The sequence below is a fragment of the Salmo trutta genome, chromosome 27, assembly GCF_901001165.1.
Source record: "Salmo trutta chromosome 27, fSalTru1.1, whole genome shotgun sequence".
Lineage (NCBI taxonomy): Eukaryota > Metazoa > Chordata > Actinopteri > Salmoniformes > Salmonidae > Salmo > Salmo trutta.
This window is the reverse complement of record NC_042983.1, coordinates 35992971-36137149: the sequence shown is the minus strand read 5'-3', so window position 1 is coordinate 36137149 and position 144179 is coordinate 35992971. Positions and strand designations below refer to the sequence as shown.

The 144179-nt window shown below is 42.7% G+C and overlaps 4 protein-coding genes across 6 annotated transcripts in view; 2 read left to right on the top strand and 2 right to left on the bottom strand.

Moving 5' to 3' along the window:
- Positions 1-25392: 25392 nt before the first annotated feature.
- LOC115164966 (cysteine dioxygenase type 1) lies at positions 25393-31827 on the bottom strand. Its single transcript, XM_029717932.1, has 5 exons — positions 31558-31827; positions 29623-29700; positions 28847-29010; positions 28335-28504; positions 25393-26178 (listed from the first exon to the last, which is right to left on the bottom strand). Exons 1-5 carry the CDS (start codon positions 31725-31727, stop codon positions 26149-26151), a joined length of 612 nt encoding a protein of 203 aa, XP_029573792.1. The 5' UTR covers positions 31728-31827; the 3' UTR covers positions 25393-26148.
- A 21375-nt stretch (positions 31828-53202) lies between these two features.
- LOC115164964 (AP-3 complex subunit sigma-1) lies at positions 53203-71823 on the top strand. Its single transcript, XM_029717931.1, has 6 exons — positions 53203-53480; positions 58997-59088; positions 63395-63506; positions 63693-63764; positions 64570-64677; positions 71111-71823. The coding sequence occupies exons 1-6, from the start codon at positions 53412-53414 to the stop codon at positions 71237-71239; spliced, it is 582 nt and encodes a 193-aa protein (XP_029573791.1). The 5' UTR covers positions 53203-53411; the 3' UTR covers positions 71240-71823.
- A 655-nt stretch (positions 71824-72478) lies between these two features.
- Positions 72479-112245, top strand: commd10 (COMM domain containing 10). Its single transcript, XM_029717929.1, has 7 exons — positions 72479-72714; positions 73044-73134; positions 73440-73550; positions 77899-78054; positions 79371-79481; positions 111655-111717; positions 111818-112245. Exons 1-7 carry the CDS (start codon positions 72686-72688, stop codon positions 111854-111856), a joined length of 600 nt encoding a protein of 199 aa, XP_029573789.1. The 5' UTR covers positions 72479-72685; the 3' UTR covers positions 111857-112245.
- A 26547-nt stretch (positions 112246-138792) lies between these two features.
- Positions 138793-144179, bottom strand: part of LOC115164955 (semaphorin-6A) — a 91025-nt gene continuing 85638 nt past the window's right edge. For all 3 annotated transcript variants that reach the window (XM_029717913.1, XM_029717914.1, XM_029717915.1), the window contains one exon: positions 138793-142357. In XM_029717913.1, the coding sequence (XP_029573773.1) occupies positions 141240-142357 (1118 nt within the window). In that variant the 3' untranslated portion in view covers positions 138793-141239. The remainder of the gene's footprint in view (positions 142358-144179) is intronic.

Sequence of the window (144179 nt, the reverse complement as noted above, 5' to 3'; positions counted from 1 at the left end):
TTTATATACATTTTATACACATTTTGAAAAAGATAATTCCACTTTGACACTATACGGTATTGTGTGTAGGCAAGTGACAGAAATGTCTAAATGAAATCAATTTTACATTTAGGCTGTAACACAACAAAATATTTTTTTTTATGTCAAGAGGTGTGAATACTTCCCGAAGGCACTGTATACTACCCCACCCATAGACTTTATTGTACTCTATGAGGTTTTGAGCAAAGCCTGTCTTTTTCTCAATGAGGTTTGGGAGCAAAGCCTTTCAGTTTCTCTTTGAGGTTCTCGTTATGTTGGAGCATAATTTTACAAGTCAAGTGTTGGTAAAGTGCTGATTCTGTCACGTCCTGACCAGTATAAGGGTTATTTGTTATTGTAGTTTGGTCAGGACGTGGCAGAGGGTATTTGTTTTATGTGGTTCGGGGTGGTGTTTTTGGTAGAGGGGTATTTGATTTATGTGTTTTGGGGTTTTTGGGCACTGTTCCTTGTTTATGTATTTCTATGTTTAGTCTAGTTAGTTGTATCTCTATGTTTAGGTTAATGGGGGGTTGGACTCTCAATTGGAGGCAGGTGCTTTCTCGTTGCCTCTGATTGAGAGTCCTATATATATGGGTATGTGTTTGGTTTAGTGTTTGTGGGAGATTGTTTCTTGTTTTGCGTGTGTGAGCCTTACAAGACTGTTTTGTTGATTCTTCGTTGTTTGTTATTTTGGTGTTTTCTTGGTCTAAATAAATATCAAGATGAGCATCCACATTCCTGCTGCGTTTTGGTCCTCCATTCCAGACGACAACCGTGACAGATTCATATTAATCTTCTTTGCATTCTCTGTAAAACTGTCCAAGAAAATAAAATGTCTACATGTTTCCCTTGAGGCCAGATAAATGTGTCTGCCTCCATTGTCACCTTGTGCTTGTTTTCACTACACTAGTACACATTTCATGGTGTATAATAGATCCTACATCACAAACATGTTTGTATTTTCTGGTAACTCAATACTGGACAGTTCCATACTGAATATGTGTCAACGATTCTAGGAGTGGTGGTTGGAGTCAGGCGCAGAGAGCAGAGGTAAAGTATATCGTCTTTATTTTCTCCGGCACAAAACGGTCACGCCAAAACAGAAGGGCGCGTAATAATAATGACCAACCCAAAACACAGGGCAAAACGGTCCGGAGAGAGAAATAAGACGTCAGCCAGCACAAAATACAAAAAATACAAAAGCATCCAAAATACAACCAGCGAAGTAAATATATTCACACGGCCCACCGTCCTGAGTGGACAATAAACAATCCCGCACAAAATCCCAACTGAAAACACACATTAAATAAGTCCCCACTAATGACATACACAAAACAGGTGCGGAACAGACAGACAAAACTAAACGACACAGAAACAACGATCGGTGGCAGCTAATAGGCCGGCGACGACAACCGCCGAGCACCGCCCGACCGAGGAGGGGCGCTACTTTCGTTTGATCCTGTGACAGTACCCCTCCCCGCGGACGGCCCGGAGGGCGAGGCGCCGGCCGATCCGGTCGGCGACGGTGGAAGTCCAGCAGCATAGGGGGGTCCAGAACGTCCGCCGCCGGAACCCAGCACCTCTCCTCAGGACCGTACCCCTCCCAGTCCACGAGGTACTGCAGGCCCCCTACCCGACGTCGGGAGTCCAGGATGGCTCGGACTGTGTACGCCGGGCGGGGGGGCCTCCAGCACCTCACTGTCCTGCAGCGGACCAGCTACCACCGGCCTGAGGAGAGACACATGAAACGAGGGGTTAATACGGTAATACGAAGGAAGTTGTAACCTGTAACACACCTCGTTTATCCTCCTCAGGACTTTAAACGGCCCCACAAACCGCGGACCCAGCTTCCGGCAGGGCAGGCGGAGAGGCAGGTTCCGGGTCGAGAGCCAGATTCTATCCCCCGGGTTAAACACGGGGGCGTCACTGCGGTGGCGGTCAGCGCTCTCCTTGTGTCTTTCGCTCGCCCTCCTTAAACATTCCTGGACCGCGTTCCAGGTCTCCTGAGAGCGCTTGACCCATGCCTCTACCGCAGGAGCCTCCGTCTGGCTCTGTTGCCATGGCACCAGGACCGGCTGATACCCCAGCACCACCTGGAAGGGTGACAGATTAGTGGAGGAGTGGCGCTGAGAGTTCTGGGCCATCTCGGCCCATGGCACGAACTGCGCCCACTCCCCTGGCCGGTCCTGGCAATATGACCGCAGGAACCTGCCCACATCCTGGTTGATGCGCTCTACCTGCCCATTACTCTCGGGGTGGAACCCCGAGGTCAGGCTGACCGAGACCCCCAGCCTCTCCATAAACGATTTCCATACCCTGGACGTAAACTGGGGACCTCGATCAGATACGATGTCCTCGGGCACCCCATAGTGCCGGAAGACGTGAGTGAACAGGGCCTCCGCGGTCTGCAGGGCCGTAGGAAGACCGGGCAAAGGGAGCAGACGGCAGGACTTAGAGAACCTGTCCACAACGACCAGGATCGCCGTGTTCCCCTGAGACGGCGGGAGATCCGTAAGGAAATCCACCGAGAGGTGAGTCCAGGGCCGCTGTGGAACAGGGAGGGGCTGTAATTTCCCTCGAGGTAGGTGCCTAGGAGCCTTACACTGAGCGCATACTGAACAGGACGAGACATAACGCCGGACATCCTCAGCCAAGGTGGGCCACCAGTACCTCCCCTTCAGGCCCCGCACTGTCCGTTCCACCCCAGGATGACCCGAGGAGGGTAGAGTATGGGACCATCGGATCAGGCGATCGCGAACACCAAGCGGAACGTATTTCAGGCCCACGGGACACTGCGGCGGAGTAGGTTCTGACCGAACCGCCCGCTCGATGTCCGCATCCACCTCCCATACCACCGGTGTCACCAGACAGGAGGCGGGAAGTATGGGAGTAGGATCGATGGTCCGCTCCTCGGTGTCGTAGAGACGCGACAGTGCGTCAGCCTTCCGGTTCCGGGAACCTGGAATGTACGAGAGAGTGAAGTTAAACCTCGTGAAAAACATGGCCCACCTCGCCTGACGGGGATTAAGCCTCCTCGCTGCCCGAATATACTCCAGGTTACAGTGGTCGGTCCAGATGAGAAAAGGGTGACGTGCCCCCTCAAGCCAATGTCTCCACACCGTCAAAGCCCTGACCACGGCTAACAGCTCCCGGGCCCCCACATCATAATTGCGCTCCGCCGGGCTCAGCTTCTTAGAAAAGAACGCGCATGGGCGGAGCTTCGGAGGAACGCCCGAACGCTGCGACAGCACAGCTCCTACCCCAGCCTCGGACGCGTCCACCTCCACTATGAATGGCAAAGAGGGGTCCGGATGCGCTAGGACAGGTGCATTGGTAAACAGAACCTTCAGACGATGAAAGGCTCTGTCCGCCTCTGCTGACCATCGTAGCCGCACCGGCCCCCCCTTCATCAGTGAGGTAATGGGAGCTGCTACCTGGCCAAAACCCCGGATAAACCTCCGATAATAATTAGCGAACCCCAAGAACCGCTGCACCTCCTTCACAGTGGCTGGGGTTGGCCAATTACGCACAGCCGTCACGCGGTCACACTCCACCTCCACCGCCGAGGTGGAAATGCGATATCCTAGAAATGAGACGGCTCTTTTGAAGAACTCACATTTCTCAGCCTTGACGTATAGGTTATGCTCCAGCAGCCGCCCAAGCACTCTACGCACCAGGGACACATGCTCGGCGCGTGTGGCGGAGCAGATCAGGATGTCATCGATGTACACCACCACACCCTGCCCCAGCATGTCCCTAAGGACCTCGTCCACAAAGGATTGGAAGACGGCGGGAGCATTCTTTAACCCATACGGCATGACGAGGTACTCATAATGGCCAGATGTGGTACTAAATGCGGTTTTCCACTCGTCTCCCTCTCGGATACGCACCAAGTTATACGCACTCCTGAGATCCAATTTCGTGAAGAAGCGCGCCCCGTGAAATGACTCCACTGCCGTAGCAATGAGAGGTAGCGGGTAACTGAAACCCACTGTGATAGCATTTAGACCTCTATAGTCAATGCACGGGCGCAGACCTCCCTCCTTCTTCTTCACGAAAAAGAAGCTCGAGGAGACGGGGGATTTAGAGGGCCGAATGTATCCCTGTCTCAAGGACTCAGTGACGTATGTATCCATAGCCCCTGTCTCCTCCTGAGACAGAGGATACACGTGACTCCTAGGAAGAACCGCGTCAGCCTGGAGGTTTATCGCACAATCTCCCTGTCGATGGGGGGGTAATTGAGTCACCTTCGTCTTACTGAAGGCGATAGCCAAATCGGCATACTCTGAGGGAATGTGCACAGTAGAGACTTGGTCTGGACTCTCCACCGTAGTCGCACCGATGGAAACTCCTATGCACCTACCTGAGCACTCCCTCGACCACCCCGTTAGAGCCCTCTGTCTCCACGAAATCTGTGGGTTGTGAGTGGCTAGCCAGGGGATTCCCAGTACCACCGGAAACGCTGGGGAGTCAATGATGAACAGGCTGAGACGCTCCACATGACCCCCCCACGTCTGCATAACCAGTGGCACTGTGACCTCCCCTACTTGGCCTGACCCTAGCGGTCGACTATCTAGGGCGTGCACGGGGAAGGGGTGGTCCAGCTGAACCAGGGGAATCCCTAACCTCTTCGCTAACCCATGGTCCATAAAACTCCCAGCTGCACCTGAATCGACTAGCGCCTTATACTGGAAGTGAGGGGAAAAATTAGGAAAACAAACGGAGGTGTACAAGTGATCGACAGGGGGCTCTGGGTGTGGCTGGTGCGGACTCACCTGGGGGGCCGAAGCGGTGCTCTGCCTGCCCTCCGAACTCCCGGAGGGACCTCTCCAGCACCGGTCCACAGTGTGTCCTCTGTGTCCACATCGGGTGCAAGAGAGACCCCTCCCTCCGGTCCTCCTCGGTGCAGCCCCCCCTATCTCCATGGGCTGTGGAGCGGGAGGACTGGTAGGCGGAACGAACAGGCCCCGACTGGAACGTCCCCGGGCAGCCAGCAGGTTGTCCAATCTAATGGACAAATCCACCAGTTGGTCCAGAGTGGAGGTGTTGTCCCTACATGCCAGCTCCCGGCGGACGTCCTCGCGAAGGCTGCACCTATAGTGGTCTATCAGGGCCCGCTCGTTCCACCCCGATCCAGCGGCGAGAGTCCGGAATTCCAATGCGAAATCCTGAGCGGTACTCGTCTCCTGTCTCAAATGGAATAGTAGCTCACCCGCCGCCCTGCCCTCCGGGGGATGATCGAAAACCGCCCGGAAGCGGCGGGTGAACTCCGGGTAGTCACCCCGGGCCGAGTCTGGACCTTCCCAGACCGCATTGGCCCATTCCAGGGCTCGACCCGTGAGACACGAGATGAGGACGCTCACCCTCTCTTCGTCGGAGGGAGGGGGGCGGACGGTCGCCAGGTACAGTTCCAGTTGGAGCAAGAACCCCTTGCACCCAGCGGCCGTTCCATCGAACTCCCTGGGCGGTGAAATCCGGATCCCGCCGGCACCCGCTTCAGTGGATGTGGATAGGGGCGTAGGGTGAGGGACCGGAGCTGGTCTGGCTGGGGAGGCACCTCTCTCCCAGCTCTCCAACCGGGCCAACACCTGATCCATGGCCGAGCCTAGGCGGTGGAGGAGGCCGGCATGTTGGGAGACCTGCTCAGCCATGGATGGCGCTTCTGCTCCTGCTGACTCCATAGGTGAAGGTGCGGGATTCTGTCAACGATTCTAGGAGTGGTGGTTGGAGTCAGGCGCAGAGAGCAGAGGTAAAGTATATCGTCTTTATTTTCTCCGGCACAAAACGGTCACGCCAAAACAGAAGGGCGCGTAATAATAATGACCAACCCAAAACACAGGGCAAAACGGTCCGGAGACAGAAATAAGACATCAGCCAGCACAAAATACAAAAAATACAAAAGCATCCAAAATACAACCAGCGAAGTAAATATATTCACACGGCCCACCGTGTGGACAATAAACAATCCCGCACAAAATCCCAACTGAAAACACACATAAGTCCCCACTAATGACATACACAAAACAGGTGCGGAACAGACAGACAAAACTAAACGACACAGAAACAACGATCGGTGGCAGCTAATAGGCCGGCGACGACGACCGCCGAGCGCCGCCCGACCGAGGAGGGGCGCCACTTTCGTTTGATCCTGTGACAATATGAGCCTCTTTGGGCTCTTGTCTGCATTGCGTTTCTTGTTGCCACCTGAACCTACCGTCACCAGTAAAGCTTGCTGCTTGGCCTAACCCATCTGAGCTGCTGGAGGATGCAGACCTCTAGAGACCAATGCTGGTGGTTATTCAGGACACACTCAAGCTACCCCTCGAATAGACTTTATACTTTCTGTTTCTCTATGAGATTTTTGGGAAATTGGCTAATCACTTTGGGCCAATAATTTTGTCAGCACAGTAGTTTTCCTATAAAGGCTAAACATTTAATTCAGGACAATATGTTGTTGAATATATTTTCAGTAAACTGGTGTTGCTCAGAATATTTTTGGTTCTACAGTGAAGTTCAGTGAAGTTTGTGACTCTAATTTGTAAAAGATCTTGATAAGTGACCAGTTCTATTTGCACCCATACATGAGAAGCAACCAGCAAGGTTTTGTTGGTGTTATGAATAAGAGAGCATTTTACAATAATGTTTTCCTGAACAAAATGATCAGCAGTCAAGACATTTGCATTTGCGTGGATTACGATGATTATTATTTTAACCTTTATTTGCCTGTCACACCTGATCTGTTTCAACTGTCGCTCATATTCCCCATTATCCCCTGTGTATTTATACCTGTGTCCTCTGTTGGTCTGTTGCCAGTTTGTCTTGTTTGTTAAGTCAACCAGTGTTTTTGTTTCTCAGCTCGTGCTTTTCCCAGTCTCTCTTTTTCTTGCCCTCCTGGTTTTGACACTTGCCTGCACTGACTCTGAGCCCGCCTGCCTGACCACTCTGTCTGCCCTTGACCCTGAGCCTGCCTGCCGACCTATACCTTTGCCCCACCTCTGGATTATTGACCTCTGCCTACCCTGAACCTGCCTGCCGTCCGGTACCGTTGCCCCCCATTTGGTTTAATGACCCCTTCCTGCCTTGACCTGTCTATTGCCTGCCCGTTGGATTATTAAACCATTGTTAATTCAACATTGTCTGCATCTTGGTCTTACCTTCATACCTGATACTATGAACTGGCCATGACTGACCCAGCAGACCCGGGCCAGCTGCGCAACGCCATCTCCTCCCAAGGAACCTCCATTGGTGGGCACGAGGAATTGTTTCGTGGTCTTATGGAGGATGTCCAAATGTTGGCTGAGCGCCATAACCAGTCATTGGACATGCCGCTGGAGCAATTCCGTAGGTTGACTGGGGGACAGCCTGCTACGGTGGTAACCCCACCGCCCCTCAGAAACTCAGCGGTTAGCAGCGCCGTCCCACCGGCCGCTCCACCATCCCTGAAGCCCCATTTAACTCGCCCGGAACGCTTTAATGGAGAGCCGAGCACCTGTCAGATGTTTTTAGCTCAGTGTGCCCTCTTTTTCGAGCTTCAGCCCTCCTCCTTCCCCTCGGATCGTTCCAAGATAGAAATCTTCTTAATCACGCTAATGTCTGGGAGGGCTCTCACCTGTGCTACTACCGTATGGGAACAACAGCCGGTCATGTGCGTGAGTCTGGAGGAGTTAGTGGGAGAGGTGAGGAAGGTTTTTGATGCCCCTTTCTCTGGGATAGAAGCAGCCCAGAAGCTAAGCCAGCTGCAACGCTGCAAGGGTGCAGCTGCAACACTTCCTGGGGTTTGCCAACTTTTATCGCCGCTTTATCCGGGGTACAGCACCCTGGCCTCCCCCTGTCTGCACTCACCTCTACCAAGGTTCCGTCCACATGGTCCTCTGCCACTTACCGGGCGTTCCGTGACCTTAAACACCGATTCACCACTGCTCCTATAGTGGTTCATCCTGACCCATCCCGTCAGTTTGTGGTGGGGGTCGATGCTTCAGATGTCGGATTGGGGCTGTTCTGTCCCAACGTTCTGCCCTGGACCTGAAACTGCATCCCTGCACCTTCTTCTCCCACCGCCTCAATGCCACGGAGAGGAACTATGATGTGGAGAGTCGGGAGCTTGTCGCGGAGGAGATGGCATTGGACAATTGGAGGCACTGGCTAGAAGGGGTCGGAACATCCGTTCATTGTGTGGACCGACCACAAAATCCTGGAGTATCTCCGCACCGCCAAGCGCCTCAACTCCAGGCAAGCAAGATGGGCCCTGCTGTTTACCCATTTCAACTTTTCCCTCTCCTACCTGCCCGGGTCCTAGAACATCACGCCAGATGCCCTGTCTCTCTGCTATAACCCGACGGTGACCAACCTGGAGCCTGAAACCATCCTTCCCAGCTTGTGCCTGGCGACAGCACTCAGCTGGGGTATAAGGAAACAGGTTCGGGAGGCTCAGCGGTCCCAGCCAAACCCTGGGGGACGCCCAGATAACCTGATGTTTGTGACTGACACTATCCTTGGTTTTAGAGTGGGCCCATTTCTCCAGGCTTGCCCGTCACCCGGGCTCTCGTCGGACCCTGGCCTTCGTGCGACAATGCTTTTGAAGGCCTACTATGGTTCCAGATGTTGCCGCGTTTGTCACCACCTGCACAGTCTGCGCAAAGAACAAGACTCCTCGGCAAGCTCCGCCTGGTCTTCTCAAACCACTGCCTGTCCCTCACCATCCCTGGTCCCATATATGCCTGGATTTCATCACAGGTCTCCCCCGTCTGAGGGCAACACTGCTATCCTGACTGTGGTCGACCGGTTTTCCAATGCCGCCCACTTCATTCCTCTCTCCAAACTACCCTTGGCCAAAGAGACGGCCCAGTTATGTGACAGCACATCTTCCGGATCCATGGACTCCTGGTGGACATGGTCTCCGACTGGGGTCCGCAGTTCTCGTCCCAGTTCTGGAAGGCGTTCTGCACTCTTATTGGGCCATCAGTCAACCTGTCCTCCGGATTCCACCCCCAGTCCAATGGCCAGTTGGAGTGAGCAAACCAGATCTTAGTGACCACTCTTCGCTGCCTAGTCTCCGCCAACTCTACCACCTGGAGTCAGCACCTGGTATGGGTTGAGTATGCTCACAACACCCTTCTTTGCTCTGCCACGGGTCTCTCTTCCCTGGGATATCAGCCTCTGCTCTTCCCCGAGCTAGAGGATGTCAGCAATCCCTCTGCCCAGATGTTCGTCCAACGCTGTCACCGTACCTGGAAGAGAACCCAGGACGCTCTGTTGAAGACCACTTCCAGGTATAGGTGACAAGCGGATTGCCGCCGAACCCCTGCTCCATGCTATCGACACGGGCAGAGGGTATGGCTTTCAACCCGAGACCTGCCCCTCCGGGTGGAGTCTTGCAAACTTCCCCCCATTTCATATGCCCGTTCCCCATCTTTAGAGTCATTAGCCCCACTGCTGTTCATCTTTAATTACCCCGTACCCTACTTTCCATGTGTCTAGGATTAAGCCCATGTCTCACAACCCTTTGTCTTCTGTTTCCAGGCCCACCCCTCCTCCCCGTGTCATCGATGGCTATCCGGCGTACACGGTGAGACAGGTCCTGAGTGTTTGACCATGGAGCAGGGGTTTCCAGTACCTGGTTGAACGGGAGGGTTATGGCCAGGAGGAGAAGTGCTGGGTCCCCGCAAGAGACATCCTGGACCCAGCCCTCATCGCCGACTTCCACCGCCGGCAACCTGGTCAACCAGGTATGTTCCCAGGTAGGATGCCAGATGGCGCCCGTAGAGGGGGGATACTGAGCCTGCCTGCCTGACTGCTCTGCCTGCCCCTGACCCTGAGCCTGCCGGCCGACCTGTAGCTTTGCCCCACCTTTGGTTTACTGACCCCTGCCTGCCTTGACCTGCCTATTGCCTGCCCTTGGTGGATTATTAAATCGTTGTTAATTCGATGTTATCTGCATCTGGGTCTTACCTTCATACCTGATATTTGCCACCAAACGTAACACTATGTATTCAGGACAAAATGTTAATTGCTTTTGCCACATTGCTTGCAGCATTACTTTACTGGCATGCTGCAAACAGGATGTATATTTTTGTTCTTTACGAGGTTCCTTCTATTCACTCTGTCAATTATGTTAGTATTGTGGAGTAACTACCATATAGTTGATCCATCCTCAGTTGTTTCCTATCATTGCCAATAAACTCTGTAACTGTTTTAAAGTCCCGATTTCCATCATGGTGAATTCTCTGAGCTGTTTTCTTCCCCTCCGGCAACTGAGTTATGAAGGAGACATGTAGCTTTGTAGTGACTGGGTGTATTGATACACCATCCAAAGTGTAGTGAAGAACTTCACCATGCTCAAAGGGATATTGGTTGTCTGCTTTTTTAAACTTTTACCCATCCACAAATAGGTTTTCGTTTTTGCGAGGCATTTGAAAACCTCCCTGGTGTTTTTGGTTGAATCTATGTTTGAAATTCGCTGCTCGACTGAGGGACCTTACAATTATCTGTATGTGTGGGGTACCGAGATTGTACTTTATATGTTTTTGTTTATTTCACATTTATTTAACCAGGTAGGCCAGTTGAGAACAAGGTCTCATTTACAACTGCGACCTGGCCAAGATAAATCAAAGCAGTGCGACACAAACAACACACACAGAGTTACACATGGGATAAACAAACATACTGTCAATAACACAATAGAAAAATGTATATACAGTGTGTGCAAATGTAATAAGACTAGGGAGGTAAGGCAATAAATAGGCCATAGTGGCGAAATAATTAGAATTTAGCATTAACACTGCAGTGATAGATGTGCGGAAGATAGATGATGTGCAAGTAGAGATAGTGGGGTGCAAAGGAGAAAAAACAAAACAATATGGGGATGAGGTAGTTAGGTGGGCTATTTACAGATGGTCTGTGTACAGGTGCAATGATCGGTAAGCTGCTCTGACAGCTGATGCTTAAAGTTAATGAGGGCGATATAAGTCTCCAGCTTCAGTGATTTTTTTCAATTCGTTCAAGTCATTGGCAGCAGAGAACTGGAAGTCAAGGCGGCCAAAGGGGGAGTTGGCTTTGGGGACGACCAGTGAAAATATGCCTGCTGGAGCGCGTGTTATGGGTGGGTGCTGCTATGGTGACCAGTGAGCTGAGATAAGGTGGGGCTTTACCTAGCAAAGACTTATAGATGACCTGGAGCCAGTGGGTTTGGCGACGAATATGAAGTGAGGGCCAGCCAACGAGAGCATACAGGTCGCAGTGGTGGGTGGTATATGGGGCTTTGGTGACAAAACGGATGGCACTGTGATAGACTACATCCAATTTGCTGAGTAGAGTGTTGGAGGCTATTTTGTAAAAGACATCGCTGAAGTAAAGGATCGGTAGGATAGTCAGTTTTACGAGGGCATGTTTAGCAGCATAAGTGAAGGAGGCTTTGTTGCAAAATAGGAAGCCGATTCTAGATTTAATTTTGGATTGGAGATGCTTAATGTGAGTCTGGAAGGAGATTTTACAGTCTAACCAGACAGCTTGGTATTTGTAGTTGTCCACATATTCTAAGTCAGAACCAACGATCGGTCGAAGAGCATTCATTTAGTTTTACTTGCATTTAAGAGCAGTTGGAGGCCACGGAAGGAGTGTTGTATGGCATTGATGCTCGTTTGGAGGTTTGTTAACACAGTGTCCAAAGAAGGGCCAGAAGTATTCAGAATGGTGTCGTCTGCGTAGAGGTGGATCAGAGAATCGCCAGCAGCAAGAGCGACTGAGTTTGCAAGGAGACCTGTATTTATGTAGTGACTGGATGTATTGATGCACCATCCAAAGTGTAATGAATAATTTATTGGAGGTGATTAAAGTTCAACGTAGGAGGGAGAGGGACTCTGTTCTCTGTCGCCGAAGACGGTTGAAGGAGGGCAGCCGGACGCTCCTCCCTGATTTCCACCTCGCCTCTGAGTAATCCCGGAAATCCCCAAAGCACACATTTCCGAGTTAATCTGATGTCACCCGAGTTCTCTCGGAGGTCACCGAGTGCTGTCGAGTCGTCTCCTCCTTAGCACATGCAACTGGGCAAGGCTAAATTTTGTCCGGCTGAGCGCTTACGCAGATTAAACACCCAGAGTTTTCTGTATTGCGGAGCTACTGGACATTTTTTATTTACCTGCCCATTAAAGAACCAGGCTCATCAAGTAGGTACTAGTACGATGGTGAGCCGTACGGGGAGTTTCCCATCCTCCATTTCTCGTAGCCCTCTCCATGCTACCCTGTTGTAGTGTGACCGATTTCCAAATCTCTCCGGGTGCTCATAGACTCTGAGGCCGAAGAGAGCTTTATGGTTGCCACCCTGGTGCCGGAGCTGGGAATCCCCACACAACCCCTCTCCATTCCCATGAACGTCAGAGTGTTGGAATGGCACTCTATTGGCAGAGTTACCCACACTACGTGTCCCATTAAACTGAGAGTGTTGGGTAATCACAGCGAGTTTATGCAGTTCCTGCCCATCGAATTCCCCCATGCACCCGTGGTTTTGGGGTTTTCCTGGCTCCTGAGGCACAATCCTCTGATCGACTGGGCTACTGGTTCTATCCTGGATTGGAGCCCGTTTTGCCATGTGCATTGCCTGAAGTCGGCGCTGCCTGCCCCGGGACATCTTCCTGTGGGCTTGGGAAAAGCCCCGGACCTCTCCGCCGTTCCCGCAGAGTACCAGTACCTCCGGGAGATTTTCAGCAAGACGCGTGCCACCTCGCTTCCTCCGCATCAGCCCCATAACTGCACCATCAACCTTCTCAGGTGCCTCAGAAGCAGCTTTATTCCTTGTCAGGGCCAGAGACCAAGGCGGTGGAGACGTATGATGAGGACTCCCTGGCTGCAGGGGGTATCCGTTCTTCTGCCTCCCCCGCCGGCGCAGGGTTCTTATTTGTGGAGAAGAAGGACAAAACCCTGCGTCTGTGTATCGACTACTGGGCCTGAATAACATCATGGTTAAAGACCGCTAACCACTTCCACTCACCACAATCTTCTCCAAGTTGACCTCCGGAACGCCTACCATCTGTTACGGATACGGGAAGGGGATGAGTGGAAGACCGCCTTTAACATGGCTAGCGGGCACTACAAATACCTGGGGATGGCGTTTGGACTGACCAACACTCCTTCCAGGCCCTGGTAAACGACGTTCTGCGGTACATGTTGAACCGGTTAGTATTCGTCTACCTTGATGTCATCCTCGTGTTTTCCAACTCTGCTCAAGAACATGTCCTCCATGTCAGACAAGTCCTCAAGCATCTTCTGGAGAACCATCTGTTCATCAAAGCAAAAAAATGCAAATTCCATCACTCCACCATCTCCTTCCTTGGGTACATCATAGCTGCAGGCAACATACAGATGGATCCTGAAAAGGTGAGAGCTGTTTGGATGTTTGTGCCGGACTGGAATGGGCTCATTCCTCTCAACTGGCCTGCCATCCTGGCTCCCGTCGGACCGTGGCCTTTGTATGACAACGTTTTTGGTGGCCCACCTTGGTTCCTGACGTCTCCTCGTTCATTGCCGCCTGCACCGTGTGTGCCCAGAATAAGACTCCTCGGCAAGCTCCGGCTGCCCTCCTTCAACTGTCTTTTTCTCTATGAGGTTCGTGAGCAAAGCCTTTCCATTTCTCTATGAGGTACTGGGTACGTTGGAGCATCATTTTACCAGTAAAGAGTTTGTAAAGTGCTGATTCGTATTAATCTTCTTCGTATTCTTCATAGGACTGGCCAAGAAAAAAATGTCTACATGTTTCCCCTGAGGCCAGATAAATGTGTCTGCCTCCACTGTCACCTTGTGCTTGTTTTCACTACACTAGTACATATTTCATGGTGTATAATAGGGACTACATCACAAACATGTTTGTATTTTCTGGTAACTCAATACTGCAAAATTCCATACAGAATATCAGCCTCTTTGAATATCAGCCTCTCATGTCCGGTTTGTATTTCTTCTACCCACCTGGACATACTGTTACCAGTAAAGCCGGCTGCTGCTTGGCCTAATCCATCTGAGCTGCTGGAGGATGCAGACCTCTAGAGACTAATGCTGGTGGTTATTCAGGACACACTCATACTACACCTCCCATAGGCTTTAGACACTCTATGAGGTTAATCCAGTTTTGTCCTATCACTGTCATTAAACTCTGTAACTGTTTTAACGTCCCCATTCGCATCATGGTGAAATCCCTGAGCGTTTTCCTTCCACCCCAGCAACTGAGTTAGGAAGGGCACCTGTAGCTTTGTAGTGACTGGGTTTATTGATACACCATCCAAAGTGTAATTAATAACTTCACCATGCTCAAGGTTTTTTTTTAATGTTAAATCCATATCAATCCAAACACCTAAGTATTTATATGTGGTTACACATTTGATTGGAGAACCATCTAATGAGTGAACATGTACAGTTGAAGTCGGAAGTTTACATACAATTAGGTTGGAGTCATTAAAACTTGTTTTTCAACCACTCCACACATTTCTTGTTAACAAACTATAGTTTGGCAAGTCGGTTAGGACATCTACTATGTGCATGACATAAGTCATTTTTCCAACAATTGTTTACAGACAGATTATTTCACTTAGAATTCACTGTATCACAATTCCAGTGGGTCAGAAGTTTACATACACTAAGTTGACTGTGCCTTTAAACAGCTTGGAAAATTCCAGAAAATTATGTCATGGCTTTAGAAGCTGGTGTTTCTGGCCTTGACCCAAGCATCATCGCTTTAGTCAGTGAATTTTGAGTGTACCAGGTTATTCGATCTACCTTTAACCTTTAATTTTTTGAAGGGAGCATGATTATCTACAATAGTATTAAAGACATCTGCAAAGAGGCTGAAAGCTAATCCAGGTTCGGTGATAGCTTAAATACAATCAAGGTCACTAAAATAAAGATCATGTAAAACAGCCTGTTCACTGAAGCTTTTAAAGTTCCTCTTTGTGATGACACGAGGCTTACATTTTTTTATTCTCTCATCTCTAACCCAAACAACTGGGCAATGGTCACTCATTTCTTTGGCGAAGACAGCAGTAGAAACATATGTATCTGGTGTATTCGTTGAGATAAGATCAATCAGAGTTGACCTTGAAGGATATTTAGGGTTGGGCCGTGAAGGCGTAGTCATCAGCTGGGTTAGGTTTAGATCATTACACATGTCTTTTTGATTGTTTGAAGTCTGCATTTCCCAATCATAATTTAATAACTTCCGATTTAGTAAAAGAAGACAACAAACTAGCTAACTCCTCGAGTGCACAAAGGTTAGATTAGATATTTGGTATTTTATTAGGATCCCCATTAGCTGTTGCAAAAGCAACAGACGCCTCACAAGTCCTCAACTGGCAGCTTCATTAAATAGTACCCGCAAAACATCTGTCTCAACGTCAACAGTGAAGAGGCGACTCCGGGATGCTGGCCTTCTAGGCAGACTGGCCAATAAAAATAAAATGTTAAGATGGGCAAAAGAACACAGACACTGGACAGAGGAACTCTGCCTAGAAGGCCAGCATCTTCACTGTTGACGTTGAGACTAGTGTTTTGCGGGTACTATTTAATGAAGCTGCCAGTTGAGGACTTGTGAGGCGTCTGTTTCTCAAACTAGACACTCTAATGTACTTGTCCTCTTGCTCAGTTGTGCACCAAGGCCTCCTCTTTCTATTCTGGTTAGAGCCAGTTTGCACTGTTCTGTGAAGGTAGTAGTACACAGCATTGTACGAGATCTTCAGTTTCTTAGCAATTTCTCACATGGAATAACCTTCATTTCTCAGAACAAGAATAGATTGATGAGTTTCAGAAGAAAGGTCTTTGTTTCTGGACATTTTGAGCCTGTAATCGAACCCACAAATGCTGACTCTCCAGATACTCAACTAGTCTAAAGAAGACCAGTTGTATTGCTTCTTTAATCAGTTTTCAGCTGTGCTAACATAATTGCAAAAGGGTTTTCTAATGATCAATTAGCTTTTTAAAATGTTAAACTTGGATTAGCTAACACAACGTGCCGTTGTATAACAGCAGCAGTAGGCAGGTGTCTGCTCAGATAATACCACAGTGCAGAGTAGGGTGCCCAGGTGTATCCAAGTAGGGCTCAAAAGTTTTAACAGACCTGTTTTTTTATGTCACCTTAAAAACTCTGTATGCAATATTGTAGTATTGTCCAATGTGTTCACAGCCATGTGAAACAAAGCTAAACGGAGATTAAAATCTACGAAAAGTGTTTTAGCTGCAAACACTGATCAAAGTTAGGTTAATTATTACCGTCCAGTGGGTAGTCAGATGGTTTTTTAGCACATAACTGAACATTTCAATTTAGTTTTCAAAACACATATGAAATATTCACCACCATGCCATTTACAGTTGTTTACATACAATTAGGTTGGAGTCATTAAAACTTGTTTTTCAACCACTCCACAAATTTCTTGTTAACAAACTATAGTTTTGACAAGTTGGTTAGGCCATCTACTTTGTGCATGACATAAGTCATCTTTCCAACAATTGTTTACAGACAGATTATTTCACTTATAATTCACTGTATCACAATTCCAGTGGGTCAGAAATGTACATACTCTAAGTTGACTGTGCCTTTAAACAGCTTGGAAAATTCCAGAAATTGATGTCCTGGCTTTAGAAGCTTCTGATAGACTAATTGACATCATTTGAGTCAATTGGAGGTGTAGCTGTGGATGTATTTCAAGGCCTACCTTCAAACTCAGTGCCTCTTTGCTTGACATCATGGGAAAATCTAAAGAAATCAGCCAAGACCTCAGAAATGTTTTTGTAGACCTCCACAAGTCTGATCCATCCTTGGAAGAAATTTCCAAATTCCTGAAGGTACCACGTTCATCGGTACAAACAATAGTACGCAAGTATAAACACCATGGGACCACGCAGCCGTCATACTGCTCAGGAAGTAGAAGCGTTTTGTCTCCTAGAGATGAACGTACTTTGGTGCGGAAAGTGCAAATCAATCCCAGAACAACAGCGAAGGACCTTGTGAAGATGCTGGAGGAAACAGGTGCAATAGTATCTATATCCACGATAAAACGAGTCCAATATCGACATAACCTGAAAGGCCGCTCAGTAAGGAAGAAGTCACTGCTCCAAAACCACCATAGAAAAGCCAGACTACAGTTTACATCTGCAAATGGGGACAAAGATCGTACTTTTTGGAGACTGTCCTCTGGTCTGATTAAACAAAAATAGAACTGTTTGACCATGATGACCATCGTTTTATTTGGAGGAAAAAGGGGGAGGCTTGCAAGCCGAAGAACACCATCCCAACCGTGAAGCACGGAGGTGGCAGCATCACATTATGGGGGTGCTTGGCTGCAGGAGGGACTGGTGCACTTCACAAAATAGATGGCATCATGAGGCAGGAAAATGATGTGGATATATTGAAGCAACATCTCAAGACATCAGTCAGGAAGTTAAAGCTTGGTCGCAAATGAGTCTTCCAAATGGACAATGACCCCAAGCATACTTCCAAAGTTGTGGCAAAATGGCTTAAGGACAACAAAGTCAAGTTATTGGAGTGGTCATCACAAAGCACTGACCTCAATCCTATAGAAAAGTTGTGGGCAGAACTGAAAAAGCGTGTGCGAGCAAAGAAGCCTACAAACCTGACTCAGTAACACCAGCTCTGTCAGGAGGAATGGGCCAAAATTCACCCAATTTATTGTAGGAAGCTTGTGGAAGGCCCAAGTTAAACAATTTTAAGGCAATGCTACCAAATACTAATTGCGTGTATGTAAACTTCTGACCCACTGGGAATGTTATGAAAAAAATAAAAGCTGAAATAAATAATTCTCTCTACTATTATTCTGACATTTCACATTCTTAAAATAAAGTGGTGATCCTAACTGACCTAAGACAGGGATTTTTTACTAGGATTAAATGTCAGGAATTGTGAAAAACTGAGTTTAAATGTATTTGGCTAAGGTGTATGTAAACTTCTGACTTCAACTGTTCGTTGCCTTCGGATAGTATTCAGACCCCTTGACTTTTTCAACAATTTCTTACGTTACAGCCTTATTCTAAAATTGATTAAATAAATAAAAATCCTCAGAAATCTACACACTATACCCAATAATGACAAAGTGAAAACAGGTTTTTAGAAATGTTTGGAAATGTATTAAAAATAGAAAATGAAATACATTATTTACGTAAGTATTAAGACCCTTTGCCAAGAGACTTGAAATTGAGCTCAGTTGCATCCTGTTTTCAGTGATCATCCTTGAGATGTTTCTACAACTTGATTGGTGTCCACCTGTGGTAAATTCAATTTATTGGACATTATTTGGAAAGGCACACACCTGTCTATATAAGGTCCCACAGTTGACAGTGCTTGTCAGAGCAAAAACCAAACCATGAGGTCGAAGGAATTGTCCGTAGAGCTCCGAGACAGGATAGTGTCGGAGCTCTATGGGGGAAGGGTACCAAAAATGGAGGAAGTTTGGAACCACCAAGACTCTTCCTAAAGGTGGCCGCTCGGCCAAACTGAGCAATCAGGGGAGAAGGCCTTGGTCAGGGAGGTGACCAAGAACCCGATGGTCACTCTGACAGAGCTCCAGAGTTCCTCTGTGGAGATGGGAGAACCTTCCAGAAGGACAACCATTTCTGCAGCACTCCATCAATCAGACCTTTATGGTAGAGTGCCAGACGGAAGGCAAGGCACTCCTCAGTAAAAGGCACATAACAGCCCACTTGGATTTTGACAAAAAACACCTATAGACTCTCAGACCATGAGAAACCAGATTCCTTGGTCTGATGAAACCAAGATTGAACTCTTTGGTCTGAATGCCAAGCGTCAAATCTGGAGGAAACCTTGCACCATCCCTACGGTAAAGCATGGTATGGGGATGTTTGTCAACGGCAGGGACTAGGAGACTAGTCAGGATCGAGGGAAAGATGAAAGGAGCAAAGTACAGAGAGCTCCTTGATGAAACCTGCTCCAGAGCACTCAGACTGGGGCTAAGTTTCACCTTCCAACAGGACAACAACCCTAAGCTCACAGCCAACGCAGGAGTGGCTTTGGGACAAGTCTCTGAATATCCTTGAGTGGCCCAGCCAGAGCCCGGACTTGAACACGATCGAACATCTCTGGAGATACTTGAAAATAGCTGTGCAGCAACTCTCCCCATCCAACCTGTCAGAGCTTGAGAGGATCTGCAGAGTAGAATGAGAGAAACTCCCCAAATACAGGTGTACCAAGCTTGCAGCGTGATAACCAAGAAGACTCAAGGCTATAATCACTGCCAAAGGTGCTTCAAGAAAGTACTGAGTAAAGCGTCTGAATATTTATGTAAATGTTATGTTTTATTTTTGTATTTTTTATGAATTAGCAAAAATGTCTAAGCACCTGTTTTTGCTTCATCATTGTGTGTAGATTGATGAGGGGGAAAAACTATTTAATCAATTTTAGAATAAGGCTGTAACGTAACAAAATGTGGAAAAAGTCAAGGGGTCTGAATACTTTCCGAAGGCACTGTATACAGTATGTAGGTTTCCTCAGATGATGAGTATTTTTTTATGGTCATACCAATTAGAAAATATGACTGCCTCAAGCTTTGCTTACTCAGTTTTCAAACACATGTTTGTAAAACAAATTGGCAAATATTTTCTTGATAGCATACTAATGAACTTTCTCCGAACCATGAAGGGTTCAATGAGCAACTTGGCAAATATTGGCATTTAACTGATCCCTAGCTGTATTAGTGAAAAAAGCCACAGTGTTCTGACGCAGCTTAAACTTATTTTCTGTTTGTGGTCATAGGCATGGTTACATTAGGAAAGGAGCCAGCTATGGTTATGAAATCTTAGAATATAACGAACTCAGTATTTTTACTCAAACTCATACTGTAACCTATATTACTGCCATATAGCCATGAAGTGAACATTATTCATCCACTTGTTTTTGCTGTTGCTTGTGTACTTGATGTACTTTGGTGCAAGACCAAAACCCTGCCCATTATATATTTCTGATCCACCTCTACGCAGACGACACCATTCTGTATACTTCTGTCCCTCCTTTGCACACTGCGTTAACTAACCTCCAGATGAGCTTCAATGCCATACAACTCTCCTTCCGTAGCCTCCAACTGCTATTAAATGCAAGTAAAACTAAATGCATGCTCTTCAACCGATCGCTGCCCACACCTGCCCGCCCGTCCAGAATCACTACTCTGGATGGTTCTGACTTAGAATATGTGGACAACTACAAATACCTAGGTGTCTGGTTAGACTGTAAACTCCCCTTCCAGGCTCACATTAAGCATCTCCAATCCCAAATTAAATTGAGAATCGGCTTCCTATTTCGCAACAAAGCATCCTTCACTCATGCTGCCAAACATACCCTCTTAAAACTGACTATCCTACTGATCCTTGACTTCGGAGATGTCATTTACAAAATAGCCTCCAACACTACTCTGCAAATTGGATGCAGCCTATCACAGTGCCATCCGTTTTGTCACCAAAGCCCCATATACTACCCACCACTGCGACCTGTATGCTTCATACTCGCTTCATATTCATCGCCAATACCACTGGCTCCAGGTCATCGATAAGTCTTTGCTAGGTAAAGCCCCGCCTTATCTCAGATCACTGGTCACCATAGCAGCACCCAGCCGTAGCACGCGCTCCAGCAGGTATATTTCACTGGTCACCCCCAAAGCCAATTCCTTATTTGGCCGCCTTTCGTTCCAGTTCTCTTCTGCCAATGACTGGAACGAACTGCAAAAATCACTGAAGCTGGAGACTCATATCTCCCTCACTAACTTTAAGCACCAGCTGTCAGAGCAGCTCACAGATCACTGCACCTGTACATAGCCCATCTGTAAATAGCCCATCCAACTACCTCATCCTCATATTGTTATTTATTTTATTTATTTTGCTCCTTTGCACCCCAGTATTTCCACTTGCACATTCCTCTTCTGCACATCTATCACTCCAGTGTTTAATTGCTGTATGGTAATTATTTCACCACTATGGCCTATTTATTGCTTTACCTCCCTTATCCTACCTCATTTGCACACACTGTATATAGACTTTTTCTATTGTATTATTGACTGTATGTTTGTTTATTCCAAGTGTAACTCTGTGTTGTTGTTTGTGACGCACTACTTTGCTTTATCTTGGCCAGGTCGCAGTTGTAAATGAGAACTTGTTCTCAACTAGCCTACCTGGTTAAATAAAGGTTAAATAAATGTTTACAAAATTAAAAATGATTTAAAAAATCTGGTACATGCAGAACATATTTCTTGGGGGGATATTTCCTTGGGGAAAACAGCTAACTGGCTACTATTCTACATTTTTTGCCATGCGGCCAAGAGAAGAATGTGCAGTTTTATAGCTGATTTCCTGCAATTCTACACATTTTGCCATGGGACAGAGAGTAAATGTTGATATGGCTGAGAGAAGATTTAGCAGTTTTACAGCTAATTCCAATGTTGCTAATTTCAGGTAATTAAATGTTTTTTGCCATGGCTTATGGGATATCCATATGCTATCCGTGGGCAGCGGCTGCGGGGATGTGTGGTATGCCAGTGGCACACACTCACCAAGTCTGTTTGAGAACATGCGCGTTATCTGAATCACTGGCATTAGGATATTGTTGGTGAGGATACTATCCCTCCATAATCAGGTTATTTTTTAAAGTTTAACTTGTGTCACGAGGAACACGATAAGCACAAACCATGGTAGATGTTTCTCATATCTAAGACCTCCCGAGTGGTGCAGCGGTCTAAGACACTGCATCGCAGTTCTAGAAGCATCACTACAGACCTGAGTTCGATCCCAGGCTGTGTTGCAACCTTCGCCTCTTCCGAGTTTGTACGGGAGTTGCAGCGATGGGACAAGACTGTAACTACCAAAAATCCTCTTATCTCAGTTACAATCGCCTCATTAATTTACCTTACTAAATATGGTCTCTTATCAAACATTGTTTTTACTGGTGTAGCATGTAGGCCTACTAGGATAAGACTTTGCCACATTCAATACTGGGGCAAATTTAAATTTAAACACATTCACACAAGATTGTTTGAAGAACAAATGTACTGTACGTGTACGGTATATCAGTACAGTGAAATCCCAAATTATTGGCACCCTTGATAAATACTGAGCTATATTATATGCTCAAAATAATTGCTAAATTAGATTATTTTAAACTAATAGAATTCCTCAGAGAAATATATTTTGTTTAACAAATTATATATATATTTTTTCTTCTAAAAGTTAGGATTAGAAATGATTGGAACCCCTGTTTTCAATACTCCTTCCCCTTGCGAGGATAACGGCACTGAGCCTTTTTCCAAAATGTTTCATAAGATTGGAGAACACATTGGGTGTGATCTTAGACCATTTTTCCATACATAATCTTTCCAGATCCTTGATATCCTTCGGCCTGCACATATGGACTGCCCTCTTCGATTAAAACCACAGGTTTCCAATGGAGTTCAGGTCCAGAGACTGAGATGGCCATTGCAATAGATTGATTTTGTAGTCAATTAAGCATTTCTTTGTAGATTGTGATGGTTGCTTGGGGTTATTGTCTTGCTGGAAGATCCACTTGCGGACATGTTTCAGCCTCCTGGCAGAGGCATCCGGATAAAATGTCCTGGTACTTGGTAGTTTATGATGCCGTTGACTTTAAAGGAATACTTCAGGATTTTGGCAATGAAGCCCTTTATCTACTTCCCCAGAGTCAGATGAACTCGTGGATACCATTTCTATGTCTCGTGCTAGTAGATCAGTCTCGTGCTAGTCTCGTGCTAGTCTCGTGCTATGTCTCGTGCTAGTAAATCAGTTTTCTTGATCTTCTGATCTTGTGTGAAGATAATGTTTTATACACTGATCTTTACAGGAAACCTACTGATCGTAACAGTTTGTTGAGGGCTGACAGTTGTCACCCACTTCCCTTGAAAAATAGTTTGCCCTACAGCCAATTCTGTCGAATCAAAAGAATTTGCATTAAACAATCAGATTTCGACAGTAATATGGCTGAGACTCAGGATAAGTTCAAGGAGCGGGGGTACAACAATGATCAGATTAATATTGCCATTGAGAAAATTCAAAACAAAACGAGACATGACCTTTTTCAAGGTCAGTCTCGCAAAAAGACGCATTCATGCGTTCTTACTACCCGCTATTCAAAGTGCTCTGAACAAATTAAAGGAATCGTTCACAAACATTGGCACATTCTGAAATATGATGATAGTCTTGGTAATGTGTTTTCTGATCTTCCCCTGGTCGTATTCTCGCGGGGCAGAAATCTCAGAGACCAATTGGTACACTCTGATTTACCACCCCAAGATATTCCTGAACAACGCCTATTTGCGCCCATACTGGATGGAAATTACAAGTGTAATGGCTGTGCTCAATGCAATGGCACTTACAAATGTAGACCCTTCAAACACCCCCAAACAGGGAAATCTATCCCAATTAAAGGTGTTATTACGTGTTCCACTAAGGCAGTTATTTACCTTATAACTTGTCCCTGTGGTAAAAATTATGTGGGTAAAACAAAGCGTGAATTAAAAGTACGTATCTCAGAGCACCGTAGCACCATTAGGTGCAAAAACCTGACTTACCCAGTTGCGGCCCACTTTTTGGAGGCAGGCCATTCGATTTCGTCTCTGCGTTATATTGGCATCGAACATGTCACCCTCCCGAGGAGAGGGGGTGACCTTGATAATTTATTGTTAAAACGAGAGGCTGCCTGGATCTTTAATTTAAAGACACTTGCTCCCTTCGGTCTCAACATAGACTTTGATCTGAAGCCATTCTTGTGATTATTGTGATTTTGCCATTGTAATTGTTTGTTAGATACTTTTTAGACTACAAATGCTATGATCATATGTTATCCATTTGTTTGTCTTTTTGTATGTTCCTTGTATACCATTTTTTTAATATTTCAGTTAACCAATGATATTAGGCCATACTTGGCCATGATTACAAACACCTGTGTGTCTCTTGACACTATATAAATGACTCATCTCTCAGTGTTTGTGATGATACCCTGATGAAGACAGCTTAGCTGTCGAAACGTTGGTTATTAAAATTTTTGCATCTGAGCTCTTAGAGTGTGCGGCTTTCCTTTATTTTCTCGTGCTAGTAGATACCATAGAGTTCCAGTCATTGCGCTAACGCTAGTTAGAATTGTCTCGCGAAGCTACCTCTAACTTCCGTCATACTGTATGCAGAGACATAAGACTTCAGCCACCCAAGTCATAGACTGTTCTCTCTGTCCTGAACAGCTTCTACCCTCAAGCCATAAGACTGCTAAATAATCAGTTAAATAGTTAACCAATAGCTATCCAGACTATCTGCATGGACCCTTTTTGCAATAACTTGACTCTTAAGCTGTGGTTAGGGGCACAACTTTCACTCGGGACTGGAGGGATCCCCTCCACATTCTGAAAATGCATTTTTGTCCCCCCCCCAGTTTTATCATTGGAATGTGACACAAAACAAGGCAATGGTGTGCTTTAGGACCATGTGGATGCCCCCAATTTGGTTAGGCTGTTTGGAGTGTTTATCTGACTAAAAAATAAAAAATATAAAATAAATGATATCCCCCCCACCAAAGTTGCGTCCCTGGCTGCGGTTACTGTTAACATAAAATTGATCAGAAATAGCTAACACAACTTGCCATTGGAACACAGGAGTGATGGTTGCTGATAATGGGTCTCTGTACACCTATGTAGATATTCCATTAAACATCGGCCGTTTCCAGCTACAATAGTTATTTACAATACAATGTCTACACTGTATTTCTTATCAATTTCATGTTATTTTAATGGACAAGAAATGTGCTTTTCTTTCAAAAACCAGGACATTTCTAAGTGACCCCAAACTTTTGAACGGTAGTGTATGGTTGTTTTTGTGCTACTTTTATGTACCCATTTCCTGATTTTTGAAAGTCAGCAACTATTTGTATCTTTTCATTTGTGAATTCTTTGCCTTTTCCCATGGTGAAGGATGACAGAGGAATATTACCTAATTTTTATACTCCAATGAAGGGCATAATACCGAAAGGGCAGAACACCTTAAACTGAGTTTAACTTAAAAATGTAGAATGTAGGATGCAGATTTACTTTTTTATTTTGGAGAATCTTTAGGTGTGCCAATAATTTTGACACCTACCTTTGAGAGAAAAACAGTACTACTTATTAAACAAAATCTCTTCCTCTGAGCAAACAATATAGCTCAGGACTGTTTTTGTGTTATATATTTTATACAGTCTTTTTTGCTTATCTTTATCAAGGGTGCCAATAATTATGGATGTGACTGTATGGACAGTAAGCAGGTTTTATATCAGCAAGTACTGTCAAAAACACTTTGTTGATTTGAGAGTATACTAATAGGTTGATTAAAAAACACACACAGAACAGTATCTCATGATTTAAAATGTTTAAATTTAATGGTCAACAGTCAAAGCAAGGCTTATCATTCACAATATCTTATACTGTATTATTCATTTTAACTGACAATGCAATTGTCGCACTATCTAAATTAATCTACAATTTAAAAAAAAAAAACATGCAAAATACTGAGAAAAAGTGAGTGCCTTGTTCTACTGAACATTGTTTTTATTATAATCCAACCGCGACCCACAAGTCCAGAAAATCCTTGACAAGTCTCCTTATACTGAGGTTAAAACAATGAAACACATTCAAGAGTGACACTGAAATAGCTAATGCCAATTAACACCCCTTCTAATCCCAAAAAGCAGAACACTCTGGAAATATCAATGACAGGGATCACATTTTCAAATAATACATGTATAAAGCTAATTTAACTGCACAAATAATTTAATGTTACATCACTATTTTGACAAGCGTTAAGACAATTATTTGTAAAAATCAATAACACTTCAATAAAAGTGTAAAACTGTTGATGACATTCCTTGATGTAAAAGACAACCTATTTCCACTCATACATAATACACTTCAACCATATGCTATAGCAGTGCAAAAGTGTTGTTACACAGGTCACACTTCCTGTTGCTGCAGAATAATTTTCATTCTGTAGCAAACTGGCTCAAATTAAGATCCCCTATATGTCTAGGTATGAATTTTCCTTATTTACAGCTTCATGTTGACTCTATTTGACAACACTATCATTCCAAGCGCAATTGTTTTCTTCTGCGCCTCAGTTGTTTTCTTGTGAGACTGTTGTTTCCTGTAAAATATAAATGTGCAGTAAGTTAGGCCATAGCACGAAGCATGATGATACGCACCACAACAGCACTAATATTCAAAACCTGTATTGGCCATTTGAGAAACTTCATATCACCCAAACACAAAAACAACAATGAAAACAAATCATTGAGGGGAGAAGTGTTGAGGTCCATACTCTTATCTTATCCAACATACTAGCGGTGTTGTAATGTGCAGGCCAGAAGTGGCTTGGTCGAGATAAACTTAAGCAATTTGCGGATTTTAGATAAGCTCCCTGCTGTTGATAAAGCAGCCAGCCAGTCTGAACATTACATGCAGGCTTCCAAATGCTCAATAGATTAAAACTATAGCGGTGTGGAACACAGTCTCCCAGTTACACATCTATCAGCCTGTGGGAACAGATTCCTTGAATTCTTAACCACAACACAAAACAGAAGCTTACACGCTTAAAAAATACAGTAAATGTATTTTCAAATACTAAGGGCTTCACCGAATTGCTGATTGTACTGGGGTGGAAATGACTTGCAGACTTCCTGCGTAATTAAACATCTGGAAACAATTTGGAAAGAAAAGTTAAAGTAGCCTAAGAGTCAGGATGTGTGAGCAGGCAACAGAACAGTTAAAGTAGCCTAAGAGTCAGGATGTGTGAGCAGGCAACATAACAGTTAAAGTAGCCTAAGAGTCAGGATGTGTGAGCAGGCAACAGAACAGTTAAAGTAGCCTAAGAGTCAGGATGTGTGAGCAGGCAACAGAACAGTTAAAGTAGCCTAAGAGTCAGGATATGTGAGCAGGCAACAGAACAGTTAAAGTAGCCTAAGAGTCAGGATGTGTGAGCAGGCAACAGAACAGTTAAAGTAGCCTAAGAGTCAGGATGTGTGAGCAGGCAACAGAACAGTTAAAGTAGCCTAAGAGTCAGGATGTGTGAGCAGGAAACAGAACAGTTAAAGTAGCCTAAGAGTCAGGATGTGTGAGCAGGCAACAGAACAGTTAAAGTAGCCTAAGAGTCAGGATGTGTGAGCAGGCAACAGAACAGTTAAAGTAGCCTAAGAGTCAGGATATGTGAGCAGGCAACAGAACAGTTAAAGTAGCCTAAGAGTCAGGATATGTGAGCAGGCAACAGAACAGTTAAAGTAGCCTAAGAGTCAGGATGTGTGAGCAGGCAACAGAACAGTTAAAGTAGCCTAAGAGTCAGGATGTGTGAGCAGGCAACAGAACAGTTAAAGTAGCCTAAGAGTCAGGATGTGTGAGCAGGCAACAGAACAGTTCCTCTATACAGAGTGTAAAGAGCTCACAGACCAGGGTTGTCCTCATAATGTGACGATGCCAAAACTGATACGTCTCATGTTACTACCTTAGAGGTCACCAATCATGAACTTTCAGCACACTCAGTCAAGTTAAACAATGAAGGTCCAGACACCAAGTTTTTACAGCTTTCAAAACATGTTTGTGTTCTTAAATGAACTTTTAAAATAAGCTGCCAGCTGAACTATTTGTTCAAAGATATCCGTGAGTGATTCATGGGACAATAACGAGTGTCCCACTGTTTCAATTAAGTTCTGTGAGATTCAAATGAAACATAATGTCTGATGGTAGACCTACTCTGTGGACCTTCAACAACAAGCCGTTTGAACCATATCAAATAGCTTATGGCACCTTTCACCACATGTATTGTCATGAATCTTGAGCTGGAGGCAGAACTGAGCGATTCCCGCTAAATGAACCAGCTGCAAAGTCAAAATTGGCTATATTGTAAAAATTCATAAAAACCAAAATGTGCTTTTTGGTCTTAATTTAAGATTAGGTTATGCATTAGGGTTAGCTGTGTGGTTAAGCTTAGGGTTAAGGTACGGGTTAGGTTTAAAATCATATTTTATGACTGTGGCAGCATCAGCTAATGACCACTCTGCATAGCCGCCTTCAGGGCAAGGTTCATGACAATAAATGCCAACCTGCCCTTTCACCAATACATTCACAACTTGCATCAATCTCCACTGGCTTGGGTGATATACTTATGCTCTTAGATAAACGAAAGTTGTAAAACTTCAGTGATTGGAAATAATATCTATTAACACTTAATAAACCAATGCTTAGATAATGATATCATGGCTATAATGAGCTTGGGTAAGAACGTTGCTTAATTTAAGAAAGAATGCTTACAGATTGAGTCCTCTTTCCAAATTTGCTCCAGAACGTCATCTTGGCAGTGTTCTTGTGTCCTGTGCGCTCGTCAAAAGTCTGGCAGGTATCGAAGGGTGGACTGTACAGGTGCAAACTGACCGAACCTTCGGTGTGACTGTCGTTCTCTACTCTGTGCAACCCAAGGGAATCTAAAACCGACAAACACCACACATCTATGATATGGCAACGGAAGGTAAAACATTAAAATATCACACAGCTGTTAGTTCCGCTAATGGTAATTTTACACCGAACACAACACATACGAGTCATACAGTATCCATTAAGAATTTGTATAATATGTAACAATCCTTTGTAACATGTACAACTAGTTTTCAGATAATCAAATACATGAAAGTAAAGATATTCACCTGTAAGAGGATGTTTATAAAGATATACATGCATATTATGTGTGTAAATAATATGAATAAATGCCTCTTTATGTTGTCTGACACTCAAATGTTGAGGAAATACTAAACTGCCTTGAATCTTACCATTGATGTAGGCACACTGGTTTTCTGTCAGAATTCTCTGAGATTTCTGAACCATGTCACCAACATCCTGTGTTTTGTTATTGGGCCATTCAAACAACGTCTCCTTCAGTTGGCCTTGCAGCATCTTCATGAAACAGTGGGAGTCTGTGTGGTCATGGATACTGCTGCAAGTGGTGAAAAACACAGACACTCTTAGAATGTTCCAGAACAGTATTATTTGGGGCTCAGCCTTAGAAAGTTCCAGAACAGTGTTATATGGGGCTCAGCCTTAGTACCTATGGTTATGTGTCTGTACAGGTTCATTAGTTCTAAAATAGTCCTGTTTATGGACACATTTTCTGCCTTTTGTATTAAATGTTATATATCATGTGGTCTACTGACATACAGTATAACTTCACCTCTCAAACTACATTAGCTACAATCTGCTATTCTGTACCTTTCTCTCTGCCTCAAGCAATGTAAGGTGATCAATTGTCAATATCTGACTGTTTGAAAGGGGCAAATTATTACCCAAATGTATTTATCTTTGTAAAACATACATAACGCTGACTTTAACAAGAACCTTGGACTCTGGAGCATGTTTTTTAATTTCAGTAGAACGACATACTGATGTTTTACCTGACAAGTCACATAACACATTGTAATTACACTGGTTCTGCCAATACTATTTCAAACTGACGATATACACTCTTATAGAAATAGCACCGGAATAAGTATGAGGGCTTTCGATGGATCAGATCAAATAACTTTCAACATTGTTTGTAAAAATGTCTAACCTGCCCTGACCCTCTCCCCAACAGAGTAAAATGAGGTTGAACTTTCCGTTCCCTTCATCCACCAGGTTCCTTGTATACCTGGAACACATTCACAACACAAACAGAGGTGTGGGTTAGAACAAAAATACTGTTTACCCATTCAATTATTGGTAGCATTAATTGCATTTTTGCTTATATTTATTATTACGTTAGTCAGCACCTGTCCAACATTGTGGGGTGTATGTCAACTGATGCTTTTAGAACAAAGGTAGGACATCAGATGCCTTTGTTATAGCTACACTGAAATGTAGGACACTGAATCGTATGGTATAGCCACAAACTGATTTGCAACTACCCCAATACCTTACATGCAAATGATCTGGCATAAATACTTACACTAATGTCAGAATAAAGACCAGAGGAAAAGGGTTTGGACAGATGGATTGTTTTATTAGTGGTGTGACTCATTCAGAAAACTTTCAAATGATGTTTTAGCTCCAAACTATCTGAAACGTTTTACCCACCAATTTCCATAAAAATAACTACAAAATGTTATTCCCAAATTCACCACACAGTGATTCAGGCTATTGATAAAGCCTGTTCGTTAGTGATTGGCCTAAATAAATGTAGTAGGAGTACTGTTAATATCTGAGGATATAGAGATCCTTTCAAACAACCTACTATGGCCCAGATCATGTCTCTGCTTAAACTACACCAGTCACGTTTTTGGGTGCATAGAAATTCATCAGTGATTTTGTAGCAGCTGCAAGGTCCAGTGTGTGATCATACCGCAAATGCTCAGCATGTCCTCAAAGCAACCGGTGGAGATCTGTCTCTAATTCTGATTTGCGGACGGGTTCCCACCCTCCATTTACCCCCCACCCCTCACAAGAATCAAAACATTCCCAAGTTGATGGCGGAAGTCGGGAAAAACTGTGGATATGGCATTTTCTTTTTGTTGACGCAAACAATGAAACTCATTTTGAAAGTCTCATTCTGTTGTCAACATCTTCAAATGTAACTTTTTTTAAGTTTTAAAAGTTAGCGCATGCATGCTAGGCTATATTTTATAAATATTTAATATATTGCTTATTTTTTGCTTTTAATATATTGCTTATTTTACATAGCAAAAGTTTCATATAATCTGTTAAAATGTGTTTTGTAGTTAAACATTCAAAATGTAGGCTATATTAACAATATAATATTAACACAGTGAATAATTGCAAATATGAGAGACATCCCACTGCCATTGAATCCTCTGAAGCCTATGTCATGTGTAAGCGTATATATATATATATATATATATATAACCAGAGGTCTAAATCACAGGAGGACTGGCTCGTGGTAATGGCTGGAGCAGAATCGGTGGAATGGTATTAAATACATCAAGCATACTGTTTCCGTGTGTTTGATGCCATTCCATTCCTCCGTTTTAGCCATTATTATGAGCCGTCCATTCCTCAGCAGCCTCCACTGATCTACATGTAGTTGTTCTAAATTGTGTGTGTGTGTGTATATATATATATATATATATATATATATATATATATAAATGAGAGAGAGAGAGAGATAGAGATATATATATATATAGAGAGAGAGAGAGAGAGGTCTAAATGTAATGTTGCCTGCTGATCACTCATGCTACACCTTTCATGTTAATGTTTACACCATATAGCCAGCACTCCACCAATTTCAAGTCAATGGCTGGTGTTTTTTCAATTAATTGTAATACTATTAGTTGCAGGACTTCATGATAAGATGATAACTGCATATAATATACATGTTATTTTTTTAAAACAGATATATTTTTCTATAAAATAGTATGTTTATAACCAGTGTATAGGATATATTCGACATTAAACAGGCCTACTCAACAACACCAATATAGTAGGTATAATAGTAATAATAACAATTATTATAGTAATTTCAAAATAGAAATAAACATAATAATTTTACCTGGTCGGGTCAAACATTGCAAATTGCTTCCACTCCTGTAGATTGCTGTCATATGCCTCCATTATTTGTTTCACCTCATCCACATTGATTTTGTCACTTTCAAAGAGTTTATGCAGCAATTTGATCAGGTCATCAAGACTTTTTGGTTTCATCACTTCGGTTTTCTCCATGGTTAAGTGCGTAATTGTTCTTGAAAACTCGCTTTTCCAACTAACGAAGTGGCCTACTTTTATAGCGTCTCTCTTCTTTTGAGGCCAACTTTTTTTGGACTGTACCATTTATGAAAAAGGGTGAACTTATTATGAGTTCAAATATGAACAACCTTTATGGGAATAACATCACTATTTCCCATAAAGGATGTGTCCTCAATTGTAAATAATAGCTGGGATTTTATTTATAAGATACATTTAAGGTCGAGGTGTTATAATATTCTTAATTATTTACCCCCACATCAAGTAACGTTACTTAGACTAATCCTAGTTTTGGCTGCGGCTGATAATGAACCAAACCGCTTCCTTTCCAAGATGATTTTTGCTTTGACAATCTACAACAACCTCCTTTGAACCTTTTAATGAGTCGGGTCTCAGTAATAGAGTCAACAATGGAGAGCGAGAGAAGAGAGAGCAGAGTTTTAGTAACAACAAAACATGATATCACTTGTGAGATAATTCAATTAAGAGTTGAATTTAAAGCAGAATTACATTGCTTCATAAATAATGTACTATTACTTCGTAATAGATGTATTACTTCGTAATATTACTTCGTAATAGAAATGTTCATTTCGTTTTGTTAACATTGTTGGTGAAATAAGGAGAATATGCCTATTTAAATCTGATCATAGGCAATTGTATTGTCTAGAACCACTCAAGCTTTTCATACATCATCTGTGAGAGCAACAACTGCCAATTTTGAACTCACATCCAGCCATTTAAATGCAATATTATGGCGGTTGGGAGGTGAACCACACTGATGAGTAACCCTGCCTGGGTCCTGAAGAGTTGCGTTAGCTCCCCAAGCAAATGTCTATGCTATAGCTTAGCGGGCTAACGCAATATATTGTGTCGCATTGTAGATCACTCAGTCCCATTGGTACCTTGTCATATATTGTCAGTTTATCAGAGGAGGAGGTCAAATGGGGTTACGTGTAACGTGATGGTGTGGTAACTGGAATTGAACCATGCACATGCGATCGATGACTAACGTGTCTTGAAACGTGAAGACTTGGGTTACTTACCTGAGCTATTGCCAATGCTTAGCTCAGCGTTTTGCAGTTGCAGCACACGGTGATCTGGGTTCAATACCCGCCATTCAGAGAAAGAGTTTTAACGGAGATAATTTAATAGGCAGGGGCATTATTCCTGTTGAAGAATATAATTAGGTTATATGATAGTTTAGCTTTTTGTTAACATGTGTCTTTATTTATTACCTTAGGCTATATCATTTTATCACCCGCTGCTATACTTCCTGCACATCTTCACAGGATCACCCAAAAAGTAACACGTAGTCTTCGAATCGTGTCCGCTAAAGTCAAGACACCATGTGAAGTTAAACCATGTTTATGGATGCTATTTCCCACCACAAACCTATAAATTAGACAGCCAGGGTGTCATTTGTTCCCAGCTTATGGAAAGGAAGTGGGACGATTGTCTTCCTTGACATGCTGCCAAATATAAGGGTATCAGGCCTGTATCTATGTACACTATAGGCTGGCATATACACATGATCTCATAGATGCCAACATTTAGGTCTAAAGAGGATATATCTTCGTCAAAATATATGGAACAACTGATCATTTCGTCCTATCATTTTTATGTTTGTTAGGTAAAAAAAAAAAATCGTAAATATCAAGATTGAATTTCATGATGAAGAGTTGTGGCCAGGCATCATGACCAATTTAATTTCTACACACTTTGGACATACAGATGTTGCGTTCCAATGCAATTTATGTTCATTGTCGTTTTATCAAAATCAACTGGACTCTTGCGCCACCTAGGGCCTTAACCCAGGCGGAAGTTAATGACCAACATTGAAAATGATGGCGCGAGTAGAGAAGTGTGGGAGTAGGCTACTCAGAAGATTGCCGTTTCCAATTGATCAGGTAAATGGGCGTAATGGGGATGTCATTCTCCCACATAGCTATTTCAATGAAACGACTGGACCAAATGGGAAATGGTGGCACCATTACATGTTATGGATTAGCATGGCCTCAAATACTAGACGTGACATAGTAAATGTATGTATATGACACTCAAATTAGTCTCGCAGAGTTTCTAAACCCAGAGGACTGACATCGCGAGACTTCCGGTAACGTTTGCGAAACAGACCTGGCTGGGATTTGGGGTTTGAGAAGAATGCTTGAAGTGAAAAATTCTTCCTTAGTTGTTCATTTTCTCAAAATTTAAAGGCACGACCTAGATTCTAGCCAATGTCTTAAGTAGTTGAACATGTTATTACTTCAATCTTGTGAAGGTGACAAACGGACATATTTTCATTTTCATCAAAAACAGCTTTATATTGAAGGAGTGCCTTTGATTTGACTGCCTGTACATGCGCAGTTCGGCGCGAGAAAACCGTTACACATAAACTATTGCAGCTTAAATACTGGAGGCTGAGACAGGAGGTGTCGGGAGACACTGTGGCCCCATAGGACGATACCCCAGGACAGGGCCAAACAGGTAGGATATAACCCCACCCACTTTGCCAAAGCACAGCCCACACACCACTAGAGGGATATCTTCAACCACCAACTTACCATCCTGAGACAAGGCCGAGGATAGCCCACGAAGATCTCCCCAATGGCACGAACCCAAAGGGGGGCGCCAACCTGGACAGGAAGATCACGTCAGTGACTCAACCCACTCAAGTGACGCACCCCTCCTAGGGACGGCATGGAAGAGCACCAGTAAGCCAGTGACTCAGTCCCTGTAATAGGGTTTGAGGCAGAGAATCCCAGTGGAGAGGGGAACCAGCCAGGCAGAGACAGCAAGGGCGGTTCTTTGCTTCAGTGCCTTTCCGGTCACCTTCACACTCCTGGGCCAGACTACACTCAATCATAGGACCTACTGAAGAGATGAGTCTTCAATAAAGACTTAAAGGTCGAGACCAAGTCTGCGTATCTCACATGGGTAGGCAGATCATTCCATAAAATGGAGCTCTATAGGGGAAAGCCCTGCCTCCAGCTGTTTGCTTAGAAATTCTAGGGACAGTAAGGAGGCCTGTGTTTTGTGACCGTAGCGTACGTGTAGGTATGTATGGCAGGACTAAATCGGAAAGATAGGTAGGAGCAAGCCCATGTAATGCTTTGTAGGTTAGCAGTAAAACCTTGAAATCAGCCCTAGCCTTAACAGGAAGCTAGTGTGTAATATGATCAAATGTGTGGTTCTAGTCAAGATTCTAGCAGCCATGTTTAGCACTAACTGAAGTTTATTTAGTGCTTTATTCGGGTAGCCGGAAAGTAGAGCATTACATTTACATTACATTTTAGTCATTTAGCAGACACTCTTATCCAGAGCAACTTACAGTAGTGAATGCATACATTTCATACATTTTCTTCTCCGTACTGGTCCCCCATGGGAATCAAACCCACAACCCTGGTGTTGCAAACACCATGCTCTACCAACTGAGCCACACGGAAAGTCTGACCTGGGAAGTCTAACCTAGTATGGATACATTTTTCTGCATCATTTTTGGACAGAAAGTTTCAGATTTTTGCAATGTTACGTAGATGGAAAAAAGCTGTCCTTGAAACAGTCTTGATATGTTCGTTAAAAGAGAGATCAGGGTCCAGAGTAACGCCGACGTCCTTCACAGTTTTATTTGAGACGACTGTAGAACCATCAAGATTAATAGTCAGATTCAACAGAAGATCTCTTTGTTTCTTCGGACCTAGTACCAGCATCTCTGTTTTGTCCGAGTTGTAGACATTGTGCCACCATCCACTTCCTTATGTCTGAAACACAGGCTTCCAGGGAGGGCAATTTTGGGGCTTCACCATGTTTCATCGAAATGTACAGATGTGTGTCGTCCGCATAGCTGTGAAAGTTGACATTATGTTTCCGAATGACATCACCAAGAGGTAAAATATATAGTGAAAACAATATTGGTCCTGAATCGGATCCTAGATCTGTACCTACGGTAAACATCACCCTGAAGCCAGACCTAGGAGTATGAGGATGGACTGTTGAGGAACACTGAAATTTACAGTTGATTTGTCAGAGGACAAACCATCTACAGAGACAAACTGATATCGATGACATCTTTCTAAGCATGAGCTTAGCTAGCTAACGTTGCCATGACATCACCAACAAGTGTGATCAGGGATTTCTATTGGAGAAGCAGTTTTAGCCTATCTTCATACAATACTGTCTTTGCTAGTATGATATGCTACGTTTAGCATGGTTTCATAAGACAGAAGGTTACTTAAGCCAAAAACCAAAGGATGGAGGTTGGGGATATAACGTGAATGTCTAGCAACCCAAAGGTTGCATGTTGAAATCACATATAACTTGAGCATTTTAGCAACTACTTACAATGTTTTAGATACTTTGCATGTTAGTAACTCTTCCCCTAATCAAAACACTTAACTCATTTAGCAGACACTCTCATCATTTACATTTCACAGACACTTCTATCCAGAGCGACTGCATACATTTTCATACTTATTTCCCCCATACTTGCCCTCGTATGAATCTAACCCACAACCCTGGCGTTGCAAGCGCCATGTTCTACCGACGAAACGTAACTTAACAGCTTTTACATCACGTTGCAGAGTGTTTGGAGTAAACGGTTTGCTATGGTGCAAAATGTTTAGCTATGGTATGCCACTAATGAGTACACCCTCTGATGACTCCCAATTCACTCAAAAGAGAGAGAAAGGGAGAGAGAGTGGGATAACTGACCCTTGACCCCCCCCAACCCTGGGGGAGCTCAATCCGAAAGGGGGAGATTCTCAATTGGGCAAAAGTCCATACTCTCCTTGAATCCTCCTCTCCCACATGACCCGGAAACCGATAAGTGGTTGCCATATGTAGGAGTGTGTCAATTAGTTAATAACCAGTTGAGCTGACAGACATATTGCACACTATGGTTTTAGTGAAGTTATATAAATGGATGTAACTATTTGCACATCATTACAACACTGTATATACATTTTACATTTTAGTCATTTAGCAGACGCTCTTATCCAGAGCGACTTACAGTAGTGAATGCATACATTTCATACATTTTCTTCTCCGTACTGGTCCCCCGTGGGAGTCAAAACCACAACCCTGGTGTTGCAAACACCATGCTCTACCAACTGAGCCACACCACAATATTACATTTGAAATGTCTCTTTTCAAATAGTACTTTTGTACTTTTGTGAGTGTAATGTTTACTGTACATTTTTTATTGTTTATTTCAATTTTGTTTATTATTTATTTCACTTGCTTTGGCAATGTTTGCATACGTTTCCCATGCCAATAAATCCCTTTGAATTTAAATTAATTGTAATGATACAGCCAACCACCAGAGGGAGGCAACTTGACGTTTATTCGACAGAGGACGTTGACATGATTGTAGGAAGGTCTTGATGGCTGTCTTCTGACTTCTAAAACGGTGGGAAATCAATAAAATAAGTAATGTAAATAAATACATATTTTTTAAAGTAATTCTAGTGCCCGATTTTGGGGACTGGCAGCTTAAGAGGTTTTAAACAGGCGAACTGAGGAGTTGGCTCATCTCCTCGATAGCCTACCCTAGCAGAGGATACTCGTGTGTATCCTACCAGCTCACAAAGGCGTTTTGAAATCCGCCACACCTTCTTTGAATCAACTGTTGTTTCCTCAGGGGAGAAAAGCATGCACATGTTAAAATATAAGTAGCATATAGTTTTTAATCTATACATTTTGCACAACCACTTTACACATTTATTTTGGGATTCCTCCTATGAAGAAGGCTGCCTACACACTGAAGAAGGCTGCAAAGCCGAGTTGTCTGTGTACGCTATCCCTTATGAAGTGAAAAATAATTTAAAAAATGAAGTAAGCTTTATGCGGACCCATAAGACCTTTTTGCTTATCGGGATCCCTCCTCTGTAAACGTCATCTGCCTGATGCGAGTGGAGAAGGAGAGACTTATTTAATTTTCACAAGTGCATTCATTTCCACGTTTCCTCACCTTCTCTCGATAAACTTTTACCTTTTTAAAGGAGGAGAGGACAGAGAGGATGCGAGGAGTCGAAGTAAACCAATTAAGAATCTCCCATTGTCTGGCCGGAGGAGGCGCCAGGCAGCCCAGCCCCCTATGGTTGAGATGGGCTGCCCTAAGGCCATGGCTCCCCCGGCCCCGTTTAGACTCATCTCTGACATCTGCTGGTTCATCTGGTGGGATTACAGAGAGAGGAATGAGTTTAAAGCATTAGGGAAAGTCACTGGGACACACCTATCCAGTTCTTTTCAGATTTGAAAGTACTTAGTATTTAGGGGGAGTATGGATGACGTTGTCAGATCAGACCTACGGCTCTCATGGACCATATGCAACTCATACACTTGTCCATGTCAGTAAGTCATTCTTCAAATATTTTATTTTTAATGTTACTATCTTGTACTTTAATCATAAAATATATTCCTAGGAAAAACCCTAAAATGGTCTCCAGTCTGCCATAGAAAGAGATAGTGAGACCCTCCATACACCATCCAATCATCATATTTTCTTTATATTTCAATTTTCAGCCCACACAGTTGCTCAAGCATTTTTCAGTTTATAAAAACCTCCCTCTGTAAGGGCTCGTTATTATAAAAACCTCCCTCTGTAAGGGCTCGTTATTATAAAAACCTCCCTCTGTAAGGGCTCGTTATTATAAAAACCTCCCTCTGTAAGGGCTCGTTATTATAAAAACCTCCCTCTGTAAGGGCTCTTTGATCCCAGTTTATAAAAACCTCCCTCTGTAAGGGCTCTTTGATCCCAGTTTATAAAAACCTCCCTCTGTAAGGGCTCTTTGATCCCAGTTTATAAAAACCTCCCTCTGTAAGGGCTCTTTATTATAAAAACCTCCCTCTGTAAGGGCTCTTTATTATAAAAACCTCCCTCTGTAAGGGCTCTTTGATCCCAGTTTATAAAAACCTCCCTCTGTAAGGGCTCTTTATTATAAAAACCTCCCTCTGTAAGGGCTCGTTATTATAAAAACCTCCCTCTGTAAGGGCTCGTTATTATAAAAACCTCCCTCTGTAAGGGCTCTTTATTATAAAAACCTCCCTCTGTAAGGGCTCGTTATTATAAAAACCTCCCTCTGTAAGGGCTCGTTATTATAAAAACCTCCCTCTGTAAGGGCTCTTTATTATAAAAACCTCCCTCTGTAAGGGCTCTTTATTATAAAAACCTCCCTCTGTAAGGGCTCTTTATTATAAAAACCTCCCTCTGTAAGGGCTCTTTATTATAAAAACCTCCCTCTGTAAGGGCTCGTTATTATAAAAACCTCCCTCTGTAAGGGCTCTTTATTATAAAAACCTCCCTCTGTAAGGGCTCTTTATTATAAAAACCTCCCTCTGTAAGGGCTCTTTATTATAGAAACCTCCCTCTGTAAGGGCTCGTTATTATAAAAACCTCCCTCTGTAAGGGCTCTTTGATCCCAGTTTATAAAAACCTCCCTCTGTAAGGGCTCTTTATTATAGAAACCTCCCTCTGTAAGGGCTCTTTATTATAGAAACCTCCCTCTGTAAGGGCTCGTTATTATAAAAACCTCCCTCTGTAAGGGCTCGTTATTATAAAAACCTCCCTCTGTAAGGGCTCTTTATTATAAAAACCTCCCTCTGTAAGGGCTCGTTATTATAAAAACCTCCCTCTGTAAGGGCTCTTTATTATAAAAACCTCCCTCTGTAAGGGCTCGTTATTATAAAAACCTCCCTCTGTAAGGGCTCGTTATTATAAAAACCTCCCTCTGTAAGGGCTCGTTATTATAAAAACCTCCCTCTGTAAGGGCTCGTTATTATAAAAACCTCCCTCTGTAAGGGCTCGTTATTATAAAAACCTCCCTCTGTAAGGGCTCTTTATTATAAAAACCTCCCTCTGTAAGGGCTCTTTATTATAAAAACCTCCCTCTGTAAGGGCTCTTTATTATAGAAACCTCCCTCTGTAAGGGCTCTTTATTATAAAAACCTCCCTCTGTAAGGGCTCTTTATTATAAAAACCTCCCTCTGTAAGGGCTCTTTATTATAAAAACCTCCCTCTGTAAGGGCTCTTTATTATAAAAACCTCCCTCTGTAAGGGCTCTTTATTATAAAAACCTCCCTCTGTAAGGGCTCTTTATTATAAAAACCTCCCTCTGTAAGGGCTCTTTATTATAGAAACCTCCCTCTGTAAGGGCTCTTTATTATAAAAACCTCCCTCTGTAAGGGCTCTTTATTATAAAAACCTCCCTCTGTAAGGGCTCTTTATTATAAAAACCTCCCTCTGTAAGGGCTCTTTATTATAAAAACCTCCCTCTGTAAGGGCTCTTTATTATAAAAACCTCCCTCTGTAAGGGCTCTTTATTATAAAAACCTCCCTCTGTAAGGGCTCTTTATTATAGAAACCTCCCTCTGTAAGGGCTCTTTGATCCAAAATCAACCCCTTACCTCAAACCGTTTACACACTTCTTGATGCCCACTCAACACACCCATATGGGTATAAGTAAAGTGATTGTGCCTTTCTGATTGGCAAAGGAAGAGTTTCCGCCATTTTGCTTAAACTATCTAGTGGTTTCAGATTAAATAGGGGGCCTCTCCAGCTGTCTCAAGTCAAGTGTCTAAAACAGGGATGGGAAACTGACACAACCTTCATGGCTGTGTAACAGACACATCTCAAGATTGGTAAATCACCCTTTACTGGTTCTAACAGCCAATCAATCAGCTTGCTGCCGGCCAGTGGCGATCTTACCATGTACAGTACCCGTCAAAAGTTTGGACACACCTACTCATTCAAGAGTTTTTCTTTATTTTGACTATTTTGTACATTGTAGAATAATAGTGAAGAAATCAACACTATGAAATAACATATATGGAATCATGTAGTAACAAAAAAAGTCTTAAACAAATCAAAATATATTTAATTTTTTTGATTCTTCATAGGAGCCACCTGGAATGCTATTCCAACAGTCTTGAAGGAGTTCCCACATATGCTGAGCACTTTTTGGCTGCCTTTCCTTCACTCTGCGGTCCAACTCATCCCAAACCGTTACAATTGGGTTGAGGTCAGGTGATTGTGGAGGCCAGGTCATCTGATGCAGCACTCCATCACCCTCCTTCTTGGTTGAAATAGCCCTTACACCGCCTGGAGGTGTGTTTTGGGTCATTGTCCTGTTGAAAAACAAATGATAGTCCCACTAAGCGCAAACCAGATGGGATGGTGTGTCGCTACAGAATGGTGTGGTAGCCATGCTGGTTGTGTGCCTTGAATTCTAAATGAATCATTGACAGTGTCACAAGCAAAGCACCCCCACACCATCACAATTCTTCAAAGTGGGAACTACACATGCTGAGATCATCCGTTCACCTACTCTGCGTCTCACAAAGACATGGCGGTTGGAACCAAAAATCTCAAATTAGGACTCATCAGACCAACGTACAGATTTCCACCGGTCTAATGTCCATTGCTCGTGTTTCTTGACCCAAGAAAGTCTATTCTGCTTATTGGTGTCCTTTAGTACTAGTTTCTTTGCAGCAATTTGACCATGAAGCGGCAGGTAGCCTGGTTAGAGTGTCGGGCCAGTAACCGAAAGGTTGCTAGATTGAATCCTGGGCTGACAAGGTAAAAATATGTTGCTCTGCCCCCGAACACGGCAGTTAACCCACTGTTCCTAGGCCGTCATTGTAAATAAGAATTTATTCTTAGCTGACTTGCCTAGTTAAATAAAAATAAATGAAGGCCTGATTCACGCAGTCTCCTCTGAACAGTTGATGCTGAGATGTGTCTGTTACTTGAACTCTGTGAAGCATTTATTTGGGGTGCAGTTAACTCTAATGAACTTATCCTCTGCACCAGAGTTAACTCTGGGTCTTCCTTTCCTGTGGCGGTCCTCATGAGAGCCAGTTTCATCATAGCGCTTGATGGTTTTTGCGACTGCACTTGAAGAAAAAGTTCTTGAAATGTTATGCATTGACTGACGTTCATGTCTTAAAGTAATGATGGACTGTTGTTTTTCATTGCTTATTTGAGCTGTTCTTGCCATAATATGGACTTGGTCTTTTACCAAATAGGGCTATCTTCTGTATACCACCCCTACCTTGTCACAACACAACTGATCGCTCAAACGCATTTAGAAGGAAAGAAATTCCACAAATGTATTTTTAACAAGGCACACCTGTTAATTGAAATGCATTGCAGGTGACTATCTCATGAAGCTGGTTGAGAGAATGCCAAAAGTATGCAAAGCTGTCATCAAGATAAAGGGTGGTTACTTTGAAAAATCTTTTTTTGGTTACTACATGATTCCATGTGTATTATTTCATAGTTTTGATGTCTTCACTTTTATTCTACAATGTAGAAAATAGTAAACATTTTGAAAAACCCTTGAATGAGTAGGTGTGTCCAAACTTTTGACTGCTACTGTATATATATATAATTTTTTTGTTAAACAAACTCTGTCTGTCGACTCTTAGCAAACTTTTGGAAATAAATGGTGTTTGACCAGATGTAATGCTATTTCTCTGTAAATAAATAAACAACAGACTTTCAGCATTCTTATAGAGAAGGGCACTCAACATGTACTGCACTGACACAAATGACTGATGATTGGTTGAAAGAAGTTGATAATTGTCACATCCTGATCTGTTTCACCTGTCTTTGTGATTGTCTCCACCCCCTCCAAGTGTCGCCTGTCTTCCCCATTGTCCCCTGTGTATTTATACCTGTGTTCTCTATTTGTCTGTTGCCAGTTCGTCTTATTTGTTCAAGTCAACCAGCATTTTGTGTCTCAGCTCCTGCTTTTTCCAGTTTCTCTTTTCTCGCCCTCCTGGTTTTGACCTTTGCCTGTCCTGACTCAGAGTCCGCCTGCCAACCTGTACCTTTGCCCCCCTCTGGATTACCGACCTCTGCCTTACCCTGAGCCTGCCTGCCGCCCGGTACTGTTGCCCCGCCTCTGGTTTACTGACCCCTGCCTGCCTTGACCTGTCTATTGCCTGCCCCTATTGGAATATTAAACTATTGTTTATTCGACAGGGTCTGCATCTGGATCTTACCATCATACCTGATAACAATAAGAAAATTGTGGGAGCTGTACTGACCATAAAATGTTGTTGAAAAAAAACACATTTTATGTATTTTCAACCTCTGCCATATCATGGATTCAGAGCTATCTATCTAATAGAAAACAGAGTGTTTTCTTTAATGGAAGCTTCTCTAATGTTAAACATGTAAAGTGTGGTGTACTGCAGGGCAGCTCTCTTGGCCCTCTACTCTTTTCTATTTTTATTAATGTGCTGCCACTGGCATTAAACAAAGCGTGTGTATCTATGTTTGCTGATGATTCAACCCTATACACATCCTCAACCACAGCTACTAAAATAACTACAACCCTAAACAAAGAGTTGCAGTCAGTTTTAGAATGGGTGGCCTGTAATAAATTAGTCCTGAATATCTCTAAAACTGAGAAAATTGTATTTGGTACAAATCATTCCTTAAGTTCTAGAACTCACCTGAATATGATCATGTATAGTGTGGCTGTTGAGCAAGTTGAGGAGACTAAATGACTTGGTGTTACCTTAGATTGTAAACTGTCATGGCGAAACATATTGATTCAATGGTTGTAAAGATTGGAGAGGTCTGTCCTTGATAAAAGATGCTCTATTTTTTTACACCACGCTCTAGTTTGATCTTTTCTTGATTATTGCCCAGTAATATGGTCAGGTGCTGCTAAGAAGGACCTAGAAAAAATGCCGCTGGCCCAGAACAGAGCGGCACGTCTTGCTATTCACTGTAATCAGTGTTAAATCAATACTATGCATACCAGTCTTTCTTGGCTAAAAGTAGAGGAAGGACTGACTGCATCACGTCTTATTTTTATAAGAAACAATGTGTTGAAAATTCCAATTTTTTTTGCATAGCCAACTTACACATAGCTCTGACACACACTTACATGTACCCCACCAGACATGTCACCAGGGGTCTTTTCACAGTCCCCAAATCCAGAGCAAATTCAGAAAAAGTACAGTATTATATAGAGCCATGATTGCACGGAACTCCTTTCCATATCAGATTGCTCAAGTGAAACAGCAAACCTGGTTTCAAAAAACAGATAAAGCAACAACTCATGGCCCAACACCTCTCCACTATTTGACCTGGATATTTTGTGTGTATGTAGGCAACTGATATGTAGGCTATGTGTGACATTTTTTCATTTATGTAGTTCTGTCCTTGAGCTGTTCTTGTCTATTAATGTTATGTATTATGTCATGTTTAACGTTTTGTGTGGACCCTAGGAAGAGTAACTGCTACTGTCGCAACAGCCAATGGGGATCCTAAAAAAATACCAAATACCAAATCAGGCGCCCGAGGACTGGAGTTGCCCATTCCTGGTCCAGAAGTAGGTGATAGAGGTACGGTGCCTTCAGAAAGTATTGATACTCCTTGACCTATCCCAGATTTAGTTTTTTTACATTCTGAATTCAAAATGGATTAAATATATTTCTCTCACCCACCTACACACAATACCCCATAATGACATCATGAAAACATGTTTTTAGTCATTTTAGCAAATTTATTGAAAATGAAATACAGAAATATCTCATTACCTAAGTATTCACACCCCTGAGTCAATACTTTGTAGAAGCACATTCGGCAGCGATTATAACTGTGAGTCTTTCTGGGTAAGTCTCTAAGAGCTTTCCACACCTGGATTGTGCAATATTTGCCCATTATTACTTTCAAAGTCTGTCAAATTGGTTGTTGATCATACAGTGGGGGAAAAAAGTATTTGATCCCCTGCTGATTTTGTACGTTTGCCCACTATAATTTTAATGGAAGGTTTATTTGAACAGTGAGAGACAGAATAACAACAAAAATATCCAGAAAAACATATGTCAAAAATGTTATAAATGGATTTGCATTTCAATAAGGGAAATAAGTATTTGACCCCCTCTCAATCAGAAAGATTTCTGGCTCCCAGGTGTCTTTTATACAGGTAACGAGCTGAGATTAGGAGCACACTCTTAAAGGGAGTGCTCCTAACCGCAACTTGTTACCTGTAAAAAAGACACCTGTCCACAGAAGCAATCAATCAGATTCCAAACTCTCCACCATGGCCAAGATCAAAGAGCTCTCCAAGGATGTCAGGGACAAGATTGTAGACCTACACAAGGCTGGAATGGGCTACAAGACCATCGCCAAGCAGCTTGGTGAGAAGGTGACAACATTTGGTGCGATTATTCGCAAATGGAAGAAACACAAAAGAACTGTCAATATCCCTCGGCCTGGGGCTCCATGCAAGATCTCACCTCGGGAGTTGCAATGATCATGAGAACGGTGAGGAATCAGCCCAGAACTACCGTAAATTCCAGACTATAAGCCGCAACTTTTTTCCCACGCTTTGAACTTCGCGGCTTAAACAATGACGCGGCTAATATATGGATTTTTCCCGCTTTCAAATTTGTGGGTCCTGACAGCGTGGAGCATTGTCAAAAAATCCACTATCATCAACGGGTTTCGAAAGGCTGGACTGCTGCGTGTTGAAGTAGGCTCAGCGGGGGATTTGCCTCCGGATGAAAGTGACAAGAGCGACAATGAAAACGGTCCAATATCGGATGAAGCAATTCTGAGGTTATTCAACTCCGACACCGAAGGAGATGGTTTCAGTGCACAGGAGGAGGAAGATAGTGACCAATGACTTTCTTGGTAGGCTACTGTTTACTGCTAATTTTTTATTTTTTGTTACAAGCCGTGTTTCGATAAAGCCTATTTATTTTTGTTACAAGCCGTGCTTCGTTAAAGCCTATTTATTTTTGTTACAAGCCGTGTTTCGTTAAAGCCTATTTATTTTTGTTACAAGCCGTGATTCGTTAAAGCCTGTGTAAAGTTCATCTGTTTCAATGTACCGGTAGGCACCTGCGGCTTATAGACATGTGCGGCTTATGTTCAAAAAAATACTTTTTTAAAAATTCAGTGGGTACGGCTTATATTCAGGTGCGCTTAATAGTCCGGAAATTACGGTACACGGGAGGATCTTGTCAATGATCTCAAGGCAGCTGGGACCATAGTCACCAAGAAAACAATTGGTAACACACTACGCCATGAAGGACTGAAATCCTGCAGTGCCCGCAAGGTCCCCCTGCTCAAGAATACATATACATGCCCGTCTGAAGTTTGCCAATGAACATCTGAATGACTCAGAGGACAACTGGTGAAAGTGTTGTGGTCAGATGAGACCAAAATGGAGCTCTTTGACATCAACTCAACTCGCCGTGTTTGGAGGAGGAGGAATGCTGCCTATGACCCCAAGAACACCATCTCCACCGTCAAACATGGAGGTGGAAACATTATGTTTGGGGGTGTTTTTCTGCTAAGGGGACAGGACAACTTCACCGCATCAAAGGGACGATGGATGGGGCCATGTACCATCAAATCTTGGGTGAGAACCTCCTTCCCTCAGCTAGGGCATTGAAAATGGGTCGTGGATGGGAATTCCAGCATGACAATGACCCAAAACACACGGCCAAGGCAACAAAGGAGTGGCTCAAGAAGAAGCACATTAAGGTCCTGGAGTGGCCTAGCCAGTCTCCAAACCTTAATCCCATAGAAAATCTGTGGAGGAAGCTGAAGGTTCGAGTTGCCAAACATCAGCCTCAAAACCTTAATGACTTGGAGAAGATCTGCAAAGAGGAGTGCGACAAAATCCCTCCTGAGATGTGTGCAAACCTGGTGGCCAACTACAAGAAACGTCTGACCTCTGTGATTGCCAACAAGGGTTTTGCCACCAAGTACTAAGTCATGTTTTGCAGAGGGGTCAAATACTTATTTCCCTCATTAAAGCTAATCATTTTATAACATTTTTGACATGTGTTTTTCTGGATTTTTTTGTTGTTATTCTGTCTCTCACTGTTCAAATAAACCTACTATTAAAATTAAAAACTGATAATTTCTTTGTAAGTGGGCAAACGTACAAAATCAGCAGGGGATCAAATACTTTTTTCCCCCACTGTAGCTAAACAACTGTTTTAAGGTCTTGCCATAGATTTTTTTAAGTACAGTGTCTTGCGAAAGTATTTACCCGCCTTGGCATTTTTCCTATTTTGTTGCCTTATAACCTGGAATTAAAATAGATTTTGGGGGGGGTTGTATCATTTGATTTACACAACATGCCTACCACTTTGAAGATGGAAAATATTTTTTCTTGTGAAACAAACAAGAAGTAAGACAAAAGTCAATATTTTGTAGAGCCACCTTTTGCAGCAATTACGGCTGCAAGTCTCTTATGGTATGTCTCTATAAGCTTGGCACATCTAGCCACTGGGGTATTTGCCCATTCTTCAAGGCAAAACTGCTCCAGCTCCTACAAGTTGGATGGGTTCCGCTGGTGTACAGCAATCTTTAAGTCATACCACAGATACTCAATTGGATTGAGGTCTGGGCTATGACTAGGCCATTCCAAGACATTTAAATGTTTCCCCTTAAACCACTCGAGTGTTGCTTTAACTGTACGCTTAGGGTCATTGTCCAACATCCCCACAGCATGATGGTATTGGTATTCTCGGGGTGATGAGAGGTGTTGGGTTTGCGCCAGACATAGCGTTTTCCTTGATGGCCAAAAAGCTCAATTTTAGTCTCATCTGACCAGAGTACCTTCTTCCATATGTTTGGGGAGTCTCCCATATGCCTTTTGGCGAACACCAAACATGTTTGCTTATTTTTTCCTTTAAGCAATGGCTTTTTTCTGGCCACTCTTCCGTAAGCCCAGCTCTGTGGAGTGTACTGCTTAAAGTGGGCCTATGGACAGATACTCCAATCTCCGCTGTGGAGCTTTTTAATTTAATTACACTTTTATTTCACCTTTATTTAACCAGGTAGGCCAGTTGAGAACAACTTCTCATTTACAACTGCGACCTGGCCAAGATAAAGCAAAGCAGTGCGACACAAACAACACAGAGTTACACATGGGATAAACAAACAGTCAATAACACAATAACAATCTATATACAGTGTGTGCAAATGTAGTAGGATTAGGGAGGTAAGGCAATAAATTGGCCATAGTGGTGAAATAATTACAATTTAGCATTAACACTGGAGTGATGGATGTGTAGAAAATGAATGTGCAAGTTGAGATACTGGGGTGCAAAGGAGAAGAAAAAAACAACAACAACATGGGGATGAAGTTGTTGGGTGGGCTATTTACAGATGGGCTGTGCAATGATCGGTAAGCTTCTCTGACAGCTGGTGCTTAAAGTTAGTGAGGGATATATAAGACTCCAGCTTCAGTCATTTTTGCAATTCGTTCCAGTCATTGGCAACAGAGAACTGGAAGGAAAGGCGGCCAAAGGGGGAGTTAGCTTTGGGGACGACCATTGAAATATACCTGCTGGAGCGCGTGCTATGGGTGGGTGCTGCTATGGTGACCAGTGAGCTAAGATAATATAGATGACCTGGAGCCAGTGGGTTTGGCGACGAATATGAAGGGAGGGCCAGCCAATGAGAGCATACAGGTCGCAGTGGTGGGTAGTATATGGGGCTTTGGTGACAAAAAGGATGGCCCTGTAATAGACTACATCCAATTTGCTGAGTAGAGTGTTGGAGGCTATTTTGTAAATGACATCGCCGAAGTCAAGGATTGGTAGGATAGTCAGTTTTACGAGGGTTTGTTTGGCAGCATGAGTGAAGGATGCTTTGTTTGCGAAATAGCAAGCCGATTCTCGATTTAATTTTGGATTGGAGATGCTTAATGTGAGTCTGGAAGGAGAGTTTACAGTCTAACCAGACACCTAGGTATTTGTCCACATATGCTAAGTCAGAACCGTCCAGAGTAGTGATGCTAGACGGGTGGGCGGGTGCGGGCAACGATCGGTCGAAGAGCATGCATTTAGTTTTACTTGCATTTAAGAGCAGTTGGAGGCCACGGAAGGAGTGTTGTATGGCATTGAAGCTCATCTGGAGGTTAATTAACACAGTGTCCAAAGAAGGGCCAGAAGTATATAGAATGGTGTCGTCTGCGTAGAGGTGGATCAGAGAATCACCAGCAGCAAGAGCGACATCATTGATGTATACAGAGAAAAGAGTCGACCCGAGGATTAACACCTCTTACATCTAGATGTGCCGCTAGCGGAACGCCTCGCCAATATCCAATGATAGAGCGCGGCGCGAATTACAAACACCTCAGAAATCCAAAACTTCCATTTTTCAAACATATGACTATTTTACACCATTTTAAAGACAAGACTCTCCTTTATCTAACCACATTGTCCGATTTCAAAAAGGCTTTACAACGAAAGCAAAACATTAGATTATGTCAGGAGAGTACCCAGCCAGAAATAATCACACACCCATTTTTCAAGCTAGCATATAATGTCACAAAACCCAAAACCACAGCTAAATGCAGCACTAACCTTTGATGATCTTCATCAGCTGACACTCCTAGGACATGTTATACAATACATGCATGTTTTGTTCAATCAAGTTCATATTTATATCAAAAAACAGCTTTTTACATTAGCATGTGACGTTCAGAACTAGCATACCCACCGGACACTTCCGGTGAATTTACTAAATTACTCACGATAAACGTTCCCAAAAAACATAACAATTATTTTAAGATTATAGATACAGAACTCCTTTATGCAATCGCGGTGTCCGATTTTAATATAGCTTTTCGGTGAAAGCACATTTTGCAATATTCTGAGTAGATAGCCCGGCCATCATGGCTAGCTATTTTGACACCCACCAAGTTTGGCACTCACCAAACTCAGAATTACTATTAGAAAAATTGGATTACCTTTGCTGTTCTTCGTCAGAATGCACTCCCAGGACTTCTACTTCAACACCCAATGTTGTTTTGGTTCCAAATAATCCATAGTTATATCCAAATAGCTGCGTTTTGTTCTTGCGTTCAAGACACTATCCGAAGGGTGACGCGCCGGCGCCTATCGTGACAAAAAAAAATCGAAATATTCCATTACCGTACTTCGAAGCATGTCAAACGCTGTTTAAAATCAATTTTTATGTGATTTTTCTTGTAAAATAGCGATAATATTCCGACCGGGAGACCTTATTTTCGTTCAAACACTGAAAATAGAAAATGGAGTCTTCACATGCACGCACGCACCAGTGTCATTGTTCTCAGAACGACCACTTTCCAAAACCCCTACTGTTTTTCGCCCAGGGACTGCAGAGTCATCATTCAACGTTCTGGCGCCTTCTGAGAGCCTATGGGAGCCTTAGAAAATGTCACATTACAGCAGAGATCCTCTATTTTTGATAAAGAGGCTATAGAAGGACAAGAAATGGTCAGACAGGGCACTTCCCATATAGAATCTTCTCAGGTTTTGGCCTGCCATATGAGTTCTGTTATACTCACAGACACCATTCAAACAGTTTAGAAACTTTAGGGTGTTTTCTATCCAAATAAAATAATTATATGCATATTCTAGTTTCTGGGCAGGAGTAATAACCAGATTAAATCGAGTACGTTTTTTATCCGGCCGTGAAAATACTGCCCCCTATCCTAAACAGGTTAAACCCTGTGGCACCCCCATAGAGACTGCCAGAGGTCAGGACAACAGGCCCTCCGATTTGACACACTGAACTCTATCTGAAAAGTAGTTTGTGAACCAGGCGAGGCAGGGATTTGAGAAACCAAGGCTGTTGAGTCTGCCGATAAGAATGTGGTGATTGAGAGAGTCGAAAGCCTTGGCCAGGTCGATGAAGAAGGCTGCACAGTATTGTCTTTTATCGATGGCGGTTATGATTTCGTTTAGGAACTTGAGCGTGGCTGAGGTGCACCCGTGATCAGCTCGGAAACCAGATTGCATAGCGGAGAAGGTACTGTGGGATTCGAAATGGTCTGTGATCTGTTTGTTGACTTGGTTTTGAAGACTTTAGAAAGGCAAGGTAGGATAGATATAGGTCTGTAACAGTTTGGGTCTAGAGTGTCTCCCCCTTTGAAGAGGGGGATGACCGCGGCAGCTTTCCAATCTTTTGGGATCTCAGACGCTGCTTTGCAGCTCCTTCAGGGTTATCTTTGGTCTCTTTGTTGCCTCTCTAATTAATGCCCTCCTTGCCTGGTCTGTGAGTTTTGGTGGGCGGCCCTCTCTTGGCAGGTTTGTTGTGGTGCCATATTCTTTCCATTTCTTATAATGGATTTAATGGTGCTTTGTGGGATGTTCAAAGTTTTGGATATTTTTTATAACCAACCCTGATCTGTACTTCTGCACAATTCTGTCCCTGACCTGTTTGGAGAGCTCCTTGGTCTTCATGGTGCCACTTGCTTGGTGGCGCCCCTTGCTTAGTGGTGTTGCAGATTCTGGGGCCTTTCAGAACAGGTGTATATATACTGAGATTATGTGACAGATCATGTGACACTTAGATTGCACACAGGTGGACTTTATTTAACTAATTGTGTGACTTCTGAAGGTAATTGGTTACACCAGATCTTATTTAAGGGCTTCATAGCAAAGTGGGTGAATACACATGCACGCACCACTTTTCTTTTTTTCTTTTTTAGAATTGTTTTAATTAATTAATTTTTTTCATTTCACTTCACCAATTTTGACTATTTTGTGTATGTCAATTACATGAAATCCAAATAAAAATCAATTTAAATTACAGGTTGTAAATGCAACAAAATAGGAAAAATGCCAAGGGGGATGAACACTTTTGCAAGGCACTGTAGATTTAAGTCAAAACTTTAACTCAGCCACCCAGGAACATTTACTGTCTTCTTGGTGAGAAACTCCAGTCCAGATTTGGCCTTGTGTTTTAGGTTATTATCCTGCTGAAAGGTGAATTCATGTCAGACTGTCTGGAGGACAACAGACTGAACCAGGTTGTCCTTTAGGATTTTGCCTGTGCTTAGCTCCATTCCGTTTATTTTTTATCCTGAAAAACTCCCCCATCCTTAATGATTACAAGTGTAACAGTGTAGGTTCCGTCCCTTCTCTTCGCCCCAACCTGGGCTCGAAGCAGGGACCCTTGCACACATCAACAACTGACACCCACGAAGCATCGTTACCCATCGCGCCACAAAAGCCGCGGCCCTTGCAACGCAAGGGGAACAACCACTTCAGGTCTCAGAGCGAGTGACGTCACTGATTGAAACGCTATTAGCACGCACCACCGCTAACTAACTAGCCATTTCACATCTGTTACACTCACCCCCCTTTTGACGTACTCCTTTTCCGCAGCAACCAATGACCCGGGTCACGGCACCAATGTAACAGTGTAGGTTCCGTCCCTTTTCTTCGCCCCAACCTGGGCTCGAAGCAGGGACCCTTGCACACATCAACAACTGACACCCACGAAGCATCGTTACCCATCGCGCCACAAAAGCCGCGGCCCTTGCAACGCAAGGGGAACAACCACTTCAGGTCTCAGAGCGAGTGACGTCACTGATTGAAACGCTATTAGCACGCACCACCGCTAACTGACTAGCCATTTCACATTGGTTACACAAGCATACCCATAATATGAGGCAGACACCACTATACTTTAAAATATGGAGAGAGGTACTCAATAATGTGTTGTATTTGCCCCAAACATAACACTTTATGTCCAGAACAAAAATTGTATTGTTTTACCACATATTTTACAGTATTACTTTGGTGCCAGGATGCATGTTTTGGAATATTTTCATTCTGTACAGGCTTCGTTCTTTTCATTCTGTCAATTAGTTTAGTATTGTGGAGTAATTACAATGTTGTTGATCCATCCTCAGTTTTCTCCTATCACAGCCATTAAACTCTGTAACTGTTCTAAAGTCACCATTGGCGTCATGGTGAAATCCCTGAGCTGTTTCCTTTCTTTCTGGCAACTGAGTTAGTGACTGGGTGTATTGATACACCATCCAAAGTGTAATTAACAACTTCACCATGCTCAAAGGGATATTCAAAGTCTGCTTCTTTCTTTCTTTCTTTTTTCTTTCTTTCTTTCTTTTTTCTTTCTTTCTTTCAATCCATCTAACAATAGGTGCCCTTCTTTGCCCAGTATTACAAAACCTGCCATGTCTTTGTGGTTGAATCTGTGTTTGAAATTCACTGCTCGACTGAGGGACCTTTCAGATAATTGTATGTGTGGGGTACAGAGATGAGATAGTATTTTGAAAAATAATATTAAACAATATTATTGCACAAGAGTGAGTACATGCAATTTATTATGTGACTTGTTAAGCATTTTTTGTCTTCAGAAAATACTTTGGCTTACCATAGCAAAGTGGTTGAATACTTATTGACTCAAGAAATTTCAGCTTTTCATTTTTAATTAACTTGTAAAACGTAGGAAAAACAGAATTCCACTTTGACGTCATTGGTTATTGTGTGTAGGTCAGTGACAAAAAATATAAACGTAATCAATTTTAAATTCAGGCTGTAACACAACAAAATGTGGGATAAAAGCAAGAGTGTGAATGCTTTCTGAAGGCATTGTCGGTGTTAGATGTTTTTACTGGCCAAATGAAACGTTTGCCATCATAGTTTGACCCACCACGGCTGCTGTAGTTGCAAGAATATGAATGGTTTGACGTGGAGTGTGGTTATTTCCGCAAAATCTGGATGGAGAAATGGCATGTTGTTAGCCTGCTAGCCGTAATTTGAGCCAGATTGAGACAGATTAGAATCGGTTCCCAGGTAGACTGGGTCGGTACTGGAGTGTTGACAACAGTCATTCATAGACTGATCCCATTTTTTCTTCCCCTCATAAAACAGAGCATCATGATTAAAGCCATATTAATATTCAACAACCATGGGAAACCTCGGCTTTCTAAATTCTACGAGCATTACGTGAGTATGCAATGAATTGTTTAGAATCTGCTGTAGCTAGCTAGCATGCATATAACAATGTTATGTTATCTAGCTAGCTCTATTTTGGGCTAATTAATTGCACAATTATTATTGCAAACAAACACGGTTAAGTAGCTAACGTTATACTGGTTTATGTGGTGTAATGTGAGACCTAACTGGTTTGTTTACGTGGCTAGCTATGTCATTGATCTTGGGATATGCTATATCAGACTGAGCAACATTGTTATTTTAATAATTAAGCATGTGTCGGAATAGCTATCGTTTTACACACACAGGCTGGCTACTAGATTAGGGATGTTCATGTCTCCTAGCAGTCTCGGGCACTGATCACTGAGGAATAAATGTTGAGTGTTCCTTCTGTCCTTCCAAATGGGTTTACGTCACATGACACGCAGTTCAAGTTATTGACTTGTGCTCCTGTTGACTTGTGCTCAATTAATTCCTCATCAAAATGTTTTATTTATTTTTTCTTCTAAAAGATGAACATGTATTCCTTGTCACAGGCTAGTAGACAAGGGGACAGACTAGCTAACCATATAGAGTCCGATAGATTAACAGTGGTGTAAAGTACTTAAGTAACATTACGTTAAAGTACTAAAGTAAACTTCGGGGGGTATCTGTACTTTACTATTAACATTTTGACAACTTTTACTCTATACATTTTCCCTGACACCCAAAGTGCTCATTACATTTTGAATGTTTAGCAGGACAGAAAATGGTCTAATTCACACTTATCAAGATAACATCCCTGGTCATCCCTACTGAGTCTGATCTGGCGGACTCACACATGCTTCATATGAACTTGCGGTTCTGGGGGGGGGGGGGAGTATTTTGGCCCCCCTAAATGTGGAGTATGAAATCATTTTTACATAACACATTTTTGCTATTGTTCTTTTTTTACATCCATTATTAGACAGTGGCAATGCGGAACATGGTCTTTTGCTTGCTAATGCCTGCAATGCAGTGAAGAAAACTATATGACAACAATAACGTCTAATGTAACTGGCCCCTCTAACAGTACAACTGGCCCCAGCTTGGCCCCCCCAGTTGAAATGGTCTAGAACCGCCACTGTTCACATGCGAATGTGTGAGAGTTGGAGCGTGCCCCTGGCTATCCGTAAATAAATAAAAACTAGAAAATGTGTCCGTCTGCTTTTCCTAATATAAGGAATTTGAAATGATTTATACTTGTACTTTTGATACTTAACTACATTTTAGAACCAAATGCTTTTATACTTTTACTGAAGTAGTTTTTAACTGGGTGACTTTTACTTGAGTAATTTTCTATTTACAGTACTTATCTTTACTTTTACTCAAGTATTGACAATTGGGTTCTTTTCCCACCACTGTAGATTAATGAAGGCTCTACCACCTTAGCAACGCAGGACTTTACAAAAGGCTATAATCTTTAAATGTTGGTATAGATAAACTATATTTAAAAAAAATCCCAAGGGTAGCTAAGGGGCAATTCCACGTTAACATAATTGCACTGAGTCTCAGATTTTTCACTTAAAATGTATGACAAACAAAAACCATTGATTTCAAAGTTGATAAACTAAACAACTCTATACACAATGACTACTTTTAACAATTTTACACATTCACTGGAAAAACTGCGCAGGTGGAAAGTTTGGTAACAGAATTTCTGTAAAATCTCTGTTTGTTGTCCACGTTTTCCCAAAACTGTTAAATACAGTACATTCGGGAAAGTATTTAGACCCCTTGACATTTTTCACATTTTTCTACGTTACAAACTTATTCTAAAATGGTGGAATTTGTTTCCCCTCTCATAAATCTACACACATTACCCCATAATGACAAAGCAAAACAGGTTTTTGGAATTTCTTTGCAAATTTATAAAAAAATATATCTATATCGCATTTACATAAGTATTCAGACCCTTTAATCAGTACTTTGTTGAATCACCTTTGGCAGCAATTACAGCCTCCAGTATTATTGGGCCTGATGCTACAAGCTTGGCACGCCTGTATTTGGGGAGTTTCTCCTATTCTTCTCTGCAGATTCTCTCAAGCTCTGTCAGGTTGGATGGGGAGCGTCGCTGCAGAGCTATTTTCAGGTCTCTCCAGAGATGTTCGATCGGGTTTAAGTCCGGGCCTTCGCTGGTACACTCAAGGATGTTCAGAGATTTGTCCTGAAGTCACTCCTGCATTGTCTTGGCTGTGTGCTTAGGGTCGTTGTCCTGTTGGAAGGTGAACCTTCGCCCCAGTCTGAGGTCCTGAGCACTCTGGAGAAGGTTTTCATCAAGGATCTCTCTGTATTTAGTCTCCCAGTCCCTGCCCGCTGAAAAACATCCCCACAGCATGATGCTGCCACCACCATACTTCACTGAAGGGATGGTACCAGGTTTCCTCCAGACGTGACGCTTGGCATTCAGGCTAAAGAGTTCAATCTTGGTTTCATCAGACCAGAGAAACTTGTTTCTCATGGCCTGAGAGTCTTAAGGTGCATTTTGGCAAACTCCAAGCAGGCTGTTATGCCTTTTACTGAGGAGTGGCTTCTGTCTGGCCACTCTACCATAAAGACCTGAATGGTGGAGTGCTGCAGAGATGGTTGGCCTTCTGGAAGGTTCTCCTATCTCCACAGAGGAACTCTGGAGCTCTGTCAGAGTGACCATCGGGTTCTTGGTCACCTCCCTGACCAAGGCCCTTCTCCACCTGCTGTCTTGGTGGTTCCAAACTTCTTCCATTTAAGAATGATCGAGGCCCCTGTGTTCCCGGGGACCTTCAATGCGGCAGAAAGTTTTTGGTACCCTTCCCCAGATCTGTTTCTCGACACAATCCTGTCTCGGAGCTCTACGGACAATTCCTTCGACCTCTTGGCTTGGTTTTTGCTCTGACATGCACTGTCAACTGTGGGACCTTATATAGACAAATGTGTGCATTTGCAAATCATGTCCAATCAATTGACTTTACAAATCTGAAGCAATCATAAACATTTATTTTTCACAAGTTTGGATATCAAAGTACAGCACAGTCGAGTACTGTTTGGCAGCAATTAGACTCGAGTATGACACTATAAGCTTGGCTTTAGTGTCACTTTGAAATAACATGTGGAATCATGTAGTAAGCAAAAAAGTGTTATTTTTATTTATATATATGTGTGTGGGTTTATTTGAGATTCTTCAAAGTAGCCACCCTTTGCCTTGATGACAGCTTTGTCAACTCTTGGCATTCTCTCAACCAGCTTCATGAGTAGTCACCTGGAATGCATTTCAATAACAGGTGTGCCTTGTTAAAAGTTAATTTGTGGATCTTCTTTCCTCCTTAATGCATTTGAGCCAATCAGTTGTGACAAGGTAGGGGTGGTATACAGAAGATAGCCCTATTTGGTAAAAGACCAAGTCCATATTATGGCAAGAACAGCTCAAATATCAAAGAGAAACGACAGTCCATCGTTACTTTCAGACATGAAGGTCAGTCAATATGGAACATTTCAAGAACTTTGAAAGTTTCTTCAAATGCATTCACCAAAAACCATAAAGCACTATGATGAAATTGGCTCTCATGAGGACCGCCACAGGGAAGGAAGACCCAGAATTACCTCTGCTGCAGAGGATAATTCATTAGAGTTACCATCCTCAGATTGCAGCCCAAATAAATGCTTTACAGAGTTCAAGTAAGACACCTCTCAGCATCAGTTGCGTGAGTCAGGCCTTCATGGTCGAATGGCTGCAAAGAAACCACTAATAAAGGACACCAATAAGAAGAAGAGACTTGCTTGGGCCAAGAAACACGAGCAATGGACATTAGACCGATAGAAATCTGTCCTTTGGTCTGATGAGTCCAAATGTGAGATTTTTGGTTCCAGCCGCCGTGTCTTTGTGAGACGCAGAGTAGGTGAACGGATGATCTCCGCATGTGTGGTTCCCACTATGGTGGAGAGGTGTGGGGTTGCTTTGCTTGTGACACTGTCAGTGATTTTATTTAGAATTCAAGGCACAGTTAACCAGTCTGGCTACCACACCATTCTGCAGTGATACGCCATCCCATCTGGTTTGCGCTTAGTGGAACTATCATTTGTTTTTCATCAGGACAATGACCCAAAACACACCTCCAGGCTGTGTAAGGGCTATTTGACCCAGAAGGAGAGTGATGGTGCTGCATCAGATGACCTGGCCTCCACAATAACCCAACCTCAACCCAATTGAGGTGGTTTGGGATGAGTTGGACTGCAGAGTGAAGGAAAAGCATCCAACACGTGCTCAGCATATGTGGGAACTCCTTCAAGACTAGTGGAATAGCATTCCTCATGAAGCTGGTTGAGAGAATGCCAAGAGTGTGCAAAGCTGTCATCAAGGCAAAGGGTGGCTACTTTGAAGAATCTAAAATCTATTTTGATTCGTTTGACTCTTATTTATTTTTGTTTGGTTACTACATGATTACATGTGTTATTTCATAGTTTAATGTATTCTATTGACTGGTACTCTATGTAAATAAGGTATTTATGTTTTACATTTTTAATACATTTGCGAAAATGTCTAAACCTGTTCGCTTTGTCATGTTGGGGTATTGTGTGTAGATTTATGAGGAACATTTATTTAATCAATTTTAGAATAAGGCTGTAATGTAACAATGTGGAAGAAGTCAAGGTGTCTGAATACTTTCCGAATGCACTGCTCATATGAAATGCGTAAAACGGTATGTAAACATTATTAAAGTGACCAGTGTTCCATGTCTATGTACATAGGGCAGCAAATTGCAGCTACTGATAGTGAGGATTCAGTCAGCCACTTGCATGAACACAGGAAACGGCTATTAAAAAGCACATGAATGGAACACAGAAATGAGTTATTAGAAAAGCACAAACATGTATATCTTAATTTCTCCAAAATTTAGACTCTTCGCTTTCATTTGACACCCAATTTGACATGCTCCTATGAACCACACATGTTGGTGCTCATGGGTCCTTTCACATTGAAATTACCTACATTTAAAAAAAAATGTAATTTCAGGAAAGTATTTTTTTCTCACATATTCCAACAGGAGAGTTGCTAAAAAAAAAAAAGGAATATTGACAGCATGTATATGCTACTGTACAATATTGCCCTTTTTGATTTTCCATTTCTAGAGCGAGGAGAGTGGGTGTCTAGATGTTTAGTGGAGTGAAGAGTAGGTTTATGAGTTATTAGGCTAGACCAGAGTCTCTGTGCTTGCATTGACATGGAGAGCTCTCTGCTATGGCCTCTCCCCCTAGTCTCATGCTTCATATCACTTGACTCATTTCACATGATCACTTGAAGGCATTCCATTTCACTGCAATGACCGGACTTACACATATTTCAGAGAGAACATTTGCAAGAATATGTGGACACTGGAGAGAGTATGCAGTGAATGTCCTGCCACTTCTTTTAGGTTATGAGTGGGAAAATGGCCATCTGGATAGTTTTAAGCATAAATGTTGTGAAGACCTGTACCAAAAGCTTTACATTTTGGTTTTCCAATGCACACTGACTATGTTTAATTTATGTTCCACAGAACGAAGACACAGAACAACAAATCATCAGAGAAACATTTCATCTGGTGTCCAAAAGAGATGAGAACGTCTGCAATTTTCTAGAAGGTGGAATGTAAGACATTTCTTTTAAGACGTCAAACTGCACTGGAGTACTGAAATCCATAAGTGTTAAGATGAAGCATTGTCTTAACACTTCCTGATGATGTCACAATGAAATGCATATTCTTTCAATTCCATGTAGACAAATACAACCATTTGAGCTGATGATGTGGGCTACTCTACATCAATGTTCCATCAGTAGAATCAGCTTTCCATGAGGCAACAGCTCATGACAAATTGCACTGCATGGGAGAGCTAAGGGAGAAGGAGGGAACCTATCAGATGGTGACCAGCAGGGGAGAGATCAATTGGATCATTATGATTAGTTGAATATTCATTTGTCATTCATGAAGCAGTCCCAGGTGTTAGGCTATTGCATTGTGGAACCTCCTCTCATTCAACAGAGACTAATAGAACTGGGGTGTATTCATTAGTGCACACCAGTAGTAAAATATTTTGCAACAAACTTATTAGACAAGTTCAGGTTAGTCTCCCTAGAGATCTGCCCATTTACTTCTGTTTGGTTCCTAGTGAATACACCCCTGGGATCCCTGGTATATGACTGTTGCTACAGTTTAGTCTCATCAACAAATACGATGTTCCTCAAGCAGCTTGACCTTCTATACAGACTCAGGTCAACATGCTTTCATCAGGCCTTACAAAGATTGGTCAAGGCTTCTGTCCTTGTCCTGGACTTAAAGGAAAACTCCACCCCAAAACTATCCTTTTGATATTTGTTTCATTAGTCCATTGCTGATATAATAATGAATGTTGCATCATATGCTGCTAAATGCATCAAACGGGCCAGATTGTTTTTGTCCAACAGATTGACAGGGCCAAGTGGCTAGTGCAGGTTAAAGGAAAATGCCACCCAAAAACTATTCATTGCTATGTTTCATTAGTCCATTATTGATATAGTCCCAAAATGTTTTGCCTGTCAGCAATCAAGTTTTCAAGATATGTAATGTTCAAAATACAGAAATCCGCAAAATACATCATCATACGGGCCATATTTCTGTATTTTGAAAGTTACATATCTTAAAACCTTGATTGCTGACATGTAAAACATTTTGGGACTATATCAATAATGTACTAATGAAATAAATATCAAAAGATCGTTTCTTGTTGGCATATTCCTTCACCTGCGCTAGCCACTGGGCCCTGTCAATCTGTTGGACGTCTGGATATTCAAATGGTGTATTGTGAGTGCTGCTCCTGACCCGGTTTCTTGTTCATAAAACCAACATGTTTGGCTGTGTTTCATGTCATTGAATGTGTGTATTGAGTAGGGTTGCACATTTTGAGTAATATTTAGAGGTGGAAACTTTCTGTGGGAACATATGCAAATGAATATTAATAACATTTAAATGTAGATGTTTTTTGCATTGGATATATTTACCATATCATATGGAGACAGAAACATAAACCTTTTACCTTATCATAAGTAGACATAATTGCAAATGAGTAAATCCTTCCAATAGAAATTTTAAAAAACGATTTAGTTACGAATTGAACTTTAATTAAATGAGTTGATTCTTCACATGGGATGATTCCACTGAACAACAAAAGGGAATATTGAATGATCCATCGCATCTCCCAAAAACATTTAACATGCATCTGTAAAATCAAATTTATTTATATAGCCATTCTTACATCAGCTGATATCTCAAAGTGCTATACAGAAACCCAGCCTAAAACCCCAAATGGCAAGCAATGCAGGTGTAGAAGCACGGTGGCTAGGAAAAACTCCCTAGAAAGGCCAAAACCTAGGAAGAAACCTAGAGAGGAACCAGGCTATGAGGGGTGGCCAGTCCTCTTCTGGCTGTGCCGGGTGGAGATTATAACAGCACATGGCCTAGATGTTCATAAATGACCAGCATTGTCAAATAATAATAATCATAGTAGTTGTCGATTGTGCAACAAGTCAGTAACACAAGAGTAAGTGTCAGTTGGCTTTTTCATAGCCGATCTTTGAGAGTATCTCTACCGCTCCTGCTGTCTCTATAGAGTTGAGAACTGCAGGTCTGGGACAGGTAGCACGTCCGGTGAACAGGTCAGGGTTCCATAGCTGCAGGCAGAACAGTTGGAACTGGAGCAGCAGCACGGCCAGGTGAACTGGGGACAGCAAGGAGTCATCAAGCCTGGTAGTCCTGAGGCATGGTCCTAGGGCTCAGGTCCTCCGAGAGAGAAAGAAAGAGAAAGAGAGAATTTGAGAGAGCATATTTAAATTCACACAGGACACCAGAAAAGACAAGAGAAATACTCCAGATGTGACAGACTGACCCTAGCCCCCCGACACATAAACTACTGCAGCATAAATACTGGAGGTTGAGACAGGAGGGGTCAGGAGACACTGTGGCCCCATCCGATGAAACCCCCGGACAGGGCCAAACAGGTAGGATATAACCCCACCCACTTTGCCAAAGCACAGCCTCCACACCACTGGAGGGATATCTCCAACCACCAACATACCATCCCGGGACAAGGCCGAGTATAGCCCACAAAGATCTCCGCCACGGCACAGCCCAAGGGGGGCTGATAGTCTAGAAACTAAAGCTTTGGTTGTCTTCCTCTCAGGCTTCCATGTCTTCTCCCTGGACTTCCTCAATGTCCACCTCTTGAACATCAGACTCTGAGGCCTCATCTTCACTGTCACTTTCCAACCTTGTTGAGGATGGCTCGTTGTCAGGCTCAAAAAGCCTCAAATTTGCCCGGATGGCCACCAATTTTTCAACCTGTGTATTCGTCAGCCTGTTGCGTGTTTTGGTGTGTGTGTTCCCAAACAAGGACCAGTTGCGCTCTGAGGCGGCTGATGTTGGTGGGATTTGGAGGATGATGAGAGCAACAGGGGAAAGAGCCTCAGATCCACAGTCTCTTCCACCATTTGGCTGATGAGATATGTTGGCACAACTGCCATATTGCATCTCCATCCCAAAGCCCTTACTTGGAAGTGTACTTCGCCAGACTGCCAAGAACCTCATCCAGGCCAAGGTGGCGAGACAAGGTAGTGATGACACCATAGATTTTGTTTAACTCTGCACCAGACAGGATGCTCTTGCCAGCGTACTTGGGATCCAACATGTACGCTGCACTGTGTATAGGCTTCAGGCAGAAGTCTTCATGCTTTTTGATGCATTTCAGAACTGCGGTTTCCTCTGCTTGGAGCAACAGTGAAGTGGGCAGGGCAGTACGGACTTCTTCTCTTACATCTGCAAGCAGAGTCTGAACATCAGACAGGATGGCATTGTCTCCCTCAATCCGTGCAATGGCTACTGCTACCGGTTTCAGGCTGCTTACCACTCTCTCCCAAAATACATCATCCAGGAGGATCCTCTTGACGGGGCTGTCCATATCGGCAGACTGTGATATGGCCATTTCTTGGAGAGACTCCTTCCCCTCCAGGAGACTGTCAAAAAAATTTTTTTTACCTTTACTTAACTAGGCAAGTCAGTTAAGAACAAATTCTTATTTACAATGACGGCTTAGGAACAGTGGGTTAACTGCCTTGTTCAGGGGCAGAACGACAGATTTTTATCTTGTCAGCCTGGGGATCCGATCTAGCAACCTTTTGGTTACTGGCCCAACGCTCTAACCACTAGGCTACCTGTGGTCTTAATAGCCTAGTGGGTAAATGGTGTGGGCTCAATAGCATCTCATTAGTGTGCAAGATCTTGAGAGTCAGCTGCACATGTGATGGAAGAATGCACTGTGCATGCAGAGGGCTGCAATTCCATTGAATTGGGGATAGTTTAACCAAAATATGCCACAAGACCTAGAATTTCCTTATGTGTATCCCACAAAAAAGATTCACTGTTTAACTTAACTTTTTTTGATGAATTTAAGCAAAATTCCCCAAATTCCAGGGCATAACTTCCAATGGAAAGTTTCCGGGAAAATGTCAGAAATTTACCGGAAAGTTTCCGACCCTTTGCAACTCTAGTATTGCGTAATAAACAGCACACTGACTGGTGTTTCATTAAGGATCATTCTGCTGACAACTATCCCATGTATTTATTGGTGCCATGTGTGACTGTATTTCCCATGTGGTGTTGACTGTTCCGATGTACAAGCTATCTATAAACCAACCTTGCTTCACTTCCACATGCATGCCAGTGTTCACAGATCGTAGGCAAACACGCACCAACTGGGGTGTATTTACTAGACGGCAAATGGAGAGGGACCTACTTGAATTTTTCCAATAAGAAATACTAGTTTTCCTTAATGTTTTCCGTTGCAAGAATGTTGCTACGGTTTGCACTAATGAATACACCCAGTTCAGAGAACTTTTCGATTGTCCCCTCGTTTTGTTTTTGTGTCAGGTTGATCGGTGGATCTGAGAACAGGCTCATCTACAGACACTATGCCACGCTCTACTTTGTATTCTGCGTGGATTCCTCTGAGAGCGAGCTTGGCATCCTAGACCTAATCCAGGTAATGTTTCTCAAGTCTTAAGGGATTGTTTTTTGTTGTCGAACTATGAACATTTGGTACCACCATCTTAGACTGGCTTGTTGTTGGTGGACGTGTCATTGATGGAGTAAAACGATGGAGTAAAACAATGGCCAACCTAACTCGGTAGATTATTACTGTTCAGTGAATGTGATTGTCTTTCCACAGGTGTTTGTGGAAACACTGGACAAATGCTTCGAGAATGTCTGTGAACTTGACTTAATTTTCCACGTGGACAAGGTACAAAGTATTCTATCAACTATATCCTAGCATTACGCTGTTCATTGTAATATGTCCTATATCAGAGACAGTTAAATGTTCACAGTGAATGTGTGACTCCCCATAGACACTGACTGTGCCATTGTGTAATTCATTTACTTTAAGACTGTCTAGGTGAATTTATCTCCCCTGTGATAACGCTCGGTCCTGCTGGCTCGTCATATCTAGCCAAGTCTGTTGCAGCGAAGCAGGATATTGTGTTACTTGCTGCACAGGTTGCCTCATTTCACGCAGAAAGATGCCATTTGATATTCATGTGTACACAGGGTAATATGAGCAAAGAGAAAGCAAGATAATTGTGACAGCAGTAATCAATAACCTAGTCTGGGTAAACCCAGACCTAGGACTACGCCATTGGTGTATGCAGGAACATTGTTAATGACCAAAGCAACCTATCTGCCTTGGGGAAACGAAGCAATCTACATAGAACAAACAAATGATAAATGTGACTTGGTGTGATTTTATGTTTGCATATCGAATGTTTTTACATGAGATAAGGTTGTATGTGTATATCTCTCATCAGGCCATCCGTTTTCAAGGGTTGCACGTCTCCTGTTCACATTTGTTTAGCCTCTGCAATATCAAACAATAATAAATGTCTTTTTATTGCCTAAGAAAAAAAAATCCCTCTTTGAAATAGATCCTGTAGGTTCCAAATGTGTCAAAGCCCCCCCCCCCCCTAAAACCAACATATTTGGGTCACAGCAATTGAATGTTTTTTCAGTCAGAGAAGAACCTGTTAATAGATCATCTATTTAACCTGTAGGTCCACAATATACTGGCTGAGATGGTGATGGGGGGAATGGTGCTGGAGACCAACATGAATGAGATCATCATACAGGTGGACGCCCAAAACAAAATGGAGAAATCGGAGGTAAGAGTACTTCTCTAGGACTTCCTATACTCTGGGTACGTGCAGGCATGCGTGAATGCTGGACCCCGCATGTCCTTCTTGTGATGCTCCTGATAAGTGTTTGTGCTCTCTGGCGCTCCACTGCTGCACCACATAGAATGCCATTCTCTTCCAACCTAAAGATATAATCATCATCATAAAACACTGTCTCTTCTACCGAATGTAAATGTACACATTTTCCAATGCATCTGCGTAATCTTGATCCTCAATAATCACACACCCCCATGAGATACATTTCTCATCCCACTCTATAGACTGGAAATGTCCTGTTAGTGTATTTTGCTTAAATGTGGAGGGGATGGTAGCGTTTGGATGACTGTTGAATGGTTAGTTGTGGTCATTCTGATGTTAAAGTTGTCCTGAGCTGAGCTTGTTAACTTCTGGGAGCTGATATCTTGTAGGTGAGTTGTCCATGATGTTAAAGCCTAGATATTGCTTTGTTCTCATGCAACTGTCACTTTTTTCCTAATTAATTTGCAGATCTCTTTGAATATAGTCTTTACATTTCACCATTCATGAAAACCGATTATAGCCAGAGACAATTTCATGGAATCATTGCCATTTGCCAATGGCAGAACAATGCCATTATGACTTAGACAAGATGTATTTTAAATTGACACACACACAAAGTTCTCTAGTTAGTTAAATAAATGAATATGAAGCGAAATATTTAAAAGCCACAAATGTTTATCAGTAAGTTCTTTGAAGGAGATATTTTGTCAGGTTACGTTTGCTCGACTGTTATTGCAATGTAGTGCTACTACACAATATAAGGTTACGTGGTGAAACTGAAGTCCCATGGATGTGTAACTTGCTGTTATCTTTGTTTCAAACATCTACAGATATTTTTACCTCACTGTAGCAATGTGGCTGTGTCTAACAATGGAAACAATGCTTTGGTAACAACTTTAGGCCGCATTTTGTGGTTGATCAAATGGAATCATTATTGACATGTGTATAGTAAGCCGAGTCTTTGACTGTTCAACAAACAGATGTGCTCCGTCTCTTCCTTCTTGGACCTACCCTAGACCGCAGTGTTCCTCATAGTCATACTCATTCAAACTTCAACACCAAAGCTAATTCTGAGTCATAAGAGTGATGTAAACAAAATACATTTCAAGTAGTATGTAGGAAAAGATTGTTAATACAAATTGGTGAAGAATGATAGGCTGGATTTAGTTCACTTTCACATGCTCAACCAGCTCAATGTAAAACTCAATTAACTGTTTCTTTGACTTTGGAGAAGTTGAGGCCTCTCAGTTCAGTGTCTATGAATGTGGTCTACGATAGGTCTTAATACTTTCTATTTATACTGAACAAAAATATAAACGCAACATGCAACAATTTCAAAGATTTTACGGAGTTACAGTTCATATAAGGAAATCAGTCAATTGGGCCCTAATCTGTGGATTTCACATGACTGGGCAGGGGAGCAGCTGATAAAACTGGGCCTGGGAGGGTATGGGTGGGCCTGGGAGGGTATAGGCCCACCCACTTGGGAGCCAAGCCCAGCCAATCCGAATGAGTTTTTCCCCACACAAGGGTTTTATTACAGACAGAAATACTACTCGGTTTAACCAGCTGCTGGGTGGCTGGTCTCCGATGATCCTGCAGGTGAAGTAGCCGGATGTGGAGGTCCTGGGCTGGCATGGTTACACATGGTCTGCGGTTGTGAGGCCATTTGGACGTACTGCCAAATTCTCTAAAACGACGTTGTAGCCGGTTTGTGGTAGAGAAATGAACATTCTATTCTGTGGCAACAGCTCTGGTGGACATTCCTGCAGTCAGCATGTGAATATCACACTCCCTCAAGACATCTGTGGCATTGTGTTGTGTGACAAAACTTCACATTTTAGAGTGGCCTTTTATTGTCTCCAGCACAAGGTGCACCTGTGTAATGGTCATGCTGTTCAATCAGCTTCTTGATATGCCACACCTGTCAGGTGGATGGATTAACTTGGCAAAGGACAAATACTCACCAACAGGGATATAAACAAATTTGTGCACAAAATCTGAGCGCAATAAGCTTTTTGTGCGTTTGAAAAGTTTCTGCTCATGAAACATGGCACCAAGACTTTACATGTTGTTTATATTGTTGTTCAGTGTATATATAAACTGTAATTACTTTGATCTGCTTTAACAACATTCCTCATTCCTCTTTTTCCCTGACGCTTTCTAGTTCTTTCCATTCTTCTCTCTTTACAGACGTTTATCTTTCAGTCTCCCAGACAGGACAGGTAGACACAGGTACTGCTAAATTTCCAACCGAGTACTTTAACCTCCCAAATTCACACTATACCTAGTTCTCCATGGGCCGACCACTTAATAGCAAAACGACGTCACTAACATCAAAATCTTACAGCAGACCCAACAATTTATTACTGTTACTTAAAAAGAATGAAACCCTATATTGCTTAGCTACTATTAAGGAAATTGGTTAACATGTTTCAATTATCATTTGAAACTTCCATGTATGGTGACAGTAAATAGTTTTTAGGATAACAGGTACTTGATATTGGGCAGACTAGGCTTAGCCATACAGAACTGTTTGGCTATACCTGCCATAGTTTTATTATTATTATTTTTTTCCTGAATCCAAAAATAAACTGGTCCCATAGCCTAAATAAAACATGTTTTTACAGGTGATTTATTACTATGTCATACACTACAACTAGGGTCTGGAGTTGTTTAGGTTAGCCTACTACCAGATCAGGAAAAACTCTATGCCCCAGGAAAACAATTTCCCCCCCACTCTGGGACATGTGGTGCCACCTCTGTAATCACCACACAATGTTACAAGTGAAAAAACATCTCCTATTCGTATGATCTACATTTTGTTTTTGGTGGTGGGGATGGGCTTCCATAGTTTTACGTGGCTCAGTGCAGCCAGCAGCTACTGCAACAAAAAAATCTGAATGTTACAGGCTGTTACTGCAATTTCAGGTAACTCGATAAAACAAGTCTCAAATATTAGGAATAATACATTTCAGCTGTTTCAGAAACATTGCTCCGGTATTACCATTTATACTGTGGGAGTGTTGGCTCAATGAGACCATTCTGTTTACACTGCCCTGCTTCAAGGGGGGCAACTGTCACCTCCAGATGTAGCACGAGAGATGTGGCAAGTATGCAAGTTTACATTTGAGTAATACTTGTAGCCGACGGTACTGTTTACCAAAAGTATAGTAAGTAAGAAGAGCTGCTGAGGGGAGGACGGCTCCTAATAATGTCTGTAATAGAGCAAATGGAATGGCATCAAACACCTGGAAACCATGTGTTTTGATGTATTTGATACCATTACACTCCTTCCGCTCCAGCCATTACCACGAGCCCGTCCTCCCCAATTAAGGTGCACCGACCTCCTGTGGTGAGGCTCTAAGAGGTGCAATTATACTGTTCACCTGTCTGGTCTGGCTCGGTGTTTGTGTCTGTAACAGAGGTCTCGTCTCAATTTCGCAGGTGCTGAAAATTTCGAGCCACATCTCGCTAGGCTCATAGCTAGCCAAGTACAACACCGCATGCTGTTGCTTTATCTCTACTGGTCCTTGTCACCACGCTCTGCTTTGCTGCCCTATAACTCTCATCAGACTGATTTTATGACACGTGTAAACCACTGTTTACATACATGAAATGTGTCTCACACCCCCCCCCCCCCCCCCCCCGGTGTGTGACATTAGTGTTTATTAATCAACAGACCATATCCCAAGCCAGTCATTTGGTTTCCCAGGCAGTCACAGCTCAGTGCTGACACTGCCTGCTGACACTGCCTGACACTGCCTGTTTGGGGAAACCAATGGAACATAGTTTTTAAGTATGGTGTGATTCTTAACATAGCTATGCGTGACTGAGTACTAGACCAGAAACCTAGGCCTTTGGGCAACTGGCAAGGAGCAAGTCTATTTTTGTCTCCCTTGAGTTGTTACATATAGTGTAGGCTATACAGTATCATTTAGTTGACTGGCTGCCAAGGTCAGTAAAAACCCAGGGTTGTTCTCATTGAGGACAGTAGCTACTCTGTATTGTCACTCAACTTGAGGGCAGCAAAATTTATGAAGGACACTTAAACTGACCTCGTGTTTTTAATTACAGAGGATGAAATTAGAATTCTGTGTACGTCAAGGGTTATAACCGGTTCAGGGAACAGAACCGGAACCTGGAATGAAAGTGATCTATACTGTTCCGGAACCGAACTGTTATTTTAAAAGCATTGGAACCGGTTAATACTATTTTAAGTTCCGGGCAACAACAAAAAAATCTCCCACAAAAAACCCCAACAAAGCGCCTATGCAAAGACCTCCCTCTGTCAATCTGAAACTTCTTCCAGCGTCTGCCTGCCAGCTGAACATCTTTGCCAGTGTGTGTGCGTGTGTAGGCTACCTGCCCCTCCCCCTCCGAAGCATAGCAATAAGCCTACTGACGTTACAAGTGTGATTCAGAAGATGGAGAGAGACATTTCTTATTAGAGAAGAATGAATTTACTTTTTCATTGCTAGTTTGGGATACTATAGTTATCACATTTCACATTAGATTTATTAACCACAAAAAGGTAAGATGTTTTTAATTTTGGTGCCGCTCTGCACACAGAAGCTTGTTAGTGATCTAGCATCTCTGGTCCAACGTTAAGCCAACTCTGAAGTTCAAAGACATTCAAAATTCCTCCGTAGAAGCTGCTTCTCTGTAGGTATAATTCTTTATTTTGTTGGTCGGGAACATTGGAACAGAACGAAGGGTTCTGCTCAGAACAAAACCATTGGAAAATAATTGTAGAAATGGCTAAACAACTGGTTTAAACATTTAGTGAATGTCACTGATTTAATATTTGTAACTGGTCCTATGGTAGTTGAAAAGATGCCTAGTTCTACTCATTTTCACAACTAGAAAGTGTAGCCTAGAAGCTGATTAGAATTTAAATTTTTGGGTCTGACTGTTGAAGATTCTGTAGAAGAACAGCTGTGATTTTCAAAAGCAATCCCTCAATCTAGGGATCAAGAAATGTTATTCATAGCAAATGTCCATTACTTATTTTGCTATTGACATTTCAACCAATTTTGTTTTGTATCTCAAATTACATAACCTTTTTGTATCATTTTCTATTGAACAATGCTTTGAAATTCACTGCTTTAGTGTGTTTCCTCCCTCTCCTTCAGTTTACCATAGAGTAGACACCCTGCTGTGTCACAGTATTACAACAATTCCCCACATGGTCCATGTCATTGGGTAATGCCGTGGAAATAACTCTCAACATTGAATAGCTGTCGCTTGTATCTTTTATGTACTTTTATAATAATCAAACATTAGCCTAGATTGAACATAGTCACCCACGTTACCAACTATTAAGTCCTTACCTTACCCTGTGAAGAGTTCCCTTCTGAGTTGTTAAAATTGTAATATATTACAGTATATCCTTAAAAGTTCCTAAATGTTCTAACTGGTAAAACAGTCTGTTTATTGTACTTCAGGAATGGTCATAAAAAGGTCTGAAACTATTATGAATTCTAATAATGGTGTTATATTTCACAGAAATATTTAAGCTGTAAGAAATGTTCACATACAGATTGTTTTTATTTATTCAACCTTTAATTAACTAGGCAAGTCAGTTAAGAGCAAATTCTTATTTACAATGACGGCCTACCCCGGCCAAACCATCCCTTAACTCGGACAGCGCTGGGCCAATTTTGCGCCGCCATATGGGACTCCCGATCACAGCCAGTTGTGATACAGCCTTGGATCGAACCCGGGTCTGTAGTGACGCCTCAGACCGCTGCGCCACTCGGTCCCCCTCACATACAGATGTGAGTAAGCAGTAAATCTTAGTGTAGAGTGATTTACATTAGGCCATCTGATATTGCTCTAGTTAGTTTCCCAAGACACATAGCCTATATAAGACATTTCACTTCAGTCACATGCCCAATTTATGTTTTCTAAATTCTATAAACATTCTATACATAACTATAGCTTCATTTCCTCCTCATATCAAAATCCATTTTTTCTGCTTTACCCAATTCTCTCCTTGCATTTGTATCCTTATCAGTCCTTAAGAATTTGGTTGGTTCACTTTTCAAGCAATGCTGCCTCTGTCTTTTTAAAAGTAAATTTAATATTTTAAGATCAATGAATGTAGCACTATGTTCTCATAGTTGATTCATATTTGGCCCTGGTTGTGATGTAAATCATAAATGAACCAAATATTGCATGTGCATATGAAGCTAGGCATTTGGATGTACATTTGCACATATGTCTGTTTTTAAAAGTTGATGCTTTGCATTTTGTCTGGTGTCTGTGGTGCTGTATGTTTCGTCCTGTGCGGTTGTGTGTCCCTGTCCATTGTGAGGGTCGAGTGGTGTAAGTGTTTCTAGGGACTCTTAACTCTTTTATATTTATGTTTTGTGTCTAGGCTGGTATTGCAGGAGCCCCTGCTCGCGCAGTGTCAGCCGTAAAGAACATGAACCTCCCCGAAATGCCCAGAAACATCAACATTGGAGACATCAGCATAAAAGTGCCAAACTTACCCTCCTTTAAATAGCCGGCAAGACCCACCATGCAGAAGTCGACCAATGTTTACCATGCAATTTGTTTAACCAAAATCCGAACAAATACCAACTTTTCTCAAAGAGCATGAAGGTACTGTGTGAATTTTTTGGGCGTTAACTTTTTTTTCTTCTCTCCCTGGTTTTAAATGACATTGATGTGGCTTTGTTCTGTTTGAGAAAATGAAGTATTTATTTATTCCATTCCTCGACCCTCACTGTCGTGGCTGCTACAGTATTGGAAATTCATACTTTAGTGGTTTGTAAAACAAACTTAACAGAATATTGTTATATACAATATATGATGCACAGGAGGTTGGAGGCATCTTAATTGGGAAGGACGGGCATGTGGTAATGGCTGTAGCGGAATATGTGGAATGGTGTTCCAGCAATCATCAGCTGTCCTCCCCTCACCAGCCTCCACTGATATGACGATATATGCTGAAATTGTATTTCTTTGTCTTACCTGTATACACAATGGTTTAAACAAATGATTTTGTCTTATCAAAAATGTTCCTCTTGATTTAATCAGTGCATGTGTTTTTTGTTTTTTTGCAACTTAATAAAGTATTGAATCATTTTTTGCCTATTTGGAATTTGTGTTGGCAGTTAGGTTTCATTGTAATCAATAATATAATAGCGCAGTTAAGTATGTTTGTCTGAAAGAGGAGAAAGTTGGACCACAGTTTGATCTAAGTAGGTAACATCTTATGGACATTGTCAAAGACTCCGGTCACCCAAGTCATAGACTATTCTCTTTGCTATCGGTACCGGCACCCCCTTTTATATAGCCTCGTTATTGTTATTTTGTGTAACTTTTTATGAAATGTTTTACTTTAGTTTATTTAGTAAATATTTTCTTAACCAGCAATGCAGTTCAAGAAAGGGCTACCGACAACACCTGTTGTATTCGGCGCATGTGACATAATTTTATTTGATCCCATGATTACATTTTGAAGTGATTGGTGCGCCATGCTACTAGATAAAGCAATACGCCATCATAAAGTATATTAGTGGCCAGTACTTGACTAAACTACAATGCCATTGATAGATAATTGATTCACAATTTACTGCGATATAGAACAAAGTCATGCACAAATATACGACAGTATGACAGCACGTGACTGCTTTCGACCAAGTCTTGCGCAGCTTTTATGCAGATTTTTTTTTTTTTTTTAATGTAATTGTCAGTTCGTAGCAAACCAGCAATATATATACCTTATTGTTAATTATAACAGCATAGATTACAATGTTATATTAAATTGATTTGGTACTGGTGTGTAATGAAGTGGTTTAGTGAATGAACGAGCTGAGCGCGCAATATAGATGGTCGCGAATGCAGCGTTTCATAACAGGAAGAGAAAATAAGGATTCCTGCTGTTGCATTTTGTAGTGACAGATTTAAACGAATAATATATTTGTTCAACATACAGAAGACCGTGATGGCTGCCATAATCACAGAAACACAAAGGTGGGCATTTAGTTTCCGTTTTCTACTTCAAGGTAACATGTTTTCTAAATGAAACGTTAAGCTAGCCCTGCTAGCTAGCAAGCTAATAACATAGTCGAAAAGTCATCTTGCTAGTCAATCTTTATGAAATTGCCCAAGGGTCTCACTCTATAGCAATATTTACATGAGAAATAGAGGTCATGTTACAGCCATAAGAATCCGACTTTCGTTAATTTCTTAAGGTCGGAATTTTTAGGCTAGTCCTACTCATCCATTCATGAGAGCAGTTTCATCCATGCCTGTTAGCTAATTGTGCTCCACACAATCTGACGTTGTTATTCAATCCACAGCATAAAAGAAGCAGTAACTTCCATCAACACAATTGAACTGAATAAATTCTCCAGACTACTTTCACGAATTCTGCAGAAACTTCACCTGAAGGTAGGTGTCTCGAGAGAGCAAGTCAGGTGGCGTCTCTTGCTAAATCCATTGCTGTCATTGTCCAGCCTGACAATTCATTACGGTTTAGTTGGTGAGAAAGAAGAAACCGACTGGCTCCCAGGCTACACAAACTCTGTGATGCATGATAAGCCTCACTTGGGTTTTATAGAATAGTGCAAGTGGCACTGGTGTTTCTAGTGCCGTCAAACATCTGGCTTTAGTCATGCTATTGCTGCAGCCCGCTTGAATCCATTTTTCCAGTACATGTGTTTACAAAGAATGATAAAGTTAATTGTGTCCCTCAGGAAGAGCGCACGTTCAGTGAGGAGGAAGAACAGAAACTGCAGAGTGCGCTGTCATTGGACAAGCAGGATCTCAGTCTGGTGCTGGATACAACTGCCTTCATTCTAGAACAGGTAAGTAGGCCTTGATGTTCGCCTCAACTCTAGCTACACTAAATTACCTTAAGTATGTGCACACCTGCTTGTCAAACATCTCATTCCAAAATAATGGGCATTAAAATGGAGTTGGTCCCCCCCCCCCTTGCTGCTATAACAACCTCCACTCTTCTGGGAAGGCTTTCCACTAGATGTTGGAACATTGCTGCAGGGACTTGCTTCCATTCAGCCACGAGCGTTAGTGAGGTCGGGCACTGATTAGAGATTCGACCAATTAATCGGCGTGGCCGATTAGGCTGTCCCCAGCCTGTTGCCACAAAGTTGAAAGCACAGAATCGTCTCGGTGGTCCCGTTCTGTGAGCTTATGTGGACTACCACTTTGCAGCTGAGCCTTTGTTGCTACTAGAAGTTTCCACTTCACAATAACAGCACTTACAGTTGACCGGGGCAGCTCTAGCAGGGCAGACATTTGACAAACTGACTTGTTGGAAAGGTGGCATCCTATGACGATGCCATGTTGAAAGTCTCTGAGCTCTTCAGTACGTGCCATTCTACTCCCTATGCTAATTTATTACACACCTGTCAGCAATGGGTGTGTCTGAAATAACCAAATCCACTAATTTGAAGGTGTGTCCATAGACTTTTGTATATACAGTGCATTCAGAAATTATTCAGACCCCTTCACTTTTTCCACATTTTGTTACATTACAGCCTTATTCTAAAATTGATGAAATCATTTTTTCCCACATCAATCTACACACAATACCCCATAATGACAAAACAAAAATCATTTTTTTAGAAGTTTTTGCAAATGTATTAAAAATAATAACTGAAATTACATTTATATAAGTATTCAGTACCCTTTACTCAATACTTTGTTGAAGCACCTTTGGCAGCGATTACAGCCTAGTGTCTTCTTGGGTATGACGCTACAAGCTTGGCACACCTGTATTTAGGGAGTTTCTCCCATTCTTCTCTGCAGATCCTCTCAAGCTCTGTCACGTTGGATGGAGAGCGTCGCTGCACTCTACACTGCCACTCAAAGCTTGGGGTCACTTAGAAATGTCCTTGTTTTTGAAAGAAAAGCTTATTTTTTGTCCATTGACATAACATGAAATTGATCAGAAATACAGTTTAGACATTGTTAATGTTGTAAATGACTATTGTAGCTGGAAACGGCAGGGTTTTTTTTTAATGGAATATCTACATAGGCGTACAGAGGCCCATTATCAACAACCATCACTCCTGTGTTCCAATGGCACGTTGTTAGCTAGTCCAAGTTTATCATTTTAAAAGGCTAATTGATCATTAGAAAACCCTTTTTTTAAGTTAATTATGTTAGCACAGCTAAAAACTGTTGTTCTGATTAAAGAAGCAATAAAACTGGCATTTAGACTAGTTGAGTATCTGGAGCATCAGTATTTGTGGGTTCGATTACAGGCTCAAAATGGCCAGAAACAAATAACTTTCTTCTGAAACACGTCAGTCTATTCTTGTTCTGAGAAATGTAGTCTATTCCATGTGAGAAATTGCCAAGAAACTGAAGATCTCATACGCAGTGTACTACTCCCTTCACAGAACAGCTCAAACTGGTTCTAACCAGAATAGAAAGAGTGGGAGGCCCCGGTGCACAACTGAGCAAGAGGACAAGTACATTAGAGTGTCTAGTTTGAGAAACAGACGCCTCACAAGTCCTCAACTGGCAGCTTCATTAAATAGTATTCGCAAAACACCAGTCTCAACGTCAACAGTGAAGAGGCGATTACGGATGCTGGCCTTCTAGGCAGAGTTCCTCTGTCCAGTGTCTGTGTTCTTTTGCCCATCTTAATCTTTTCTTTTTATTGGCCAGTCTGAGATATGGCATTTTCTTTGGGATGCTGGCCTTCTAGGGAGAGTTGCAAAGAAAATGCCATACTGGCCAATAAAAAGAATAGATTAAGATGGGCAAAAGAACAGACACTGGACAGAGGAACCCTGCCTAGAAGGCCAGCATCCCGAAGTCGCCTCTTCACTGTTGACGTTGAGACTGGTGTTTTGCGGATACTATTTAACTGTTTGTGTGCCTTTCCAAATCAATTGAATTTACCACAGGTGGACTCCCATCAAGTTGTAGAAACATCTCAAGGATGATCAATGGAAACAGGATGCACCTGAGCTCAATTTCAAGTCTTATAGCAAAGGGTCTGAATACTTATTTAAATAAGGTATTTCTGTTTTTTATGTTTAATACATTTGCAAAAAAATCATAGTTCTGTCATTTTGGGGTATTGTGTGTAGATTATTTAAATTGTTTTTTTCCTCGTCAATTTAAATGATTTAATTAATATAGAATTAGGCTGTAACGTAACAAAATGTGGATAAAGTTAAGGGGTCTGAATACTTTCCGAATGCACTGTATAGTGTAGAATAAAATATATTAAATTCATTGTTGCACAGTTAACTTACCGTTTCCAGTCTAGAATGTAGTGTACTGTTGCCCAGTTTGAAGCTGATTTGAGAATTTTTAGGTGTCACATACAGAGCAATTTTAAAAAGGATGTATGACGTGTTCAAGTATCCGAAGTATGCACACTGTAACCTTTCTATGCTGCTATTGGTGATGATGATTGTCACAATATAAAATAATTAAGCTTGAAAGAGAACATGCTTTGTTATATTTCTTATTTAACCTTTATTTAACTAGGCAAGTCAGTTAAGAACAAATTCTTATTTACAATGACGGCCTAGGAACAGTGGGTTAACTGCCTTGTTCAGGGCAGAACAACAGATTTGTATCTTGTCAGCTCGGGGATTCGATCCAGCAACCTTTCGGTTACTGGCCCAAACCTCTAACCACTAGGCTACCTGCCGCTCCATAACAGTGTGGTCACACAAACGCCAGCTGCCAGCCAAATAGCTGACTACTAACAAACTACAGAAGCATTGACTTTCATCATTGCAATTCACCCAGAATTCTACAGGAAACTTCACCTGGCGGTAGGTTTCTCCACTGAGTAATATGAGTTGAGGTGTCATGTGTAGAATTGGTATAACATCTCAATGGTATGGCCACATACTGTACATGTACCTTTTTCCCTCATTAAAGCTGGGTTGGATGCTCAGTAGAGATAGTCCATCTTCTATCATTCCAGTGTTTAATTGCTTTATTGTAATTACTTCCACCATGGCCTATTTATTTCCTTAACTCCCTTATCTTACCTCATTTGCACACACTGTATATAGACTTTGAGTTTTCTTTTTTCTACTGTATTATTGACTGTATGTTTTGTTTATCCCATGTGTAACTCTGTGTTGTTGTATGTGTCGAACTGCTTTGCTTTATCTTGGCCAGGTCGCAGTTGCAAATGAGAACTTGTTCTCAACTAGCCTACCTGGTTAAATAAAGATGAAATAAAATAAATAAATAAAAAATGTAGACCAAGATTTAGCGTCTAAACATGTATTAAGCGACGGTGAATAAAAAGAAAAGTGCCTCGAGTCCTATTACAGATCCCCTATCTCTATGCAGGCTGTCTATCACTATTACAGATCCCCTATCTCTATGCAGGCTGTCTATCACTATTACAGATCCCCTATCTCTATGCAGGCTGTCTATCACTATTACAGATCCCCTATCTCTATGCAGGCTGTCTATCACTATTACAGATCCCCTATCTCTATGCAGGCTGTCTATCACTATTACAGATCCCCTATCTCTATGCAGGCTGTCTATCACTATTACAGATCCCCTATCTCTATGCAGGCTGTCTATCACTATTACAGATCCCCTATCTCTATGCAGGCTGTCTATCACTATTACAGATCCCCTATCTCTATGCAGGCTGTCTATCACTATTACAGATCCCCTATCTCTATGCAGGCTGTCTATCACTATTACAGATCCCCTATCTCTATGCAGGCTGTCTATCACTATTACAGATCCCCTATCTCTATGCAGGCTGTCTATCACTATTACAGATCCCCTATCTCTATGCAGGCTGTCTATCACTATTACAGATCCCCTATCTCTATGCAGGCTGTCTATCACTATTACAGATCCCCTATCTCTATGCAGGCTGTCTATCACTATTACAGATCCCCTATCTCTATGCAGGCTGTCTATCACTATTACAGATCCCCTATCTCTATGCAGGCTGTCTATCACCATTACAGATCCCCTATCTCTATGCAGGCTGTCTATCACTATTACAGATCCCCTATCTCTATGCAGGCTGTCTATCACTATTACAGATCCCCTATCTCTATGCAGGCTGTCTATCACTATTACAGATCCCCTATCTCTATGCAGGCTGTCTATCACTATTACAGATTGTCTATCTCTATGCAGGCTGTCTATCACTATTACAGATCGTCTATCTCTATGCAGGCTGTCTATCATAATGTGAAGCCTGCATCCCTGAAGCAGCAGCTGGAGAAGATCCATCTTTCCCCAGAGAAGGCGGAGGCCTTCTGCCAGGCCTGGACCGCTGTTTGCCCAGATGTCGTGGAGAAGGTCAGGCAGAGGATTTTTGCTCCCAAAAAGGTGAGGAGAAACTGTGTGAACGGCAGTGCAATAAATCTGCCCCTGCTATGGCGTTTAAGCTTTATTTATATCGTACGTACTCAACGAAATAATGCCATTACTGTAGCTACGAGAAATGGCGATCTTGAGTAGTTGTGTCCAGTTACAAATTGCGTCACTGCACAAGTACGTAGAATGGCTAATTGCATTATTGCATTGCGTACAAACATAATGTTTAGGCTTTCCTATCTCTAGTGGCTAAACAATGAAAGCAGAAAACGTTTGCACTTTCTTTGTGGCATTAAGCCAGTCCAGTTGAGCTAAAGTCCCGAGCCACACTGGCATGGATAGGAAACTGCCAGATCCAACTGATAATTTGAACATAAACGATTATACATTATACAAATGTTCTACCCCTGAACAAGGCAGTTAACCCACTGTTCCCTGGTAGGCCGTCATTGAAAATAAGAATTTGATCTTAACTGACTTGCCTGGTTAAAAAAAACTATTGCCTGTGATGTTGTCATGATAATCTTATTGACAGCAGTCTTCGGGGGTGTCCTAAATGGCACTTTATTCCCTATATAGTACACTACTTATAGTGCACTACTTTTGACAGGGACCATCAGGGATTAGGGTGCCATTTAGGAAGTAGTCTTTAGCATTGTCCTCCTTGGGAGGCTGGAGTGGGTGTCATCACACTTGGTGCTGTGACATCCTGGGACCACACAGAGAGAACTCCAGGTTTATTATGCCACTCGGCATCATTAAACACTTAGCATCATCTCTCCTCTCACCACACCTAATCTATTTCACTGCTAAAGCAGATTAATGGAGCGTTCTGCCACTTAGCGGTCCCATTGGGCCTCTGCTTTAAATGTGCTTTCACTGTACCATCCAACTGATCAGGGCCCGGGTTTCCCAAAAGCATCTTAAGGTTAAGATCATCGTTAGAACCTTCGTTGGGGCATATTTAAATCAGAGCCGTTTCCCAAAACCATTGTTACTAAAGTTGCACTTAAAGGCTTGTTATTTACCGACTGCCTCGGCTAAGTTGGTCGTTAGGTGCTTTCTTGCCCTTCCACATCACTTTATACAAGATCTCCACTAAACATAGAATCAAGATTTTGAACGATAGAGCGTTAACACTTGTAAGCCTAAATTTCAGCGCTATTGGGAAAAACCGGGCCAGAATTGTTTCTTAAGATTTCTTAAAGCTAGAATCCTTAATGGGTGAAACTGCCAAGTCCGCTGGGGATATTGCATCAACAATGAAGTTACTGCAACAACGAACACCATTTAAAATGTTTTTATCGTGGTTTCTGTATGGTTGATAGCTGGAACATGTCGGATGGCAGCTCAACCTTCAGATGGCTAAGTCCACCCAAGCCAAGTTGAAGGATCCACATGCAGTGCTGGAGCTCGGTGTCAGAAATGAGGATTCTGAGGTAAATAGCCTACTTCACACTGTTGAACACACACACCTTTGTTACCCACTCAAAACAGAGGGGCTGTTTACTTAGCAGATCTCAGGGGATCCATTCAATCTCCAAAATGGATGCTAATTCTGCATGTGTCCCTCTTGACAATGAAGCAGACCTGAAACCAGACAGCAGGGAGCTTGTTAACGATGGCCTCAAGGGCCAGCTTTCCTTTTAGTCCTGTGGGGTCTGTATCTGTACAGTGTCAGTAGACCATTTATGACCATCAATGGACAACATTTGCAGATTTTCATCAGAAAATGTTGGTTGTTATGGTAACACCAGGTTTATCAGGTGTTGGTGTTTTTTTAGTATTCTGTCCCCAGAGTTCTCTCACTCTCTCACTCTCACTCTCTCTCACTCTCTCTCTCTCTCTCACTCTCTCTCTCTCACTCTCTCTCTCTCTCTCTCTCTCTCTCACACACACACAATATCTCTCTCTCTCTCTCTCTCTCTCTCTCTCTCTCTCACACACACAATCTCTCTCTCTCTCTCTCTCTCTCTCTCTCTCTCCTCTCTTCTCTCTTCTCTCTTCTCTCTTCTCTCTTCTCTCTTCTCTTCTCTCTCTTCTCTCTCTTCTCTCTCACACACTCACTCTTAAAATCAATATAAGGGATTTATTGGCATGGGAAACATATATTAACATTGCCAAAGCAAGTGAAGTAGATAATAAACGAAAGAAAGTGAAATAAACAAAAATGAAAAGTAAACATTACACTCTCAGAAGTTCCAAAAGAATAAAGACATTTCAAATGTCATATTATGTCTATATAGAGTGATGTACAAAAGGGAAAATAAATAAACGAATATGGGTTGTATTTACAATGGTGTTTGTTCTTCACTGGTTGCCCTTGTTGCAACAGGTCACACATCTTGCTACTGTGATGGCACACTGGTATTTCACCCAGTAGATATAGGAGTTTCTCAAAATTGGGTTTTCGAATTCTTTGTGGATCTGTGTAATCTGAGGGAAATATGTGTCTCTAATATGGTCATACATTTGTCAGGAGGTTAGGAAGTGCAGCTCAGTTTCAACCTCATTTTGTGGGCAGTGTGCACATACCCTGTCTTCTTGAGAGCCAGGTCTGTCTACGGTGGCCTTTCTCAATAGCAAGGCTATGCTCACTGAGTCTGTACATAGTCAAAGCTTTCCTTAAGTTTGGGTCTGTCACAATGGTCAGGTATTCTGCCACTGTGTACTCTCTGTTTAGGGCAAATGGCATTCTAGTTTGCACATTTTTTTGGTTAATTACTTGACACACTGGAAAGAATGATATTTTCTCAAGATTTGGTTGGGTCTGATTGTGAGGCTCTGTGGGGTCTGTTTGTTTGTGATCAGAGTCCCAGGACCAGCTTGCTTAAGGGACTCTTCTCCAGGTTCATCTCTCTGTAGGTGATGGCTTTGTTATGGAAGGTTTGGGAATCGCTTCCTTTTAGGTGGTTGTAGAATTTAACAGCTCTTTTCTGGATTTTGATAATTAGCAGGTATCGCCCTAATTCTGCTCTGCATGCATTATTTGGTGTTTTACGTTGTACATAAAAGATCTTTTTTGCAGAATTCTGCATGCAGAGTCTCAATTTGGTGTTTGTCCCATTTTTGTGAATTCTTGGTTAGTGAGCGGACCCCAGACCTCAACAATGAAGTGCAATGGGTTCTATAACTGATTCAAGTTTTCTTTACCAGATCCTAATTGGTATGTATTATTTTATGTTCCTTTTGATGGCATAGAAGGCCCTTCTTACCTTGTCTCAGATCGTTCACAGCTTTGTGGAAGTTACCTGTGGCGCTGATGTTTAGGCCGAGGTATGTATTGTTTTTTTTGTTTTCTCTAGGCAGTGGTTCCCAAACTTCTTATAGTCCCATACCCCTTCAAACATTCAACCTCCAGCTACGTACCCCCTCTAGCACCAGGGTCAGCGCACTCTCAAATGTTATTTTTTTCCATCATTGTAAGCCTGCCACACACATACGATACATTTATTAAACATAAGAATGAGTGTGTTTTTTCACAACCAGGCTCGTGGGAAGTGACAAAGAGCTCTTATAGGACCAGGGCACAAATAATAATCAATCATTTTACTCTTTAATTAACCATCTTACATATAAAACCTTATTTGTTCATCGAAAATTGTGAATAACTCACCACAGGTTAATGAAGGGTGTGCTTGAAAGGACGCTCATAACTCTGCAATGTTGGGTTGTATTGGAGTGAGTTTCAGTCTTAAATCATTTTCCACACACAGTCTGTGCCTGTATTTAGTTTCCATGCTAGTGAGGGCTGAGAATCCACTCTCACATAGGTACATGGTTGCAAAGGGCATCAGTGTCTTAACAGCACGATTTGCCAAGGCAGGATACTCTGAGCGCAGCCCAATCCAGAAATCTGGCTGAGGCTTCTGATTTAAATAAAATTTTCACAGAACTTCTTGTTGCAATTTCGATGAGGCTCTCTTGTTCAGATATCGGTAAGTGGACTGGAGGCAGAGCATGAAAGGGATAACGAATCCAGTTGTTTGTGTCATCCGTTTTGGGAAAGTAATTGCGCACCCAACTCACTGAGGTGCTTCGCTTTATTACATTTGACATTGTCCGTAAGCATGAGTTCATTTGCACACAAAAAAATCATACAATGATGAAAAGACCTGTTTTCCTTGTTAATCAAATCAAAGTTTTTTTGTTACGTGTGCCGAATACAACAGATGTAGTAGACCTTACAGTGAAATGCTTACTTACAGGCTCTAACCAATAGTGTAAAAAAAGGTATTAGGGGAACAATAGGTAAGTAAAGAAAAAAAAAGCAGTGAAAAGACAGGCTATATACAGTAGCAAGGCTATAAAAGTAGCGAGGCTACATACAGACACCGGTTAGTCAGGCTGATTGAGGTAGTATGTACATGTAGATATGGTTAAAGTGACTATGCATATATGATGAACAGAAAGTAGCAGTAGTGTAATAGAGGGGTTGGTGGGTGGCGGGACACAATTCAGACAGCCCGGTTAGCCAATGTGCGGGAGCACTGGTTGGTCGGGCCAATTGAGGTGGTATGTACATGAATGTATAGTTAAAGCGACTATGCATATATGATAAACAGAGAGTAGCAGCAGCGTAAAAGAGGGGTTGGGGGGGGGGGTTGGGGGGGCACACAAGGCAGATAGTCCGGGTAGCCATTTGATTACCTGTTCAGGAGTCTCATGGCTTCGGGGTAAAAACTGTTGAGATGCCTTTTTGTCCTAGACTTGGCACTCCGGTACCGCTTGCCTTGCGGTAGTAGAGAGAACAGTCTTTAACAGTCTATGACTAAAAATTGTCAGACAATTTTTAGGGCCTTCCTCTGACACCGCCTAGTGTAGAGGTCCTGGATGGCAGGCAGCTTAGCCCCAGTGATGTACTGGGCTGTACACACTACCCTCTGTAGTGCCTTGCGGTCAGAGTCCAAGCAATTGCCGTACCAGGCAGTGATGGAACCAGTCAGGATGCTCTCGATGGTGCAGCTGTAGAACCTTTTGAGGATCTCAGGACCCATGCCAGATCTTTTTAGTTTCCTGAGGGGGAATAGGCTTTCTCGTGCCCTCTTCACGACTGTCTTGGTGTGTTTGGACCATTCTAGTTTGTTGTTGATGTGGACACCAAGGAACTTGAAGCTCTCAACCTGCTCCACTACAGCCCCGTCGATGAGAATGTGGGCGTGCTCGGTCCTCCTTTTCCTGTAGTCCACAATCATCTCCTTAGTCTTGGTTACGTTGAGGGATAGGTTGTTATTCTGGCACCACTCGGCCAGGTCTCTGACCTCCCTATAGGCTGTCTTGTCGGTGATCAGGCCTACCACTGTTGTCGTCTGCAAACTTAATGATGGTGTTGGAGTCGTGCCTGGGCATGCAGTCGTGGGTGAACAGGGAGTACAGGAGGGGACTGAGCACGCACCCTTGGGGAGCTCCAGTGTTGATGATCAGCGTGGCAGATGTGTTGCTACCTACCCTCACCACCTGGGGGCGGCCCGTCAGGAAGTCCAGGATCCAGTTGCAGAAGGAGGTGTTTAATCCCAGGATCCTTAGCTTAGTGATGAGCTTTGAGGGTACTATGGTGTTGAACGCTGAGCTGTAGTCAATGAATAGCATTCTCACGTAAGTGTTCCTTTTGTCCAGGAGGGAAAGGGTCAGTCATAGCCTCAATTTTGTCCCACACATTGAGTATAGTTGCGGAGAGTCCCTGTAATCCTAGATTCAGATCATTCAGGCAAGAAAAAAACATCACCCAGATAGGCCAGTCGTGTGAGAAACTCGTCATCATGCAAGCGGTCAGACAAGTGAAAATTCTGGTCTGTAAAAAAAACTTTAAGCTCGTCTCCAAATGTCTTTCAAGCTGTCAGGCATTCCTTTGGCAGCAAGAGCCTCTCGGTGGATGCTGCAGTGTACCCAAGTTGCGTCAGGAGCAACTGCTTGCACGCGCCTTACCACTCCGCTGTGTCTCCCTGTCATGGCTTTTGCAGATACCAACACATCTTGACCACCAAAGTCCATTTGATGTCACAAAGCTGTCCAGTACTTAAAAAATATCCTCTCATGTTGTCCTGGTTTCCAGTGGTTTGTAGAAAAGGGTGTCTTCCTTAATTGACCCCCCATAAACGTAACGGACATATACCAGGAGCCTGGCACAGCTCTGTTGACTCATCCAGCTGTAACGCATAGAATTCACTGGCTTGTATGCTATGGACGTTGGCATTACTAAACTGTTTGTATATGTGAAGACATTTAAAAATAATAATAATAATCTCTCACTCTCACACAGTAATATGTGCTTTTCTTTATCTCATACACACTATAGTGGGATGATTAAAAAAAATGTTCTCTCAATATTTCCTCCCAAGCAAGAAAAACATCAATCAATTTATTTAAATCCACTTACATGGGCCTGTTGGGAATAGATAGCTACAGACCTGAGGCAAGCCAAGCTAATGGGAGGAGCAGCCACAGTTCATCACAATCTGCTGAGAGGCTGTGCCTCTAACACCCAAGAGGGGGCACTGTTGCTCCACAACAATTTCTGGCATCCCCAGGATCTGCTGTCTACAGAGAATGGTTTTCTGGTTCAACTTTAAACTGGAGTTCAAGTGTGTGTGTGTGTGTGTGTGTGTGTATATGTGTATATTAGAGGTCGACCGATTCTGATTTTTCAACGCCGATACTGATTATTGGTGGACCAAAAAAGACGCTACCGATTAATCGGCCAATTTATTATTTTTTTCTTTCACTTATTTAATTAAAAAAAAGTTAGTATTTGTAATAATGACAATTACAACAATACTGAATGAACACTTATTTTAACTTAATATAATACATCAATAGAATCAATTTAGCCTCAAATAAATAATGAAACATGTTCAATTTGGTTTAAATAATGCAAAAACAAAGTGTTGGATAAGAAAGTAAATGTGCAATATGTGCCATGTAAGAAAGCTAACGTTTAAGTTCCTTGCTCAGAACATGAGAACATATGAAAGCTGGTGGTTCCTTTTAACATGAGTCTTCAATATTCCCAGGTAAGACGTTTTAGGTTGTAGTTATTATAGGACTATTTCTCTCTCTACCATTTGTATTTCATATACCTTTGACTATTGGATGTTCTAATAGGCACTTTAGTATTGCCAGTGTAACAGTATAGCTTCCGTCCCTCTCCTCGCTCCTACCTGGGCTCGAACCAGGAACACGTCGACAACAGCCATCCTCGAAGCAGCGTTACCCATGTAGAGCAAGGGGAACAACCACTCCCAAGTCTCAGAGCGAGTGATGTTTGAAACGCTATTAGCGCGCACCCGCTAACTAGCTAGCCATTTCACATGGGTTACACCAGCCTAATCTCGGGGGTTGATAGGCATGAAGTCATAAACAGCGCAATGCTTGAAGAATTGCGAAGAGCTGCTGGCAGAACGCACGAAGGTGCTGTTTGAATGAATGCTTATGAGCCTGCTGCTGCCTACCATCGCTCAGTCAGACTGCTCTATCAAATATCAAATCATAGACTTAACTATAACATAACACACAGAAATACGAGCCTTTGGTCATTAATATGGTCGAATCCGGAAACGGTCATTTCGAAAACGAAACGTTTTATTATTTCAGTGAAAAACGCAACCGTTCCGTATTTTATCTAACGGGTGGCATCCCTAAGTCTAAATATTCCTGTTACATTGCACAACCTTCAATGTTATGTCATAATTATGTCGAATTCTGGCTAATTAGTTACGGTCTTTGTTAGGAATAAATGGACTTCACACAGTTCGCAATGAGCCAGGCGGCCCAAACTGCTGTATATACCCTGACTGCTTGCACGGAACGCAAGAGAAGTGACATAAATTCATGTTAGCAGGCAATATTAACTAAATATGCAGGTTTAAAAAGATATACTTGTGTATTGATTTTAAAGAAAGGCATTGATGTTTATGGTTAGGTACATTGGTGCAACGACAGTGCTTTTTTTTCGCAAATGCGCTTGTTAAATCACCCGTTTGGCGAAGTAGGCTGTGATTCGATGAGAAATTAACAGGCACCGCATCGATTATATGCAACGCATGACACGTTAGATAAACTAGTAATATCATCAACCATGTGTAGTTAACTAGTGATTATGTTAAGATTGATAGTTTTTTATAAGATAAGTTTAACGCTAGCTAGCAACTTACCTTGGCTTCTTGCTGCCCTCGCATAACAGGTAGTCAGCCTGCCATGCAGGCTCCTCGTGGAGTGCAGTGTAAGGCAGGTGGTTAGAGCGTTGGACTAGTAACCGGAAGGTTGCAAAAATGAATCCCCGAATCCCCCCTAAACAAGGCAGTTAACCCCCGTTCCTAGGCCGTCGTTGAAAATAAGAATGTGTTCTTAATCTGACTTGCCTAGTTAAATAAAGGTGTGTGTGTGTGTATATGTGTATATGTGTATATATATATATATATATATTCATTTATTTATTTTTTATTTAAAAAATAAATACAAATTTTACATCGGCAAATCAGTGGCCAGAAATACCGATTACCGATATGAAAACTTGAAATCGGCCCTAATTAATCGGCCATTCCGATTAATCGGCCGACCTCTAATATGTGTGTGTGTGTGTGTTTTCTGTAGATCATCTTGTTTGTCTTCAGAGTTTCACAATATCATTAACAAATATTTAATTCAGAAGTTATTCTGCATGCACGTAATAACAAAATAACAACTATCTCTGAAACCATTTCAGTATATAGTGTTGATTTGAAGGGAGAAGACTTGATAATACCCAGATAACCTTCCAGGTAGTGTGATATTGGATCTCTGAGAGGGAGGAGGAGGAGGACAGCTGTACATTATTGATTTGGAAGCCAAGTATCGGAGTTAGAGAACTCCCACCTGATCAGTGTCTTGCTTCATCAGCCCAATCCCAGAGGAGAAGCAAGCAAACCTCCAGTAGTGTATAGTATGAAACCTGTCTCCTCTCCTCTCCATCCAAGCCAGCCAGGGAGCCGCTGGAGTTACATATCCCTAACACACACACACACAAACGCACAAACAACGTCTCTCAGATGTTACTTGAAGTCTGAGATGGTAAAATCCTTCAACAGTCTGTGGGCCTCTCTCTCATCTCTCTGTCCCTCAGCATTAGAGGATTCCATTGCTCACTGCTATAAATGGGCCAGCTTGGGGATTAGCTCATTATACATAGTGTTTGTAGACATAGCTAATTAAAATAAACCTACCAGTTTGCTAATTTAATGTAACCTTCAGTATGAGTCATAGAATGGTTATTCATTTATAGGTCTTTGATCTGATGGTCTAAGGCAGGGACGGGTATTCAATTCTTACCCTACGAGGTCCGGAGCCTGCTGGTTTTCTGTTCTTCCTGATTAATTAATTGCACACACCTTGGTATCCCACGTCTAAAACAGTCCCTGGTTACAGGGGAACAACGTGGGGGTGACTGGCTTCAAGGTTGAATTTGAGAGGTCTAAGATATATTATAAACTGGGTGGTTCGAGCCCTGAGTGCTGTTTGGCTGACAGCCATGGTATACTACAGGTATGCCAACATGTATTTTTACTGCTCTAATTATGTTGATAACCAATTTATAATAGCAATAAGGCACCTCGGGTTTGTGATATATGGCCAATATACCACGGCTTAGGGCTGTGTCCAGGCACTCCGCACAGCGTCGTGCTTAAGAACAGCCCTTAGCCATGGTATATTTGCCATATACCACACCTCCTCTGGCCTTAATGCTTAAATAGGTTGAATGTGTATTAAGATGATTACTACGGAGTTGCTTCGATCCAAGCAGGATGACTGTTAGAATTGTGTTAGTATATTGACGGTTCTTGCCAAACGTGGCCTTCTCTTCTTCAACATTTTCATCTCCACCTCGAAACTCTTAATCCTGCACCCTACCACTAAGACTAGCACTTTCTGGCATCCTACTTCGTATAGATAAATAGATTATGCCGAATTGTATTTTCCTGTTCTGTCATTCTGACTTATGCATGAGTGTGCTGTTGTTGGTTGCCATTTCCTTGTAATGCTATTCCCAGCCAGTGAGTGCCCTAACTAATTATATTTCATCAAACCTACTTGTTTTGTATCAAAGCATCTGACTTGAAAGACTTCTGATTCTAATGTATTTATCCACTGAGGAGCGGAAGCTCTTTGTTGGAATTCTCCCAGTGATGCTGTGACCTCATTTACTATCAGCTAGAGAGATAAAGAATGCAATTAAACATTACATTTTGACTTATGAAGAGGTGCTATGATTATCCCTATTCAAAACATCCACGCTCCTCTTCCTCGCATGTCTCTGCCACAGACGATCCGCAACAAGTTGAAAACAAACTTTCAATCTTCCCCCAAAAAAACACAGAGCTAACAAGCAGTCTTAGAGTTAAAACTGTAAAATAACAGGTTTTATGTCAGGCGATCAATATATCGGATAGCTTTAAACCAAAATGGTGGCAGCCAGACTGAAATCCCTTCAAACTCCCACCCGTCACATGGCACAATAAAGCCTTGTCTGGGGCTTGTCGTCCTCTTCATGGCCCAGGATGCTTTGTGCGGCCATCTTTTGGGCTCCTTTCTCCTTGGTGATTAGTTTTTTTTCTCCTTTGGGATCCCATTCAGGGTGCCCATTGTTCCGTGATTATCCATTCCTCTGGTGATGTGTACAGCCCAGTGGCATAATAGTACCCATACAATGATGTCACAGCTTTATTTGCTGCGGGGACCATTGATTCCCCCCTTTCCTCCTTTCCTATACCCCAATTCTGTGCTTCTTGAGGATTTGTGGCTGTTTAGCACACCCACGATACATGTTGGATGCAGACATGAGTGGGGAAGGTGGCAAATCCATCCAAACACATTTAATTCCCATTTGTTTGTCTTGTTTGGTCTCAGATCTTGGTTCTCAAATCTGAGCTAGTTTTTCCCTGTACAACAGTTTCTTCAGCTAAATGTAAATTGCCAGATGACATTGTTTTTCTTTCTGCAATAGTGAAGTGATTTTTAGTTGTTAGCCAATGTTTTTGTTCGAGGTGTTTTAAGGTGGTCCGGACTCTCTCTCTCTGTTAGTACACAGTTACGTGCAAGGTGTTGTTTAAGGTGGTCCGGACTCTCTCTCTGTTAGTACACAGTTACGTGCAAGGTGTTGTTTAAGGTGGTCCGGACTCTCTCTCTGTTAGTACACAGTTACATGCAAGGTGTTGTTTAAGGTGGTCTGGACTCTCTATTCGTACACATTTACGTGGATTCTGAGATCTCAAACAAGCCCTGTTGATTGTGGAATGGGAAGGAAAATCAGAACTTTTCATCTCAACGAAGCCTGTGACATTATGAAGTGAGGTGAAATACCTAGTCTAATTTTTATATTGATATACCACACCTGTTTTCTTGGACTTTTTTTGCTCTGTAGGATTCTCTTGGGTGTATATAGTTATTTAGCTGTCTTTGTGCTGCATTCGATGTTGTAAAAACATCTTTTTGTATATAATAACACATACTGGTTGTGAAAGGGGAGCCATTACTGTATGGTTTTCCTTGCCAGTACTGGTAGGTACTGTCAACAGCCCTTTAATGACAAGGTTGTTTCCTTCTATTTCAACTGTCTCACTCTTACAGCATAGTCATTTGGAATGTTTACATCTTAGAGGATTCTGTTGAAAGGTGCTGCATGTAATGCAGGAAAACAAGGTTTCCATGCATAGTGTGTACCGCACTACTTAAAGATCCACATGTCCCAGGTAGGCTGCATAATGAATACAATTGCATGGAAATTAAAGGCCTTTTTTCAGGCTGTTTTTCCAGAGTATTATGTCTTGAACTGTTACATGTAGCCTATTTTCTTTGTCCTGTATTTTCCCCTAAAGAGAGATGACTACGACAATGCCGCGGTTTTATACAAAAGATAGTTAGTTGGTTGACCATTTCACACCATTTATGTCCAGCATCGAGTTGGATTTAGTTGAATAAACCTAGTGGATTTGGAGAGGGAGGCAGCTGTAGGCGTTTGACCTGGTGGTTGCTTGTTTCTCACAAGCCTACTGTAAAAATGCTCAAGGCTCTCACAGCCGCAGTGTCTGCATACCAGAGGGCTCAAGCTGGCTGCCTAGACAATCACTAGGGTTGCCACACAGAAGAGGCCCTACAGTGGTGAATAGCAGCCATCAGCCTCGCCTCTCCCTCCTCCCTGAGCCAAAGCATACATTCTACTACATGTATACAATTTCAAAATGGAGGCCATGGTGGGTCCATGTATCCCGGCCCTTGGCATGCCACTGTTTCTGTCATTTAATTGGAGCACATTGTTTCAAGCTTGAGTTGCTCTTGAAAAGACTGTGGGTTTGGCCCTTGGCACTGCAATAAGTGCATAGTGCCTAGTCCGTAGCAGGCAAAGCTCCCTCTAATCGTTTTGTTATGGCTTATACTTGTCCTGTTTTGTTGCGTGTTCATCTTGGCAGAATTAAATTGTCTGTACCATGCTTTCCAACCTGAGCCGCTTGTAGCGAGGCTGGGAGACATCCCCGGAGAAAGATAAGTCAGTGTTGGTTTAACCTATTCCATTGTGGCAACCGTGTGGCAATATTCTCCAATTTGCACTTCCAAAAAATGAATTGTAGAAAATTAGGATTTGATGAAAGTAAGTGTTTTTGAATATCACACTGCAGCACACGAGCTTCATGTGTTATGTTATTAATGTGTCACTCACAATCTGCAGCCACAATAGATTCTGTGTCAGTCAGCCCTCCATCCACAGTGTGGCTTCCCAACAGGCTGAATGAGGGATCTGAAATGGAATGAGTGGAAAGTGTTGAATACTGTTTGTGCCGCGCTATTTCGGCCATTCAGAAGATGAGTCATGACATGTGAATCCATGCATTGGTTAGAAGACCGCCTCTGTCTGCATCTCTGTCTCTGTCTGCGTCTCTGTCTCTGTCTCTGTCTGCGTCTCTGTCTGTGTGTTTCTCTGTGTGTGTCTCTGTCTGTCTGTCTCTCTCTCTACAATCACTTGCATCTTCTTTGCTTGCCTGAGCATTATTAGTGATATGCTTCTTGTTAATCGCTGTATGATGCTTACTCGTGCTAAAAGTGTTTGAGATCTAATGATAGCCGAATGTTCCATACAGAGAGGAGGTGGTGTTAAGACTGTTTTAACTGAGAAAGTCATGGTTTTGCGCCATTAATCAAATCAAATCAAATTTATTTATATAGCCCTTCGTATATCAGCTGAAATCTCAAAGTGCTGTACAGAAACCCAGCCTAAAACCCCAAACAGCAAGCAATGCATGTGAAAGAGGCACGGTGGCTAGGAAAAACTCTCTAGGAAAAACTCCCTAGAAAGGCCAAAAACCTAGGAAGAAACCTAGAGAGGAACCAGGCTATGAGGGGTGGCCAGTCCTCTTCTGGCTGTGCCGGGTGGATATTATAACAGAACATGGTCAAGATGTTAAAATGTTCATAAATGACCAGCATGGTCAAATAATAATAATCATTGTAGTTGTCGAGGGTGCAACAAGCACGTCCGGTGAACAGGTCAGGGTTCCGTAGCCGCAGGCAGAACAGTTGAAACTGGAGCAGCAGCATGGCCAGGTGGACTGGGGACAGCAAGCAGTCATCATGCCAGGTAGTCCCGAGGCATGGTCCTAGGGCTCAGGTCCTCCGAGAGAGAGAGAGAGAGAGAGAAAGAAAGAAAGAGAGAGAATTAGAGAGAGCATATTTAAATTCACACAGGACACCGGATAAGACAAGAGAATACTCCAGATGAAACAGACTGACCCTAGCCCCCCGGCACATAAACTACTGCAGCATAAATACTGGAGACTGAGACAGGAGGGATCAGAAGACACTGTGGCCCCATCCGATGATACCCCCGGACAGGGCCAAACAGGCAGGATATAACCCACCGGTTATTCCCACCGGTGTACCAACATTTCTTTGATCTAATTCAGTATTTACCTGGCACTAGTGTGTGTGTGTATGTATGTATGTGTATATATATATATACATACATACATACATACATACATACATACATACATACATACATACATACATACATACATACATACACAGTTGAAGTCGGATGTTTACATACACTTAGGTTGGAGTCATTAACTAGTTTTTCAACCACTCCACAAATTTCTTGTTAACAAACTAGTTTTGGCAAGTCGGTTAGGACATCTACTTTGTGCATGACACAAGTCATTTTTGCAACAATTGTTTACAGACAGATTATTTCACTTATAATTCACTGTATCACAATTCCAGTGGGTCAGAAGTTTACATACACTAAGTTGACTGTGCCTTTAAACAGCTTGGAAAATTCCAGAAAATTATGTCATGGCTTTAGAAGCTTCTGATAGGCTAATTGACATCATTTGAGTCAATTGAAGGTGTACCCGTGGATGTATTTCAAGACCTACCTTCAAACTCAGTGCCTCTTTGCTTGACATCATGAGAAAATCAAAGAAATCCGCCAAGACCTCCGCCCCCCAAAATGGTAGACCTCCACAAGTCTGGTTCATCCTTGGGAGCAATTTCCAAACGCCTGAAGCTCCCACTTTCATCTGTACAAACAATAGCACGCAGCCGTCATACCGCTCAGGAAGGAGACGCATTCTGTCTCCTAGAGATGAAGGTACTTTGGTGCGAAAAGTGCAAATCAATCCCAGAACAACAGCAAAGGACCTTGTGAAGATGCTGGAGGAAACAGGTACAAAGTATCTATATCCACAGTAAAACGAGTCATATATCGACATAACCAGAAAGGCCGCTCAGCAAGGAAGAAGCCACTGCTCCAAAACCTCCATAAAAAAGCCAGACTGCGGTTTGCAACTACACATGGGGACAAAGATCATACTTTTTGGAGAACTGTCCTCGGGTCTGATGAAACAAAAATAGAACTGTTTGACCATAATGACCATCAATATGTTTGGAGGAAAAGGGGGGATGCTTGCAAGCCGAAGAACACCATCCCAACCGTGAAGCACGGGGGTGGAAACATCATGTTGTGGGGGTGCTTTGCTGCAGGAGGGACTGGTGCACTTCACAAAATAGATGGCAGGAAAATGATGTGGATATATTGAAGCAACATCTCAAGACATCATTCAGGAAGTTATAGCTTTGTCGCAAATGGGTCTTCCAAATGGACAATGACCCAAAGCATACTTCCAAAGTTGTGGCAAAATGGCTTAAGGACAACAAAGTCAAGGTATTGGAGTGGCCATCACAAAGCCCTGACCTCAATCCTATAGAAAAGTTGTGGGCAAAACTGAAAAAGCGTGTGCGAGCAAGGAGGCCTACAAACCGGACTCAGTTACACCAGCTCTGTCAGGAGGAATGGGCCAAAATTCACCCAACTTATTGTGGGAAGATTGTGGAAGGCTAGCAGAAACGTTTGACCCAAGTTAAACAATTTAAAAGGCAATGCTACCAAATACTAATTGTGTGTATGTAAATGTCTGACCCACTGGGAATGTGATGAAAGAATAAAAGCTGAAATAAATCACTCTACTATTATTCTGACATTTCACATTCTTAAAATAAAGTGGTGATCCTAACTGACCTAAGACAGGGAATTTTGACTAGGATTAAGTGTCTGTATTTGTGAAAATTCTGAGTTTAAATGTATTTGGCTAAGGTGTATGTAAACTTCCGACTTCAACTGTACATACAAAGGAGTAAAATTGGGTTTGTTTAGTTGTATTCAGTGGTGTGTGTGGTTGTGGCAGATCCCCATGGGATATGTTGTCAAACCCCACACTCAGGTCTTTAACCCCACACTCAATACTTTGTTTAGAGCAACCAGATTAATTATAGATGCAGCATTAGTACGTCACTCTCAGCTCTCCCCATCGGATTGCTCCATGGGAAATGGCTCAGCAGGCCAAAAGAGATGCCCACAGCATCCGACTCTCCAGAAACCATTCCTGCTTCACGTCTGTGTGCCGTCAGTGTTGAATCAATCCCCACCTTAACTCAAAACAAGCCTTTTTCAGCACCAAAGCAACAATTTGAGACTGGGGGCGTAAGATGCGCTTGAAAAGCTTTGTTAAATGAAGCTCTGCAGTATGTTGGTTGGTAAAGCTACAGTGGGGAAAGTATTCACACCCCTTGACTCTTTCCACATTTTGTTACATTACAGCCTCATTCCAAAATGAATCTGTTTTTTCCCCCCTCATCAATCTACACACAATACCCCATAATGACTAAGCAAAAACAGGTTTTTAGAAATTTTGGGAAATGTGTTAAAAATAAACTGATATCACATTTAGATAAGTATTCAGACCCTTTGCTCAGTGCTTTGTTGAAGCACCTTTGGCAGCGATTACAGCCTCGAGTCTTCTTGGGTATGACGCTACAAGCTTGGTACACCTGTATTTAGGGAGTTTCTCCCATTCTTTGCAGATCCTCTCAAGCTCTGTCAGGTTGGATGGTGAGCGTCGCTGCACAGCTATTTTCAGGTCTCTCCAGAGCTATTCGATCGGGTTCAAGTCTTGGCTCTGGCTGGGCCATTCAAGGACATTCAGAGAAGCCATTCCTGCGTGTTCTTGGCTGTGTGCTTAGGGTCGTTGTCTTGTTGGAAGGTGAATCTTAGCCCCAGTCTGAGGTCCTGAGCACCCTGGAGAAGGTTTTCATCAAGGATCTCTCTGTACTTTGCTCCGTTCTTATTTCCCTCGATCCTGACTAGTCTCCCAGTCCCTGCCCCTGAAAAACATCCCCACAGCATGATGCTGCCACCTCCATGCTTCACCATAGGGATGGTACCAGGTTTCCTCCAGATGTGACGCTTGGCATTCAGGCCAAAGAGTTTATATCTTGCTTTCATCAGACCAGAGAATCTTGCTTCTCATGGTCTGAGAGACCTTTAGGTGCCTTTTGGCAAACTCCAAATGGGCTGTCATGTTCCTTTTACTGAGGAGTGGCTTCCATCTGGCCACTTTATCATAAAGGCCAGATTGGTGGAGTGCTACAGAGACGGTTGTCCTTCTGGAGCTCTGTCAGAGTGACAATTGGGTTCTTGGTCACCTCCCTGACCAAGGCCCTTCTCCTCCGATGCTCAGTTTGGCCGGGCGGCCAGCTCTAGGAAGAGTCTTGGTGGTTCCTAACTTCTTCCATTTAAGAATGACGGAGGCCACTGTGTTCTTGGAGACCTTTTAATGCTGCAGCCATTTTTTTTTTGGTACCCTTCCCCAGATCTGTGCCTCGACACAACCCTGTCTCGGAGCTGTACGGACAATTCCTTCGACCTCATAGCTTGGTTTTTGCTCTGACATGCACTGTCAACTATGGGATCGTTATAAAGACAGGTGTGTCCTTTCCAAATCATGTCCAATCAATTGAATTTACCACAGGTGGACTACAAGTTGTAAAAACATCTCAAGGATGATGAATGGAAACAAGATGCACCTGTGCTCAATTTTGAGTCTCATAGCAAGCGTCTGAATACTTATGTAAATAAGGTATTTCTGTTTTTTATTTTTATTTTAACTGTTTTTGCTTTGTCATTATGACATACTGTGGGTAGATTGATGAGGAAAACATTTATTTAATCAATAATTTTAAATAAGACTAATGTGACAAAGTGTGGAGGGGTCTTTCTGAATGCACTGTAAATGTTTTTTATCCTCTTAGGCTATATCATAAACAATTTTGGCAATTTTTTGAAGAGTACGGTTGCAGCTCTTTTCAGGTCTCTCTTCAGGTCTCGTCAGGTCGATTTAAAAACGTGTGTATTTTTGTATAACATTAAATGAATGAAAGCATGCCTACGTCAGTACAGTAGTAATGCCTATTAGGAATACTCTGTCTATCCATAGCTATAAACTGATCTCTGCTCCCAGGTCCTTGGTCCCTGTGTATCGACTCTTATCATCATCAAACCTGAGTAATGTGGCTTACAGTGGCACTGAACTTCTGAAAGCATTAACCAATCATTTTTCTGCTGCATTGCGCATTTTCAATGAAACACGGGATGGGTTGGAAAGAACATGTAAGCAATTTACTTACGTTCCCTGACCATATCCTCTGCCATATGTCTCCATTATTGTTCTATTAATAGCTGGACTTCTTATCGGTTGTTGGATCATAAAGGCTGTGTGGACACAAAACTTGGAACCCACTCCCTGTCGGAGTCTATCTGCTCGGATCTGCCCGGCAGAAATGGGGTTTAGAGAAATCAAGCAAGCTCCACATGATGAGACCAGATGGCTTTATTGCATCAAGGCTTCATCAAAGCAATGCTAAATTCCAATGTAATCTCGGGCGAGCTAGATAGTGCAGATATGAAACAAAGCTCTATGAAAGATGTCATATGTTAAGAGGGGAAACCTTGTTTTAATGTTGTGGCGTCGCTAGTTACTTAGCTAAAGACGTGGAGATGTTGTAGTAGAGGGTGAGAATCTCTCCGCAAGTATCCAGAGTGACTCCAAATTAACATCTTGCGTTTTGTATCAAACACTTCTAATTTAAACTCTAAAACCTCTAAAATTAATTGAATAAGTGTTTAATAAACATGACTGATCAACTATTTATGCTGTATTTAAGGGGAAAAAGCATTTGGAAATGACTCTGTTCAAGCACTGAAATGTATACTGGATTCAGACACGTATCTGTAGATGGGATTTGAATCAATAGGCCTTAGCTTTGTCATAAAAGAGAACTAGCTCGATTCATTTTGTCTATCTGCTGGCTGGCTGGGGCCTGTCATACCTTGAATACATCGTTTCTTTAAGTTCAGTCAGTTTTGTCAGGTATAAATTATGTATAGGATTTAACCTGAAAGTTAAAACAGTCAAACAATACCTTCTTTTGTGAATTCTAATGAATCATTCAAACATGTTGTGGGCCTGGGGAGCTAGATTGCATGCCCCATAGTCTGCCTGTGTCGTTGTCTTCTCCAGATCCAGGTTCGAGTAAAGCCCATATTAAACAAAGCGTTTTGTTTTTTTTTTTTGCGTGAAAGAGCGTGTACATGCTGGAATTAGAATGCACAGTGGTGAATGTGAGGAAAAGACGAGCCATCATGCGTTTCAAATTAGAACATCGAGTCTATTTTTCTCACGTTTACGTGAAGCAATGCTGGTAAAGTGAGGAAATGAACTGTTTGTGCATTGACATCTGGAATTGTGAAATGTATAGTTAAAAAGTATCTAAGTGTTTAAGGTGAGCTGCCAGTACCAATAATACATACGCCTATTTGAAAACAATAACTTTATGCCTACCTTTTGTTGATTTTGAGCACGGGCATATAGCCTAGGCAGGCTATGGCTGGGAAACTCCAGGAACTCCGTTCAAGAGAGATTGATGTTATGTAGAAATAAAGAATTTAGCTAGTCTCGTTCTAAGTGCTAGAGTGTATTAGCTACAACTCTCCTGATGTTCCTGAGCCAACATAACAGGAGGCAGGTACGGTGGCTCCCGTAGGACATATATAAGGTGAGTCAAAAGGAGCGCAACAATACTTCACAAGGGCACCATAGCGAAAATCACAAACACAACTGTTTATTATCAATTCTCGTGACCGTTAAGTTGGCATACGCTACGCAGTGCGATGTGACTTGGCGCTCTCTACTCACACGCAAAGTCTGTGTGGTTCCGGCATAACAGTACACTCACATTTAACCCAGAACCACATTTTGTGCTCTTATTTGTACAATCTTACCTTCCTATTTTAAGTGTCAATAAAGTTGTTCTCTCAAAATGCTAGTCCTATACATTTAATTCAACAGCCATCCTCAGTGGTTCTTACACCTGGTTTTGCAGACCGAACAGCAACTAGCTAGCCAAGATGATATTACATAATGATGTTTGTGTTTGTCCTGAAGATTCATTCGAGGGTATATACAGTGCTAGAATACTACCCCTTGTCTTCATTAGACACAGGATGTAATCCTATTGTAGGTCCCATACTGTAGTAGGACAAACAGGACAGGCTTGCACCCCCCTGAGACCCTGACCTTTAGAGTTGGGGTTATGGACTAGACTCATAAAGGATGACTTATGCTCAGAGGTGCTGATAAAGCATGACTGCTCACGCTCAAAGCTGAAGACGTTTGTCTTTTTTTTGTTTTTTTGACCATTCATGGGAATGTGCTAGCTTCATCAAGGCGCTGTGCTGTGCCCTCTTTTAATTTTCAACCCAAATTTGAAGGGAGCTGTTTAAAACCGCTCCAAATGTTGTTCATCTGTTTTGATGGTCCCTCTCGGTCCATTCTGAATGTCATAAAGAGCAGCAACCGATTTATCATCTGGGGTTTCAGATAAACGCCAAGCGTCGTGGACGGGTGAGAGCAAAGTGAACTGCAGTTGACCTGAAAGACTAACAGACATGCCTACGTTCCTCAGCCTAGACTTTTAACCACTTAAAAATAGTTATTCTTTAGGAGCAAATTTGGGGCGGTAGGTAGCCTAGAGGTTAGAGCATTGGGCCAGTAACCGAAAGGTTGCTCGATCGAATCCCCAAGCTGACGAGGTAAAATTCTGTCGTTCTGCCCCTGAACAAGGCAGTTAACCCACTGTTCCACGGTAGGCTGTCATTGTAAATAAGAATTTGTTCTTAACTGACTTGCCTAGTTAAATAAATACAATTTATTTTAAAAATTACCTGGCAGCTCTCTACAGTCATAATTCTAAAGTCAAATTTCTGTCATTATTTTGTGTTATTGACTGTACGTTTTGTTTATCCCATGTGTAACTGTTATTTTTGTCTCACTGCTTTGCTTTATCTTGGCCAGGTCGCAGTTGTAAATGAGAACTTGTTCTCAACTGGCCTACCTGGTTAAATAAAGGTTAAATAAATAAAAATAATACAATTAAAAAATGAACTCTTAGTCACACTGACCTTTTTCTGTTCACACTAATGATGTACTCATCCTCAAATGCCTACAGTTAAGAATACTGCATTAATAAAGCAGAACTTGTACTCCACGCCAAGCAGCTCCTAGCTACATATTTGTTGACTGCAAATGTTTATTTTTTTTGTACATGTGGTTTTATAAATAGGCTATGTGTTTGAGAATTCATTTCAACATTGTTTCTACCAACTGGCAAGCAGGCAAGACAAATATTTGCTATCTTAATTGTTAATTTTTTTTATGAGGACTTTGGCTTCTCCATAAACTCTTTGGATTTAAGTACATTTTTCTGTGCGATTGTATTCCACACAGAACGTGCATTTTACAGACAAAACATGCTGTAGGTCGTCTCATCTTCGTTGTTCTATTCAATAGCTTATTACAACCATCAAACCACTCTCTTTATGTAGGCGTGTGATATTTCCAAGGATGTGGCCCCAGACAGGATGCTCTAGGCGTACTGCATCCTGCAGGTGATCTATCCTGGGTCTTTGGCCAAGAGTTGGGTTCCGCCTACTCTCTGGCCCCTATCCCGCCCCCCCCCCCCCCCCCCCCCCCCCCCCCCCCCCCACACACACACACACACCTCTCTCACCTTCTCATTTGGTTGTGGCTTTGCAAATATAAAGCCTTGCACGATGGTAGGCTATTTTAATCGGAAAACATGGTGATGGGGTGCTACTTGGCAATGGAAAAGCATCTCTTGGCAGCAACGTGATTACTACATTGATTGTCAACTTGGTTCAGGTGATAAGATAATATGGGTATTTTGATTGCATGCTTATCTGGATAGCATTTCAACAATGGACAAAGAATAATCCTGCCTGTCTTGTTGATCTGTTATGCAGTCATGCATCAAATAGCAGCACTTTAACTGGAGTTTCCCTGCTTTAAAAAAAAAAAGGAAATTTAACCAGGTAGGCCAGTTGAGAACAAGTTCTCATTTACAACTGCGACCTGGCCAAGATAAAGCAAAGCAGTGCGACAAAAACAACAACACAGAGTTACACATGGGATAATCAAACGTACAGTCAATAACACAATAGAAAAATCTGTATACAGTGTGTGTTTTTGCAGTGGCAGTGTCCGATGAATTCCGTCCATTGCACATACTAGATTTATAGGGTTCATCATTTTTTTTAAAGTATGAAATAATAAGTCATTGAAAATAGATGAATGAGAGGCTGTGACAGTAAAAAGGAGCATTTTTTTCTTTATACATGTAAGATTCATTTTTTGAACCCTGAGTTCTAGTGTGTTATTCAGATTATTCGATATGCGGTATTATATATGATTAGCTAATGTTTCAAACATTTTGTGACGCATATTGGACACAGGTCTGCCATATCACATCATTAACCTTCATAAATGTACTCTCTCTCCCAATAATTGCCTCTATATTAATCATTTTTCGGAATGATAACAACCAGGATGTTTAAAATCTCATTTAATTTAGCCTCCTGTCTAGATTGAGATGTGACGATTTCTTGGGTCGTTTCTTCTTAGACTGCTTTCATATACCCTTTTTTATAGTGTACCAATTAAGCACAGTGTCTGTTGGAATTCTGTAGAAATGTCCTCCAGTAGACGGCAGACTTTGTTGGGCATGATAAACCTGTAATCAGAATGTGTGTCGGCTTTATTGTGCTGGTGAGGGAATGATACAGGATGGTTTTGACAGTGGCTTCCACTCAGCAGGACCTGGCAGTTGTTGATAAGACAGCCAGCTCTGCAGCCCCTTAAAAGGCACATTGGTGTGGAGTAGAATGAGTCGGTAAGACGGTAAGGGGAGAAAAAAGCCCTCTGCCTTTGGCAATTACTTCAACCATGCAGTTTCCTCACCATTACGTCAAAAACCCCAGAATCCTTTTAGTCAGAGCTGTGCTGGTAAAAGCGTTCCGAAGGAGACAATTCCACCCGCACCTTCTGGGGCTTCCTTATCCCTACAGCTCAGAAACTGAAGTTAACTCTGTTGTGAAAAACTAGCCACCACAACTCTGTTTGTCAGATGCCAATCTGTCAGTCTGCTGTGTAATATATGTATTTTAGTCCAACTATATAAAAGACTCAGAAACAGTTAGTCAATGTTTCCCATTTAATATAGGTAGCACTGTGAATTTCAATTTGAAATACCATTCTCGCCCTGAAATAATTTTGTTTTGGAGAGAAACTATCGGACCTCAACATTTGAGATATTTACAGAGTTTGCATGACAGAAGTCTGATGTGACTGTGCCTGACCTGAGATGGAGAAATGGGGTAAAAAAACAACTCAAGCAATTCTGTCATCTTGGCAAGAACACAGGTCTCCACTATCACGTCTTTGTCTCTCTCTTTGTCACAACTTGAGTATGAAAGAAGGGCTTGCTCAAAGGTGACCAGAGGGGCAGCTGGCTCAAAGGTGACCAGAGGGGTTTTGAAACATTGCTGAAAGTAAATTTGTGGGTACTTTCTGCCGGTATTATATCTTAGAATTTTGCCCTTGGTGTATAAAACTATAACTCTCCAGTTTTTTTATGCCCAATTTTCTGATAATTTTTTTCTTCAATTCAAAATGAGGTTAGTTTTTTTTAAATCTGTGAATAATTGTATTAATCATTACATGTTGTATGGCAGAGGAACAAATATGTTTTGAGAGTGAATTCCAACAGAAAACAGTGACACAATGCATTTCTTTTGAAGTGCCTAATAATATACTGAACAGCAATATAAACGCAACGTGCAAGAATTCCGAAGATTTTACTGAATTACAGTTTAAATAAGTAAATCAGTCAATTGAAATGAATTCATTAGGCAGTAATCTAGGGATTTCACATGACTGGGAATACAGATATGCATCTGTTTGTCACAGATACCTTTTAAAAAAAGTAGGGGCGTTGATCAGAAAACCAGTCAGTATCTGGTGTGACCAACATTTGCCTCATGCAGCGTGATATGATTTATTAGGATCCCCATTAGCGACACATCTCCTTCGCATAGAGTTGATCAAGATGTTGATTGTGGCCTATGGAATGTTGTCCCACTCCTCTTCAATGGCTGTGCGATATTGGCGGGAACTGGAACACTCTGTCATACATGTCGATCCAGAGCATCAGGATTGTCACAGTATCGCTGTGCGTTCAAATTGCCATGGATTAAATGCTATTGTGTTTCTTTGTCCGTAGCTTATGTCTGCCCAAACCATAACCCCACCAAAGCCATGGGGCACTCTGTTCACAGCGTTGACATCAGCAAACTGCTTGCCCACACAACGCCATACACATGGTCTGTGGTTGTGAGGCCGGTTGGACGTACTGCCAAATTCTCTAAAACAACGTTATGGTAGAGAAATGAACAAACAATTCTCTGGCATCAACTCTGGTGGACATTCCTGCAGTCATGGCAATTGCACCCTGCCTCAACTTGAGACATCTGTGGCATTGTGTAATGATCATGCTGTTTAATCAGCTTCTTGATATGCCACACCTGTCAGGTGGATGAATTATCTTGGCAAAGAAGAAATGCTCACTAACAGGGATGTAAACAAATTTGTGCACAGAACTTGAGAGAAATAAGCTTTTTGTCTGTATGGAACATTTTTTGGGATATTTTATTTCCGCTCATGAAACATGGAACCAACACTTTACATGTTGTTCAGTGTAGAACCATTCAAACCTAATGTGAATCAACTTCAAACAAATCAGCCAAAAACAAATGATCTCAAAGACTTACTTTGAGATCCGATTTGATAGTAAGTAACTAAACTATGGACTGGCTTTTAATGAATTGGCCAACCTTTAAAACAAATAATGTCTTGTCCCTGGGAGCTCACATTGGAGATGATTTTCAATGTAGAGCAGAGGGACCTGAGCTCTGAGCAACACATGACTAGTATGGAGACTGCTGGAGGTGCCTGGCCTTGTGGTGCTCTCTGTAGACACATTGTTTTACCGTTCCCCCTGCTGGAAGTTGGTTTCCCTTCACTTCTCACTAATTACAACGGGGGAAGTTTATCTTTCCTGTCTGCAGTAGCATGCGTCATTATAACAATATCCAGGGCAGAGCTCCTGACTTGGCTTTTGACTTGGCTAACGAAGGACTCTCAGACGTTTCGCTTCATAACAAAGCTTCAGGGTGCCATTATGTCGAGTACATAACTTTGTGTGTGTGTGTATATATAGATTTTTATATGAGCCGAAACTGAGTATATTTTTTCCAAACCATCTCTGTCTCTGCACTTTACTGTGAAGTGTAAAGTAATTATATTGTAGGACCCTCCTGTATGCTAATGCAGTGCTAATCTGGTCCTTAGCGAGTGTCTTAATGAGGCCGACGTGCCCTCCGTGAGTGCTGCATTATGGAAATAACTTGCGTCGTGGGACAGCAGAAATGTAGCCTTATTTCCACTTTTAAAGCTTTCCTAACAAGGTATGTTGTCCTTTGAGGCCACAAGCAGAACATAAACAAACACACTAATGACTTGCATGGGGAGACTTCACAAGTGAGGTCCATGTTTCAGACAAAGTAACAGATGGTGGTAAATGGGCCATGGTGGATAAACTATTAAGCTGCTGGACTAGAGAAGAAGTCCGATCCATGTACTTCGACTTGTTGTTCTGAAACGAATCAAGATTGTACGTAGGCACTGTTCTATGTCATATTCTATGCCTAGTGCAGTGGAACATGTATGTTGATGTACTTGGCTGAAAAAGGAATCAATTTGGATTCATATTTTCCACCGAATGAGCATGTCAGAGCCTGCCGTGCATAATGTCTAGTGAAGATAATTCTCATCTGTGGTTATATTTAGGGAAATGCTTTAACCAGATTAAAACTAGAAATATATGTGCTGTATGGAGCCTTATCCCAATACTTTTATCAAAGAAAATACAACTTGATTCATTTGCATGTATTTATGCCAGCTTCTATACCAAATATGAAATGTTCGTTGGCTAGGCCTCTCTGTCCGCTGCTAGGCCTCTCTGTTAGGCCTCTCTGTCCGCCGCTAGGCCTCTCTGTCCGCCGCTAGGCCTCTCTGTTAGGCCTCTCTGTTAGGCCTCTCTGTTAGGCCTCTCTGTCCGCCGCTAGGCCTCTCTGTCCGCTGCTTTGAATCAAAGTGTTGAGTGTTATTACAGCCTGTCAGTCTGAGTAAACAGGAGGGCCTCACTCTTTCCTCTGACATCTGCGCTGTCTCCTCAAACACTGCCAGCTTTGAAACACTGGAAGCTCCCCGCGTTGCTTTAAGGAAAACACTGATGCTTGTTTCCAGACAAAATAAAGAGCTGCTCTCGGTCGTTACAAGGGCCAGTTGATTTCTCATGTGGTAGAGCAGTTACCAAAGTCAGCCTTTCGAAATGAGCTCAGACAGAGAGCAACAGCACCCAGCCACAGCAGCCCCCAGAGAGAAAATTGGTCATGAAGTTAAGATGCATCAGAAGCACCGCAAAGCTTACTGCCTGATGAGAATGTATGTTTAGATGTGTTTTAGATTAAACCCGAGGAGATACGTCAACCTCCCCCTTTTGGATCTAAGATGATGAGAGAGAGATGTAGGATCTGGTGGTTTGTTTGAGTTGAAGTCAGGAAATCTGCTTGCGTTGGGTTTCATCCTTTTGTAAACGTCTTGGTTGTATTGGTTCAACATGACTTGTCAAGGCCATTCTCCAAAAAAGAACCAGTGCATGAGTTGACAGAACAGCCGGCTAAGTGATTAACAGGGAGTGTCACAACGTTGTACCTGCATTGCCCCTGGAGTATTACTGTTGTGCAGAGGTCAAGGGAACCAGAGAGGAGGAGACCTCATTCCCATGTTGAGAGGGGGTGGGGGCACCGGGAGGGAAGGCAAGGCCTAGCTGGTGCCCAGAGATGAGGCCTGCTCTGAAAGAGGCCTCTGTGTGGCAAGGCCTGTCATTACAGCTCTTTGGCTAGGCGGCGGCCGGGGACAATCCCAGCCTTTGTGCTCTTTTATTGCGCCAGGCTGCGTACTGTACTGAACGGCAGTGGGAGAGGCGTGTGAAAATCCCCTCCGCCCCAGATAGACTAGGCTACATTTAGTCAGCTGGGGTTCAGTAAGACTAGGGTACAGTCAGTCAATTAGCTAGGGGGGACACTTCTTCTATTTCATTAACTGCTAAACAAAATGACCCAACAATTTCACCGGAGGCTTCTACCTCAGACCAACATTAACCTCTCAAAGCATTCAGGGTTTTGTGTTGTGGTTGAGCAATGCAGATTAGGTTGGTCAGGAGTCGGATGTGTGCGCTGCATGTCGTGGTTGGAGCACAGCGACGGCCTCATTGTTATTGAAGTCACCACAGAGGATGTGGTTTATTGTAATCAAGCACTAACAGGGAGTCTGCCTCTGACATCATTAGTATACAAACCAATAGGCAAAACTGCCATTGTTATTTTCATTTGACCACCGAGGACATCCTTTGTATCCCAAATATCTGTGCAATTCATAAATATATGCTCATCGTCGAGTACGAGCTTGGTGTGTCAGTCAAAACTGGTGTTAAAAGACACAGAGAATGTTTTCTTTGATATCCTATGTCATGAACATATATTCTAATCTAGAGAAATCCTCTTGTCTCTTGCATCAGGTTTTGACATCAGAAAGGGTCTTTATTTAAACATCCTTATTCTCCAGAAAGCCCGAGTTTCCATTTGTAACAGTCTGATAACACAATCCATTCAGGAGTGCTGCCATTAGGATCGTCTGCTGTCTGATGTGTCCTCTGTCTGATCCTCTGTCATTTTTTTTGTTTATCTTTCTGCAGTGCTCAAGTCTGGCTGGCAGAGCATGTAGACATATGCTCTCCTATTCTCTAATTGGATCTTTGTATTCATCCGGGGATTGACTCGACTTAGCTTTCAACAAATGTCAATCCAATCTTGCAATGGATGGATGCTTCCCTGGTAACCTGTTTATATGTGGGCTTCTGGTAGCCTGTTTATATGTGGGCTTCTGGTAGCCTGTTTATATGTGGGCCTCTGGTAGCCTGTTTATATGTGGGCTTTCGAAATGCAGGCAGAGCTAGAAGAAAAAGCAGCTCTCTGCCCCTGGGCTTCTACAGCAGCAGGATCAAAGGTGTGAAAGACGTAACATCACAGTCCTGCCTCTGCACAGGCTCGGCAGGAGCAACGCTTCACCCCGTCATGCTTCTGTTCTGTGAAGACATATCAAAACAACCTTGTCAGTTGTGATTGTTGCGAAAGCCCATGGTTTCCAGTTAATGGTCATAAACCACAGTGTCCCTCTGTGACATCTAGAAGTCACTCACTTCTCCCTGTACCAAGACCAGGCATTAGAATCCAGACTGGGCCTCTGGTGACTCCAATCAGAAGAGCTCTGAGTGGCAGATTGGCACATTGGCCCCCAGCCTGGGGCCCCATCAGCTCAGTGGGCGTAATCTACACATCTCTGACTGCGTGCTGGGGACCACAGCCAGGAATTTGCACAAACCCTCCATCTATTTATGACAGTTGAAAATCCCATTGAATTGTTGTAAATATCCTACCTATTGTCTCCTGGCATGTTTATTGTGTGATGGAATTTAGGGGATGTAATCTCTCCCTGGGCTGACCACTGTCTCCAGACAGACACTGACAGACACAGATAGGTGCAGACAGGCAGGCAGACACACACACTGACAGGCAGGCAGACACACACACCGACAGGCAGGCAGACACACACCGACAGGCAGGCAGACACACACACCGACAGGCAGGCAGACACACACACCGACAGGCAGGCAGACAGGCAGGCACACCGACAGGCAGGCAGACACACACACCAACAGGCAGGCAGACACACACACCAACAGGCAGGCAGACAGGCAGGCACACCGACAGGCAGGCAGACACACACACCGACAGGCAGGCAGACACACACACCAACAGGCAGGCAGACACACACACCAACAGGCAGGCAGACAGGCAGGCACACCGACAGGCAGGCAGACACACACACCGACAGGCAGGCAGACACACACACCGACAGGCAGGCAGACACACACACCGACAGGCAGGCAGACACACACACCGACAGGCAGGCAGACACACACACCGACAGGCAGGCAGACACACACACCGACAGGCAGGCAGACACACACACCGACAGGCAGGCAGACACACACACCGACAGGCAGGCAGACACACACACCGACAGGCAGGCAGACACACACACCAACAGGCAGGCAGACAGGCAGGCACACCAACAGGCAGGCAGACAGGCAGGCACACCGACAGGCAGGCAGGCAGGCACACCGACAGGCAGGCAGACACACACACCGACAGGCAGGCAGACACACACACCAACAGGCAGGCAGACAGGCAGGCACACCGACAGGCAGGCAGACACACACACCGACAGGCAGGCAGACACACACACCAACAGGCAGGCAGACACACACACCGACAGGCAGGCAGACACACACACCGACAGGCAGGCAGACACACACACCGACAGGCAGGCAGACACACACACCGACAGGCAGGCAGACACACACACCAACAGGCAGGCAGACAGGCAGGCACACCGACAGGCAGGCAGGCAGGCACACCGACAGGCAGGCAGACACACACACCAACAGGCAGGCAGACACACACACCAACAGGCAGGCAGACAGGCAGGCACACCGACAGGCAGGCAGACACACACACCGACAGGCAGGCAGACACACACACCAACAGGCAGGCAGACACACACACCAACAGGCAGGCAGACAGGCAGGCACACCGACAGGCAGGCAGACACACACACCAACAGGCAGGCAGACAGAAACCTTTCCCCAGGCGTCAGGCCCTCCAGGGGGACGTGGCAGGGAAGACTGTTTGACTTGTATATTGGATCTGAGTGAATGTCAGATTTGGGACTTTTCATTTACGTTTGTCATGCAACATAATGGTTGTGTTGACACGTGAGTGAAGAAGTTTGATAGATTTCATGATGACCTAAACGTCCAACACGTTTGGCTTTTACCAATTCCACTCCAAGTGTGTGTTTTCCCGACTCATCAGACTATTCAATAAGCATTCCAGCAAGCATGAAAATTATTTTCTTCTCACCTTCAATTAAAAGACAAATTACATTGACAATTGAGCAGTTTTCATGTCCTTGTGTTGGTAACAAAATATTACAGCTTTCTCCCTCACATTCATTTTGCTGTCACCTGTGAGAAATGATTGACAGAAATTATACTTGAAGGGAATTTAAATTTAAAAAAGACAATTTCATAGTCATCTCCAGCACCACCCCAACATCGACATATGTGAAAATGTTTCTATGTTTTGTAGTAAAAAAAAGATTGAGGAAGATAAGTGATTCCAATGACATCCTCAACCAATTAGTAGACAATTAGTAAGCAATGCCTACTCAAAATTGGTTAAAATCACACAATGCAGACCGATGTCATTGGAAACCCTCATCTTTCTCTATCTGTTTTACTACAAAACATAGAAACGCTGCGTTTTCACATATGTTGATGTTGGGGTGTATTTGGTATTTTATTAGGATTCCCATTAGCTGTTGCAGAAGCAGCATGGTGCTGGAGGTGATGAATATGAAGTAGTATATTTTTGACATTTCTGTTTAAGAGCATATCCCTCCGAGCAGCTCTGCAAATACACAGGGATGTCTGACATTTTGTGCCAAAACAGACAGCACCATACACCTTCAAGCTGGCTTTTTAAGAGCTCTGTGTCCATGGCAACGGTTAACCCAGGAGTTGGATGTTTTTATTCATAATTAAGAATGTTTTGGGAGCTGAGGGTGAGATGCCAGAAACCCAACAGCTCTGCCTCCTGTTTCTGTCAAGATTTCCATCAACAATTTACAAGGCAAGAGCATTCAAAATGGCCTCATTTAACTGTCAAGCCACATAACCCTGCAAAACGTGTATGTCTTGCATATTTATTTAGGGGGTTCATATTGATTTCCAGGGAAGTCTGTACGTTCCCAATGAGTCCCGTTCACCCAAAGTATACAGCAAGTATTCAGTAGGGTACATGCATAGTTTTTTATTTAACTAAGCAAGTCAGTTAAAAACAAATTCTTATTTACAATGACGGCCTACCCCGGCCAAACCTGTGCGCCGTCCTATGGGACTCCCAATCACTGCCGGATGTGATACAGCCTGGATTCGAACCAGGGACTGTTGTGACACCTCTAGCACTGAGATGCAGTGCCTCAGACCGCTGCGCCACTCGGGATACAGTACATACATATGGGATTGTATTGACAAATAAACATGATCAATACGTCAATTTAACTACAGTTTAGCTGTTTGTAAGGATTTGACATTCCCGTTCTCTCTCTAGGTATCTACCGAGTGTTCTCTGACCATGTTTTTTATTCTTCGTGTTTTTTTCTCTTTCTTCGCTTAAATCAACATTTTATCTCTGACATGGTGTTTTTTATTTAGGTCCAGTGTTTAATGGTTTGGATGGTTAGGGTGATGTGGCACAAGTAGGAGCAGTCTTGTATTATCGCTCTGTGCTTTTATCACTAATAGCAATTCTCCTTTCCATAGCACTAGGGCTCCATAAAGCTTTGACAAGTGTTGCAAATCAGATGTTTTTTAGTGCACAATAACAAATAATTCATGAAAAGTGCATTTTTATGTCAACCTTTCCTCACCTGCTGAGATTAGGCGTATCATAAAATAACACTACCTGCTGCTTGAATATCATCGGATAAGTTGACATAACATGAAATCATAATGATTCATTTACAAATCATAGATCAACCTCTATGGCAGCACTTCAAACTGTCATCTTCCATAAATTGTACCCAAAACGGGTTGTTTCTCTTCAATACCTTGTTCCCAAAATGGGTTGTTTCTCTTCCATACCTTGTACCCAAAGGTTATTTCTTCACCAATACATAATTGAATTGTCATTCTCTGTCAGGAAGCCCATGCAAACAGAGAGATGCAGCGCAGTGGTGTATCTCCTGATCCTCTTGTTCTAGCTACCTCAATGTTTCATGTGCTCTTGAGGTATACCCATTAGTGTTAGCCCAGATCTGTCAAATCCTACTCAGGCCTTGGTGCTGAAACACTGGGCTGGGTTTAAACCGTGCCTCCCTCTCCATCACCACCAATGACATGTACACTGACACCTCCAAACACAGCCAACCCCTCTGTGACTCAGACAGGCAGACAGACAGGCAGGCAGGCAGACAGACAGACACATTGATGTTTAGGATCCCCCTTGATACATGTCAGTGGAGAAGATCACGTCCCTCACCCTTTAGGACTGTCCTCTGGTTCACCTCCCCATCACAGGAGGTTTGTTGGCTATTTTAGAGTTCAACCAGCTCTATGCATCATCCTGAGGTCTCTGGAAACCAACAAATCTAAGTATTAAGGGGTGAAGATTGAATGGGCAATTCTAAAGCCAATATGCTTTGGCATTGTCATCTTTTGGGATTTTTGTGGATGTTGCTTTCCGGTTCATTCCCACAATTCATTTGCCACAATATAATATTTGACTTGTGTCACATATTTATAATGTGCAAATATGGTTGCACAAAATCTGTTACCTTGTCAAACCTCAATTCAAGTGTGGGTGGATGGGTGGGGTCTGTGTGTGTGCCCTACATTTTCATGTTCGCACATACCAAGTGGGCTTTGGCGAGAGACAACATTTCCCCTTCTCTTAATTATGGATGATAATGTTGGGTCTAATTAATATCTGTTTCATTAATGTGCTCTGACACATTCCATCCCCCATTGTGTCTTCAGCCCCACAGCTCCGGCTACTTTGTGTGTGTGTGTGTGTGTACATGTTGTGTGTGTGTGTGTGTGTGTGTGTGTGTGTGTGTACAACCCAACACTGGGATAACTCTCACAGCAAAGTCTTGGTTTGATTAACTTCCTTGGTATCTTATTATTTGTTATTTTTTCACAATATATTTCCTATCTTTTATAGTTGCAACATATACAGTGTTGGTTCCATGTTTCATGAGCTGAAATAAAGATCCCAGAAATGATCCATGCGCACAAAAGGCGTATTTCTCTCAAATTTTGTGCGCAAAGTTTACATTCCTGTTAGTGAGCATTTCTCCTTTGCTAAGACAATCCATCCACTTGACATGTGTGGCATATCAAGAAGCTGATTAAACAGCATGATCATTACGCAGATGCACCTTGTGCTGGGGACAATATTGTTTTAGAGAATTTGGCAGTACTTCCAACCAGCCTCACAACCGCAGATCACGTGTATGGCGGCGGTTTGTTGTTGTGAACAGAGTGCCCCATGGTGGCGGTAGGGTTATAGTATGGGGCAGGCATAAGCTACGGACAACAAACACAATTGCATTTTATTGATGGCAATTTGAATGTTCAGATACCGTGACGAGATCCTGAGGCCCATTGTCGTGCCATTCATCCGCCAGCCTCACCCCATGTTTCAGATGATAATGCACGGCCCCATGTCGCAAGGATCTGTACACAATTCCTGGAAGATTAAAATGTCCCAGTTCTTCTATGGCCTGCATACTCACCAGATTTGTCACCAATAGAGCATGTTTAGGATGCTCTGGATTGACGTGTATGATAGCAAATTGACTGATATGAACTTCAACTCAGTAAAATGTTTCATTGTTGCATGTTGCGTTTTATATTTTTTGTTCAGTGTACATGCAGTGATGGAAATTACTTACTGGACGGTATGTGTACTTACTTTCAACAGAAGTGCACAAATAATTGACGAGAGTGTTGATTTTTTTATAGAGAGCGGAGGGAGTGTTGTTGGCCGTGATGTTGGTTGACTCATGGTGAATCTTCCTTGTCTTCCAGAGTGTGGTGGAGAAAGTGTTTGTGGAGTTCAGCCACCAGGAGTTACTTCAGTTCTACAACCAGGTCAGTGCTGCACGTTGGTTCTGCTTTCTGACTGACTCCTTAACACCCGCAGGCATGTTGCCTTTCTCCTAATTGTCAAGCATTCTCTGTCTCCTTGCAGCTAGAGACGGTTCAAGCCCAGTTGGACTCCCTCACCTGATGCGGGTGACATTCTATTTTTATTTGATGACAGCTATGGAAGAAGCAGTGTTGTCATTAAAATTCCCCATGCACACTGACAGGACACCTATCATAACAATGTGATGGTATAATGAGGGAGATCGCACATTTCCCTGTTTGTTGAGTGCAAAGAATGTGTGTGTGTGTGTGTGTGTATATAACTGTAATCCAACTACATTTCATCCTTCAATTAAACTATTTTTCTACCTGTGTTTTCCGATGTGCAACATGAATGTTGTTGTTGAAATTCAGGCAATGTTATTTTTAGGAATGTTGATGAAATGTTACTAATGTACAAACACAAAACATGATATCATGTATATGTAATCTAAAGCACTAGAGGAATATAAAAATGTTGTAATCTGAAAAGTGGCATTGTTATTTCTTCTCTTACCCCACCTGTAGTTTCATCAGATAGAGGTGCAGAGGCACAGTTCAAATCCTCATCTCCACACTTAGCAGGACAGACATTCCGAAATGAAGCACATTATTTTCAATTAGTTTTACAAAATGGAGCCATATTAAATGAAGCGTATTGTCCAACAGTCAAGGTTTCACCAAAACAGACAGCTACAGGTTTTTCTCTCCCAGGGTCTCACGTTTTCCCTTCCTCCTCACATAATACCTGTCAAGTTCACATCGCTCTGAACAAAAGAAGAAACCGTTTCCCCGCCTCCTCCTCCTCTAGAGAAAGACAGTAAAACACTTTACGGCCTTGTATCACATTTATGAAGATTTTTATTGAGCGAAGTTTTCATTTCAATTTGCTGTTTCCTACTTAACAATTATGTAGCCTTTGGTTGTTTTTGTATCAAACTTAGCAGGCAGCGTCTGTGTTAATGGGATAATAAGCATGTAGAATGGGCTCTAAAGCCGTTGTAAAGCGGATGAGTTAGTCACTCGCTTAAGAATAGGTTCTGGCAGCCGCTCCATGCTCCTCTGCCGCAGGCAGGACAATTTGGAGAATAGCTGGGGAAAAAAATGAAACCTTTGCTCTACTTTCGTCCTCTTTGGAGTGAAGCTACCAGGCAGTGAGCACTCTGAACCTGATGTTGAAATGCAAAAAAATTCCAAAGTCACCCCTCTCTATAAAACCTCTCAAGACCTCTGTAACGACTGCTATTTTACCCAATTTACAGTTTTGCCACCATGTGAAAAAAATCACCAAAGTCACTGCCTGAGGGAGCTGTGTGTCCTACAGCATGGGGAACAGATGGCTGCTCGCAGCCTGCCGTGGAGAAAAAGGATCCGTTCTGAGTCTCCAACTGAGAGAACAGAACCGAGTCCTACTTGTGCGTGTGTGTGTGTGTCGAGGTCTGCTGGACAGTAAACACGAAGCATTCAGGTTTTTATGGACAATTATCAGGGGTGGCCTGAACCAGCCAGCTCAAATAAGTGGATAATGCACTAATCCTGGATAAGACTGGTCGACCACTGCGCAAAGAGCGCTGGCCCTCAAATAATGGGCTGAGATGATGGCAGCTCTGGTACAAATGTGCCAAAAAGCAGACAGACAATTTAACCCGGTCACAAACTGACAACAACAAAAAATAAACGGTATGCACACAGTATTTAGTTGAGAGACTTGCGTGTTAACCATAAAGATGGACAATAACATTGAAAACAGAGGGGATACTCCGTAGTGTGCAAGGCCATCTAAGGAACTCCAGAAGTCTTTGCTCTCCAGGCTAAAACTTAACAGAGAAGAACCAGCACTTCCGCACATCAACACAACTAAATTAAAGTCTCATCTTGCTTTTAGTGGCAGATAATAGGCAACCGTTTTGTCCACTTCTAACATGGATCTCCGTATGGAGTTACGCAGCTCATGTTAGGCCTAGCCTGTGTAGTTTTAAAGCTCATGTTAGGCCTAGCCAGTGTAGTTTTAAAGCTCATGTTAGGCCTAGCCTGTGTAGTTTTAAAGCTCATGTTAGGCCTAGCCTGTGTAGTTTTACAGCTCATGTTAGGCCTAGCCTGTGTAGTTTTAAAGCTCCTGTTAGGCCTAGCCTGTGTAGTTTTAAAGCTCATGTTAGGCCTAGCCAGTGTAGTTTTAAAGCTCATGTTAGGCCTAGCCTGTGTAGTTTTAAAGCTCCTGTTAGGCCTAGCCTGTGTAGTTTTAAAGCTCATGTTAGGCCTAGCCTGTGTAGTTTTAAAGCTCATGTTAGGCCTAGCCAGTGTAGTTTTAAAGCTCATGTTAGGCCTAGCCTGTGTAGTTTTAAAGCTCATGTTAGGCCTAGCCTGTGTAGTTTTACAGCTCATGTTAGGCCTAGCCTGTGTAGTTTTAAAGCTCCTGTTAGGCCTAGCCTGTGTAGTTTTAAAGCTCATGTTAGGCCTAGCCTGTGTAGTTTTAAAGCTCATGTTAGGCCTAGCCTGTGTGGAGTTACTCTGCTCATGTTAGGCCTAGCCTGTGTAGTTTTAAAGCTCATGTTAGGCCTGTGTGGAGTTACAGAGCTCATGTTAGGCCTAGCCTGTGTAGTTTTAAAGCTCATGTTAGGCCTAGCCTGTGTAGTTTTAAAGCTCATGTTAGGCCTAGCCTGTGTACTTTTAAAGCTCATGTTAGGCCTGTGTGGAGTTACAGAGCTCATGTTAGGCCTAGCCTGTGTAGTTTTAAAGCTCATGTTAGGCCTAGCCTGTGTAGTTTTAAAGCTCATGTTAGGCCTAGCCTGTGTACTTTTAAAGCTCATGTTAGGCCTAGCCTGTGTACTTTTAAAGCTCATGTTAGGCCTGTGTGGAGTTACAGAGCTCATGTTAGGCCTAGCCTGTGTAGTTTTAAAGCTCATGTTAGGCCTGTGTGGAGTTACAGAGCTCATGTTAGGCCTAGCCTGTGTGGAGTTACAGAGCTCATGTTAGGCCTGTGTGGAGTTACAGAGCTCATGTTAGGCCTAGCCTGTGTAGTTTTAAAGCTCATGTTAGGCCTGTGTGGAGTTACAGAGCTCATGTTAGGCCTAGCCTGTGTGGAGTTACAGAGCTCATGTTAGGCCTAGCCTGTGTGGAGTTACAGAGCTCATGTTAGGCCTAGCCTGTGTGCGCCAGGGCCTGTAACAGTGAGTTAATGGGTGATGCGGGACAATGTCTCCCATAGACAATATATCAAGTGTTCTATATCTATGGTGTGATTAATTATGTGATGTTAGGGTGGGGTGTGGGGTTCTGGATTCACAGCCACCTGGGACCGTGTGCATTACCAGACCTGAGGACACACAGCCCCACAACCCCACCAGCCACCAACGTACTGTAATGTAGGGCCCACAGGGTCCTCTCCTCTCAGCCTGAGCCTCACCAACAATGCAGTCTCGTATCAAAATCTGACGCTCCCTTATCACATAGGTTCATGTCTGAAATCAGCAGAATGGGCCAAATCATCCGAAGTGTCTGGAAAACAAGTGTCATTGTTGCGGCTCCACTGCTGCTGTCCTTGATGCCACTAGCTGAGGTCTGAGTGGAGGCTATAGAGAATGATAGAGGCCTCTTGTGGCCAAAAGGCCATATTAGTATGGGCAGCGCCCTTGAGGGCTTCCACCATTTTAATGTCGTCAACTGGGTGTGACTTCCAACTTCATTGGCTGGATCCCTCCTGGTGACCCTGTCGGAGTCATGTCCAACCGGGTCATCAGGAGGGATCAGCCAATTGTGAAGATGAAAATGGATTACTTTAGAATGGAGATAGCATGGGCAGCGCCATTGAAGCTGTCACAGATGCTATAATTGCACAGATAAATAGATGAGTCCTCTATCTATCTCTATGGTGGAGGCCGGTGTCTGCTGAGGACTTCTCCAGCCTTCTTGGCAGCACAGCGCCATGACGACACTAGCTTCTTCTCTCTTCTTCAGGCGTCGTCTTTTCTCTTCCACTCTGTGTTAGCAAACGACTTAAAGCGGTGATCTCTCTTGCTTTCTCTCTCTCTCTTCCTCTCTCCCTCTGTTTACTGCAGATGTCCTTGTTTTTGTGTTGCTTGAAGCGTGGCGGCGCCCTCACTGAGGTGGCCATTTTGTTGCAGTACATTGGGTAAATACTTGGAGACAGATGGGAGGTGGTGGTGGTACACATGGCAGGTTCAGGGAGAGAGGAGGTCTCTCCGCCCTCTGCTAACAGACTGAGGGGTGGCCGTCAGCCCAAACATACTGCTCAGCCCGCAGGCACTCCATCAAACAACCCTAGCTTTATTTTGATCTCCTTATTTATTTTGATATTCATTTGTGCCTCTGGTCATGCTGTGAGCCATATATCCAATGCTAACAAATTGAAGAGATAACACTACATGGCCAAAACTATATGGACACCTGGTCGTCGAACATCTCATTCCGAAAGGTTGCAAGATCGAATCCCCGAGCTGACAAGGTAAAAATCTGTCTTTCTGCCCCTGAACAAGGCAGTTAAGCCACTGCTCCTAGGCCGTCATTGAAAATAAGAATTTGTTCTTAACTGACTTGCCTAGTTAATAAAGGTAAAAAACAAAATACGAAAAAAAATACTAAATCATGGGCGTTAATATGGAGTTGGTCCCCTCTTTGCTGCTATAACAGCCTCCACTCTTCTGGGAAGGCTTCCATTCAGTGGAGGCTGTTATCTTTGCTGCTATAACAGCCTCCATTGCTTCCATTCATTGAATGCATTCAGTTGTACAACTGACTAGGTATCCCCCTTTCCATTCAGCCACAAGAGCATTAGTGACGTTGGGCACTGATGTTGGGCGATTAGACCTGACTTGCAGTCAGCGTTCCAATTCACCCCAAAGGTATTTGATGGGGTTGAGGTCAGGGCCCTGTGCAGGCCAGACAAGTTCTTCCATACCGATGTTGACAAACTATCTCTGTATGGACCTCGCTTTGTGCACGGGGGTATTGTCATGCTGAAACAGGAAAGGGCCTTCCCCAAACTGTTGCCACAAAGTTGGAAGCACAGAATCGTCTAGAATGTAATTGTATGATGTAAAGTTAAGATTTCCCTTCACTGGAACAAAGGGGCCTAGCCCGAACCATGAAAAACAGCCCCTGACCATTATTCCTCCTCCACCAAACTTTACAGTTTGCACTATGCATTGGGGCAGGTAGCGTTGTCCTGACATCCTCCAAATCCTGATTCGTCCATCGGACTGCCAGATGGTGGAGCGTGATTCATCACTCTAGAGGTCGCGTTTCCACTGCTCCAGAGTCCAATGGCGGTGAGCTTTACACCACTCCAGCTGAATCTTGGCATTGCGCATGGTGATCTTAGGCTTGTGTGTGGCTGCTTGGCCATGGAAACCCATTTCATGAAGCTCCCGACGAACAGTTCTTGTGCTGACGTTGCTTCCAGAGGCAGATTGGAACTTTGTTGCAGCTGAGGACCAGTGGCGATTTTAGCATGTAAATCTTGATGGGGCAAACTTCCCCCCCAAACATTTTTTTTATGCATGCCAGCAAAGCCACTACACAACACTAAACTATACATTCATTGTTAACCGTATGACAGTATAACATTAATTTTTAACAATATAACAGTGGCAAACTGTGCCTACAGACTTTTAAGGCCTACATAAAGCTGTCCCAACAGCAGAGCTTTCTTTTCAGCACCATAGAGTGAATCCTTACCACCAGTACACCTGGCTATCAGCAAAGCCTTGTCTGGCAGCGAAACAATTCATTCAGCCTCATTTACTGCCTTTTTTAAAAACATAGCTGATATGGCTGACTTGCTTAAGCAAATGTGGTTTCTACTGACAATTGATATGTACAAACTATAGCATAAGGGAAAAACGAGGAGTGGATAAGTGGCAATCCGTAATTTCAATTAAGATTTTAATGAGCTATCTAGGACGGACGTAGTCAATATAACTATTTATTCAGCGCCTTTGAAATGTACAGCAACAGAATTCAGAACATGGGCCATTCTTACAGTATTCTCCCTGTATACCAAGTCAGAACTATAGGATAAATAAAGGGGGAATATAAGCAGACAATGAAAGCTCTTCCAATATTTGATGATTAGGTTTCTCTAAAACAGGTTCTAGGCTACATGTGCACCACCAAGTCAGAACAGTAGGCTAAGTTATGACAGGGAAAGGAACCACATTATTAGGGTGAGGCACATGGGCTACTAACAGCTTTTCTACACAACATACACTTAGTATTACTTTCTTAGCTACACTGTACATATCTCCCTGGCATATTACATAATTTATGCAGCAGCATACATTACAATTTTGGACTCACCTTGTGCTGTGCTGACTTGAACAGGTCCTTCTTGGGGGCAAATTTTGTAATCAAACTTTGTCATCAAAGTCTGTCATTCTCTGGATTGGACCACGCAGCCGTCATACCGCTCAGGAAGGAGACACGTTTGGTCTCCTAGAGATGATAATACTTTGGTGTGAAAAGTGCAAATCAATCCCAGAACAACAGCAAAGGACCTTGTGAGGATGCTGGAGGAAACAGGTACTAAAGTATCTATATCCACGGCAAAACGAGTCCTATATCGACATAACCTGAAAGGCCGCTCAGCAAGGAAGAAGCCACTGCTCCAAAACCGCCATAAAAAAAGCCAAACTACAGTTTGCAACTGCACATGGGGACAAAGATTGTACTTTTTGGAGAAATGTATTCTGGTCTGATGAAACAAAAATAGAACTGTTTAATGGACAATGACCCAAAGCATTCTTCCAAAGTTGTGGCAAAATGGCTTAAGGACAACAAATCTAAGGTATTGGAGTGGCCATCACAAAGCCCTGACATGAATCCTATAGAATATTTGTGGGCAGAACTGAAAAAGCATGTGCGAGCAAGGAGGCCTACAAACCTGACTCATTTACACCAGCTCTGTCAGGAGGAATGGGCCAAAATTCACCCAACTTATTGTGGGAAGCTTGTGGAAGGCTACCAGAAACATTTGACCCAAGTTAAACAATTTAAAGGCAATGCTACCAAATACTAATTGAGTGTATGTAAACTTCTGACCCACTGGGAATGTGATGAAAGAAATAAAAGCTGAAATAAATCATTCTCTCTACTATTATTCTGACATTTCACATTCTTAAAATAAAGTGGTGATCCTAACTGACCTAAAACAGGGAATTTTTACTAGGATTAAGTGTCTGTAATTGTGAAAAACTGAGTTTAAATGTATTTGGCTAAGGTGTATGTAAACTTCTGACTTCAAATGTATATTTTTGACATTGTTTACAAACGGTTATGTGACACGTATTAATGCTAAAATAACATGCAAAACAGCCCAAAAAAGTATAATATACAATATATTAATTTTAAAAAAAATTGTAGCTGAAGAAGTGGGGCTCAAAACAGGTGGGCCCCACCTGCCACTGCTGAGGACAGACGATTTTTAGGCGCTTCAGCACACAGTGGCCCCGTTCTGTGAGCTTGTGTGGCCTACCACTTCGCGGCTGAGCCGTTGTTGCTCCTAGACATTTCCACTTCACAATAACAACACTTACAGTATACTGGGGTGGCTCTAGCAGGGCAGACATTTTACAAACTGACTTATTGGAAATGTGGCGTCCTATGACGTTGCCACGTTGAAAGTCACTGAGCTCTTCAGTACAGGCCATTCTACTTCCAATGTTTGTCTATGGATATTGCATGAACATGTGCTTGATTTTATACACCTGTCAGCCGGGGATGTTGCTAAAATAGCTGAATCCACTAATTTGAAGGGTTAGAGGTTAGGGTGTCTTTTGGCCATGTAGTGTAGCTTATAAATGGGCCTTAATACCAGGCTGTGTCCGTATGCTTCAAAACAAGACTATCGATATTACTGGGAAATTGTGTTTTTCTAGATAGCACTTGTGAGTTACGAGCGAAGCTGACATTTCCGCAGTAATAGAGGAGCGAGATTGGAAACCATGAGAGTGATAACCATGATTCTCCTGTGTTATGTGTAGCAGTAGCTGTCTTTGTCTGGGGACTTATTGTAGAGTTCAGTTTTTCAGTACTGAGGGCCATCCCAACAAAACCTGCTCATTCATATTTCACCACAGCCAAAGTCCTAAAATTAGGACAGTCACATAAATTCTTAAACCTCTGAGAAAATCCATTTCATCCTTGAGATCTTCTAATCCCTACCACTTCCTCCTCAACCCCCATTTTCTCTCACTCACTCACTCACTCACTCACTCACTCACTCACTCACTCACACACACACACACACACACACACACACACACACACACACACACACACACACACACACACACACACACACACACACACACAGTAGAGTATAGTCTACCCCTACAGCATCCATATTATTACACATCACCTAATCCTGTTTCACAAATCCAAATACCTAAGGTTCCAGAGAGAAAATCCTATTGCCTCTGTACATTTTTCCATCTGTTTACCACAGAACAGTCCTCCACTCCAGACACTCTGTCTTTCTGCAGCTTCCTAATGCTCTCAGAAATCCACTCCATCCATGTTGTCCAACTCTACACCTTATTTGTCCTGCTGTTCAGTGCCTGCCTTGCTCACCCACATAGGCTTTGTTTGAGTCTGTGTGTTTGCTGTAACTAACTTGCCTGTTTTTTTTATTTCTCTGTTAATTTATTTATGCAGGTAGTTAAGTATTTATGCGTCTTTATTCCGACCTGTGTAATATGAGTACGTCTCCTAATTTGGAAATGGACAGATTTTTCAATAGCCAGATAATGCCGTCTTCAGCCTAAGTGGAAGAACAGCTGTGAAAGGACTGCTGTGCCAACACGATTGATTAAGTAGAGTGTGTGTGTGGGTGGGCATGTGACCATGTAATTGTGTCTGCGTGCGCCAATCATTCTGTGTGTGTGTGTGTGTGTGTGTGTGTGTGTGTGTGTGTGTGTGTGTGTGTGTGTGTGTGTGTGTGTGTGTGTGTGTGTATTTGCTTGAACAAGTGTCTGTACATTAAGCTGGCATGCACTTGCATGCATCCTTGTTTGTGTATGTGGAAGGGAGGCCATTGGGGGATGAGGAGCAGTGTCAATTGCTTCTAGGCAGGGAGGGAAGTGTGCGTGTGAATGTGTGTGCTAATGAGATTGACAATGTTGTTTAGGAGCCATGCCGCTTGCTGGGCTCACACGTACAACAGACTACCTCCCTCAGCCCGGCCCTCCCCCTCACTAGCCCTCATCCATCTTAACCTCATTTTACTAAGACTTCTCTGAAACAGGCAATTACAACTGTATTCATCTCATTACACTTGTGTAGACTTGAACGTTAGACCATGCAAAAATATATAGTATATCAATCTTAAAATTTGTCCTACAACTTGAGGACTATTTTTGGCATAGTCTATAATAGTCATGGTCTTGAAGTGTTACGGTCATGGTCTTGAAGTGTTACGGTCATGGTCTTGAAGTGTTACGGTCATGGTCTTGAAGTGTCATGGTCTTGAAGTGTTACGGTCATGGTCTTGAAGTGTCATGGTCTTGAAGTGTTACGGTCATGGTCTTGAAGTGTTACGGTCATGGTCTTGAAGTGTCATGGTCTTGAAGTGTTACGGTCATGGTCTTGAAGTGTCATGGTCTTGAAGTGTTACGGTCATGGTCTTGAAGTGTTACGGTCATGGTCTTGAAGTGTTACGGTCATGGTCTTGAAGTGTTACGGTCTTGAAGTGTTACGGTCATGGTCTTGAAGTGTCATGGTCTTGAAGTGTTACGGTCATGGTCTTGAAGTGTCATGGTCTTGAAGTGTTACGGTCATGGTCTTGAAGTGTCATGGTCTTGAAGTGTTACGGTCATGGTCTTGAAGTGTCATGGTCTTGAAGTGTTACGGTCATGGTCTTGAAGTGTCATGGTCTTGAAGTGTTACGGTCATGGTCTTGAAGTGTCATGGTCTTGAAGTGTTACGGTCATGGTCTTGAAGTGTCATGGTCTTGAAGTGTTACGGTCTTGAAGTGTTACGGTCATGGTCTTGAAGTGTCATGGTCTTGAAGTGTTACGGTCTTGAAGTGTTACGGTCATGGTCTTGAAGTGTTACGGTCATGGTCTTGAAGTGTCATGTTCTTGAAGTGTTACGGTCATGGTCTTGAAGTGTTACGGTCATGGTCTTGTATCAGTATTTCACAGAGGTTATAGCTGTTACACGTTTTCAGTTGTTCTCTTCATCTTTGAGAGTTAAGCATAAGAAAAATGAACATTTCACGCTTAGCCTATAGTACTAATAATAGACTGAATTATGATAAATAAATTGCTTCTAAGGCAAGCTATATTGTCTGATTAATATTTTTGTGCACCATGTTGACTTAGTGGATAAAAGAGCTTTGTTGCTGTCGAGCTTCAGTAAGTTAGTTATAGCTTAGCTTGCTCTCTGTGCTGCGGTGGCGATCATGATTAAATATTTGCTGTGCACCACTAAAAGGATAATCCATTTACCGCAGAAGAGTTGATGGTTCTTTCTATGGTGCTACTGTGCTATGATCCACTCATAGACATGTCACAATATGATCCCCTCATAGACGTCACAAAATGATCCCTTCATAGACATGTCACAATATGATCCCCTCATAGACATGTCATAATATGATCCCCTCATAGACGTGTCACAATATGATCCCCTCATAGACGTCACAATATGATCCCCTCATAGACGTGTCACAATATGATCCCCTCATAGACGTGTCACAATATGATCCCCTCATAGACGTGTCACAATATGATCCCCTCATAGACGTGTCACAATATGATCCCCTCATAGACGTGTCATAATATGATCCCCTCATAGACGTGTCACAATATGATCCCCTCATAGACGTGTCACAATATGATCCCCTCATAGACGTGTCACAATATGATCCCCTCATAGACGTGTCACAATATGATCCCCTCATAGACGTGTCACAATATGATCCCCTCATAGACATATCACAATATGATCCCCTCATAGACATGTCACAATATGATCACCTCATAGACGTGTCACAATATGATCACCTCATAGACGTGTCACAATATGATCCCCTCATAGACGTGTCACAATATGATCCCCTCATAGACGTGTCACAATATGATCACCTCATAGACGTGTCACAATATGATCCCCTCATAGACGTGTCACAATATGATCCCCTCATAGACGTGTCACAATATTTACAGGTTTGGAGTATGAGTGCGAGACTAGAGTCACACTTCTCTGCTAAATGAGTAGGTCTGGCAATACATACAGTCTGACAATTCAGAAAGTCTGACAATTCATAGTCTGACAATTCATACACAATTCATACAATTCATACACATCTGCATTGCTTGCTGTTTGGGGTTTTAGGCTGGGTTTCTGTACAGCACTTTGAGATATCAGCTGATGATAGAAGGGCTTTATAAATACATTTGATTGATTGATGATACAGTCTGCAGTGCTCACAGTCTGCAGTTCTTACAGTATGCAGTTTTTACAGTCTACAGTGTTTACAGTCTACAGTGTTTACAGTCTGCAGTGTTTACAGTCTGCAGTGTTTACTTTTACATAATTCCATATTGTGCTTGACTGAGGCACGGCAGCTGTGTGAGGTGTGGGAGTAACTTAACGTGCATGGTGGAGAATCCTTTTCAGCACGCAAGATTACATCTTCTTCAGCCAATATGAATTACCAGTGATACATTCTGTAGCATGCACATGTAGACTAGATGGCCCTAGTCTACATGGTACAGATGGGTCATTTTGATGTAGAATTGTCTAATTGAAATAGAGATAGAGAGAACCAGATTGAGACATATAATGACAGTGGTGTAAAGTACTTACTTTAAAGTACTACTTAAGTAGATTTTTGGGGTATTTGTACTTTACTTTACATTTTTGACAACTTTTAATTTTACTTCACTACATTCCTATAGTAAATGATGTACTTTTTACTCCATACATTTTCCCTGACACCCAAAGTACTCGTTACATTTTGAATGTTTAGCAGGACAGAAAATGGTCTAATTCACACATATCAAGAGAACAACCCTGGTAATCCCTACTGCCTCTGATCTGGCGGACTCACTAAACACATGCTTCATATGTGAATGATGTCTGAGAGTTGGAGCGTGCCCCTGGCCATTCGTAAATAAATAAAAACTAGAAAATGTGGCCGTCTGCTTTGCCTAATATAAGGAATTTGAAATTATTTATACCTGTACTTTTACTTTTACATTTTAGCAATTCCATTTACTTTTGATACTGAAGTATATTTAAAACCAAATACTTTTAGACTTTTACTCAAGTAGTTTTTGACTGGGTGACTTACTTTTATTTGAGTCATTTTCTATGAACGTGTCTTTACTTTTACTCAAGTATGACAATTGGGTACTTTTCCCACCACTGCGTAATGTGACAAAGATGATAGTCGTACATCATTTTCTATCACAGAAGTATTCATAAGTACACCATTTTTTTTTTTTAACTAGGCAAGTCAGTTAAGAACAAATTCTTATTTACAATGTTCAGGGGCAGAACGACAGATTTTTACCTTGTCAGCTCGGGGATTCGATCTAGCAACCTTTCGGTTAGTGGCCCAACGCTCTAATCACTAGGCTACCTGCCACCCCCATCATCAGCACAGTAAACAATCTGAACACTCACACATGATGGTTCACCTGGACCCACGGTAGTGCATGGAGAGGAACGTGTTTTTGTCTGACATGTTTATAAAAAAATCTGATATTATTTATGAAAAAAAGTTGTTTATATATGCAACATCTATATGTTATAAATAATTGTTGATTTTTGCTCACTTGATATTTCAGTGTGAGATAGGAACTCATCATGTTATTATATTGCACGATACCATATAATTATTTTCAACAATAGATTCCGTATAAATCAATGGAATTGCGGTGATAAATCATTCTCCCTGTATCTATCAATGATCTGTCACTTTAATGGGTTGTAAGCAAAAAATTAACATCCCTTAACCCTTAAATAGATGATACCGGTATTAAATTACTGATTATGATCACGTTTAACACCAGTAATTCACTGTACTGACATGTTCATTGTATCGACGTGCATTATAAAAATAAGAAAGCGGAGACACTTCAGAAATACCGTTGATATTCTCGGACTGCTTAGAGAAGTTGATTCCATGGATGAAGACATCGATCAATCAATCAAATGTATTTATAAAAGCCCTTTTACATGGTTTTCCAATGCACGTCACCATGGAAACAACCAGGAGTCACGTTGTTCATGCTTCATTCATTCATATTGTGTAGTGAAGTTTTCATGTATTTAGTTGTTTTCAGGGGAAAAAGCTTCAGTGCTTCTGCATCTGCAAGGGGAAGGAGGGGCAGATTGACCGCAGGGAGCGTTGATCTGGGCTGCAGGGCTGCCTCCAAGGCTGTAAGCCTCACCAGATAGCCCCATTAAAAAGCACCCCTCTGTCGGCCCCATCTAGTTAATGCGGAGGAAAGACATAACATTGTCTGGGCGTAGTAGGAGATTTACTGCCAACCTCCCTGCCTGCCTTACCTCATCATGTATCTGTAGATGTTTGTGGAGAGCACCTGATCTCCGGAGGCAGTCAGAGACGGCCCATTACAAGATGATCTTTCCGGTGCTGTGCCATTTTTCAGGTACACTTCTTCACTTCCTGATAGGAGTCAGTTCAGGCCTCGTACCATAATCCCAGTGATAGAGGCTGTGATGTGTGCTTTTCAGTGGTGGGAGTGGCTTGTGTTGTCAGAATGGTGAATGGCATGCAAATGGCAATGGTGGCCCTGGCTGAGAACAGATGGGGAGGGGAAAGGGGGATACCTAGTCGGTTGTACAACTGAAATGTGTCTTCTGCAATTCATCTGAGAGGTGTCACTTTAATGGGTTGTAATTAAACAATGAACAACCCTTAACAGTAATCTCTATAATAGTTACAAGAGAAAACAGTGATGAGATAAACGTCTCCAATGGGTTTAGTTCTCATCATAGATAAACGTCTCCAATGGGTTTGGTTCTCATCACAGATAAACATCTCCAATGGGTTTAGTTCTCATCATAGATAAACGTCTCCAATGGGTTTAGTTCTCATCATAGATAAACGTCTCCAATGGGTTTGGTTTCCTTCATAGATAAACATCTCCAATGGGGTTGGTTTCCTTCATAGATAAACATCTCCAATGGGGTTGGTTTCCTTCATAGATAAACATCTCCAATGGGGTTGGTTTCCTTCATAGATAAACGTCTCCAATGGGGTTGGTTTCCTTCATAGATAAACATCTCCAATGGGTTTGGTTGCCATCATATTATCATGAGGATGATATCTCACAGGCACCCACTCTCTTCTCTGTAATGTGCCTCAGACCAGGGCTGTGTCCCAAATGTCACTCTTTTCTCTATGTAGGGCACTCCTTTTGACCAAGGCCCATAGACTCTGGTCAAAAGTACTGCACTACATAGGGCCCATAGACTCTGGTCAAAAGTAGTGCACTACATAGGGCCCATAGACTCTTGTCAAAGTAGTGGGATAGGGTTCCATTTGGGATGCAGACCAGGTCTATTTAAAGGGGTCAATAGGTTATAGGTCTCTTTAAATGGGTCAATAGGTTACAGGTCTCTTTAAAGGGGTCAATATTAAATGTAAAAAGAGTGACTGATGCGCTGTCTGGCCCCTTGACCTCGCCTGTAGTGACGTGAAATAGATTCGGCATAGAAATTATGTTAAAGACCGGGTACGGTAAATTAACACTCCTTAATATATATACGGTATATAAACGGTCCGAGAATCCCAAGTTAGGCTTAAGAGGTTGATTTTATTAATGAAATCCTTTATTCATGCATGTGCTACAGCAGATTTTTCCACATTATCGTTTTCATTGAGCTCTTGAATTTCTGCCATGTGATGATTTGACATTGTCATGTCTCCATATTCAGGAATCAAAATCCTTCCAAAATCATAATGATGATCCCTAATCTTATAACAGGTGACTGAGAAGTCTTTCATCGTTCCGGAAACAAACACATTTCATCCATGACTTGCTATCCTGTGTGAAATAAAAATCATGCTTGGCAACCTCTGGCACATAATCACAACACGGGTGACCTTCAGCTCCTCAGAGCGCTGTCATCCTCCATGAGTGATCTACTCTGCCCTGGGTGAGCCTCACCACAGCTCCTCAGTGCTCTGTGATCCTCTCTTCAGCCCTGGGTGAGCCTCACCACAGCTCCTCAGTGCTCTGTGATCCTCTCTTCAGCCCTGGGTGAGCTTGGCCACAGCTCCTCAGTGGTCTGTGATCCATTTTCAGCCCTGGGTGAGCCTCACCACAGCTCCTCAATGCTCTGTAATCCTCTCTTCAGCCCTAGGTGAGCCTCACCACAGCTGGGCCCCACTGATTATAGCCCAGCGAGAGAGCGTGCTTGTATCTGTGTGGGTGTGCGGGGAGGGGACAGATAGGACAGTTGTGACCCATACCCTCAGGATCAGGTGACAGGGGTGGTGGTAGGCAGGGAAGGAGGCGGGGTGATGAGCAAGGAGCCTTGTCTCTCTGGGTGTCCAGAGGGGCTGTATTCCAACAGAGGACAGGGGCCAAATGGCTTGGCTTTAGTTTTTGCTCGTCACACACAATATGTGATTACCTCCAGGTAATCCCTGGAATTTGGAATGATGATTAATAATGAGTTGTAATGCGTAGTAAATATTGCTCAACAGCACCAGGCAAAGTAAGGCAGGTACCCGGTATAGCTAGCCAGGAAAATATCAGCCTTGGAATTGATGCCAAGTTCAAAATCATTTCCCAACATTGAAAAACAATACGTCTTGACAAATAAGGTTTTTGCAACTTGATGTTGATGAAACTCTTCATACCAATGTTTCATTTCACTTTCTTCTTTCTTCCATCACAAGGTGATTGAATCCAAGGTCAAGGATACAGTATCTTTTCACAATATGCCTATGAGATAAACGCAGTAAACATGGAAACCTTTGGCCATGAAGAGACTGCAGAATCAATTTACAACATTGTGTTATGTCAGAGCTCACAGCTGCTAAGCTGGTGAATCACTCTAGCCTATAAAAACATGCGGATTCTGGCTAAAAACAAGCTTTCTTCATCGTTTCCCCAGAGAAGGTGTATGATGACCTTGAACGAGGAGACTCTCCGACCCAGCTCAGTGATAATGTCTGGAGCCCAGTTAGAAGTCGCTGGAGCAGGACTGGGGACTGCCCACACCGGCCCATCTGACAGCCAGGAGTCAAACACCACACACCCACAGCAAGTCTGGGGACAGAGACATCAGACAAGGCCTGATAGCAGAGGGGATGTCATGTGTGAAGATGCAACGAGTGATTCCCATTCATGTGGATCTGTTTATACAGGGCTCTGCGACTGAGAGACCTGGACAGATTCAGTTTTACAACTAGTTATTTATGACTGCAGTTCGTTGTGTTGAAATGTCTGTCAGTTTGACATAATTACACTTTATGTAAGTGCAAACCACAAGTGTCTGACCATTGGCCATGTTCCCTATTGGGTCTTGTGTAAATTGGGGAGTTTGTGCCAAATTTGTTTGCAGACAACATTTTTCTATCTAACGATCTAAGGTTTGCAGTAGGCAGTTGTGAATATTTTTATGGCTCCGTCTGATTCAAGGCAAGATGTTTATCTGTGTTTGTGCCAAATCAATCAGACCAGCTCCAACTACGTGTCTGATTCTCAAATGGCATCAATGACCGGCCTTGTTGGTAGGCTTTCGGACAAGACAGGTGGATGAATGACCGATTCTCCTTGACTTTAATAGCATGCCAGCTGATTTTAATAGTCCTTTGTCACACCTTCCATTTCACCTTGTGCTACCGTAGCCTTGAAGGTACTGGTGACACGTTCATTAATTATTTCCATGGGTGTTTGTCAGTGTACCTTACCCTTCTATCTGATGCAACTCTGTGAAAGTGCAAGAGCAGGGCAACACATTGTACCAAACGAATATGTAGTGATACTTCATATAATAAAAAATAAACCATAGAACTACGAAGACAAAAATATATCTGGAAATCAGATATGTGTCTGTAGGAAATGAAACTTTGGCAACCAATTTGCAGCTATGTGATAACTTTCACACTTAAATGTGTCGCTTTAGTCTTGTGTTAGTTGTTCCATGGAGTAACATGAGGTGAGAGTTTCTCCGCATCGCTTATTTGATCTCTCACTCTCCCTCTTCTATACAACAGGAAAGGAGTCAGTGGCCAAACTGCTTCTTCTAGCCAAACTATACAAACGCCTAACAACACCTAACAACATTCAGTCACACTTTATCTGAGTAGTCATCATAATGCCAACTGACATTGAGATGACTGACAATAGTCCCAGTCACGCCAGATGACGACAGAAGGGATATTTATATCTGACTACAGATACGTTCAAATACACTGTGCACAAAACATTAAGAACACCTGCTCTTTCCATGACATAGACTGACCAGGTTAATCAAATCAAATTGTATTTGTCACATGTGCCGAATACAACAGGTGTAGACCTTACAGTGAAATGCTTACGTACAAGCCCTTAATCAGCAATGCAGTTTATAAAATATACCTAAAAAAAGAGCAGCAGTAAAATAACAATAGCGGGGCTATATACAGGGGGTACTGGTACAGAGTCAATGTGCGGGGGCACCAGTTAGTCGAGGTAATATGTACATGTACAGTAGATAGAGTTATTAAAGTGACTATGCATAGACAACAACAGAGAGTAGCAGGGAACAGTCTATGACTAGGGTGGCTGGAGTCTTTGACAATTTTTAGGGCTTTCCTCTGACACCGCCTGGTATATAGGTCCTGGATGGCAGGAAGCTTGGCCCCAGTGATGTACTGGGCTGTACGCACTACCTTCTGTAGTGCCTTGCGGTCGGAGTCCGAGAAGTTGCCAAAGGGGGTGATGCAACCAGTCAGCATGCTCTCGATGGTGCAGCTGTAGAACCTTTTGAGGATCTGAGGACCCATGCCAAATCTTTTCAGTCTCCTGAGGGAGAATAGGTTTTGTCGTGCCCTTTTCACGACTGTCTTGGTGTACTTGGACCATAATAGTTTGTTGGTGATGTGGACACCAAGGAACTTGAAGCTCTCAACCTGCACCACTACAGCCCCGTCGGTGAGAATGGGGGTGTGCTCGGTCCTTCTTTTCCTGTGGTCCACAATCATCTCCTTTGTCTTGATCACGTTGAGGGAGAGGTTGTTGTCCTGGCACCACACGGCCAGGTCTCTGACCTCCTCCCTATAGGCTGTCTCGTCATTGTCGGTGATCAGGCCTACTACTGTTGTGTCATTGGCAAACTTAATGATGGTGTTAGAGTTGTGCCTGGCCGTGCAGTCATGAGTGAACAGGGAGTACAGGAGGGGACTGAGCACGCACCCCTGAGGGGCCCCCGTGTTGAGGATCAGCGTGGCGGATGTGTTGTTACCTACCCTTACCACCTGGGGGCGGCCCGTCAGGAAGTCCAGGATCCAGTTGCAGAGGGAGGTGTTTAGTCCCAGGGTCCTTAGCTTAGTGATGAGCTTTGAGGGCACTATGGTGTTGAACGGTGAGCTGTAGTCATTGAATAGTATTCTCGCATTGGTGTTGCTTTTGTGCAGGTTGGAAAGGGCAGTGTGGAGTGCAATAGAGATTGCATCATCTGTGGATCTGTTAGGGTGGTATGCAAATTGGAGTGGGTCTAGGGTTTCTGCGATAATGATGTTGATGTGAGCCATGACTAGCCTTTCAAAGCACTTCATGGCTACAGACGTGAGTGCTACGGGTTAGTAGTCATTTAGGCAGGTTACCTTAGTGTTCTTGGGCACAGGGACAATGGTGGTCTGCTTGAAACATGTTGGTATTACAGACTCAGACAGGGAGAGGTTGAAAATATCAGTGAAGACACTTACCAGTTGGTCAGCGCATGCTCGGAGTACATGTCCTGGTAATTCGTCTGGCCCTGCGGCCTTGTGAATGTTGACCCGTTTATTAAAGGTCTTACTCACATCGGCTGCAGAGAGCGTGATCACACAGTCGTCCGGAACAGCTGATGCTCTCATGCACGTTTCAGTGTTACTTGCCTCAAAACGAGCAGTAATTTAGCTCGTCTGGTAGGCTCGTGTCACCGGGCAGCTCTCGGCTGTGCTTCCCTTTGTAGTCTGTAATAGTTTGCAAGCCCTGCCACATCCGACGAGTATCAGAGCCGGTGTAGTATGATTCAATGTTAGTACTGTATTGACGCTTTCCCTGTTTGATGGTTCGTCGGGGGGGCATAGAGGGATTTCTTATAAGCTTTCTGGTTAGAGTCCCGCTCCATGAAAGCAGCAGCTCTACCCTTTAGCTCAGTGCGGATGTTGCCTGTAATCCATGGCTTCTGGTTGGGGTATGTACGTGCAGTCACTGTGGGACGACGTCATCGATACACTTGTTGATGAAGCCAGTGACTGATGTGGTCTACTCCTCAATGCCATCAGAGGAATCCCGGAACATATTCCAGTCTGTGCTAGCAAAACAGTCCTGTAGCTCTGCTTCATTTGACCACTTTTTTATTGACCGAGTTACCGGTGCTTCCTGCTTAAATTTTTGCTTGTAAGCAGGAATCAGGAGCATAGAATTATGGTCAGATTTGCCAAATGGAGGGCGAGGGAAAGCTTTGTACACATCTCTGTGTTTGGCGTAAAGGTGGTCTAGAGTTTTTCCCCTCTGGTTTCACATTTAACATGCTGGTATTATTTTGGTAAATCAGATTTAAGTCTCCCTGCATTAACGTCCTCGGCCACTAGGAGCGCTACCTCTGGATGAGTGTTTTCTTGTTTGCTTATGGCGGTATACAGCTCATTGAGTGCGGCCTTAGTGCCAGCATCGGTCTGTGGTGGTATGTAGACAGCTATGAAAAATACAGATGAAAACTCTCTAGGTAGATAGTGTGGTCTACAGCTTATCATGAGATACTTTACCTCAGGCGAGCAAAACCTAGAGACTTTGTTAGATATCGTGCACCAGCTATTGTTTACAAATATGTATAGACCGCCAACCCTTGTCTTACCAGATGCTGCTGTTCTATCCTGCCGATACAGTGTAAAACCCGCCAGCTGCATGATGTTCATGTCGTCGTTCAGCCACGACTTGGTGAAACATAAGATATTACAGTTGTTAATGTCCCATTGGTAGTTTAATCTTAGGTCATGGATTTATTTTCCAATGATTGCACGTTGGCCAATAGAACGGATGGCAGTGGGGGTTTACTCACTGACCTATGAATTCTCAGAAGGCAGCCCGACCTCCGCCCCCTTTTTCTCCATCTTCTCTTCACGCAAATGACTGGGATTTGGGCTTGTTCCCAGGAAAGCAGTATTACCTTCACGTCGGACTCGTTAAAGGAAAAAGCTTCTACCAGTTATTGGTGAGTAATTGCTGTTCTGATGTCCAGATGTTATTTTTGGTCATAAGAGACGGTAGCAGCAACATTATGTACAAAATAAGTAAAAAATACAAAAAAAGTTACAAACAATGCAAAAAAAAAGCAACAAAATAACACAGTTGGTTAGGAGCAGGTAAAACATCAGCCATCCTCTCCGGCGCCATTCTGCAAACTACAATCCTATGATCCCTTATTGATGTCACTTGTTAAATCTACTTCAATCAGTGTAGATAAAGGGGAGGAGACAGGTTAAAGAAGGATTTTAAAGCCATTCACGGGGTGAATAGGTAAGACAAAAGATGTCTTTGAATGGGGTATGTGTCACGACTTCCACCGAAGTCGGTCCCTCGTCTTGTTCGGGCGGCGTTCGGCGGTCGACGTCACCGGCCTTCTAGCCATCCCCGATCCACTTTTCATTTTCCATTTGTTTTGTCTTTGTTTTACACACCTGGTTTCAATTCCCCAATTACATGTTAATTATTTAACCCTCTGTTTTCCCCATGTTTTTTGTGAGTGATTGTTTTATTGTAAGTTCGGTCCAATGTTTGTGGGCTTGGTATTACTTCATGTATTTGGACATTTTGAGTAAAGTTCATTGTGTTACTCATCTCTGCTGTCCTTCGCCTGACCCCTCTGCACCAGCTACACCCAGAACCTTACAGTATGGTAGTAGGTGCCCAAAGGACATCCAGCCAACTTGACACAGCTGTGGGAGCTTTGGAGTCACCATGGGCCAGCGTCCCTGTGGAACGCTTTCGACACCTTGTAGAGTCCATGCCCAGACGAATTGAGGCAGTTCTGAGGGCAAAAGTGGGTGCAACTCAATATTATGAAGGTGTTTTGGCACCCTTGCACGTTTCACTATTTCTTCTAAAATAAGTTAAAATTGAAAGAACGTTAGGTGTTCATGTGTGTATTTGTTTGATTTACAACAGCACAGGACCAAGGAAAGGAAACAAATCTAAACTGAAATGTATATTTTTCACTTCAAAGTCAAAAATGGTCTTGACTAAATTATTCAAAATTCTAAATAGCCTGATGTAATCGGAGTCAAGTGATTATTGTTTACTGGTAGGGTGAGTATTGGTAAAGTGAGACACTTTCTTAAAATGTGTTTTCCAGAATACCTTCCAGATTTATCTCATCGTCAGAATCCCCAAAATGATACCAATCTAAATAGCTTAAGAATTCTACTACACTATACAAAATAAAAAATAAAGAAATATTAAACACAGAATGGATGACTCTTCTTTAAACACAAATTGTGCTGAGACCACATTTTTTAAGTCGATACTGGCATATTGGGATACCTTGATTGGCAAAGTGGGACACTTAATTAGAGAGTAATTTCAATATTTTTAATGTAAACTGCAGTCATTCATGCAAATTAAATGTATTAAAATGTTATTTCTGTATTTTTGTGGAATATTAAGAATTATTATTTATTATTATCATTATTATTATCATCATACTTCATTATAATTATATGATGTAGCCTATATGTAATTGTACAGCCTATAAATAAAATAAAATGAACTTTATCCAGGCTTATCAGCTCAATTTTCTCAACACTACACTCTAACTGACATTTTGTAGAATGAAACCAGAAAGAACCCTCTCACCCTTACACAGGTTTCCTGACTGTCTTATTGTCACCATAGGTCAAATAAAGCTAAATAAATAAATACTTTTTTAGTGATCATATACCTGTACCTGATTTTTTTTATGTTGGTAAGGTAGTAAAATGCAGCTATGCTAGCTTTTTCTAGCAAGCTAGCTCATAGCAGATTTGAGGAAAATGAAATTGAACATTTGATCCTATTTAGAAAATGTATTTCTGTTAAGAAAACATGTATTTCATAATCCCCAAAAATGTCAATATTCTAAAAAGGTCAGAGTAGTAAGAAAACCATTTACAGTCATTTGGATTTACAATTACATCCTATTACAAAATTATGTTTTAATGTTTTTTGTTATAACCTTAACATTATTTACCTCAGAACCCTATGTCATTTTGCTTACCATTATGCCTCTAGAGACACCTGTCGTTACACGGGAGGCCACGCCCACAATGATGATGTCATACCCATCGAACCCATTTTTTATTATCACATACTTGCTCACTAACACACAGGCATTGATTGTTGGTTATGTTATTGTACACATTTAAAGATATCCGTTAGAAAGCATAAGCATCCCACTTTGCCAGGTGCCCCACTTAACCAATACTCACCCTAATTTATCTCACCTGTGGTAAGTTGCAGGGGCCTCATTTATAAACGTTGCTAAATATCTGCGTGCACTATTTCTGAAAAGACATCGCATGCACAAACAAATTTAAGCAATAAGGCCCGAGGAAGTGTGATATATGGCCAATATACCACGGCTTGACGGCTAAGGGCTGTTCTTATGGTTTGTGGTATATACCACAAACCCCAGAGGTGCCTTATTGTTATTATAACCTGGTTACCAAAGTAATTAGAACAGTAAAAATACATGTTTTGTCATACCTGTGATATATACTGTAGTATGATATACCACAGCTGTCAGCCAATCAACACTCAGGGCTCGAACCACCCAGTTTATAATGAGATTTATAAACTTGGTGCACACCATACCCATGTTTCCCGTTAAAAAGACCTATCACAAAACTATGCATGCTTGAACTAGCATTATAACTCCGCCTGAAAAAACACCCATCATTCACCTTTTATGGTGACATTAACGCCCTTATTTGCTGTATACTTGGGAAATATTGGAATTAGGCCCTGACAGTATCTAAAGGAAATAGAAATGGCAAACTTGATCAAAATGTGTTTAGAGGTGTTGGCAGAATTTTTTCAGTGACATTTGCTATAGCCTAAATGACCGTTTCTGAAAGACAAAAACAATTGCAAATTGTTGTGGACCTGTAAACAGCTCGTTTGAATTCAATAATGTTTTGCTTTTGAGGGGGGGACCAAAATATGCTCCACTGCACGCAAATTCTGAAACATTCTAAATGTTTTGTTTTGTTTTACTACATAAGGCTATGCAAATATCAGCTGTCTGTTCACATGTTAAGTTCTACTGTATGTTATAAACCACGCTTCCTTTCAAGGAGAGGAGAGCAAAAAGTAAAAATGATAATAGCCTGTGTAATAGGGGTGAACTGTATGTTCTACCATTAATACTCCCCAATGAGTCATTACCATGCACATCAATCATTTAATGGAACCTAGTAGCCTACTAAATAGATAGGCTATGTATTTCAAGTTTTGCAATATCATAGGCAGTGGGGTTAATAATACCAGTATACGGTCAAATTTAACAGTTGATCTGTTACACCAACCCGGTCTCAGAACATTTCATATTATTCTGTACGTAAATGCGAGATAATCCATTTATTCTGACATGTTAAGTTTGGTATGGTTACATAAGGCAGAAACAAAAGGAGGGTGGTTGATCAGGGTGGATGGGTGGGTTGAGCAATCCAAAGGCTGCAAGTTCGAATCTCATTACGGAGAACTTTAGCATTTTAGCGAATTAGCAACTTGTCAACTACTTACTACTTTTTAGATACTTTGCCTACATAGCATGTTAGCTAACCCTAACCTTAACCCTTATCCCTAGCCTAGCTAACTACATAGCATGTTAGCTAACCCTAACCTTAACCCTTTAACCTAACTCATAAAGTTAACCCTAACCTTAACCCTAATCCCTAGCCTAGCTAACTACATAGCATGTTAGCTAACCCTAACCTTAACCCTTTAACCTAACTCATAAAGTTAACCCTAACCTTAACCCTAATCCCTAGCCTAGCTAACTACATAGAATGTTAGCTAACCCTTCACCTAACCCTAACCTTAACCCTTTAACCTAACTCATAAAGTTAACCCTAACCTTAACCCTAATCCCTAGCCTAGCTAACTACATAGCATGTTAGCTAACCATTCACCTAACCCTAACCTTAACCCTAATCCCTAGCCTAGCTAACTACATAGCATGTTAGCTAACCATTCACCTAACCCTAACCTTAACCCTTTAACCTAACTCATAAAGTTAACCCTAACCTTAACCCTAATCCCTAGCCTAGCTAACTACATAGCATGTTAGCTAACCCTTCACCTAACCCTAACCTTAACCCAACTCCCCAGATACAGGTGTACCAAGCTTGTAGCGTCATACCCAAGAAGACTCGAGGCTGTAATCGCTGCCAAAGGTGCTTCGACAAAGTACTGAGTAAAGGGTCTGAATACTTAATACATTTGCAACTAAAAAAAAACATGTACTTTGTCATTACTGGGTATTGTATGTAGATTGGCGAGGGGAAAAAAATATTTCATCCATTTTAGAATAAGGCTGTAACGTAACAAAATGTAGAAAAAGTCAAGGAGTCTGAATACTTTCCGAATGCACTGTCTACTACAGAAAAAGGATCTTCATTTAATCATGACAGTGTTGTTCTGCTCCCTGTTAGGGTTTCCATTCCCAGAGGATTACCCCTGCTCTCTTAGATTCATTCAGTCAGTTACACCCAGTCCCAGGCACTGGCTTTTGAGTGAGGGGGAGGACCATGTCCAAGTCCCCCTGCTCTGCTCCACTCTGCTCCCTCACGTCACCCATGGGCTTTGTTTTGATCCCACTGCCATCCATTTTGCTCAGTCACCTCTTAAGCCCTCTGTGTCCTCAAGATCTTTCCTCTCCTCTCCTCTCCTCTCCTCTCCTCTCCTCTCCTCATTCACACAGCACATTCCCCTCTTCCCACTAACATGACTTCGGAACGATGTCTTTGGGTAGGGGTGCTGTCGAGTAAAGGGGGGGTTCTCCGCTCATACAGCATACAGGAGTAATACAGTTATTTGTATATACAGTACCAGTCAAACGTTTGGGCAGACCTACTCATTCCAGGGTTTTTCTTGATTTTTACTATTTTCTACATTGTAGAATAATAGTGAAGCCATCAAAACTATGAAATAACACATATGGAATCATGTAGTAACCAAAAAAGTGTTGAACAAATCAAAATATATATAATATTTGAGATTCTTCAAAGTAACCACCCTTTGCCTTGATGACAGCTTTGCACACTCTTGGCATTCTCTCAACACACAATACCAATATGATACATAAACGACAACAAACCAATGGTCATGACCATCAAAGGGGCCAATGGTTGTTAATGACTTGATGAACTGTGCTAATTTGGAAGGACGGTCAGAGAGACGTTATTGTACTGTACAGTCTTCTGGCTGAAACGGTGGACAAGTGGCAGGGAGTGTCACACATAGTAAGAGGATGTGGCTCATTATACGACATGTATCAGCAGTGAGAACTGATCGCTGGATGAGGGGTCAAGGATTACTCCACTAAGCTTGTTGTGACCACAGATTGTGGGGCAGCAGCAATCAAAAAGAGCACAGAGCCTTGCCAGTAGGGATTAGAGAGAGATGTGGTGGGGAGGGTGCTGGTCTAGCTGTGCTGGTACGTTTACTGGCAAACACCGGAGCTATCGAGAAGTCCCGTTGCCATGTTACAGTAGATCACTATCCAAACAGAATTCCCATCGATTTTTTTATAACACGCGGCGAATGTCATTACTGTGCCTATTTTTGTTTGTCCATTATCAGAGGAATATACATTATCTTACATTATATTTGGATACATTGTCATTTTGTATCCAGCAATGGGCTGTGAGCACTTTGTGTTGTTTACGAGGTCCCACTAATACTGACAACGTTCTCTCTCTCTCACGGTGTCTGGTTCCCAGAAAGCTTTGTTGTCCCTCAACCAACATGTATCTGCTTAACTGGTTTAACAAAGACATGTAGTACATGCACAAGAAACTGTTTGCTATGACAATATGGAGCTTTTCCTGTCTCTTTTTTAACCTACTACGGAAATGAGTGGTCAATGTAAAACTAACTATATCATGATTGCGGACTTATTCTGCCCTCTAACACTGCCTGTGTTACTATAGGAGCTGTGAAAATGTGACTCAGAAGTACCACAAAGGTGAACAAACAATACATGATTGTGAGAGGACAAGGACCATTCATGTTAGAATCATATCCTTGTAACCTAATCTCCACACATATCATAAAGGGGATGATTAACCACTCCAACCTGTAAACCAGACAACGGTTCCAGACTGATGCCTATCAGCCTGTTGTTTATTCACGTTGAAATACCGCCAACATTTCACCAAAAGATCTTGGAACAGAAAAGTTGTTTTAAAGCCTCTTAAAGGCCAACTCTTAAAGGCCTACTCTTAAAGGCCAACTCTTAAAGGCCTACTCTTAAAGGCCTACTCTTAAAGGCTTCCTCTTAAAGGACTACTCTTAAAGGCCTACTCTTAAAGGCCTACTCTTAAAGGCCTACTCTTTAAGGCCTACTCTTAAAGGCCTACTCTTTAAGGCCTACTCTTAAAGGCCTACTCTTAAAGGCCTACTCTTAGCCTAAATAAGATATAAAGCCATAAAACTCTTAATCTTCTAACCATATTGAGGATGTTAGCAGCGTTTGCCCATAAGTTAAAATCATTTTTATCTGTTCAGGTATACTAATATCAGAGCGAGCATCTTTTTTTCAAGCATGTTTTGCTCTTAAATCAAGGAAACGCAACCACCTTCATGACATGAATGTATTTTTTTATTACATTTTGCATTTATTAAAGAGAATTTTTCTCGACAACATACATTAAGCTGTGAATCAGATGTTAAGGAAGGAAGCAGTGTGACATCACAATATCTTACAGTTCAAAAGGAGTTGAGAGAGTGTCTCTGATGCGTCTGTCAGTGTGTGTATAAATAGAGCAAGGGTGAAAGACAAAGGCACACACCACAGAGACTCACTGTCCACAGTAACCATGGATACCGCGGCCAGAGATGCAGTCTGTCCTATCGGGGTTCAAATGACCTCCCCTTTACTAAGCCTAATCTCATGATGATGCACTCATTGCAATCGAACCCTACGTGCATCTGTGTACATGTCAGTTCAATTAACACATACTATATATGCCTCAGACGTGGGAATGTTCTACACGTTCTTCCTGCATTGGCTGTGGATGATAAATAGTTGGCTTTTCTCCATTGTAAATCAAAATCTGCTCGAGATCAAGAAACTCCCCTATCTACATAATATACCAAGGGAGTGGTCATTTGGGGAGACGTGGTCAATAAAAATTGATATCAAGCAAAAAAAATAAAAAATAAGTGTCAAACATCAGATTGTTCAGTTAAACTCTCATTCACCTTGATAAAGGGAGTTAGTACAAATTAAATGACTTCAATCCTCCTGGAACATGTGTTTTTAAAAAACAGGTTAAATACATCTCCTAATAGTTATGAAACTCTTCTCTATCACAGGAACCAGCCTGTCTAGAGTGTACACTAGGAACCAGCCTGCTTTTCACTGTCTAGAGTGTACACTAGGAACCAGGTGTCATGTCAGCACAGTATGTTGTTGTGTTTCTCGTTCGTTAGTGTTAGATTATTGCTGTGCACCAGCAAGACCCAAAGTGGCCCTCTCAAGAACAAACATGAATCACTCCAATCAAACAGCAAAATAAAAAACAATACCAGGACTTATTGTATGAAGAAGAAAACAACCATCACACACACAACATCGTTGACACTGGCAGCACAACAAAAGGGTTGCTTTAAGCGCATCATTGGCACAATCAGAAATGAACCACAAATAAGAATGTGGGGGTCTCCATCCCCGGTATATTTCTAGGGACCAGAATTACAACAAGGACACCTACATTCTATATTTGCCTTTATCAAACCAGGGAAAAGATGACATTAGAAAAATACCACAAAGAAACATAGTTAACAGCTAAAGAAATTGTCACTACTCAGGGTGTAAGGCACAAATGTACATGTGGAAGAGAAGCAGGCTATCAACAGATGTAATCCAGTCAGAGGCCTGCATGACGCGCCTAGAGAAAATGGGACGTTTCAGAACCTGCCAAAATGGCCACTCTCCACACCTGGCAGAGGGCCCAACATCCACACACATCTCTTTTCCATGTGTGGACTTCCATGTTTTTTTCCCCTTTTGCACTTTACATGCAAGAATGAGGCTTGTTGGCACGCAGTGAGCCAGCAGCCAACCCGGGAGAGAGAGAAGTTACTGACTGCAAAGCCACAGTGCAGAACGTACGTAGATAGATGCCCATGTAGGAGTGATTTAGGGAGTGAGTTCCAGGAGTTGTGTGTTTTATCTTTTTCTGACTGCTTTAACATGGGAGGTTCTGCTCCAACATGTAGGTTCCATCTAGCACAGTTAAATAAATATCTCCTCCTCAGACAGAGGTCACATATAACTCAAGCTTCAAAAACCAAAGGACCTAGTGGACCTTTTGTGTCAAGAAAGTGGTACTGGCTCCAGTTGAATGACTTAAAATAATTTCACACTTGATTAATTCATATTAAAAGATTTTCTCTCTGAGCCTAAAAAGTCAGTATTTTCAAAAGCACTTATTAAAAATAAATACAACAAGCTATTAGTATTAACAGTCATGTGTTATTCAGTAACCAGTGCAGGAGATTCTCAGACCAAGGCTTTTTTTAACCAGAACTTGATTGCTGTGTCCAGTAGCTGTAACACTGAGAGGCGTTTCACAGTTTTCCACGTAAACTCAAGCTGTCGTTCCAGTCGGAGCTCACTGTGCCCAAGTGCTTGCTGGGAGAACCCTCCAGTCCTCACTATACAATTGATCCACTTTTCTCCCCACTGTCTGCTTTTGGCAGTCGGTTAAGAAAACAAAACATCAGTCAAGTCATGGTGTTCAAATGTCCAACACAACCACGTCTTGAATGCTACAACGGTGACATGTTGCTCGTCAATGAAATGTTCATGAAAGTAATTTTCTTCTCAGTAGCAAGTGTTCTGTGTTTCTAAGGAACTGGGAGTCAACAGCCTGAGCTCAACAACAACAACAACCATTTGTAGAATATTTACATATATATATATAAAAGAAAGATCTTTTAAAAGTGTGTTGCATTTGCTGTACATAGACCAAAGACTAAAGGAGATGCAATCGTGTTCCCTGTTTTGTTTTCTGAGCGTGCTGATTATGTGCAGGAGTCATTGGACTTGACTTTCGTCGAGAGGGACACTAAAGAGGGTTTAGGCGGGACGTCGGGCTTGAGGTGTTTGACCCCGGTCCGGGGCAACGAACCGTAAGAGCTTATGCTGGGTTGTCGGGAGAGGGACATCCCCTGGGAAGTCATGTGCATGGAGTCCACCCTCTGTGGGGCGGGGGGCGGCATCTCCACGCGGTTAAAACTGGGGTTTCTGGACATGTGGGAGGAGTTGGACGAGTTGGTGTTGTGCTTTTTGAGGGCAGATCCTTTCTGGGCGCTCATCGGGTAGCCTCGCTTGAACTCGTGGCCGTAGACAGAGGAGTGGACCTCCAGCCGCTTGCCCATCTGCGGCACGGCGGGGGGGATGGTGAGGGAGGCCTCCCTCTGGGGCACGCGAGGCGGCAGCCCGTCGCTCTCCACCAGGTTAAGGCCGTGGCAGGGGCTCTTCAGGGCCTTGTACTCTAGCGTGGCCCCCTGGTCGTCCAGGCTCATCTGACTGAGGTCACTGCGGTGGGGCTGCTCCACGTACTCATGCTGGTAGGCCTTCTGGTGCTGGTGCTGAGGCAGCACCACCACACTGGGGATGTGGCCCGGGGAGGCCCTCAGAGCCAGGTCAGGGGAGATGACTGGGGAGCCCATGGGCGGCAAGTCCTTGGTGCAGGCGTTGATCAGGTTCTGGTTCCTCTCCCACTCGCGGCTTCCCCAGCTGGGCTTGCGCCTAGGCTGCATGGGGGTGGACTCTGGAGTGGGCATGCCGGCAAGGTCCAGGTGGTGCTGGTCGGCTTTGATCAGCATCTTGCCATTGGTGAGGCGGCCGTTGTGCATGAGCGGGGTGAGAATGGCCTCTGGGTGACCGTCCTTGACCCCGGTCTCAAACAGACCCGTCAGCTTGGTCACGCTGTTCATGGATCCCCTCCTATCGTGAACGTGGTCCTTGTCTTTACGCCTGGTCAGCTCAACATCTCGCCGCCGGTGGTCACACACACAGTACACGAGGATACCAGATAAGATGGCGCCCATGGCGAAGGCCAAGATGACAGCGATGGCCAGCAGTGTGACAGGGACCAGCTGGTCACGCCCCTTCTGGTAACTCTCACGAATAACTCCTGCAAAGACAAGGATTCAATTATTTCAAATATATGAGTGATCAATGACTTAGCTGAAAATCTAATGGTTAAATTAACTGACAAATGAAGCACAAATAATAAGGAAACATTTGTCGTATCCAATTTGTCCTATTTGCAGCAATACTGTAGCCTACTGTCAGGAAATGTTATCAGTTTAAATCCAGCCTTACACTTGGTAAAAATGAGCTCATGGTTCCTACAATGAATTCAAAGATTAAACCTTGGCAGTTGAAATGAAAAAGATATATTAGATAAATGAACGTTCAAAAGGAAAGCTTTTTTCCTCGATGCAAATGGGACTCGTTTCATATGGCTACGATACAATCTCATATCAGAGAATAACAGTAAAAATATCTGATTAGACCTCCAAATCAAAGGAGTTGTGTCATACATTTCTTAGAGGCCACTTTCCAGGGCCAGCTGTAAAGAAGAAGAAGAAAGACAGGTGGTTGGTTCCCGGGCAAATAAAAGACAGGCGGTTGGTTCCCGGGCAAATAAAAGACAGGTGGTTGGTTCCCGGGCAAATAAAAGACAGGTGGTTGGTTCCCGGGCAAATAAAAGACAGGTGGTTGGTTCCCGGGCAAATAAAAGACAGGTGGTTGGTTTCCGGGCAACTAAAAGACAGGTGGTTGGTTCCCGGGCAACTAAAAGACAGGCGGTTGGTTTCCGGGCAACTAAAAGACAGGTGGTTGGTTCCCGGGCAAATAAAGTGATGATTCAATAAAAGTGCAGCAAAAAATGATGATGAGCATCTTGGCAAAGGAAGGGAGAGAGAGAAGATATTGGATGGAATGAAACAACAGTAGGTTGTTTTTAATTAAATGGGCACAGCTCTGGCATTAGGAGTCCTCATCACTATAAACACACAGACAGAAGTGATAACCTCCAGCTCCTTGATAAATGTGTTATCTAATGCCCATCCATGTTCCTAGAGTAACATAGAAAAATACAGTCCTCACCAAGTACAGATGTATTATGCATGCTATGCAGAGGTGGTGATGAGCTACTTTAAAGGGGAGGATTAGGCAGTTGGCTTCCATCAGACCTATGCAGAGGAGGTGATGAGCTACTTTAAAGGGGAGGATTAGGCAGTTGGCTTCCATCAGACCTATGCAGAGGAGGTGATGAGCTACTTTAAAGGGGAGGATTAGGCAGTTGGCTTCCATCAGACCTATGCAGAAGTGGTGATGAGCTACTTTAAAGGGGAGGATTAGGCAGTTGGCTTCCATCAGACCTATGCAGAGGAGGTGATGAGCTACTTTAAAGGGGAGGATTAGGCAGTTGGCTTCCATCAGACCTATGCAGAGGAGGTGATGAGCTACTTTAAAGGGGAGGATTAGGCAGTTGGTTTCCATCAGACCTATGCAGAGGTGGTGATGAGCTACTTTAAAGGGGAGGATTAGGCAGTTGGTTTCCATCAGACCTATGCAGAGGAGGTGATGAGCTACTTTAAAGGGGAGGATTAGGCAGTTGGTTTCCATCGGGTGTGCCGTACTACAGTATACTGTACATACACAGTATGTCATACGTCATTAGCAGTACTATAAAGATCTGAATAATGCAATTTGTAAGTCGCTCTGGATAAGAGCGTCTGCTAAATGACTTAAATGTAAATGTAATGTAAAATCTGTATCCCAAAAGGCACCCTATTCCCTATTTAGTGTGCTACATTTATCTATGGCCCTTGGGGCACTCTGTAGGTAATAGGGTGCCATTCGGGATACAGTCCCAGTTTATGTTTCCAGCTTGGCCACGTCACTGTGGTGCTGGATGGAGAATCACGGTTCCCATAACACAGATA

Bases quoted from the DNA above. Each gene is read 5' to 3' on its own strand.
- LOC115164964 (XM_029717931.1), top strand. From the start codon at position 53,412: ATGATTAAAGCCATATTAATATTCAACAACCATGGGAAACCTCGGCTT. The intron at 59,089-63,394 runs GTAAGACATTTC...TTTTTGTGTCAG, and splicing joins AATTTTCTAGAAGGTGGAAT to GTTGATCGGTGGATCTGAGA. The intron at 63,765-64,569 runs GTACAAAGTATT...TTTAACCTGTAG, and splicing joins TAATTTTCCACGTGGACAAG to GTCCACAATATACTGGCTGA.
- LOC115164966 (XM_029717932.1), bottom strand. From the start codon at position 31,727: ATGGAGAAAACCGAAGTGATGAAACCAAAAAGTCTTGATGACCTGATC. The intron at 29,701-31,557 runs GTAAAATTATTA...AATGTGTTCCAG, and splicing joins GCAATGTTTGACCCGACCAG to GTATACAAGGAACCTGGTGG. The intron at 28,505-28,846 runs GTAAGATTCAAG...TGTCGGTTTTAG, and splicing joins CCAGTGTGCCTACATCAATG to ATTCCCTTGGGTTGCACAGA.
- commd10 (XM_029717929.1), top strand. From the start codon at position 72,686: ATGGCTGCCATAATCACAGAAACACAAAG. The intron at 73,551-77,898 runs GTAAGTAGGCCT...ATCTCTATGCAG, and splicing joins CTGCCTTCATTCTAGAACAG to GCTGTCTATCATAATGTGAA. The intron at 78,055-79,370 runs GTGAGGAGAAAC...TATGGTTGATAG, and splicing joins GGATTTTTGCTCCCAAAAAG to CTGGAACATGTCGGATGGCA.